The sequence below is a fragment of the Eucalyptus grandis genome, chromosome 2 (assembly GCF_016545825.1).
Source record: "Eucalyptus grandis isolate ANBG69807.140 chromosome 2, ASM1654582v1, whole genome shotgun sequence".
Taxonomy (NCBI): domain Eukaryota; kingdom Viridiplantae; phylum Streptophyta; class Magnoliopsida; order Myrtales; family Myrtaceae; genus Eucalyptus; species Eucalyptus grandis.
Window position 1 is genome coordinate 37,219,230 of NC_052613.1, and position 139,578 is coordinate 37,358,807.

Below are 139,578 nucleotides of genomic sequence, written 5' to 3' on the forward strand. Positions count from 1 at the left end.
TCATCTCAGAGACAAAATTATAAACCAATAGGCTCTATATATTTAATGGACTTACGGTTCTAATTGATCCAATTGTTTGTTCAACAACATTTGCTGCTTTTGCATAAGCACTTTGTCCCCGTGATGCCATCTGGGCTATGATCAACACTTTCCCTTGACCAACTTTTCTCTGTTTTCTGATGATAAGAAATGGTATAGTTTTTCTTTGCATTGCTTATTGTAGCGAAGCAACCCTTGGAAAGTTATTTTGATTTGTACAAGGTTATGGTATGTATGTTTATATCTTATAATGTGAGGGTTGAAGCAGAGAGTGCAACGTGATGAATTTCAAGAACTTGAATGATTGGCTGCTTTGCAAATTACATGAGTTCTTCTACTTTATCTAATATCAAATTGTTATTGTTATTTCTTGTTCTCTAGGGTTTTTGAGTTGTGAACAAAGATGTATACGTCTTCTCTCAAGTAAGACCATTAAATTTCTCTCCCTACTAATTATTAATTATTTTATTTTTAATTTGAAATTTTTATTTTGATTAATAACTACAAGCTAAATTATTTTGAATTAATTTTTTTGGGTAAATTTAAGAAGACTAAACATGTCCATGCCCAAATGTTCTAAGTTCCTTTCCTTTTATAAAACTCATGTTTTTTTTTTATTTTGATTAAAAATAAACTAAATTCTCTCCCAATAATTATTTTTTTATTTGATGAATGTAAATTATTTTGAATTAATTTTTTTGGGTAAATTTAAGTCACGACGTGCCTTCGATGATAAGAAATGGTATAGTTTTTCTTTGCATTGCTACCCTTAGAAAGTTATTTTGATTTGTACAAGGTTATGGTATTTATGGTATGTATGTTTATATCTTATAATGTGAGGGTTTTGTGATGAATTTAGTCAAGAACTTGAATGATAAAGCAAATTACATGAGTTCTACTTTTCCCTCTTGCCCTCTTGCTTCTGGTGGTCTAGCATTCATCTAATATTTTATTTCTTGTTTTCCAAGGTTTTTGAGTTGTGAACAAAGATGTAGATGTCACGGCCTGACAGCATGTCCAAAAGGTTTCCATGGGCCGGCCGTGACACGATTATGGTGACATGATTATGGACTCAACGACCCTCGGCTTATCCCCGTCACTTAGGGTTTTTCTCGGGTTTTCTAGAATAATTCTAGAATAGTTGGTAGTTGGGGAGATTCAATATCCACCGTTAGATCTAGGGGTTTCTCGGGTCTTCTAGAATAATTCTAGAATAGTTGATAGTTGGGGAGATTCAATATCCACCGTTAGATCTAAGGTTTCTCGGGTTTCTAGAATAATTCTAGAATAGTTGGTAGGTTGGGAGATTCAATCTCCACCGTTAAATCTAAAGGAGATCTACGGATACGGTTTGCCTTGTATTTGTATATAAATGGGTCCTCCCCTTCATTCTAAACATCTCATTCACGAGTAATAGAAAATCCATCGCTTCTCCCTCTATAGAGTTTCTCTCTCTATAATGTGTGAGGACCTCTTTCATTGTAAAGCATCTCATTCACGAGTAATAGAAAATGTAGAGCTTCTCTCTCTAAAGAGTTTATCTCTCTATGATCCTTCGATCCTTGTGAGTGAGTGTGAGTAAGAGTGACTTGGGAGAAATTCCTAAGGTTGCACGGGTAAAGGGAACGCTAGCTAGATTGATTGGCCTGTGACATACACATCTTGTCTCAGGTAAGGCCACTAAATTTCTCTCCCTACTAATTATTAATTATTTTATTTTTTATTTGAAGAATTTATTTTGATTAATAACTACAAGCTAAATTATTTTGAATTAATTTTTTGGGGTAAATTTAAAAAGACTTAACATGTCCATGCCCAAATGTTCTAAGTTCCTTTCCTTTCATAAAACTCAAGTTTTTTTTTTATTTTAATTAAAACTAAACTAAATTCTCTCCCTAACAATTATTAATTTTATCAAATGTAAATTATTTTGAATTAATTTTTTGGGTAAATTTAAGTCATGCCGTGCCCTTCTAATGATAAGAAATGGTATAGTTTTCTTTGCATTGCTACCTAAGTTATTTTGATTTGTACATGGTATGTATCTTTATATCTTATAATGTGAGGATTTTGTGATGAATTTAGTCAAGAAATTGAATAATAAAGCAAATTACATGAGTGCTTCTACTTTTCCCTCTTGCCCTCTTGCTTCCACCTAGCATTCATCTAACATTTTATTTCTTGTTCTCTAGGGTTTTCTTGTGAACAAAGATGTAGACGTCTTGTCTTAGGTAAGGTCATTAAATTTCTCTCCCTACTAATTATTAATTATTTTATTTGAAGAATTTATTTTGATTAATAACTATAAGCTAAATTATTTTGATTAATTTTTTTGGGTAAATTTAAGAAGACTAAACATGTCCATGATTTCCATAATTCAAAAACTCTTTGAATTAATTTTTTTGGGGTAAATTTAAGTCATACCGTGCCCAATGTTCTAAGTAGAGCACCCTCTACAATCCTGCCATGTGGGCAAAGTATAGAACTATGTTTTGTGGTAGCTTTCATGATAATATCGAACATGAATCTGTAATGGATGAATCTGTATTAATAATATTATGGCATATGATGAAGATAGGATAGACATCTAAGCCTAGATCAATGCACACGAAAATTCATTGTAACTTTGGCAGAGGTATCAAAAGAAGCTCAAATTTTATGAATATCACATCAGGTCACAGACAAGATATTATCGAACATGAATCTGTATAATCTATTAATAATGTATGAATAATGCACACAAGAAACTCACTTGTTTCTTTTCTCCACCAAAATCTTTTCTGAGGAGGGAAAGTGTTGTAAATTTTTAGTGATAATCTGGGATTGGTTGTTGGTGAATGGCACATTCGGATCATTTGGATCCGGAATCTCGATGTTAAATTGCTGGCACAAGTAATGGAAGAGGGACTTCTCATGTTGTGTCATGTGCATGTATATATTGTTCATTATGTCCTAAAATTAAGAAAAAGATAAGAAAGATCAGAATAAGAAACAATAACAAGACGGGCACAATTTACAATTTACTGTTGATGGAGACTACCTTCTGGGACATGTCTCCCATTATAATCTTGGCGTCATATTTTTTGCCCTCCTTGACCGCCATGGAAAATTCAGAATCCGGATTGTTAAGTACAGCTTTTCTATCCTCCAACAGCTCTAGGAATAGTGCAGTAGGTTTCTTATCATTAATAACCTCTTTCACCTCTAGTCTTGATCTCTGAAAAAGAAAATTTCAAGTATCAAGTAGCCTATTTGATGTTAGCAAATGTCAAGTATCAAGTAACCTCACCTTAGCCTGGTGTTTTACACCTAACATAAACAGATTGGATCCGTTTATCCCATTAGTCTCATTGTTCTTCGTTAATAACTCAGTGGAAAATAACTGCTCGTGAGTAAGGAATTTAATACTCTCCATGAGGATCACCTGCATAAAGCAATGCGACCCAACTCAAAAGTCTATAAATGCAACTACAATCTACTGAGGCAGAAGCATAAGGTGCAAGGTGCAGTAAAAAAATCCATAAAGATAATAGAGTCACTAAGTCTATGGTGATCTAGGATGAATACTTTTCATAGTTTTAACAATTATATCGAGTCCAATCAATAAAACATTGCCCACTACTCCAAGGAAATGAGTAGTCACTTTGATACTCCCTAAGGAATGTATCTATCCTGCAGCTCAAAATTAAATACCATAATCAGCACAATACAGCACAATACAGATAAAAATGCTAATGCATACTTGTTTCCACTAGTCTTAAAGAGCCAAACACGAACAAACACACAGCAGCCAAGGAGGGCAGCAGCCAAGGAGGCAAAGCGCAGAGCTTAGTAGGTAAATCATGTTCATCGTTGTTTCCTTCTCGAGCAATCCTCCTCGGCTGCTATGTGTTCGGTTGCGTTTGGCTCTTTAAGACCAGTGGAAACAAGTATGCATTTGCATTTTTATCTGTATTGTGCTGTATTGTGTTGATTCTGGTATCTAATTTTGAGCTACTGGATAGATACATTCCTTAGGAAGTATCAAAGGGACTACTCCTTTCCTTGGAGTAGTGGGCAATGCTTTATTGATTGGACTCGATGTAATTGTTAAAACTATGAAGAGTATTCATCCTAGATCACCATAGACTTAGTGACTCTATTATCTTTATGGATTTTTTTACTGCACCTTGCATCTTATGCTTCTGCCTCAGTAGATTGTAGTTGCATTTACAGACTTTTGAGTTGGGTCGGGCTGCTTTATGTAGGTGATCCTCATGGAGAGTATTAAATTCCTTACTCACAAGCCGTTATTTTCCATTGAGTTATTAACGAAGAACAATGAGACTAATGAGATAAACAGATCCAATCTGTTTATGTTAGGTGTAAAACCTGTGAGGCTACTTGATACTTGACATTTGCTAACATCAAATAGGCTACTTGATACTTGAAATTTTCTTTTTCAGAGATCAAGACTAGAGGTGAAAGAGGTTATTAATGATAAGAAACCTACTACACAACTGTTGAAGGATAGAAAAGCTGTACTTAACAATCCGGATTCTGAATTTTCCATGGCAGTCAAGGAGGGCAAAAAATATGACGCCAAGATTATAATGGGAGACATGTCCCAGAAGGTAGTCTTCATCAATAGTAAATTGTAAATTGTGCCCATCTTGTTATTTGTAAATTGTGCCCGCCTTGTTATTGTTTCCTATTATGATCTTTCTTATCTTTTTCTTAATTTCAGGACATAATGAACAATATATACATACACATCACACAACATGAGATGTCCCTCTTCCATTACTTGTGCCAGCAATTTAACATCGAGATTCCGGATCCGAATGATCCGAATGTGTCACTCACCGACAACCAATCCCAGATTATCACTAAAAATTTACAACACTTTCCCTCCTCGAAAAGATTTTGGTGGAGAAAAGAAACAAGTGAGTTGCTTGTGTGCATTACTCATACATTATTAATAGATTATACAGATTCATGTTCGATAATATCTTGTCTGTGACTTGATGTGATATTCATAAAATTTGAGCTTCGTTTGATACCTCTGCCAAAGTTACAATGAATTTCCGTGTATGCATTGATCTAGGCTTAGATGTCTGTCCCCAATGTCTTCATCATATGCCTTAATATTATTAATACAGATTCATCCATTACAGATTCATGTTCGATATTATCATGGAAGCCGCCACAAAACATAGTTCTATACTTGCCATTGTGGGTAGAGCCCACATGACAGGATTGTAGAGGGTGCTCTACTTAGAACATTGGGCACGGTATGACTTAAATTTACCCCAAAAAAAATTAATTCAAAGAGTTTTTGAATTATGGAAATGGACATGTTTAGTCTTCTTAAATTTACCCAAAAAAATTAATTCAAAATAATTTAGCTTATAGTTATTAATCAAAATAAATTCTTCAAATAAAATAATTAATAATTAGTAGGGAGAGAAATTTAATGACCTTACCTAAGACAAGACGTCTACATCTTTGTTCACAAGAAAACCCTGGAGAACAAGAAATAAAATATTAGATGAATGCTAGACCACCTGAAGCAAGAGGGCAAGAGGGAAATTATTCAAGTTCTTGACTAAATTCATCACAAAATCCTCACATTATAAGATATAAACATACATTGTACAAATCAAAATAACTTTCCAAGGGTAGCAATGCAAAGAAAAACTATACCATTTTTTTTTTATCATTAGAAGGGCACGGCATGACTTAAATTTACCCAAAAAAATTAATTCAAAATAATTTACATTTATCAAATAAAAAAATTAATAATTATTAGGGAGAGAATTTAGTTTAGTTTTAATTAAAATAAATAAAAAAAAACTTGAGTTTTATGAAAGGAAAGGAACTTAGAACATTTGGGCAGGACATGTTTAGTCTTGAGTTCCGATCGGGCAATCCAGAGAGGTGCGATCGGGGCCGAGCTCTGCGCTCTGCCTCCTGTGGGAGCCGCGACGAAGAAGAAGAATAATTAGGCGGGAAAAAGAAGAAGAGGAAAACGATTTTGTTTGAGCATATATACTCATTATGCAAAACAGAGCACAATGACTCAAGGCTCAAGTTCGGACGTGCTTGATCTATTCACTTTATTAGATTCAAAGTAAGGGCGGGAAAAAGAGGGAAACACGACCGAACACACAGCAGCCGAGGAGGATTGCTCGAGAAGGAAACAACGACCTGGCGGAGGAATGTGAGGAGGCGCAAATCGCTTGAGGAGGCGGCAAGCGCAGACTCGAGGAGAGGTGCGATCCGATCGGGGCGATCCAGGAGAGGTGCGATCGGGGGCCGAGCTCTGCGCTTTGCCTCCTGTGGGAGCTGCGATGAAGATGAAGAAGAAGAATTAGGCGGGAAAAAGAAGAAGAGGAAAACGAGCCGGAACTCGCCGGTGCGCAGTGCCCCCGGGTGACGTGTCCAACTGATATTTATACAAATGAGGCAAAGCTTCCCCGGGTGACGTGTCCAACTGATATTTATACAAATGAGGCAAAGCTCGACGCTTTGCCGGTGTTTGCAGGTCCGATGGACAGGATATGCGGCATGTTGAACCGGTGTGGGAAGAGGTTCGAAGACGCTACGCGAAAAGCAGAGATGCTCGCGGACAATGTCTGGCATCACCGTAAGTTCTCTCTACAATTTTTGCTCGCAATATATGTCTGTATAATCAGTTAGGAACATTTTGAATTTGTTGTGGACACGTACCTGATTGCTTGCTTGCATATATATATCTTTTCTCAGTTTCTGCAACGTAAGCAAATGTTGTGGATGTGAATATTCAATCCATAGAGTTTGGCACCTTGTCTTTCATTGACGTGGTTTAGGAATCGGTTCGATTTCAGTCACCACCTAGGAACTAACATACATGCTTCATGATCTGTGTATTCAATCCGCCAATTAGCTGTTGAGTGGATCAAGTCCCTTGATTATTTATGTAGGGGAGATTCAACTCTAATGTGCGGTGCTATCTTCAGGGCTTATTGTTTTGCTAATCTATGTCGATTCCTACTTACAACAAATTGCCAAATGTGTGACATGGCACTTTTGTGGAGGACATACTTTGTTGTCCATAATTTTCTAAAGCCATCCAGACCCATCGGGCTCTTTGCATGACTGAATGTTGGACTAGATAAATGATCACCTCTTCGCTCTTCGCCTTTTTCCTGTAAAGAAGAAAAATTAGCTTTGTCCTGTAATAGGAAGCACTGCAGCAGCTAGATAAGCTTGGTTTTGGCTTGTTGTCTGTTCTTTAGTTTATTTGTGACTTGTGAGAGACAAAGCCCGTACTTTCTTTGATTCTTGTCTCCTCACGGTTTTCAATCGATGGAATTGTGATGTTAAGAACTCTATTTATGCCTGACCTCAACCAATTTGTAATTGTGCTATGTTTGTGTGAAACAAGAAGAACCAACCCTAGCATCACGTACGCAAAGAATGGCTCGCCGGCTCGGGGGACAAAAGTGCTTGCGAGAGGGGGACAGGATAAGGTATTTCAGCAGACATTTGAGATTCTCGCCAGAGAGAAGCTCCTGAAGGCATATACTTGCTATCTATCCACTTCCACTGGGCCTGTCATTGGGACATTGTATTTGTCAAACAAGAGACTCTCCTTCTGCAGTGATAACCCTCTTTGCCAATACTCTCCGTCAGGACAACAACAGTGGATGTATTATAAGGTGACCTTTTCCAATCTTCCTATAATTGCATTTACTCTAGGATTGCTATTTCAAATGGGTAAGCACTGAACTTATGTCTGAATCATGATAAGTTTTTAATGCATTACAAATTCATAGCCTGAGTTATGATTTTCGTTTCCCCTCTTGTGACTGGCCCGAGTAGTCTTGTGGTTGCCCCTCTTTGGAGAACCTTCATTGGAAAGGACCTTCATTTTACTCATTGACTGTACTACTTCACCGAAACTTGGATCATTTTTTTTTGTCATTTTATTCTTATTTAAGCATGAAGTATCTGAATGTAGTGAAACACACCCAGAAAAAATTTGTCAAGCTCCGCTGAGCTTCACTCTCCCACCATCAGTTCTTAACGTGCTTTCATCCTGATTGATTGCGTAGGTGGTTCTGCTGCTCAATCAGTTGAGCACTGTTAGTCCTCTTCAAACAGGTTGAATCCTACTGAAAAGTACATCCAGGTTGTCACGAGAGATGGTTATGAATTCTGGTTCATCGGTTTTATATCGTATGACAAGGCTCTCAAGAACATAAATGAGGCTTTACAGCACTATCATGACAATAACACGGCTGGAAGGATACTGGTACAATAACTCACCAAACTGACGAAGAGATTGACTGTACTTGAATAATTTGGATGTGCGTCCGACTGCTATGGATACTCGATTTCTAATGTTTTACTTTGTAATGTAAAATAAAATAAGATAAAGCTTTCATAGTCCCAAAAAGGATCACTAGGGCTTTCTTCATTATTGCTCTTGTTAGATAAGCCCGAATGAATATAGCCAGTCATTTCAGATGCCTATATTTGCCAATGGGCTGAGATATGTGGTGAGTGACCAATGCATGGCATTGGAAGGTTCTTGTTTTAGTGTTACTTTCGCTTTGATTTGTAGATAGTCACATGTTGAATAACTGGCTGTCGTATGCAATCTAGCATGGTCCCAGAAAGGATCGCTAGGGCTTTCTTCAGTACTGCTCTTGTAAGATACCACGTGAATGACTATGGCCAGTCATTTCAGATACCCATTTTTGCCCAATGGGCTGAGATGTGGTGAGTGACCACTGCATGTCATTGGAAGCTTCTGGTTTGTGTCATTTTTGCATTGGTTTATAGATAGTCACATGATGTGTCCATTGGCTGTTGTGTGCGATCTTTCTTGGCTTGAAACGGAACTTCGAGAGTAACATTTCCTTTTAAAACAGTTGCAGCAGGTAACTATATTCTATGAAGCAGCTATCGGAGCTTGTTTCTTCTTTTTTCCCTTTAATAATTGGGTTCTTCAGTTTTGGAAGCTGGCTTCTGATAGCACTCTAGCTGATAAATACAATTATAATCTGAATCACGTTTTACTAAAGACGCCTAACCCGACGTGATCTAATTCTTGAAAGGGAAGCATTCTATTGCAGCAAACTTCTATTTACTTCGGCAACGACTGCGGCCTATCACTAGTCATCTTTAATTGCTAGGCTAATTGCAAGGTTGCCGCCACGACCCTTGGTTACAAAGTCGCATGGGAAACTATACTCTACGCAGGAGATGAGGGTCTAACTGACACTTTCCAATCATTTTGCCGACAAACTGAGAAGGGAATGTGTACTCAGTTTGGTGCTTTTCACGTGGCAACGAGCAACCAAAATATCGAAAGCTTTTCGAGAAATAATTATCCAAAAAGTCTTAAATTTATCAAGAGTTTGCAAATTTAGTTGTAAATTTTTCATTTTTCACATTTTAGTTTAAATTTTCTTATGATTAGTCAATTTAAGGTTTGGAATGCCAAAAGAGAATAGAAAAATGAAGTAGAAAGCTCAATGCTCAATTGCTCATCCCCTGGATGGTTGTTTGCTAATAGTTTAGCCTTAATTAAACAAATAAATAAATAAGACGTCTTGTGCTTATGGCTATCATTCCACATAAGAACCTTTCTATATCTATGCGTTTTTTTGGCGTGTTCCAGATGATCTAAGCTCTGTTCAACGTAGACTTGTCCTTATGTGCTCTCTAAGCGTCGGGTCGGCCCATATGGTTTGTCGTGAGACAAGGATTGATGTTCAATTGTTCACGTTTCTTACGTATTCTATTCTCGATAGGATCAGGAATTGTAGGGTCATGCTTTAGATGCATTCGAACCGCACAGAAGAATATCAATACTCGTGGCCTGTCCTTGTTCCATATAATGGCATGCTATATAATACAATTTCTCGCCTGATGGTTCTTGTTAACATGGCAAAATCGTGTCCTCAGCACACATCAATTCTTTTAAATAATCGCCACTCTTCTTTCACATGTTAGAGAATTGATTTGCTTTCAAGAACACGTTAATCCGTGACAACTCATCGTGTCATAGTTGTGCGTTCACTCTATATTTTATTAATTCTTCCCGTGTCCTTACATTAATCTTCTTTAGGGCAAATACAAAGTTGATTTTTCCTTCTTTTTCTCTTTTGCTTTTACACGACTACCTTACGTATCTCATAAGGTCTTGTGGTAGAAAAACAATGGCCTCATCAGGTCTCTTTTGGATCAACAAATCTCATACCTAGTAAGTGACTCTTTTGGAAATGCTCGGGGCCAATCCATTGGACGCAAGAGTCCTCTTTTTCAAAAGCCTTTTTTAATTAAAAGACCCGATGACGCGAAAGGCGCACTACTTAGAACCCCCAATCTCTGAAAAAAAAATATTCTCCGAAGTGGGAACACAGATTTGACATGGTGATGCGCGTGACGTCGACAAGGGGGAGACCCACGAAGGAGAAGGAGCCAAACCAATTGTGAAAGCCAGATGTCCTAACCAATTATGGCTTAAGGGAATCATCTCCTTAGCATCAATTGCAAATCCGTCTCTTTCGAGGATAATCGCTTTGACCGTGTTGATGTAACCCGTCTTTTTCCACCCGTTTATATGTCGATAGACGTGTAAATAGCTGTCCAGCTCGCATACATCGGTCAAAGATCTGTCGACAAAGCAAGAAGCCCTTGCCAGTAAAAGCCACTTCGATCGTCGCTTTTGCCACGTGGTCACTCATGTGCAAGCAAAACGTGGTTAGTTTTTTAATTTGGGACTTTAGATGGGTCTTCTTTTTTATCCCTTTGGAGGGTGAACGTGAATCGTTCGGATTGAAAGAGGAGAAAAAAAGAGAGAGGTCAAACTAAAAAGTTCTTTTGTCCGGAAGGGACCGAAGATGGTCGGAGAAGCACGTTTCTGGCGTGGCTATTTTGGCATAAAGTTCGATTTTAGACACGAAATACGAGAGAGAGAGAGAGAGAGAGAGAGAGAGAGAGACGGGGCGGAGGTATCCGAATCCGAGGGCGGAGCGTTAGGTGGCGGCTTGTGATGGGCGGTCGGGTATCCGCCAGGCTTCCTGCACAGAATATCCGCTGCTCCCCATACGCGCTTCTTTCAATAATAAATAAATAAAGGATGGAGGAGAGGAAGAAAAAAGGAATATTCTTTTCTTCCTTTTTTCAAAAATAGAAAAAATGGAGTGCGCCAATTGTGATAGATAAAAATAGAGATACGGCTCGACCCATATCTCCTTTTCTATTATATACAGAGATATAGGTAAAGAAAGAAGGAGAAGAAGAAAAAAGGAATATTCTTTTCTTCCATTTTTTTAACAATAAAAAAATGAAGTCTGCCAATTGTGATAGATAAATATAAAGATATAGCTTGACCCAAATTTCTTTTTCTATTATATAAGTAAAGTAACATCCAAGAAAGGTTTCAACCTCCAAACCATTTTCATGTAGATTTGTTATCATAAATCATAGTTTTCATCACTAAATAAAGTGTTAATTATAATGACGATGATCTGACGTATCTTTTTTCTCTCGAAAGAAATCGAGTGATCGAGAATCATTTCCTTTCCCTACTTATTCAATGCTTCTTTTCACCGCTCCCTCTACGGATGATGGCGACAACACGTTCGGCCCCGTGTTAGTTGAGGAAAGAATGAAAAAGATGCCGAGGCAGAAGACATTATTCATCAAGCACGCCCAATTTAGAAGGACTGTCGGCCCTGAAGGGAGAGAGAAAGAAAAAACTCAGTACGCTCCATTACCTACTCTAAAGTTTTCGATCAATGTCTAAAGAAACTATGAGAAGGAAATTTAAGCAATGTCCATAACTCAGGCCTCCTTAAAATGCATGTACCAATAAAATTTCGAACATTTTCCTCGGTCGCATATAAATATATATTATGATTTTTTTTTTTTGGGTCGGAACATGTGTTTGATCATTGAAATGCGACTATTCCTTCCTTTTCCGTTGGTGGCAAAGAGATTTCGCATCATCCGGGCTCCTCTGTCACGTCTCACGCAATACACGTTCGCATGTTTGGCCCGCGATAGGAACTCCAGCCATGCGCGATATCGTAAAAAGCAAAAACCCCACGCCAAAAAAAGAAAAAAGAAAAAAGAAAACAGAAAAAAAGAGAAAAAGAGAGGGAAAAAAAGAGAGAAAAGAAATTAAAAAAAAAGGGAGAGATAAAACCCCAGAGGAGGTCCTTGCTTCGTTGTTCGCGCAAGGACAATCCCAATCGCGCTCAATCGTACTCTAATCTCTTGCCGTCTCCTCCCTTCTTCCTCCCCTCCTTTGCTCTCTGCAATTCATCATCTCGTCGCCTTCGCTCTCCTCCCTCGCATTCCGCTTCCCGCCGCCACCGCCGCCGCCGCCGCCGCCGCCTCCCGCTCTCGCACTCCCCTCTGCTCCCGCCGCTCTCTCTCTCTCTGCCTGCGTCTCCGTCTCGTCCGTCGGCATTCGGGCTGCCGTTTTCCGCCACGCGGCCGGCGGGGAGCCTGTCCGATTGACGGCGACGGCGTAGGCCGCGCGAGGGGAGGGGGGACTCGTTCTCGAGCTCTCGCGCTCGCCTCTGCTCCGTGCGCTGCGTGTGCAGGAGCTCGCGCGCGCGGGTGGTGAAACCGTAGCTGGCTGCCTGCCTGCCTTGTTTTTTTTTTTGGTTTTTTTTTTCGGTGGTGGTTTTTGTGAAGTGTAGATGAGCCATGTCGATGCCGAAGGAGCCCGAGCTGGTGATGAAGTTGCGGGGAGGTTCTGTGCTGGGGAAGAAGACGATTCTCAAGAGCGACCACTTCCCTGGGTGCCAGAACAAGCGCCTCTCCCCGCAGATCGACGGCGCTCCTAACTATCGTCAGGTTTACAAGGCCCTTTCTCCCTTTCCTTCGCTATTTTTTTTTCTTTTTTTTTTATTTATTTATTTGCATTTCGCGCATTTTCTCTCGACGATGCGATAAGCGCCGCTGCGACTGCGCCTTGTGCATGCGTGGATTACCGATCGGTCTTTTGTCTCCTAAGTTGATAGCTTTCGTGTAGGCGGCGATCGGATTACTATTCTGTTAGTTTGTGTCGCGGAGAATTAGTTTCTCTTAGCTGATTGGAATGTTCTGTGAGGTGGTTGGTTTTCTGGTCTGGTAGGCTGGCTTATTTTTGGAGAGAGGAATGTGGTTCTTAAAATGCATTTATAAGTCGATTACCGACTGGTGACATTAATTACGTAAGATTTCATAGAGTTATGGGCCGATTGATTCTCTTTTGTGACGCCGATTTGGAATGTCTATCTTGTCATTAGTTTTGTCATGCTGTGCGGTGGCTCATTTACAAGGAGATGATTAACTTTATGTAGTGTAGGTAGGGGTTGACCTGATTTTATATGAGGCGGAGCACTACAATTAATCTGTCTGTCGGTGGTTTTGGCAATTCTCTGCGCACAGTAATTAATGTGACTAGTAGTGCGTAATTTGTATCGTGTTCTCATCTGCTGGGGACTTTCCACAGGCTGATTCGTTGCACGTCCATGGCGTGGCAATTCCAACCATTGATGGGATAAGGAATGTTCTTAAGCATATCGGTGCCCAAATTGATGGGAAGGGAGTAAGAGTTCTCTGGATTAGTCTGCGCGAGGAACCGGTAAGTGCATCTAAAGGGGCCAAAGTGTTCCAATTAATGTTTTGTTTTGTGTCTGGTAGCTATGTTTTCTTTGAGTTGCATCGCCGATGTATGAGTCAGGTATGCCTTTTGTGTAATTGCCACGCCTTGCATGTGACTCGTTGTCCCTCCCCCAAACCCCAACCAAACCCCTCCCCCAATTTTTGATTTTTAGAGATGGAATTGGAAAATATTGGAGGGACAAACGAACATTAATTTTGTCCATGGAGTTAATATCCTCCTTGATTGCATCACACCACGTGGCAGGTTGTTCCTCGCTCATGGCTTCTTTTGTTCATGTTCTTGTTTGTCCAAAAATCAGTGGAAACAATGGATTCTGATGCTGTCATAAACTGTTGCACAATAACCGTTTGGTTGATACTTCTTAAATCTTTATTAGTTGGACCCCACAAGTGAGACAGTTGTCCGTTGCATATTGTTGCAAGTAGCAGAATGCAGTGTTTGTGAAGCTTATCGATTTTCTTTACCTTTTGAACAGGTTATATACATTAACGGACGACCCTTTGTTTTGCGTGATGAGGAAAAGCCACTTTCTAATCTTGAATTGACGGTATGTTATGCTGTCAAGATACGCCATTTTCAATTAGGTGCTCTACCGTTACTGCATGATCAAATGATTGCCATGTATGCTGGTTTTGCTATTGTTCTGCTGGCTTTGTCATTGTTGTCATTGCTTCACATGCCGAGAGATCTCCTTATATATGTGGAAAGATGAGGAAGCTGTGAATCCCAATTACTCTAGAGCTCATATTTAGGTAATCAAATTGCTGAATTGATTGGATGTTGTGTCTTCTAACCTGATTGATTTTAGCTTATATCCGTAATATATTACGAATCCTTGTTTATTTTTTAAAAATGTATTGATGTTGCAGATTTTGTAGCAACATTCTGATTCATGTTTTGCTTTTTATACCTGTCCATCTGAATCTTATTAGGGAATCAACAGGGATAGGGTTGAACAAATGGAGGATAGACTGAAAGAAGATATCATGATGGAGGCAGCAAGGTGCATACTTTCTCATCACAGCACCGTTCGCTGATTTTAGTAATCGTGGGTTTTCTTGACAGTACAATCATTTGATAATCTCCATAATAGCATATCCCTATTGCGAATTTTGACTTAGCAGATATGGAAATAAGATCCTTGTCACTGATGAACTGCCAGACTATCAGATTGTGGACCAGTGGGAACCCGTGTCCCGTGATTCTGTGAAGACCCCACTCGAGGTATCATATGTATGTCAGACTTATTGCTAGAGGACAACAAGTGCTTCCATTTTCTTATTAATGGTCTCACTGTTATTTCTTTGACACAGGTGTACCAGGAATTGCATGATGAAGGGTACCTTGTGGACTATGAACGAGTTCCCTTAACTGATGAAAAGTCACCAGAGGAACAAGATATTGATGATTTGGTAAGTAAGATGTTTTAAATTTCGTTTGCTTCTTTGGATGAAATACTTACTGTTTAATGAGTGTGAGTGGTTACTAAATTATATTCACCCGATTCATGGAAGTTTCTCTGTTTTTTTGTATTTCAAGTGACCAGAAGGGAGGACATCTTTCAAAATATACCAGAATAACTGCATGTGGCTTACATGACTGAGCTTTGCCTAGAATAGCGAGACAGCTTATGTTTTAGTTGATGTAATATTGAATCTTCTCAGAGCCTCCTCATAATGTTCGCTTCCATACTATCTCTGAGTTGTAATTCAGTGCATGCATATGTTAGAGATCTTGTTATATTTACCAGTTCTTGTCTTTAGGTCTTTCCAAAGTTATATAGGGCTAGAAAGTGAGGGAATATGATACCTTTGTGCTAGATGGATAGTTGTTTGGGACATAGTTCCTTCGCTCAGTGAAGCATATTGGTGTATATGACTGCAAAAACACTAATATGTGGTGCCTGTGCATGTTTTTAGTGAATAGGCAGAGTCAAACCTAGTTTAGACAGTGCGAACTATCAGTCCAGAGTATGTTTCAAACAGCTGTGAAATACTGACTGATAATTCGATTGCTTGTATTTCACCATGTGCTATGGTAATGGTGCTATAGATATGATCTCTGTAAACGCTTTTTCTGCACTTGGATCGCTGATATTGACTTCCATCCCATTTTCCTTCATAATTTTAGGTTGAAAAAATTTCTCGAGTTGATGTAAACACGGAGATAATTTTCAACTGCCAAATGGGGCGTGGAAGGACAACCACTGGCATGGTGATTGCAACTCTGATCTACCTCAACCAGATCGGAGATTCTGGTAGTCCTTGTTAGTTTAATGCATAATCTTCATGGCATTAGGAAAACTGAACAATTATTAATCTTGATTCAATATTTAGTATTTGTCTAGATTTTCGATTATCAGGTGAGTAATGGTATTGGCAAAATATTATTACATGCTTCCAGGAAGAAAAGTCACATGAAATGGGTTACTGTATCTTTTGTTTTTAAATTAAGCTTGCCACTTAAACTTAGGTTGATGTCTCTCTGATTATCCCTATAAAACCATGGTTTCATTTTGTGTCCCAATTGCTGGACAGATGGTGAGGACAACGCGGTCCTTGATAATAAGCTGAAGAGTAACTTAAAGTCCATCGTTTTCCTTGGCTCTAAAATGATATAGTTTAATTTTAACTTCCTAAGCTCATGTCATGGGTTATAACTCTCCCAATGCACAAGGATCCCTCTGTTTAGATGCCTTCTCTGCAATGTTACTCTCTCTCTCTCTCTCTCTCATACACCCTTTTAAGTGATTGTTCCTTTTTTTTGGTGTGAAGGTATTCCAAGGACCAACTCAATTGGAAGGGTTTTAGATTCTGGTTCTGATGTGACGGTCAATTTGCCAAATTCAGAGGAGGCAATTCCAAGAGGAGAATATGCAGTCATAAGAAGCTTGATTCGGGTTTTAGAGGTAACTGGCGTTACCTCTTTTCTCATCCTGTGGCTGATTCATAGATTGGATTAGGTTTTCAACTAATATTATTGGTTTAGGGTGGTGTTGAAGGTAAAAGACAGGTCGACAAAGTCATCGACAAGTGTGCATCCATGCAGGTATGTCGTCACAAAGTCACCTAATGCATTTCGCGGAGCCTGTATATGTCCATTAGATTCCTGATTTGACTGATTTATACTTTGCATAAGATCTCCATGAGTTCAGTTAGGCTTTCAATTTTTTCTAAACTACTGCGTGAAATTTGTTCGCAGAATTTACGTGAGGCCATCGCCACCAATCGCAATAATATTTTACGTCAACCTGATGAGATGAAGAGGGAGGCATCACTTTCAACTTTTGTAGAATACTTGGAGAGATACTACTATCTCATATGTTTTGCTGTGTACATCCATTCAGAAAGAGAGTCGTTGCGCTCTAGTTCTTTGGGTCGTTGTACTTTTGCTGAGTGGATGAAAGCAAGACCAGAACTTTATAGCATAATTCGCAGGTAAAATATTGATTTTATGTCACATTTGGACATTCAGATTGAAGGTTCTGCTGGAGACAAATACAATGATGTGAAATTGAATGAAATCTTAAACCTTTTGGTCAGATGCATGCATGCCTATAAATTGAATTGTCAGAGAAAAGTTAAGTTTCACTGTTCATTTGTTAACCTTTTCTTAAGGTCGGGATAGTGTCAGTTTGACGTGGATCTCTCTTTTTGGATAGGAAAGTTTACTGCATACCTTTCAGTTTCCAAGTTTCTGCCTTCTTGCATTGGGCAGAAGCATATCTCTATCAGTCATTTTACTGGGTCAGCTTTGAGTTTGACCTTAGCTGGAATATGATTGGTTCACTCGCTCATCCCAGCATCTGGGTAGGCTTTTTGATTGCATAACTGATATTACGACAGTTTTTCTCATCATGCTCAATGTTCCTTTGTATAATTTAGGGTATTTCATTTATTACTAGGCTGTTGAAGGTGAAACTGCACCGAGCAAATGAGGCATTAACTGTACAAATCGAGTTTCGATCTGGAACAAATATTATCATGGCATCTTCCTGAAATAACTAATAGCTCTTATTCCAATCGTGATTATACAAGCATTATGGGCCTTTCTATGGGCAGTGTTTCTAATATCAACAAGTCTGATGGCCTCCACCTTCTGTAACATTGGTTTTTGTAGATTGCTCAGAAGGGACCCAATGGGTGCACTTGGATATACAAGTTTGGAACCATCTCTTATGAAGATGGCTGAATCAGCTGATGGCCGACCTTATGAGATGGGTGTGGTTGCTGCCAGGAGAACTGGGGAGGTTCTTGGCAGTCAAACTGTTTTGAAAAGTGATCATTGTCCTGGTTGTCAAAACCAAAGTTTACCAGAGCGAGTGGAGGGTGCCCCCAATTTCAGAGAAGTTCCTGGGTTTCCTGTTTATGGAGTTGCAAATCCTACTATTGATGGCATAAGATCAGTCATACAGAGGATTGGTAGTGGCATATGTGGTCGCCCTGTCTTTTGGCATAATATGAGAGAAGAACCTGTGATTTACATCAATGGAAAGCCATTTGTTCTTCGTGAAGTAGAGAGACCATTCAAGAATATGCTGGAATACTCGGTATAAGTAACTTTCTCGCACATCATTCTGCATGCTGCATTACAACCAGTGAATATTGACAATCTCTTGATTAACATCTTCCTCTGATGGATCTGACCATTGTAATGGGTTGCATAGCAATGAAATGCCTCTTGTAATGAATTGCATATCAATAAAGATCCTTCCAGGATTAGTGTAATGCACAGATCAGCCACATGTACACATATGCACACACGCAAGCACAACAAACATGCATCATCACTGGAAAAAGAGTGTCTAGAACAATTATATATTGGTTTCTTAATAAAAAACTTGTTCGCTATGAGTTGGAGTTTTCTACTGAGTTGTGACAGGTGACTACTACTGTCTCTTACATTTAATATCTATGAGACTCTTATTAGCTGTCTAATATTCATCTCTACGGGAATCGTCGTGATATGTATTTATTTTCAAGCAATGTTATTTCACAGGTGGTAGTCAAGCCCATATTTTCTTTGGTGTTGAGTCTTCCTTCACTTTCTTGATTGTAATAAACTGATGTGCATTCAGGGAATCGATCGAGAGAGAGTGGAGAAAATGGAAGCTCGGTTAAAAGAAGACATTCTTAGAGAAGCTGAAACATATGGGGGTGCTATCATGGTTATTCATGAAACAGAGAAAGGGCAGATATTTGATGCTTGGGAACATGTAGATTCTTCTTCTGTACAGACACCTCTTGAAGTGTTTGAAAACTTGGAATCCGATGGCTTCCCCATTAAGTATGCACGAGTGCCCATAACTGATGGTGAAGTTTTGAAAGGTTTCGACTTCGACAAATTGGCAATGAACATTTCTTCTGCTTCCAAGGACATATCTTTTGTTTTCAATTGCCAGGTTAGACTTCAAGCTGCTTCTTTGAGTTTTTGTAACTAGGAATTTAATCAACCGTAACGAGCTATTTGCTGATTTTTCCTCATATTATCTTATTGTCTATGTGGCCTTCATAGATGGGCAGAGGAAGGACGACAACAGGAACTGTGATTGCTTGCCTTCTAAAACTCAGAATTGACTATGGTAGACCAATTAAAATCCTGTTTGCTGATGCGAAGCAGGAAGAGGTGGATGATGGCACCTCAAATGGTGAGGAAATTAATGGAAATGGTGCTGCTTCTACTTCTCCAGTGTCTAAAGAGAAGCTTAGCGAGGAACAAGGTCGTGCTTTTGGCATAAATGATATTGTACTACTAGGGAAGATAACAAGACTGTTTGATAATGGTTTGGAGTGCCGTGAAGCCTTAGATGCTATCATTGACAGATGTTCTGCTCTGCAAAACATACGTCAAGCTGTTTTAGAGTACAGAAAGGTATTCAACCAACATGTTGAACCTAGAGATAGGCAAGTGGCACTGAATCGCGGTGCTGAGTATTTGGAGAGATACTTCCGCCTGATTGCCTTTGCAGCATATCTTGGGAGTGAAGCATTTGATGGTTTTTGTGGACAAGGAGAAATGAGAATGACATTTAAGACTTGGCAACATCAGAGACCAGAAGTTCAAGCAATGAAATGGAGTATCAGATTAAGGCCTGGACGATTTTTCTCCATTCCTGTATGTTGTAACCTTCTCTCATTTAATGAATGAATGGCAAATTAAGATTTTGATAATCCTCTTGCATTTTTGTCTCATGGTGATCTAATTCTTTTGATTTTAATATTCAGGAGGAGCTGAGAGTGTCTCAAGAGTCCCAACATGGAGATGCAGTAATGGAGGCCATTGTCAAATCTCGTAATGGTTCTGTCTTGGGCAAAGGCTCCATCCTCAAAAAGTACTTCTTCCCTGGTCAGAGAACTTCTAGCCACATACAGATTGATGGTGCACCACCTGTTTACAAGGTATGTTGTAGAACCAGATTGTCAAAGTTGAACTTTTATATACATTATGACGGATGGGGTCAGCATTACCAACAGTACCATATGCTTGCGGAATTATGCTGTCCATAAACTTTTCTTTAGTGGTGTGTCCAATGTGAAAGCATGAACCCCTAAAGCATTGAGCCCAAACATGGATAGTTTAGCTCTCTTTGTATATGTTGAATTTGCTTGAACTCTAAAAGCTTTGTTAATTAATTCAAGTTATTTCTTGTCTTGAAATTTTGCTTAAAGCATAACCAGAATAGTTAGTGCTTCATGTGAGATTTGGTATTACAGTATGATTGTTTGAAAATGAAAAAATTGTACATAGAGATGTAGTATGCTAGAGTTTGACTTTGACCTGAATTAGTCTTGTCTATGGTGTGCCACTGAACATCTTTGTCTTTATGCTAGTCTGCATTCAATGTACCTTCACTATTTTTTCAAACGTTGAGGTCATCAACAAGTTCAAACTAAAGCAGTCGTTACATTGCCTCCTCTTTGAGATGGACGTATATGGTTTATTGCGACATGAAGCACTTATTATAGGAAAAGCTTCGACTAACCTTTCTGGGCCCTGAGGGAAGCAACTTTAATATCTCTGACATTCACTGTATTTCCCCTCCATTTGTTAAACTCAGCATTTCTCTTGTCTCAGTGATTTATTCATGGTGTGACCAACGTGGTCAACTGTGGGTCTCTGGACTGATTCATGAAAGATGGGCTAAAGGCTGGCTAAGCTCCAGTTCCTTTTCCAAGTCGAAAAGCCTAATCCTTTCTCTATGGGTATACTTAAGCAAAACTTGCATGAATGCTATTATGATTAGCTCATAATGTGAGAAACATGTCTTGAAATATAACTTGGCCATTATTTTCAAGCTAACATCTGTATTTGCTTTAGGTGGATGGGTACCCTGTGTTTAGCATGGCAACTCCAACAATTGATGGTGCAAAGGAGATGTTAGCATATCTTGGTGCCAAACCCGCTGCAGGAGTAACATCTCGGAAAGTGATAATAACTGATCTTAGGGAAGAGGCAGTTGTTTACATTAATGGCATGCCATTTGTCCTCAGGGAATTGAATAAACCTGTCGATACACTTAAGCATGCCGGAATTACTGGCTCAGTGGTGTGTTATCTCAGTCACACATCCATTGTTCTATAAATTAGACATAAGTAAAGGTGACTCTTAAATATAGCTGATTTTTGTGCAGGTGGAACACATGGAAGCACGGCTCAAAGAAGATATATTATTTGAGGTCAGGCAGTCCAGTGGGCAAATGCTTTTACATCATGAAGAATATAACACCACATCACATCAGTCAAGTGTCACAGGATACTGGAAGAACATCCTGACTGATGATATTAAGACACCAGCTGAAGTGTATGCTTCTCTGAAGGATGAAGGTTATAATATCGCATACAGGAGGATACCATTGACCAGAGAGAGAGAAGCTTTAGCTTCTGATGTTGATGCTCTCCAATCCTGCAAAGATGAGTAAGTGCCGATTCTTGGCTTACAGCCTCTCTAAATCTGATCCAGGTCACAAGTTTGCTGCCTGCGCATTTTGTTGATGGATTTGCTTAAAATAGCAAAGTGTTAAAGGATGCCTAAAAGCACTGGGTAAGCTGCAATAAATATTCCTCATAAATGGCAACTGAAAAAAAAGAAAAAAAGTAAAAAAAAAGGTAACTTTGTGTCCTTGATTTTGGGATAAATGCCTCGGAAGTAGAACTTCTTGGAAAGTCGATTCAAGTACTAAAAATTTGAGGAAACTTCAGTTTTCTTCTCTTTGATTAAATGTTGACTCAAGGCTTCATAATGTGGAACACAGTGGTGGTGGCAAATTGCCTTACATTACTAACTTTATTGTGATTAGCTAGTGATTGTAATGACACCGGTACTAAATTTTTCTTATATAGTATGTTCCACTTTATGTGGATCATGGAAAGGCTTCTTAATATTGTTCCTTTTTATTTTCTTAATACAGAAAAAAAAACTCGTGAAACTGAGACAATTTTTTTTCCTGCAGCTCTGCTGGCTGTTACCTTTATGTTTCTCATACAGGCTTTGGAGGGGTGGCATATGCAATGGCAATTACTTGTATTAAACTTAAGGCAGAGACCAACTGTGATACAAAGACCCCACAACTGCCGGCTGATAAGAAGTTATACTCTGCAGCTGGAGAGAACTTATGTAGGACTTCTGATGATGAGGCACTCAAGATGGATGATTATGGAGACATACTGAACCTTACAAGAGTTCTCGAATATGGTCCGAAGAGCAAAGCAGATGTCGACACTATAATCAATAGGTATATTCTCATCTAGGGGACAGATTCTTGTTTCTACTGACACTGAATAGCTATTTAAGCACGAGCCAGGGTGAATGCTGTGAGGTTGCTTGCATGTTAGCACATATTCGCAAAGGAATGTGTTCTGTCCATTTTCTCAGGAATAACTGAAAATAGTTGGCTGTCTCTTAGGGAAACATACTTCTACAGTGTTTAAGTTCATTTTTGACTTATCTTTCTCATCATTTTCTTTCTTCATATTTTTAGTTCCTCATGATGCTAATTATATATGGTTTAAACAGATGTGCAGGTGCTGGGCATTTACAAGATGATATTCTTGACTATAGGAAGGAATTGGAAAAGTTGTCTGACTGTGACGATGAAAAGCGATCATATCTCATGGACATGGGCATAAAGGCTTTAAGGTATTCTTTCAGAGGGCTTAAGGCATGTTTGATTTTGTTTGTTTGTTCTTGGCTTGCAAGCCATGGCTGTGTTCATTACTGCTTCATTTGGCGTTCCTGTTCTCGAATCATATCAAACCTGTCCAGCATTGCTTTTGTGAACCCGCCTACAGGATTTCACTCTTGAATTATGTCCTAACACGATGGCCTCTTGGATTGTTGCCCCATGGACCTGTAAAATCAAGAAGACGAGGGGGAAATTTTTTATATTTTTTTTCATAGAGTAAACAAGTGTTTGATGCTTTTGTGATCCGTATTACTGTCCTCATGCTGCTGTCCGCTGTTTGGGAGTGGAATTTGGATTCTCTTGTGCCTAGTCGTGTGCATGAAGAATTGATGATGGGGCAATGTCTTGTTTTTGCAGGAGATATTTTTACCTCATCACGTTCCAGTCATATCTCTATTGCGCTTCCGCACCTGCAACAACATTTACAGCTTGGATGGATGCAAGACCTGAACTTGGACATCTCTGTAATAACCTGAGAATAGATAGATAGATTTTGAAGGCTGAGTGGCCTTGTTAGAGGATGTGTTGTATAGTAAATTAGTTGCTATATAGATATGTGTATCATTCTCTCTTCTCATTGTGGACCTGTAGAGATAAGGAAAAATGTCTAGGAAAATGCAATTTACAAGAAACATTCTTGCTCGGTATATCTTTCCCGTTAGATGTATATATAAAATGTGGGTGCAGGTGCTTAATCATGTATTGTCGTTGTTGAACAGTGACCTGTTTATTATGGGAGATTAGGAAAAATGAATGTTGACACCATTACTCAAAGCATTTCACTGTCGGGGTGTACTACTTGTTTTGTTCTTTGAGCTTTTGTGCGGATTATTTTAGGAGGGAACCGAAAGATCTCCTTTTTCTGCTGGTGGCCCTTAACCATGTGTTACCTGTTCTACAAGTTGAACCTTATTTCTTTTCACTGTAAAATCGTGTCAGAGTCCTATGATTGATTCTCGTTGGGCTTCGACCGAAGGTAATGTTTCCTCCCATGGCCGTCTTACTTTCAAATCGGTTCTCCGGATTTCTCAGTGTGGAGTAGATAAGTCTTGAGGTGCATTAATGCGGCAGAAGAGTGACCCCAGTAACTAGGATGGAGTGAAAAGGGGGCGAGAGGAGAGCTGGGATAAAACCGTGGTTTTGCCTATGGAATGCGGAACACGTGAAGATCTTGGCGAAGATCTTGGCACTTGATATTCTAGTTTTACTTGGAGATTATGAGCCAATGCATCGGCATCATGTCCGCTAGATAGTGTTATGTGCACGATTGACCGTATCGCGTCCCCTCTTATATTTAGGATCTTGATTGCGTGTTCTTGCTTAGGCATACCTTCAGATACCCTTGACACCCTCCTACCCCCACGCCACGCCCCCTCCCAAAAATAAAAAATGGAAGCACCAAGGACATTGTCGGTGACTTTGGAATTTGGATCATCATCATATTATAGAGAAAATTATCTATAAATTTCTAAACATGTTTTATTTTTTCGAGTTAAGTTATAAATTTTTATTTACGTTAATTTAATCATAAGTCTTTTCATTGAGTCCATTCAGTCAAAATTGACTGAAACTTTTAAAATAATCGGTAGTAGTCTCACAAAATTCTATAAAAGTAGAAAATCCCGAGTTCAAATCTTTTAAAGGCCCTATTTACCTTCTCAATTATACATTTCCATACTTTAGATTAAAGCTAAAATCCAGCTTACACGTGAGAGTGTTAAAATAATTAAATATTAAACCACACTTTCATTTAATAACTTAAGTTTTTAAAATAGTTGGTAGTGATTTCATAAAATCTCATTTTCTTTTTTTTTGCGTAAGAGAGAAATTATTTATAATTTGATAAATCATAATGAAGATTACATAAGCCTATTTATAAGTTATATGAAATGACTAAATAAGATAATATATTAATCAAGATGCCCACAATCAAATAGAGATATTCACACAATCTTGATAATACAAAATACCAACAAAATCATCCTAACTATCTCTAACAAGAATGGTTGACATGGACGTTTGTCATTTTACATGGCGTTGATATGGACATTTTTTAACAAACTTTAGTATTTTTCTAAGTTTTTATTAATTTTTTTCTTTTCTTTTCTTTTCCTTCATTACTATTATTATTTTTGGTTTCCCACGGTGCCGTGCAAGGGTCATTGGAGCTTGTTGGTCTCTAAAAGAGGCCGTCATGGCCGTGGCCAAGCCTTTGGCTGTCAAGGCCATGGCGGCCTTTTGCCAATAGCTTGCTAGCCTCGCCCAGACTACACGAGGCACAACCAAGGGGTGAGGCCAACCTCGCCAAGACCTCTGCTAGCTATGGGTGAAAGTGGCCATGGCCTCGCCCATGGCCATGAAGGCCTCGACTAGTGACTGGTGAGCTCCAGCAATTGTCTGGCAAGCTCCAGCAATCGTCACCAGCCACCATGGTAACCAAAAAAAAAAAAAAAAAGAGGAAGAAAAAAAGATAAGAAAAGAAAAATTAATAAAAAATTACAAACAAATTAATATTGATAAAAATATCCACATCAACATTGCCTTCACGTTAGCGATTTCTAGCTAAAATTATCCGAATTGACTCAATTAGCAAAATGTGAGCTTAGGACTTAACTAATGCAATTAGAAGTGCAATTGGTTCAGGAGCTTTTGGACAATTTTTACTGTGAAATTCTGATGCATTCGGATTTAGTGAAAAGATCTACTCCCAATGCAAACAAGGAGATCCCCATCACGTGATCGAAAGAGATAATTTCATTCAATTGTCGGCAGATCTAGCTCGAAAGCGATGACGAGGAGCTGCGTTTGCCTCCTCCTCCCTTTCTTTTTGGGATGGGGGCGAAACTGAAACGAACATCACATGCGAAATGTAGAAGGCAGATGAAGTTGTTGATGGAAACAGAAACCCCGAGAAGAGGGAAGCGCCGTAGGACTCGGGATTACTACCATCATATTCATCGTCACGTAAACCCGAGGGAAGAGAGAATATCCGAGCACGCACCCAACAGACGTTGGCTTTCCCCAAAAGCTGCTTCGGAATCTCGAAAACTTGACGTGGTTTCGTGCATTCCTTTGGGACAGAGACAGGGACAGGGACAGAGGGATTGTTGGGTTTCTCTTTAAACACTGAAAAAGTTGGTGGTTTTGTCGCGAGAGCCATTCCTTGCTCCATCTAGAGGCAACTCTGCTTCCTCTCTCTCTCTCTCTCTCTCTTCGCTGCTCCGTTTATTAAATTTAGAGGAATAATAGTCTTGCTTACACAATAACAAAGCTCCCATTGGTGTTCTACTTGTTCACTTCTTAGTACAGGAAGGAGTGCCATCATCACCATTGATCGTCTGGATGTTTCTTGCGGTCAGCGACGTTCTGTTTCTTCCTTTTCTGCTCTTCTTGTTTCTTTTGGGTTACCAAAATGAGGGGGGTGATTTTTCTTCTATGGTTTTGTCCATGGAAGAAGTGGCATTCTCCTTTACTGATGCGGATGTAGCGGATGGTTTTTCTTCTTGATGGAAAAAAAAAAAAAAAGCTTCATTTTGACTTCGATTTGTTTCGTGCAGTCCATTTGAGGAGCAGAGGAGCACGGCCGGTGGGGAGGAGGAGACGGTCTTCTTCTTTGAACCATTCGAAGCTGCCTAAATATCTTCTCGTCGAGGGCAGAATATGGAAATGCTGGGCTCCTGCTGCAGCCAACATGCGAAGTTGCCATTGGGCCACAACAAGTTTCTATCTTCGTCGTTCTTCGGCATGGCTCTGGATGATGTTGCTCCGGGCAAGAGAGCAATCGGTGTTCAGTTAGGAAAAAACAATCAAGTAACGAAGTTTTGCACCGTATCTGATAGACCTCTGATGAACTCTACTCTGGCAGATGTTGCTAAAGAACTCAAGGTAAATCAATACATACCTCGTCCGATTTCATGTCACCGGGAGTTCTTTGATCTTTACATATGTCACGCTAATTTGCTGCATCATCATGATCTTAGTTCATGGGGGTTTAAGTTTTCAACAAGTATTATGGGTAGGCATGATTCAGTAATAGCATGTGGTTCTTTGAGATGTTTGCTTTTTATCTCACTCGGAAGAAATGATCATTCCACTTTCTTGATGCGGCAAACTGCGAAACGATGACTACTTGGGATTTCTAATCCCATTTTAATAGGATTATAGGATGCGATGCGTTTCTCATCTCATCCAATAGGCAATTCGCTACGTGTTCCTGTACCATCTTAGTGGTTTCTTTGCTGACTGTGAAATCTGATGTAGACACAGGCCCCGATGTTTCCAGTGCCAGAAGCAGATCCAAAAACTGTCACCTCTATAATATTAGGTGGTGGAGCTGGCACTCGACTTTTTCCTTTGACGAAAACAAGAGCTAAGCCTGCTGTAAGCAAACTTCAGATTGCCTAAAATTGCGTTTGTTGTTAAAGGTTTGATATATCTCATTCCCATTCACAATGTTGCAACTCTTTTTCCTTGGTTCAGGTGCCAATTGGCGGATGCTACAGGCTAATAGATGTCCCAATGAGTAACTGCATCAACAGTGGGCTTAACAAGATTTATATTCTTACTCAATTCAATTCTCAGTCCCTCAATCGCCATATAGCTCGTACTTATAATTTGGGAAGTGGAATGAACTTTGGTGATGGATTTGTAGAAGTATGTCGTGATGTACCTAAATATATATATAATATTCCTAGTTTTTTCTGATCTTTTATATGTTTGGTATGATCGGAGTACAACAACTTGCAATCAAATGATTAGTTTACTGGAGTGGGATGATCAGGTAAACTAACATTCAAATGTCTTAAGTATTTCCAATTATGGTGGTAGGTACTGGCGGCCACTCAGACACCAGGTGAATCTGGAAATAAGTGGTTTCAAGGCACAGCAGATGCTGTAAGACAATTCGCCTGGCTGTTTGAGGTAGATGACTGTACTCCTCTGCTGCATTTAGGGCTCAATTTGATCCCCCGTCATTTCAACATCGAGTGATTTCTTTGTTAATTTTGAAGGATGCCAAGCATAGACACATAGAGAACATTCTGATATTATGCGGAGATCATCTCTACCGAATGGACTACATGGATTTTGTGCAGGTCAAGCCATGACTTCCCTATGCTGCATCCACCATATATTATTTTCAACATCTGTGATATTTATCGGCTTTAACTGAGATTATTGCAAATGATGGTTCTTCCATGCAGAAGCATATTAGTTCTGGTGCTGACATATCTGTTTCGTCTCTGCCCGTGGATGACAGGCAAGTTTAAAAGAAGCATCTTCCTAGGCCTCACGTGTGATGTTTATTAAACCAAAGTAACTGAGATTAACTCTTACCAGGGTATTTTACTCTTCAACTTTCGTGCAGTCGAGCTTCTGACTTTGGGTTGATAAAGATCGACGAATCAGGACGGATAAAGCATTTTCTTGAAAAACCGAAGGGTGCAGACCTGAGATCAATGGTTGCCTTATTTTCTTTAGTTTCAATTTTTCCCCTGGTATCTGGTACTCTAATATTCATCTACTTCATTCTGTTGTTTCATTCTGATTTTTCCCGGTCACAGAGAGTAGATACAGCAATTCCGGGATTATCAGCTCAAGATGTGAATAGATTCCCATACCTTGCGTCAATGGGTATATACTTGTTCAAAACAGATGTCTTGCTGAAGCTTCTCAGGTGACTAAAACTTACCTGATAGATCTAATAAGATTTCTCATGTCCGTTTACCATTTATCCATGAAAGGTGGGACTCTTACCTGCTGCCTGACAGTTCATAAAAGTGAAAGCGTTCCAACTTCAAAGATTATTTCTTTATCTTGTGACGAGATACATCGCTAAGCACTTGTTCAACATAAAGAGTCAATTTCATTTCTCTTCCTGCTATATCTGACACCGAGACTCGACGCGATTGACTCAAATGCACGCATCACATAGTTATTTAGGTAATGTGTATGGTTGTTCAATGTTTGTCTTCTTCAGACAGGACTATCCGACAGCCAATGATTTTGGATCTGAAGTCATTCCGATGGCTGCAAGAGACTATCATGTCCAGGTACCCTCAGTGATGCAATTGCTTCCACTAACTTCTTTTCAACTATTCACAAGAACATCATGCCGTTCTTCATGCTAAGTTAAGAGACATGATGATGGTGAACTTGTGCAATTAGATATCCTTCAGAATTTTCATTGTTCATTTGGAAGTAGGCTTATCTGTTCGACGGATACTGGGAAGACATCGGAACAATTAAGTCCTTCTTCGATGCAAACTTGGCGCTCACAGATCAGGTACTTTACATTCCAACTATGACACCCGCAGATTTCCCCAACTAAACAGTGCAATAATATGAGGTCAACATTTGCTGACTTTGAAGCCCCCCAAGTTTCACTTCTACGATCCGCAAAAACCAATCTTCACATCTCCTCGATTTCTACCGCCAACGAAAATAGAGAAGTGCCAGGTACAGCTTTAGAGTGAACAGATAAAAGTAGATGAATAAGATTTAGTTCTTGAATCATATTCTGTCTTGGTCATGCAGGTCATTGATTCTATAATATCGCATGGCTGCTTTTTAAGGGAATGCAGTGTTCAACATTCTATCGTGGGAGTTCGTTCAAGATTGGAATATGGGGTCGAGATCAAGGCAAGTTTTCTTCCTACTTCTTTTAGGGATACTGGGGAAATTATGAGGAAAGCATTTGTTCTCCGTTTGTGATGCTGAATCGCATAAACTTAAGTTGAAACAGAGTTGAATCTCACTTTGCAGGACACAATGATGATGGGTGCTGATTATTACCAAACAGAGGCTGAGAGAGCAGCCTTCCTAGCTGAGGGACAAGTTCCGATCGGCGTCGGCAGAGATACAAAGATCAGGTGATTAAATGCTTCGGCACAACTAGAGTTTCTGTGAGTTTCAGTTTTGATCCTTGTTGACCTTGTCCTGCAGAAACTGCATAATCGACAAGAATGCGAGGATCGGAAAGAATGTAGTGATAGTGAACAAGGGTGTAAGTAACTCTTACCTCATGCAGAATTGTCCTCTTTAAACGGGAAGCACTCCAAAATGTGAATCATCAGATCAAGCAATGACCCTCTTCTTTGTCCCAAAAATTGTATATCTGCAGAATGTAACAGAGGCCGATCGACCGTCTGATGGGTTCTACATTCGATCCGGAATCACTGTCATCCTTAAAAATTCTGTAATTCCTGATGGAACAACCATTTAGGAATGTTCTTTAACAAGTGAGGACAATAAGGAGCATTTTAAGTGCGCGTGAAGGTGCATGCAACCTGTTTCGCGGTGCGGCACGAAAGAAATATACAGCCACCTAACCCGATTCTGTACATTCCAATCAATTTTGGAATCAGATACCCGTGTAATTGAACATTGGAGAATTTTTTTTGTTGTGATTCGAGCAGATGATGCAATAAAACTCGTATAGAAATGTTCACGAGGACTTCTCCGCCGTGTCTGACAGATATATGTTCATGAGGAATCATCTCTCTTCTTTCTACATAACTATGTAGTATACTAGCTACTAGCCAGATGCCTAACCAAGACCATATTTATCATTTTATACTGCATGTTGGAGTCGACCTAAATTTTCGTAAGAATAATGTAGTAAGATAAATATAACAAGACGAAAATTCATAAAAAAATGACTTTTCCATTAGAATATACATTGAATTTTATTTAAAGAAGATCCAAACCCCTTTATGTAGTTTTATCCTCTGATTAATTGCAATATTTGCTAGATAGTATGATATAAGTACATGCAATATTTCGAATACGTAAAATAATATGAATCAGTAAGAAACATGAAAGCATAAAGTACAAAATGAATTCCAATCTCCTGATATCTTTCCTCCTTTTAATGATAAAAAATCTTCCCTCGCAGTGCCATCAACATAGTGTTAAAAAGGCAACCGATCCGGTTAAGTAAAATTTTCTTGAGAGTAAAATGATTTCATTTCTCTCCATCATTTGCTTATCTAAAAAGTATCAAAAAAGTCATAAACTGGTTGCACTAATATCAATATAGTCATCAATTTTTCAATTTGATTAATTTAGTGCTAAACATTTTCACATCGGTATCAATTAAGTTCATCCCATAAATAATTGATATGGATGCAATTCACCCATGTGGCACGACCATGCCAATATAGACTATTTTATATAATATTTAATTATTTTTCAATTATTTTTGAATTTCTAATTAATTTTTTCCTTTTTCCTCCTTTTTTTTTTCCTTCTTCCTTGTTTTCCTCCACCAAACTCCATGATGGTAGTGGAGGTCACTGGTTGCCGATGAGGGCGAGGGGCAACAAAGGGATCCTCGCCTAACCCTCACTAGAGGCCAATGAGAGGCCGACAAGCGTAAGAAAGCCCTCATCGATCTCGGGGTGAGGCCACCCTTGCCACAAGGTCCCTTCACCAAATCTAGTGGGGGTGGCCTCGTTGGCCTCTGCCGTTGGCGAGGGGTGGCCTCTCCTAACTCTCACCAGCCCTCACTCTCTCCCTCACCCTCACCGGTAGCTAATGTCCTCTGGGCGGGCATGGAGGCTAGCAAAGTAAAATAAGGAAGAAAGCAAAAAAAAAACAAAACAAAACAAAAAAATAAAACAAAACAAAAACAAAAAACAAAAGAAGAAAGGGAAAAAAGAAAAGAAGGAAAAAATTAATTAAAAATTAAAAAATTCGAATAAGTAATTAAATATTATATAGAAATATCAATGTTAAAGTCGGTCGTCCCATGTAGATAACCAGCTTCCATGTCAGTAATTTTTGCATAAATTGACTGAATGGACTATATTGGTACCAATATGAAGATGTTTAGAATTAAATTGTTATAATTGAAAGATTTACAATTGAAATAATACAAATGCAATTGATTTAGGACTTCTTCGGTACTTTTCCCCTATTTCTAGACTGTTTGAAGTAATTTCTATAAGATTATCTTCCTATTCCATGTATTACAATTTCCATTTTCACGGATCTCTCTCTCTCTCTCTCTCTCTCTCTCTCTCTCTCTCTGCTTTTTTTTTTTTTTTTGTAACCATTTAATGTTTTTTTTTTCACAAGAGTTGATGGATATTTCGTCATTCTTATTGATGTATTACAAAGAGAATTGTACTTTTGAAGAAATTCGTAATATTTATTTCCCCAAGAAAGTATATAATCTCTCTATTTATTTTCATAATAAATGATATCCAAATATTCCTTCCTTTTATCATGAGAATTCGTTGCTAAAAGTTGATTGTTAGTATGTTTAATGCTTCAAGTTAATTAATTTTAATGAATATTTGCATTTGCTAATTATAACTTGATTGTATCATGATATTTTGTTGATATTTTCTATTTGTGCTATCATATTTAATACGTTTGATTTCCATGATGTAATATTGGCGGCCCTTACTTTAACGTCGTTATGAAAATTAATTGATACTCAATTAAAAGGGCGCCAGACATTTAGAAACTACCATAAAATGTCATTAAGGTATATGTTAAAGTGCGATGCAGACTATACTTATACTTGTTGCTACTGTAAAAATATATTTTAGAATGTTAATATTGGTTAGACACAAAAACAATAAGAAAATATAAACAAAATGACCAGAACGCCAATAGTCGGATTTTTTTTAGTGTTTTGACGTTCTTTATTGAATACACTAAATGTTGATCGATATTGTCTTGATGATTTTACAAAGACCATTGAAATTGCATTACTTTTCCTACAAAAAGGCTGAACACATACAGATTTAAGCTCATTTGTCCCACATAAAATATTTTCCAGGAAAATATTGTTCTCGTTTTCTGGCGTTTGCTTCATTTAGGAAATCAGTCAACAGAAAATATTGTCTTGCCAATTCTTTAATTCAGGAAAATGATTTTCTCTTTAAAAAATCAAAATTCATTTTCTCAAATATCAGTAAGTATCGACGCTTAAACTATATACTGTGCATTTAGGCACGGGAACTCCATGCTTGCTCCTAGGCCCTTGCCTTTTTATTTATTTTTTCTTCTTTTCTTTCCTTTTCTTTTAATTTTTTCCTCCATCGATCACCAAGCCTCAAGTAAGGCTTGAGCTCATTAGATCCTGGTGAGGGGGCGAGCATGATATCAAGCTCACTTTCAACCAAGCCTTGACCTCATTGTCATCCTCGATCCTTGAGCTATCTGCTAAATCGTTTACATCGGCTCCATCCTAGGTTGTGATTAGGTGAGCTCGAGCCTTGCCTGAGGCCGGCGACACTTGAGCTTTTTTAGATCGGGTGACCTCGAGCTTCGCCCTAAGCCAGTGAGGTCGACCCTCGCTGGTCCTCTCCTATGGTTGATTGTTGGCGCTTGCTAAGGCCCAGTGGCTAGGAGAGCAAGAAATAAAGAGAAAAAGAATGAAGAGAAGAAAAGAAAAGAATATGATAAAAATAATAAAATTATTAAAAAATTCGATTTTTTTTTTTAAATTGTCAATATCAGCATTGATCGTGCTAGTAGAATGGTGGCCTCTATATTAGCAATTTTAGTAATTTCCCTGCCCAAATAGTATATGTTCACTTAGGAAATCAAATCAAATTTGTCTTACTATTAACATAAAATATTTTCTAGTTCATTTTCAAGTTTCAACCAAACACCATAATAATTGTCATTTTCTAGGAAAATGATTTTTTTTTAAAAGCATTTTTCAGAGATGTTACATTATCTGCGAAGCAAATGGAGCCTTAATTCACTTATTCTTTGATTAACATGTAAATTGTTGTCTTCACCAGCATCTTTGTAAAAATGACATGTAATAATTACTAATCCTCTATTAATTTTTTGTGAAATTTTTTTGTTATATTATGTATCTATATATTATTAGGCTCTTTTATAATTAGAAGGAATCATGTTATATAACTTTCAATTATCCATTTGAGATATATTACCAAATATGCATAAAAATTAGAGATGCAGAATTTGATATCAAAATATGCATTTGCTTAGAGATTTATTACCAAAAACACACACACACATATAATATAATTGGAGGTGCAGAATCTGATATCATGATATCCATAAGGATTAAAGATTTGCTAAAATGATCCTAAAAAACACATTACTTGCATGAGCTTTACGCGCACATATAAATTAATAAACACGTGCTACGATGACAAGTAAAGCATTAAAAGTCGGTATCAGATGCTATTGATATCGATAAAATAACTAGATATCCCTTTTAAGTTCTCCATAATAAAATTTTCACCGCTTTTAAGCAGCAAATCAATATAAACTTCACACGTTTAAATCACAAAATGCTAATCACTGGGATTCGCCCCAATGGCCACCCTTCTAACATGGAAGGGGGGGTGAGGGGTTCAAATTCTCACATTCTCAGGGAGGGATGGGATGGTGATGCGTAAGTTTCAGGAGTGGGTTTCGACTCTCACGCCCTGCAAAAGGTATGACAAAAGTCTGATAGCGAGTGTAGAGTAGGAATAGAGTAGGACTAACCAAAACAAAAAATCACAAAATGGTGGAATTCATTATTTCTTATTATTTCCTCTATTGTCGTGTTGTTCTTATCTTGGGAGAGCCGACATCCTGCGAGACTGTCGCGCGATGACACTAGCTGTAGAAGGGCTCTGCTTCAATATGACTACGTACCCATCGCCGAAGCTATCCATGTCTTGAACAAACAGTTGCCAAAAGAGTGCACCGGCACCCGACCCTTGGTTGCTTGCACTTGTGTAGATTGCGTCGTACAGCCTCCCGAAATAGCTGTCCCTCTTTTCTACGCTGTAACCCGATGAATTCGACGACTTGCCGAATTCGCCGAGTATGATCGGCTTCTTTAGAATGGCGTTGGAGTCTTGAATGTGGACTTGAACCCACTTGTCTGCAAATGCAACTTGCTCCTCCTCACTTGCACTAGGCAACCTGTCAAGAAAAAGCTTTAATTAGCCAAGAAAGGTAAAAACAACATGACAGGTGCAAATTTGATCGCAGCGCCAGGATGTAGCGCGACTCGAGGGATTGGAGGGCATGCTCTGATTTCTACCATTGATCGGGGTACAAGTGTATCGTGGCGAAGTCCACCTGGGGGACTTGGTTGTTGGACATGAAATCAGTCCCGACAAGCACACTGCCAGGATTGTTCTGCTGCTTCCCCGGAACCGATTGCCCATAGAACCCTTCGAGTCCAACTTCCAGCATATGATTACTGTCGATTGACTTTAGGTATGCCGCCATTTCGCTCACCCAGTCCTGAACGAGCTAAATGAAATGATCAGTGACGGGACTAACAAATCATTACGAAGTGACATAACTCAATTCAAGTGGATTGTCTGCATGAATTTGATACTGTAAATAAAGCCGTGAATGTGATGTTCTATTCAACAAAACAGTTCCGAATTTTTTCGACATTGCGGTCACGTATGATTTGAAAATGACGTGACTAATATCACGAGGAAAAAAAAAAAGAGAAGGGGATGGTTACTAGCAATCGTTGAGTGCTAAAAATGATTGAAGCAGATCTTTTTGTTTTGCTTCTTTTGCATCACGTCAATAAGATATTCTAAAATTTCTCTCCTTTTAGGCAAAGAAATTGGTGACCTTACACTTCGAGTGGATAAGTTCGAGTAAAGAACAAAACGTGCCCAAACGGAAGAAAATCTCATTCCACACATGGCGATATCTATTCATTAGTCCTTTCCATGATTAAAGACTTCCCCATACGTCTATTCTTCTAATATCAGTAGGCTATATGAATTTACGGTTTATTTTTTACGACGAGAAAGCACGGACCTCATGTTAGTAGAGTTTCACTAAGATGAACTGTAGATGGTGATTCTATACGTTGCTTTGTTGGAGTAGTATTCGATGTAGAAGAGGTAAAAATGCCGCAAATTCATTATCGACATTAGCTATTTTTTATTGTATGATTAGCTCCGTCTATTATGTCTATAAATTTATGCATATTAAACAGAGAGATCGAGAGAGAGAGAGAGAGAGACCTGAAGAGATTTGCCAGAGGGATCAGACTTGCATTGAGGCTCGTTCATGAGTTCCCATGCAAAGATGGTAGGATCGTCCTTGTACGCCACTCCCGTTACAGTGTTCATTCTTGTCAGCACTGCCTGCAAATTCCATCACACCACCAGCGAGTCTTTCTCATTTTACTTCTATTAACCATAAAAAACGTCAACAGACAGAAATTCCTGATTAGTCCTAGGATGTCGTCCAAGGACTTCCTTCGCTAGGTGTCCAACATAAGCTTGGACATAAATCTAGGTTTTACCATAAAGGTTGCGTTTCGTTGGATAAAATTCAGTATAAAATAAAATATATCTTATCTTTGACACGTGCTCAAAACAAGATAAAGTCGGATATAAGAAGAATATAAACATGATAAAATTATATAATGAGATAAATTGGATAAAGATGAATAGGATTTTTAACGTTCTTAATAACAAAATTATTTTTCTCGATTAATGAACTTCTTAAATTAAAAAAATTAAAATTATATTTCAATATAAATAATATTTGAATTCTAATATAAGAAATTCAAAATAACAATTTGGTTATTTTAATTTAATCTTATTTATATTTATATATTCGAATTTAATTATATTTTATAATATAAATTCAATATAATATTTTTATTAAATATTTAGGTATGTTAGTACAGTTTACTATTTAATAGAATTTTATTTGAGAATGATGGAAGGGAAAGAAAGAAATAAAAAGAATATTAATTAAAAAAGAGAGAAAAATAAAATAACAAAGCAAATAAAAATAAAGTAGGCAAGAGGTTTTTAAGATATCTTCGTTTGTAAAGTTTTTGCTCATTTATAGTAATTTGTTGTTTATACCAATCAATGTATATGATATGAATCTATCCGATTTTATGATTGTAATCACCAAATAATAAATAGGATAGAACAAAATCCCTAGATTTCATGTCTTATTCTATCCAATCTTATTATGATTAGAAACCTAGACGAAATCGTATTAATCCTATTTTTGAATTAATTCCTACATTTACACCTCCATATTAGGAAATACCAAAGGGGGGAAAAAACACCCGGCTTCTCATAAGTATCAGCCAAAAAATGAGCCTTTTGTCAATCTCAGACACGGAATGTTAGAGATCACAGTGTCGCTGGAATAGTGAATACATGCAGAAGAACAAAAAGGAGAGACACAAAAACCTTGACATGATTCTTGTAATATCCCCTGGTGACTGAGTTAGTGAAGAACTCATCATCATTGTTCAAGGACTGTCCACTGTCCCGAGCCCACCGCACATACTGATTCTTTCCTCCAAACTCATTCCAGTTGTTCACTAAGCTCACTATCAGATACACTCCATTTCTCCGAGCTTCCGATACCACAAAGTCCAATCCCTAAACAAGAACATTAATCACACAAATCTCTGTGAGGTATGTAGTGTTTATTTTGGCGTATGCCGCAAGGGAAAATATGTACAGTTTCACCTTGAACATGTCCTCGTTGTAGACGCCTGGAGAGATCTGGAGGGCCCGGTTGACGCCGTCGCTGAAGGCCCAAGTCCTGGCCATGTTCATGCCGTTCTTGGCAGCCTCCTGGAACACGCTTGCAACCTTGTCCCGGGTGGACGGGTCCGACGCCATGTACATCATCCAGTACGCGTTGAACCCGTTCAAGTACAGCGGCTTCCCATTCGCCACGAAATGTATCCCGTTCGTCCCCACGAACCCACTTCTCCCGACCCCGTCAGCTGCCGCCTCACAGTTCTCCCGGATGAGGAGCGCCGCTAGAGCCAGGACTACAAACTTTAGGCACATTTGTTTCGTTTTTAAAATTCAGGAGATGATACTTTTGTGTATGTGGATTGAGTTTTTGGATTTGAAGAGAGAGGAAATGAACTTGTGAATGCGTGAACGTACTGGTGATGTTGTGGGGGGTTTATATAGCCATAGTCTTTCAAATCAGCGAATTAAAGGACTTGCCTTATACAGCTCTCTAATTCCAGCTGCGAGATTTGATTAGTCAGATTAGTACTGACAACTTGAAAAATCGAGAAAAATTATGAAAAAAAGTCTCAAACCTATTGCACTTTTCCCAATTAGTCATAAACCTTTCAAATGTGCTAAATGAGTCCCGAAACTTTTAAAAATCTACCAATATAGACTATCCAACCAATTTTGGCGAAAAATCATTGATGTGGACGTCTATTGTTCTACATGCCATGGCTATTGTTGATGTGGACAAATTTATTATTTTTCTAAATATTTTTATGATTTTTATATTTTTAAAAAAGAAAAGAAAAAAGAAATTAATAAAAAATTCGAAAAATTTAAACATTGATAAAATCTATCCATGTTTGTGTCGACCATGCCACATAGGCCAGTTGACATTCACATCAACGATTTTGGCCAATTGAACTACATTGACAAATTTAAAAAAATTTAGGATTTAATTGGCATAATTAAAAGATTTAGAACTAAATCAACATAAGCACAATAGGTTTAGGAATTTGTTGGTAATCTTTCCAGCAAACTGTGTCCCTATATTAATTTATTTATTTATCTAAGGGCAACAAATGATACAAATCAATCTCAAAATGTTCTCATATCGGCAAAAGATCTAATAATGCTCTTTGGAGTCTTGCAATATCTCAAACACGCGTTTAGTGGTTTTGTCTTATTAACTATTATTTGTTTCTGGGAACAAATAAACAACTTTTTTTTTCTATTTCTTGATTATGTTCCAAGGAACTAAAAAAAAAAGAAAAAGATTTTTGTTCCCGGAAACAAAAAATTTATCAAACGGATTTTTATTCCAAATCTATTCCTGAGAATAATATAATAAATCAATTACTTTTGAACAAGTTACAAAACACATCCTAATTCAATTTCTTAATGGTAATCTTACCATTCACCGTTTTCTCTTGAAGATATATTCTGACAAGCTAGAGAAATAAGCGCGTGCATGATAAAATTTATGTTTATCTATTTTTTTATTTTTTTCTCGGAACAGGTTAGAAATAGAAATCCATTTGTCAATGCAATTTCATTTTCAGACCAAAAAAAATAAAATGCAATTTCATTTTCTATTTCTGAAACAAATTTCTATTTTAGAAATAGATTTAGAGTATAAATTAGAAGCTAAAATTTTTAGTTTTTCTATTTTTTGAACAAAAGTGAGAAATGAAATTTCTTTTTATTGTTCACTCTTATCACTGTCCATTGCCCACTTGCTGCATGTGGGACGCCAAACGCTTGCCGTCGGATGTTGGCAATTGGACGCCCGTTGTTAGATGCCCACTACCGAACGCTGCCACTAGATGTCGGATGTGCCCCTATAAAAAGAAATTTTATTTTATTATTAAACAAATTTCTATTCCAAAAACAGAAATTTTGAGTTGTTGTCAAACGTATTTTCTTTTAGAAACCCATCCATGGTAGAAATTAAGAAATCAATTTTTGACTAGAAATTAACTTTCGTTCCAAAATTTTTGTCATGCGTGCCCTAGTAATCATACTAGTTAATGATGTATTTTTGACTTTGGAATCTGAAAATATTTAATGCATATGCTGTAGGGCAGTGACGAAAGTCTTCTAGCTTTAGCATCTGTCGGTGGTCGCCACCCCATTTGAACTAATTCTAGAACTCTATCGTGAGTGGATTGGAAAAGGACAGAAAAGAAATTTCATTCTTCTGTCAATGTGTTAGTTCACACTCTAGTTATGTCATCTAGAACGTGAGAACAGAGTTATTGTTGATCTCGTTAGGTGAATATGGTCGACTAGTGAACAGCTACACCATGAGAATTTCCATCAATTTCGACAAATGTATGTACGCGTGTATTTGCTTGAACTGTTGTATGGTATCATTATATGGGGTCGATAAACAAATTAGTTTTTGTTCGTGACTTTCATGTCATCAAGAGGCTGAAAACGCATGAACACAAGGTAGCCTTTGGCCTTGGCTTGTGAATCATTGTTTGTGGACGGTCCCTAGCCTAAATTGATAATTTGGATTGATCGTGCCTCAAAGGTCTTGTTCTGGTAAGGAACGGATGTGTGTGTATGGGCGAGGCGTTTGACGCAAAGTCGGATTCTCGAGTCATCAGTTGAAAACGGCCAACCAACCGAATTTTGGCTCATGTTTGGCTCATGATTTTAGCGCCGTGTTTAATGAAAAACGATAATATCGATGTGCAGATTTGAATGGTTTCCATCCTTTGAGATGTTTCATTGTTCAAGAAACCCCTCCCACTAGCACAAAACTAAACACTCATTAAAAGAATTTAAACGGTCTCTTTTGCCCCTCCATACCAAAAGATGCCAAACGTTTGGCAAGTTGTCATCTGGATCGACATACAATATTGTGATGAATGATCCTGTTCCTTTTCTCTTCTTCGAATATGCTTCAAGAAAAAGTAAGAGTCAAAATAAACAAGAGAAATGCAATCATAACTTGACACCCGTTCCTTTCCCATTCCCTTCTTCCTTGTTGATTCAACAATTCAAAAACAGCCGAAAAGGGGATGAAACTTGCATCCTAGGTCTTGCCACGTGGCTCCGATGGATTCGGACAACATACTGATGGAACGAATGCGATAAGCATGTTAGATATATTTATTTATTTATGATATTATGGATATTTTATTTAAATATTGAACCATACATTCATCTAATAACTTAAACTATTAGATGAGTTAGTAGTCGCCTCTTAAAAATTCATATTATATCATAATAGAAGGTCCTAAATTCAAATTTTTCCCATACCCGATTTAATATGTCAGACAAAACATGAGGGGGAGATATTAAATTTTAAAATATTAAAATCATACATTCATTTAACAACTTAACTTTTGGGTTGGACTTGAGAAGGAATCCAAGTTGCACAAGAGAACCGGAAGAAAAGGCAAGGAAACTGCTTCCAATTCAAGATGATCTTGTTCTTTTTCCATCAAAGACCCATTTATGTTGATTTTGAAGCCAATTGGGGTGGAAGTAAATGTTTTGGGGTGAAGGGTAATGTTTTTAGAGTTGTTGAAGAGTAGTTTAGTCTTCTTCATTGTTAGTGAACCCTAATGCTCACTATATAAATTGATGTGATGTCTAATTATAAAATTAACAATTTTCTTCTCTTTTGTTTACATGCTATCAAAGCCACAAAAATACACTTTTTACCCTAGTTGCCAACGGTCATCGTTACATCACTAGAGAAACCACTATTGTCGAACGGTGACATCCATGACGCTTTAGTCACTGTCGCCAAGGCTCGGCGACTAGATCTGTCGTTGTCCGAACCATAGCTGTGGTCACCTATCTTTGCAATCAGATTTGGCATCTCATATGAGGTTTGCTCATCCTTCCTGCTTCGAGGAGCATCTAGTGTGTTGGACTTTCGGAGCAATTTTAAGCAATAGGACATGAAGTTCTTCTAGGTGATGTGCACATAATTACCCATCTGTCAAAATATTCTCTTTTAGATGATGTGGCTGAGGATTGCAAGTGTAATGAATGCAATCGTTTGAGAGTGTGATTGATTGGTTTTCATATGATGATTAGTGGATTCACTTCTCAACAAAAAGTGACGTGGGTTTGAATCCCCTCACCTCCCCCTTCCATGTTTGGGTGGCCACTGGGGCGCATCCCAGTGGTTATCGCTTGAGAGTTTGATTGGTTGGTTTTGTTATTGATTTAGAATTTTGTGTTGGATGGTTTAGTGTCGCTTTGGATATCTAAACAATTTAATGCCTTAAGGGATGATTTTATGTTTAGCACCGATTTGAGTTCTCTATTTATTGTTGTTTTATGGCTAGAAACTCTAAACCTGGTGTGAGCATGGGTATCAGTCTTACTAATTTGAAGTTGAATTTTGTCAAGCTAGATGGGACCTCAATGGCGGTGGAGACAAATCTATTAGTCATGAAAGAGTTGAGTTATCTGACTTCACCTCCACCTTGGGATAAAAGTAAAACGAAGGCGGACAATTGGCGCTTTGGCAATGCTGCCATTTGGATGTTGTCGTGGAATACCATGGATTCTAACATGGATTCCAAGATTAGTCCTTAGTTTATGTGGGGTACATTAGCCAAAGCCATTTGGGACAAGTGTGCTCTTGTATTTTCAAGAATAGATAACATGACCTGTGTTTGTGATGTTTGGGATGAGCTATTTGATCTTTGTGTATGTGTCTCTACTAACATTTTTTATAACTACCATATAAAAGATAGTAGAAAACCTATTTATCTATATGACTTATTATATGAGCTCAAGCCTTTGGGCTTGTCATTCATTGGACTTCCTTCACATAGAAGTAAATCCAACTAACAGAAAATTGCTTTGATACTAGTATTAGTTGATTTTGGGCCTCTCTTACCTCAAAAACTAGCTCAAATGGTGAGATATTCTCTCATTCTTATAAATTGACCACTAGTTTTTTCCACAATTGATGTGGAATAATCTCAACACTTTACCCATTTTTATATTTATATACACGTGCTACAATGACAAGTAAAGCACCAAACACCGATGTCAAATATGATAGGTATTCAATAAAATAACTTTATATTCCTCCTGAATTCCCCATACCACAATTTTCATTGCTTTTAAGCAGAAATCATTATACATTTTACACATTTAAATCACAAAATGGTGGAATTCATTTATTCTTATTTCCCCTGTCTTTGTCGCGTTCTCATCATATGAGAGCTGCCATCCGGCGAGGCTGATGAGCGATAACGCTGGCTGTGGAAGGGCTCTGCTCTAATATGACTTCGTACCCATCGCTAAAGCCATCCATGCCTTGGGCAAGCACCTGCCAAAAGAGGCCACCGGCACACGACCCTCGGTTGCTTGCACTCGGGTAGATCGCGTCGCACAGGCTCCCGAAGCAGCTGTCCCTCTTTTCTATGCTGCAACCCGATGAATTCGATGACTTGCCGAATTCGCACATTATGTTCGGCTTATTGAGGATGGTGTTGGAGTCTTGAATGTGGACTTCAACCCACTTGTCCGCAAATACAGCTTGGTCCCTCTCACTTGCACTAGCCAACCTGTCAAGAAAAAGCTTTAATTAGCCAAGAAAGGTAAACAAAACATAACAGGTGCAAATTTGATCGGAACGCCAGGATGTAGGCGCGACTCGAGGGATCGGAGGGTATCTTCTGATTTTTACCGTTGTTCAGGGTACAGGTGTATTGTGGCGAAGTCGACCTGGGGGACTTGGTTGTCGGAAATGAAATCAGTCCCAACAAGCACACCACCAGGATTGATCTCCTGCTTCCCCGGAACCGATTGCCCATATAACCCTTCGAGTCCAACTTCCAGCATATGATTACTATCGATCGACATCAGGTACGCCGCCATTTCGCTGACCCAGTCCTGAATGAGCCTAATGAACTAATCAATGGCGGGACTAACAAAACATTATGAAGTGACATTGCTTAATTCAATTTGATTGTCTGCATGAATTTGATACTGTAAATAGAACACGAGCAGATAATCACTTGCTTTGATATATAGCCTATGGTTCCTGTCGCTAATAAAGCTATTCAGGAAAACTGTTCCAAATTTGTTCGACATTGCAGTCATGTGTGATTTGAAAATATGGACCAATATCACGAGGACCAAAAAAAAAAAAGTGCATTGTCACTAGCAATCGCTGATTGTTAATAATAACCGAGGCACATCTTTTTGTTTTTCTTCTTCTGCATTACATCAATAAGATATTCCAAAATCTCTCTCCTTGTAGGCAAAGAAATCGGTGACCATACACTTCGAGTTGATGAAACGTGCCCAATCAGAAGAAAAATCTCATTGCACACATGGTGATATCTACTCATTAGTCCTTTCCTCGATTGAAGCCTTCCTCATACATCTATTCTTGTCTTCTAATATCATTAAGCGGTGTCAAATTACAGTTTTAGTTCGCCAGGAGGAGGAGCTCCACCAGAGCCAGGACAACAAACTTTAGGCACATCTGTTTCGTTTTTATAATTTAGGAGATGATACTTTCGTGCATGTGGATTGAGTTTTTGGAATTGATGAGAGAGGAAATGAACTTGTGAACGTGCGGACGTACTGGTGATGTTGTAGGGGGTTTATACAGCCTGTCTTTCAAATCAGCGAATTAAGCTTGCCCAGCTGTCTATTTCCAGCTGCAAAAATTAATAGGACAGATAATTTAGGAGATGAACTTTCATAGCATAACAATCTTTGGGCTATTATGTGAGGATAACATTTTGTTGTAAATCACAGATTCTTAAAGGAGTTGTCTTAAATTTATTAACTTTCCTCTTTTAAATATTTCTATACCCATGTAAAATATACTTGTCATAATTAAGAATTTCATATATCTATTTCCAAGACATCTTGAAAATCATTTATGCTATCCGTATGGTAGAGAGTAGCTCTCCATCAAGAGTCTTTGTGCTATTATATATAATATATTAGATATTCTTGATAAAATATTGGCAACCATGTACTTTAACGTCTCTATGAGAATTAATTGATACTCAATCAAAAAGGACGTGAGATAATGTTAAGAAATTGCAATAAAACGTCAATAAGATATATTTTAAAATACGATGCAGACTATATTTATACTGGTTGTTGCTGTAAATATATATTTTAGAATATTAATATTGGTTAAACACAGGACAATGAGAAAATATAAACAAAATCACTAGAACGCCGATAGTTGAAAAAAATCTTAGTGTTTTGACAGACTATTAAATACATTAAGGGTTGATCGACATTGTCTTGATCATTTTACGAAGGTCAGGAAATTGCATTACTTTTCCTTAAAAAAGTCTGAACATACACGTTTAACATCCTTTATTTTTGGGTCGACATGTAAGTTGTTGTCCTGATTGGTATCTTTGTAAAAATGACAGGTAATTATACAATAATCCTCTATTATCATTTGCTGGTGAAAATATTCTGTTATATTATGTTTCTATTTATTATTCGGCTATTTTACAATTAAAAGGTATAATGTTATATAGCTTTTTCAACTATCCTTTACCATCATATAGTTATGGAATATACATTATCATGTTATATAGCTTTTTTTCTAAAATTAATTGGTTTCTTATGCATTGATGAATATTTCGTTGTTAATTTGTTCGTTATTAATTTGTTAATTTTCATTTGTACGTAAAATATGTGATATCATCTTATGGATAGCGCTATTTACATCTAATAAGGCTACATTTGGTTGTTCAGATTTTTAATCGAGAAAAGATTGGATAAGATAGAATATGAAATCTAGGCATTTTGTTATTTCCTGTTAATTGTTTGGAGATTGTAATAGTAAAGTAGGATATATTTATATCATATCATATATATAGTTTAGTATAAATAACATATCAATATAAATGAACCACAAATTTTACAAACGGAGATGGTACATATCTCTAGTGACACTTTTGTCTACTTTATTTTAATTTTATTTTCCTTTCTTTTTTAAGTAATTTCTTTTTCATTTCTTTCTTTCCCTTCCATCAATCTCTAATATTTTTTTTTAAATAGAAAGTTGTCTCATACACCTAAAATACTAAAACACCTAAAGTATGTAATAAACATATATTTATAAATTTAATTTATTTTATAAGATCAATTAAATTCAAATATATAATTAAAAATAAGATTAAATTAAAAATAAATTGTTATTTTGAATTTCTTATAGTATGAAAAAAAAATTCAAATATTATTTATATTGAATATAATTTTAAATGTGTTAATTTCAAAAGTTTTTTATTTAAGAAAAATAACTTTACTATTTTAGATGTTAGAAATCCTATCTATTTTTATCTCACCTCCTCCATGACATGATTTTATTTGGCTTATATTTCTCTTATATCTAACTTTATCTTGTCTTGAATAAGTACCAAACGCATAACAAGATAAATCTTATCCTATCCTGAACTTTTTTCCGATCACCAAATGCAGTCTAAATGACTACATCCACCCCCATGTTCACTAGAAGACAAAATTGCCCTTAATATTTCGATTGCAATTTAAAGTAATGGCTCTGACTCCTTTTTTCTATTTATAATAGTTACCATAATTAAACATTTCGCATGTTTTTTTAGCATATTAAAAAAAATGCATTCTCAAATATTCTTATAATATTTTACATACTCCATGTAAAATCATCCGGCTAATGGAAAGGAAAAAAGACTTATTTCAATCTAGAATAAACTGAAAAGTCTCTTTTTCATCTTTGATCTTGTAACAACTTATTTATTTTTTGTTCCTCTTATCTCAAAAGCTAATTTTTTTGGGTAAAATTTTATTAATTTCATTAGTCTACAATATATAACAAGTCGCTTTATTTACCATATCAAAAGAATTTTCTTTTTTCCTTATTATATTGGTGAGATGCTCTCATATAAAGCATGTACGACATTAGAGAAAAATATAGAAATACACTAAAAATTTTATGCACAATGAGGTATCTTTATTATTTATTTATTTATTTATTTATTTATTTATTTATTTATTTATTTTGTAAAAATTTTATAAATGATATCAATTTTTGTCAATCCAAAATAATGATATCTCACTAACATTTTCAAAAAAAAAAAAAAATCTTACTTTATGCAATGTTTTGATTTAATTAAATTTCATCCGCATAACAATTTATCCATAAGTATGATTGATGACAGGAAAAGAACTAGATTATTGGAAATTTCTCTTTTCGACAAAATAATTTTTTATGGAAGTAATTCTTACAATAAAAAAATATAGAGCCTTTAATATACATGGAAAATCAAGAATAAACAAAAACTAAACATATGAAATTCTTAATTATGATAAGTAAATCCCACATAGGTATAAGAAAAAAAAAAAAAAAAGAGAGTAAATAATCTAAATTGCAATTGAAGAATAGACAGCAATTTTGTCTTTTTATGAAAATTGAGTGGATTTAGTCATATAAGAGGAGGAATAGCGACGTCCCATCTTATTTAGATCATGTTAAATTTTCGTTTGACAAATATCGAATATGATTTGATTTAATATTTAATCGATATTATCTTTCATACATCGATTTGAGATGTATTACCGAAATATTCATAAAACTTAGAGATGCAAAAAATACCAAAATATGCATGAGGATTAGATATGCAAAACGAGCGAGTTGCAAGAATTAAAGATTTGCTAAAACGATCATTAAAAACACGTTATTAGATAAGCTCTCAATCACATTGCGCATTTGCACATGAGCTTTACCCGTTTACATATTTACAGACACGTGCTATAGTGACAAGTACCAACCATTGGTGTTAAATATGATTGATATCTGATAAAATAATTCTCCATTCCTCTTCAATTCTCCGCAACACAATTTTCACTGCTTTTAAGCAGCAAATCAATATAAATTTCACACATTTAAAACACAAATTCATGTAATCTTATTTCCTTCTATCTTCGTTGTCTTCTCATCATGTGAGAGCCAACATTCGGCGAGACTGATGAGCGATGACGCTGGCTGTGGAAGGGCTCTGCTCTAATATGACTCCATACCCGTCGTTGAAGTTATCCATGCCTTGAGCAAGCACCTGCCAAAAAAGGCCGCCGGCACACGACCCTTGGTTGCTTGCACTCGCGTAGATCGCATCGTACAGCCTCCCAAAATAGCTGTCCCTCTTTTCTATGGTGTAGCCCGATGACTTCGATGACTTGCCGAATTCGCCGAGTATGATCGGCTTATTAAGGATGGTGTTGGAGTCTTGAATGTGGTCCTGAACCCACTTGTCCGCAAATGCATCTTGGTCCTTCTCACTTGGATTAGGCAACCTATCAAGAAAGACTTCAATTAGCCAAGAAAGGTAAACAAAACACAACAGGTGCAAATTTGATCGGAACGCCAGGATGTAGCGCCACTCTGGGGATCGGAGGGCATGTTCTGATTTTTACCATTGGTCAGGGTACAGGTGTATTGTGGAGAAGTCGACCTGGGGGACTTGGGTGTTGGAGATGAAATCAGTCCCGATAAGCTGACCGCCAGGATTGTTCTGTTGCTTCCCCGGAACCGATTGCCCATAGAACCCTGCGAGTCCAACTTCCAGCATATGATTACTGTCGATCGACTTCAGGTACGCCGCCATTTCGCTCACCCAGTCCTGAATGAGCCAAATGAACTAATCAATGGCGGGACTAACAAATCATTACGAAGTGACGTTGCTTAATTCAATTTGATTGTCTGCATGAATTTGATACTGTAAATAGAACACGATTAGATAATCACTTGCTTTGATACGGTCTATGGTTCCTGTAGCTAATAAAGCCACGAATGTGATGTGCTATTCAGGAAAACTGTTCCAAATTTATTCGACATTGCAGTCATGTGTGATTTGAAAATGACATAACTAATAGCACAAGGACAAAAATAAAAAATGAAAAATGCATTGTTACTAGCAATCGCTGATTGTTAAAAATGATCGAAGCAGATCTTTTTTGTTTTTCTTCTTCTGCATTATATCAATGAGATATTCCAAAATCTCTCCTTTTAGGCAAAGAACGAAACGTGCCCAATCAGAAGAAAAATCTCATTCCACACATGGTGACATCTACTCCTTAGTCCTTTCCATGATTGAAGTCTTCCTCATACATCTATTCTTGTCTTCTAATATCATTAGATTGTAAAATTACAGTTTTATTTTATGACAAGAAAGGGCAGATCCCATCTTAGCAGAGTTTCGCTGAGACGATCTGTGGATGGTGATTCTATATGTTGCTTAGTTCAAGAAGTATTTGATGCAAACAAGGTAAAAATGCCGCAAATTCATTATCGATTGATACTAACTATTTCATATTGTATGATTGACTCTGTCTGTTACATCCACAAATTTGTGCATATTAAACAGAGGGATCGAGAAAAAAATAAAAAAAAATAAAAAAATAAAAAAACAGAGGGATCGAGAGAGAGACCTGAAGAGATTTGCCAGAGGGATCGGACAGGCTTTGAGGCTCGTTCATGAGTTCCCATGCAAAGATGGTAGGGTCGTCCTTGTACGCCACTCCCGTTATAGTGTTCATTCTCGTCAGAACTGCCTGCAATTTTCATCAAACCAACACCCGAGTCTCTCTCATTTTCCTTTTATTGACAATAAAATAAGTAAATAGACAGAGATTCCTGATTAGTCCTAGGAGGTCTTAAAAGGACTGCCTTCGCCGGGTGTCAAACAGAAGCTTGGACATGAATCTCAGGTTTTACCATGAAGGTTTTCCTAATTCAGGCAATCGGGATTTATTTCCCCTTTTGAAAGAAATCATCTTTATCTTGTTTTTGGGTGAATTCCTACATTTGCACCTCCATAATAGGAAATACCAAAAGGAAAAAAGGGAAAAAAAAAAAAAAAGCACCCAGCTTCTCATTTGTATCAGCCAAAAAATGAACCTTCTATCAATCTCACAGACGAAATGTCAGAGATCATAGTGTTGCTGGAATACTGAATACATATAGAAGAACCAAAAGCACAGACACAAAAACCTTGATATGGTTCTTGTAATAACCCTTGGTGACTGAGTTAGTGAAGAAGTCATCATCATTGTCCAAGGACTGTCCGCTGTTCCGAGCCCACTGCACATACTGATGCTTTCCTCCGAAGTCATTCCAGTTGTTCACCAAGCTTAGTATTAGATACACTCCGTTTTTCCTGGCTTCCGATATCACGAAGTCCAATCCCTAAGAAAGAATATTAATCACGGATATCTCTGTGAGCTGCCTAGAATTTGTTTTGTGTATACCACCAGTGAAAATATCTACCAATTTTACCTTGAACATTTCTTCGTTGTAGACGCCAGGAGTGATCTGGAGGGCCCGGTCAACGCCGTCGCTGAAGGCCAAGGTCCTGGCAATGTTCATGCCGTTCTTGACGGCTTCCTGGAACGTGCTCGTAACCTTGTCCCGGGTGGACAGGTCCGACGCCAAGTACATCATCCAGTACGCGTTGAACCCATTCAGGTACAGCGGCTTCCCATTTGCCACAAAACGTATCCCTTTCGTCCCCACGAACCCACTTCCCCCCACCCTGTCCACGGCCGCCTCGCAGTTCGCCCGGAGGAGGAGCGCCACTAGAGCCAGGACTACAAACTTTAGGCACATTTGTTTCGTTTTTATAATTTAGGAGATGATACTTCTGTGTATGTGGATTGAGTTTTTGGAATTGTAAGAGAGAGGAAATGAACTTATGAATGTGTGAACGTACTGGTGATGTTGTGGGGGGTTTATATAACCAATCTTTCAAATCAGCTAACTAAACTTGCCTCTTATACAGATCTCTTACTAGATAATCTTTCCTAGTATAACAATCTTTGAGTTACTATAAGGATAACAATTTGTTGTGAGCCACAACTTTTTGGAGGAGTTATCCAAATTTGTTTACTTTCCTTTTTTTTTTTTTTTAGTTTTTTCATATCCATTCAAAATCTACTTGCCATGATTAAGAATTTCATATATTTATTTTTAATAAGTACTAACAACTTGGAAAATCATTTATGCTATCCATACCATAGAGAGTAGCTCACGCAGAGAAATTTATGCTTGGAAAGAATTCCAAAAGATAGCATTTATTTTGAATAATGAAGTGCAGATTACAATATCTTAGGCGCCTATTTATAAGGAGGTCGCCATCTAGAAAATAACCAAATAATTGAAATTGAATAACAAAATTAAAGAAAAGATATTGATAAAAGGGAAAGTTATTAAAACACGATTAGAAAATCTGCAAAATGCGTCTAAAATCTGTGACATCTCGGAAATTAAGGAAAACGCGTAAATTAAATATTGTAAATTATTTGTAATCTTAAATATCACATAATTCTCTTTGATTTGTGGGACCGCCTACTCTTATGACTCTCTAATATTTTCATAAAGGCATTTGCATGTTGTTCTACATCAGTAGCTCTCCATCAAGAGTCTTTGTGCTATTATATACAGTATATAATATAATATAATAACCCTTAAATATTGACAACCATATACTTTAACGTCTCTTTGAGAATTAATTGATACTTTATCAAAACGACATCAAAAATGCTAAGAAATTACAATAAAACGTCAATAAGATATATTTTAAAGTACGATGCAGACTATATTTGTACTGGTTGTTGCTGTAAAAATAATTTTTAGAATGTTAACCAAGAAAATATAATCAAAATCACCAGAACGCCGATAGTTGAAAAAAAGAAGAAGAGAGTAGTGTTTTGACAGACTATTAATTACGTTAAGGATTGATCGATATTGTCTCGATCATTTTACAAAGGTCAGCGAAATTGCATTACTTTTCCTTAAAAAAGTCTGAGCATACACGTTTAACATCACTTATTTTTGGGTCGACATGTAAGTTGTTGTCTTAATAGGTATCTTTGTAAAAGTGACACGTAATAATACAATAATCCATCACCGCCTGCGGTGGCCCAGTTGGATAAGGCTCCCATGATCCTTTGCGAGGAGGAGAGGAATTCGAATCCCACTGGCCCACGGGATCTTAAGCGCGATGTCGGGATGGTGGGTCCTTCGCTAGCGTCGCCCCAGGGTTTGCTCGCCGGCTGTCGGCTTACGGGGTTCCTTGGGTCATAAAAAAAAAATACAATAATCCTCTATTTTCATTTACTTGAGAAAAGATTTTGTTATATTATGTTTCTATATATTATTCGGCTGTTTTACAATTAGAAGGTATCATGTTATATAACTTTTTCAACTATCCTTTACCATCATATAGTTATGGGATATACATTATCATGTTATATAGCTTTTTTTAAATTAATTGTTTTCTTCAATAAAATGTATGCATTGACGGATAATTCATTGTTAATTTGGTCATTTTCATTCGAATGTAAAATATGTGCTATCATCTTATTTAGATCATGCTAAATTTTCGTTCGACAAATATCAAATATCCCATGTTTTAATATTTAATTGATATTATCTTTTGTGAATCGATTTGAGATTAAATACCAAAATATGCCAAAAATTACAAGATGCAAGATATCCATTAGTTTACAATATATATATATATATATATATATATATATATATATATATATATATATATATATTGAGATGCAAAATTTGATACCAAAATTGCATGAAGATTAGAAATGCCATATGGGAGGCTTCCGAGAATTAAAGAGTTGCTGATACGATCGTCAGAAACATGTTACTAGGTAAACCTCTCGACCATATAGCGTAATTTCGCATGAGCTTTGCCCATTTATATATTTATATACACGTACTACAATTAAGAGTAAAGCACCAAATATCGGTGTCGAATATGATTGATATTCAATCAAATAACTCTATATTCCTCTTGAATACCCATAACGCAGATTCCACTGCTTATAAGCAGCAAATCAGTGTAATTTTTACACATCTAAATCAAATAAAAAATAAAAAAAATAGCCGAATTCATTTATTATTATCTCCTCTATCTTCGTTGTCTTCTCATCATGAGAGAGCCGACATCCGGCGAGACTGTTGAGCGATGATGCTGGCCGTGGATGGGCTCTAATCCAATATGACTTCGTACCCGTCGCTCAAGCTATCCATGCCTTGAGCAAACACCCACCAAAAGAGGCCGCCGGCGCACGACCCTCTGTTGCTTGAGCTCGCGTAGATCGCGTCGTACAGCTTCCCGAAGTAGCTGTCCCTCTTCGCTACGCTGTAACCCGCTGACTTTGACAACTTGCCGAATTCGCCGAGGATGATCGGCATATTGAGGATGGTGTTGGAGTCTTGAACGTGAGCTTGAACCCACTTGTCCACAAATGCAGTTTGGTCTGCCTCACTTGCCTTAGGCAACCTGCCAAGAAAAAAACATTGATTAGCCAAGAAAAGTTAAAACAGCATACCAGGATGTAGCGGGATTCGAGGGATCGGAGGACATGTTCTAATTTTTACCAATATTCGGGGTCGACATGCATCTTGGCGAAGTCGACCGGGGGGACTTGGTTGTTGGAGATGAAATCAACCCCGAGAAGCACACCGCCCGGATTGCTCCGATGCTTCGATTGCCCATCCAACCCTTCTTTCGAGTCCCGCTTTCCAGCATATGATTACTATCGATCTACTTCACGTATGCCGCCATTTCGGTCACCCAGTCCTGAACGCACTAAAGGACTAAAGGAACTTACTAATGGCACGAGTAACAATCATCACGAAGTGACGTCACTCGATTCAATTTGATTCTCAGCATGAATTTGATAATGTTAATTGAACACGATTAGATATCACCGAAGCAGATCTTTATATATTTGTTCAACTGCATTAGTTAATAAGACAACCAAAATCTCTATCCTTTTAGGCAAAGAAACTGGTGACTTTACACTATAGTATACCTGGATGAAATCCCGTAAAGAACGAAACGTGCCCAAACAGAAGAAATATCTAATTTCACACGTGATGACGTCTACTCATTAGTCGTTTCCATGATTAAACTCTTCCTCGTACGTCTATTCTTAATATCATTAAGCTGTAAGAATTTACACTTATATTTTATGATGAGAAAGCGAGGTCCCAATTTTAGTGGAGTTTCGCTGAGACAATTCATGGATAGTGATGCCATGTTTTGCTTTTGTTGTGTAGCATTCAATGCAGACGAGGTCAAAATGTCGCAAACTCATTATCGATTGGCCTTAACTATTTCTTATTGCATGATTGACTCGGCCTATTACCTCCACACATTTATACGTATTAAAGAGAGAGATCGAGAGAGAGAGACCTCAAAAGTTTCGCCAGAGGGGTCAGACTCGCAACGACGCTCGTTCACGAGTTCCCGTGCAAAGATGGTAGGATCGTCCTTGTACGCCACTCCCGTTCTGGTGTTCTTTCTCGTCAGCACTGCCTGCAATTTCCATCGCACCACCACCGTGTCTCTTTCATTTTCCGTTTATTAACCATAAAGTACGTAAACAGACAGAGGTTCCTGAGCTGATTACGTCCTAAGATGTCTTCAAAGGACTTCCTTCCCCATGTGTCAAAAACTTAAGCTTAGACATAAATTTCCGGTTTTATAAAAAAGTTTTTCCTAATTCCAGCAATCTTGATTCATTTCCTCTATCGAAAGAAATCATATCCCCTGTATCAGCCAAAAATAAACAATTTATCAATCTCAGAGACAATATGCTAGGAATCATGGTATCTATGTCTGAACTGAACTCATATACATATGGAAGAACAAAAAGCACAGAAACACAAACCTTGACATGATCCTTGTAATAACCCTTGGTGACTGAGCTAGTGAAGAACTCATTATCATTTTTTATGGTTTGTCCGTTGCTCTGAGCCCACTGCACATACTGCTTCTTAGCTCCATAGACATTCCAGTTGTTCACCAAGCTCAGTATCAGGTACACTCCGTTTTTCCCAGCTTCCGATATCACAAAGTCCAATCCCTAAACAAGAATATTAATCACACAAATATCTGTGAGGTGCCTAGAATTTTATTTTGCGTATGCCACGAGTGAAAATATCTGCTATTTTTACCTTGAGCATGTCTTCGTTATAGACGCCTGGAGAGGTCTGGAGGGCCCGGTCGGCGCTGATACTGAAGGCCCGAGTCCTGGCGATGTTCATGCCGTTCTTGGTGGCCTCCTGGAAAGCGCTCACAACCTTGTCCTGGCTGGACGGGTCCGACGCCATGTGCATCATCCAGACCGCGTCGAACCCAATCAGGTACAGCGGCTTCCCGTCCCATCAGGTACAGCGGCTTCTGGTCCGCCACGAAACGTTTCCCGTCCGTCCCCACGACCCCACAGTTCACCCGGATCAGGAGCGCGGCTAGAGACAGGACTACAAACTTAAGGCTCATTTATTTCATTTTTTCTAATATAGGAGATGATACTTCTGCGAATGTGGATTGTGCTGGTGATGCTATAGGGGCGTTTATATAGGCATATTCTTGGTTCAAATGTGCAAACAAAGCGAGTCCGATTCTCTTCGTTGCACCAACGGCTTGTGAACATAGGGTCACGGTCGACACTCACGCAAAGCCCAAGTTTAGTGGACTTTGTTTCGCATTTCCAAAAAAATAATTATACGATGGCAACGGAATACTGAAACTTTTTTGACGGCGTAACCCGTGATTGGATCCTATTACCAAGTACGAATCATATTTTCTTTCCATTTGACGATTTTGTTACTTATTATGTTACTAGAACATGATGTTGAAGGTTAAATATCTTTTAAATCCGCGAATTAAAGGACTTGCTTTATACAACCGCTCTCTACTTCTAGCTGCAAAATTTGGTTAGTCATAGCGGTGATACCACTGCCCTTTTAGGGGAAAATTCTTTAAAAAATTCTGAATATATTATATTTTTACTAATTAAATACTAAATCTTTTGACAATTTATCAATTGAGTCCATTTCTATTAATTTTAGCCAAATATTGCTGATGTGGGCCTCAGTCGTCACATATAGTAGTAGTATAGCCAGCACTGGTGTGAACAATTGTTAATGATATTTTTATATCTTTTCAAATTTTTATTAACTTTTTTTCCTTTCTTTTTCTCTTTGCCTTCCTATTTTATTATTTTATTATCTCTTTTCTTTCTTTTTCTTCTTTCTTTTTCCCTCTGCCACAAAACAACAAGAAAATATAAACAAAATAATGTCCATAGTTGAAAAAATTCTAGTGTTATGACATACTCTATTAAATACACTAAATATTAATCGATATTGTCTTGATCATTTTACAAGGTCAGTGAAATTGCATTACTTTTCCTTCAAATAGTCTGAGCATACACATTTAATATCACTTATTTTTGGTCGACATGTATGTCATTGTCTTGACCGATATCTTTATAAAAATAACGCGTAATAATATAATAATCTCTATTATAATTTATTTGTGAATTTTCTTTCTTTTATGTCTATATAATATTCAGCTGCTTTACAATTAGAAGGTATAATGTTGTATAACTTTTTGGGAAAATTTCAAAAAATGATCTGAAGTATCCTTATTTGAGAAAATAAAGATTTGAAGTGGATTTTGTTTCAAATAAGGACTTGAAGTGGCCTTACGTGTTTCAATAAAAGTTGAAGTGGCCTTGGTTGTTTCAAGTAAGGACTTAAAGTAGCTTTGGATATTTTAAATAAGGGCCTAACCTCGTCGGTTGCTAGTCGGCTAAATTTTTTACCAATTAATGGCATTTTCATCCAAATTTTCTTTTTTCTTTTTCTTTTCTCTCTTTTCTTTGTTTTTCTTTTCTTAATGTCAGCTGGCGACCGCTAGCAAAGGTCAACGAGATCTTGACGACCCTTGTCGACCACTAGGAAGGGCCAATAAGGGCTTAGCAACCCAGCCGACAGCTAGGAAAGGCTGGGGAGAGCTTGCAAGCACTTGCCGGTAGCAAGTGAGGCCTACAAGCCCTCATCGACCACAGTCAAAGCTCTCACCTGGGGTCGGCGAGGGCCAACCTCGCAGATGGCTATGAGGGGTGGCCTCCCTCTGGGCAAGGGACGCCTCACCCAAGCAAGGCTGTCCCTTGCCTATGGCTAGCGATCTCTGTGGGCATCAGCGATGGTCAGCGGGCTACCAACGAAGAGGAAGAAGAATACTCATAAAAAGAATGGAAGAAAAAAGGAAAAATGGCAAATGTGAAAATACCCTTGATCTCTGGAAAGTCAAGCCCTTATTTGAAATAGACATAGCCATTCCAGGCTCTTATTTGATATAGACATAATCATTTCAAACATTTATTTGAAACAAGATATACTTCAGGCCCTTATTTGAGAAAGTAATAGCACTTCAGGTTCTTATTTAAAATAATGTCTACTTTGCACCCTTATTTGAAAAATAAGGACAATTCAGGTTCCCTTTTTGGAATTTTCTCTAACTTTTTCAATTATCCTTTACCATCATATAATTATGGAATATATGTTATCATATTATATAGCTTTTTAAAAATTAATTGTTTTCTTCAATAAAATGTATGCATTGATGTTATCTCATTATTAATTTGTTAATTTTCATTTGTACGTAAAATATGTGCTATCATCTTATGTGCGGTGCTATTTTCAACCCCTAAATGACTACATGCACCCCCATTTACACTACAAGACAAAATTGCCCTTAATCTTTCAAATGCAGTTTAAAGTAATGGTCCCGACTCCTCCTTTTTTATATTTATGATAGTTACCATAAATATGCATTTTGCATTATTTTTAGTGTATTAAAAAAGTGCATTCTCAGATTTCCCTATAAATTTTACATACTCAGTATAAAATCATCTTGCTAGTAGTAAGGACAAAAGACTTCTTTTGATATATTATAAACTAAAAAGTCTCCTTTTCATCATGACCTTATAACAACTTATCTATTTTTTGTCCCTCTAATCTCAGAAGCTCATTTTTTTGGTAAACTTTATATTAATTCCATTAGTCCACAATATATTTCAAGTCTCTTTATTTACTATATTAAAGAATTTATCTTTCTGTCCTTATTATATATACTTTTATACAAACAAGTCTAGGAATATGTAGGAATGCACTTAAGGTATCTTGATTTTTTCTTTTTTGGTAAATAGATCGTGGATGATATTAATTTTTATCAATCCATGATATTTCACTAGCATTTCCCAAAAAAATCTTACTTCATGCTATTTTTTTTATTTAATTAAATTTCATCCACTTAACAATTTGTCCATAAATATGAACAACAAAATGCAAAAGAACTAGCTTTTTTTTTTTTTTTTTTTTTAAAATCTTTTTGACAAAACAAATTTTTATGGAAGTAATTTTTACAATAAAAAATATAGTGCCTTAATATACATGGAAACTCAAACAAAAGCTAAACATATGAAACTCTTAATTATGGTAAGTAAATCCTACATAGATATAAAAAAAATTAAAAAGTAAATAATCTAAATTGCAATTAAATAATAGAGGGCAATTTTGTCTTTTGATGAAAATTGGGTGGATTTAATCATATAAGGGATGGAAATAGCGCCATCCTATCTTATTTAAATCAAAATTTTGGTTTGACAAATATCAACAATCATTTGATTTAATATTTAATCAATATTATCTTTTGTGCATCAATTTGAGATTTATTACCAAAATATGCATAAAAATTAGAGATGCAAAATTTAATACCAAAATACGCATGAGGATTAGAAATGCAAAATAAGAGAGTTGCAAGAATTAAGGATTTGCTAAAACGAGCATTACAAACACATTATTAGGTAAGCTCTCGATCACATAGCGCAATTTTGCAAGATATATACCCATTTATATATTTATACACACATGCTACAATGACAATTAAAGTACGAACATCGAAGTCATATATGATTGATGTCTGATAAAATAACTCTGTATTCCTCCTAAATTCTCCGTAACACAATTTTCACTGCTTTTAAGTAGCAAATCAATATAAGTTTCACACATCTAAATCACAAAGCAGCGGAATTCATTTATTCTTATTTCCTTCTATCTTCGTCGCCTTCTTGTCATGTAAGAGATGACATCTTGCGAGACTGTTGAGCGATGACACTAGCTGTGGAAGGGCTTTGCTCTAATATGACTTCGTACCCGTCGCTGAAGTCATCCATGCCTTGAGCAAGCAGTTGCCAAAAGAGACCTCCGGCACACGACCCTTGCTTGCTTGCACTCGTGTAGATCGCATCATACAGCCTCCCGAAATAGCTGTCCCTCTTTGCTAAGCTGTAACCCGATGAATTCGATGACTTGCCGAATTCGCCGAGTATGATTGGTTTATTGAGGATGGTGTTGGAGTCCTGAATGTGGACTTGAACCCACTTGTCCACAAATGCAGCTTGCTCTCCCTCGCTTGCACTAGGCAGCCTGTCAAGAAAAAACTTCAATTATCCAAGAAAGGTAAGAACAACATAACAGGTGCAAATTTGATCGAAGCACCAGGATGTAGCGCGATTCAAGGAATCAGAGGGCATGTTCTGATTCTTACCATTGTTCCGGGTACAAGTGCATTGTGGCGAAGTCGACCTGGGGGAGTTGGTTGTTGGAGATGAAATCAGTCCCAATAAGCAAGCCGCCAGGATTGATCTGCTGCTTCCCTGGAACCGATTGCCCATAGAACCCTTCGAGTCCAACTTCCAACATATGATTACTATCGATCGACTTCACGTATGCCACCATTTCGTTCACCCAGTCCTGAAGAAGCTAAATGAACTGATTAATGGCAGCACTAACAATTCATCATGAAGCAACGTCACTCGATTCAATTTTTATTTTCTGCATTAATTTGATACTGTAAATAGAATACAATTATGGAATCACTTGCTTTGATACAACCTATAGTTTCTGTCACTAATAGAGCCCTGAATGTGATGTTCTGTTCAGGTTAATTGTTTTGCGTCGGTCCAATGTCGTGGTCATGTGTGATTTGAAAATGACATGGACTAATATCATGAGGATAAAAAAGAGAAAAGGCATTGTTACTAACAATCGTTGATTGTTAAAGATGACAGAAGCAGATCCTTTTGTTTTTCTTCTTCTGCATTACGCTAGTAAGATATTTCAAAATCTCTCCTTTTAGCCAAAGATATTGGTTACTTTGTACTTAAAGTGGATGAATTCGAGTAAAGAACGACATGCCCAAACAGAAGAAAAAATTCATTTCCCACAAGGTGACACCGACTCGTTAGTCCTTTCCGTGACTAAGACTTCCCCATACGTCTATTCTTATCTTTTAACGTCTTAGGCTGTATGAATTTACAGTTTTATTTTATGACGAGAAAGCGGATACCCCATCTTAGCAGAGTTTCGCTGAGACAATTCGTGGATGTGATGCTATGTGGTGCTTTCGTCGTGTAGTATTTGTCGTAGTCAAGGAAAAAAATGCCGCAAACTCAATATCGATCGACACTACCTATTTCCAATTGTATGATTTCCTTTGTCTATTACTTTCACAAATATATGCATATTAAACAGAGAGATCGAGAGAGAGAGAGAGAGAGAGAGAGAGAGAGAGACCTGAAGAGATTTGCCAGAGGGGTCGGACGGGCAACGAGGCTCGTTCATGAGTTCCCATGCAAAGATGGTAGGATCGTCCTTGTACGCCATTCCCGTTACAGTGTTCATTCTCGTCAGAACTGCCTGCAATTTCCATCACACCACCACCGAGTCTTTTTCATGTTTCTTTCATAGCGTTGCTGGAATTTATGTCTGAACTGAATCCATATACGTATAGAAGAACAAAAAGCACAGACACACAAACCTTGATATGATTCTTGTAATAAGCCTTGGTGACTGAGTTAGTGAAGAACTCATCATCATTGTTCAAGGACTGTCCACTGTTCCGAGCCCACTGCACATACTGATGCCTTCCTCCGAAGTCATTCCAGTTGTTCGCCAAGCTTAGTATCAGATACACTCCGTTTTTCCCAGCTTCCGATATCACAAAGTCCAATCCCTAAGCAAGAATATTAATCGCGGATATCTCTGAGAGGTGCCTAGAATTTGTTTTGCGTATACCAAGAGCGAAAATATTTACTAATTTTACCTTGAACATGTCTTGGTTGTAGACGCCGGGAGACGTCTGGAGGGCCCGGTAGCCGCCGTCACTGAAGGCCCAAGTCCTGGCGATGTTCATGCCATTCTTGGCGGCCTCCTGGAGCGCGCTCGTGACCTTGTCCCGGGTGGACGGGTCCGACGCCATGTACATCATCCAGTACGCGTTGAACCCGTTCAGGTACAGCGGCTTCCCGTTCGCCACGAAATGTATCCCGTTCGTCCTCGCGAACCCACTTCCCCTGACCCCGTCGACCGCCGCCTCGCAGTTTGCCTGGAAGAGGAGCACTGCTAGAGCCAGGACTGCAAACTTGAGGCGCATCTTTTGCTTTTTTCTGAGATAGGAGATGATACTTTTCTGTATGTGAATTGAGCTTTTTAAGTTGAAGAGAGAGAGAGAGAGAGAGGAATGGAACTTGAGAATAGGGTGGACGTCCTGGTGATGTCGTGGGTGGATTATATAGCCGTAGCCTTGGCTCCCCTATGCAACCAAATCGAGTCGTCTCGTTCACTTTATTTGCATCACCTGCTTCCTACCATAACCCGTTTAAGACTCCTCCCTACATCATTTCTCGTACATCACCTCATTATTTTTCACTGCAGAGTCACGGCACCACGCGCAAACCCCAAGTTTAGTCGAAGTTGTTTCGCATTTCTAAATTATTTACCCCGACAGCGACGGGACAATGAAACTTTTTTGACAGTGTCACCCGTGATTGGACCCTGCTATACCCAGTACGAATCAGTCATCTTTCTCAAATGTGATGATTTTATTACCTGCTATGTAATAAGAGGTAGCAGCAGTTAATTATATTCCTAAAAAAATGAAGGTTACATTTCTTTCAAATCAGCGAATTAAAGGACTCGCCTTCTACAGTCGCTCTCTAATTCCGGCTGCAAAATTTGGTTAGTCATGAAATCTACTAGATGGCGATGGTGCCACAACCTTTTTTAGCCTAGGGGATTGATTATTACTTAATGATAGTGGCATCATTTATGTGATTTGTTCTTTTCAATCCTGATAGACAGCTTGGCAAATTTGTGTCCATGAACTTTTTAGTCATTGTAATGAAATCTGAAGACAAAAGCGCATGGCAGCTGTAACAATTGATAGCAACTAATCTGAAAACGTTCTTAATCCGGCAAAAGACCTACTAAAAACATTTGAGTTTTGCAATATCTCAAAAGCGTGTTTAGTGCCCTCTCTGTTAAATTGCACCCCATTAAAGTCCAAGTATTATCTTCATTACAAGCTAGCACCGCCATCATCTTCATTTGATAAGGTCATTTTATAGCGTTGGTTTCTTAGTATTTTTCCGATCATGCACATATATAAATAAAAAGGAGCTAGCGTGGCAAAGTTACATGAGTACTTAAATGAACGGATTGCATTTCTATTCTATATGAATCTATATTAATATCGGTTTATAAATCGATTTCGTAATGATAAATCTTATCATGCATTGTCCTCTCTTGAATGACGTATTCTATAAGTTGGTGAAATAAGTAGTTGTACTAGTTAAAGATACTTTTTTGACTTTGGAATCTGAAAATATTTAATGCATATGTTGTAGGGCATTGACTAAAGTCTTCCAATTTAAAGAGGGGGTTCGCCTTTTCTGCTCAAGTTTTGCTGGGCAGCTGTCGGTGGTCGCCACCCCATTTCAACTAATTCTAGGACTCTATCGTGGATGGATTGGAAAAGGACGGAAGTAAAAGCAAGGAGACTTCATTCATCTGTCAATGCGCGGGTTCACACCCTAGTTGAGGTTGTCTGCATCGTGAGAACAAAATAATTATTCATTTCGGTTGGTAAATATGGTCGACTAGTGAACAGCTGCAGCACGACAATTTCCATTGATTTCGAGAAATAGTACGTATGTATTTGATTGAACTGCTGCATGTTGTTGTTATACGTGGTTGATATGACGAATTTGTTTTCATTCGTGACGTTCATGTCTAGGGTTTGTTTCGTTTTTCGATCTCACAATCTCAGGATGAGATAAGTCTTACCTTGCCCATGCTCTCCCCATTTAGTTTTTGATAATTTCTCCATCCACTCTCAAAACGTATGCGTTTCCTTTTCAAGTATCTGAGGCGGGACCATTTGCAGTCCATTCACACATTGGCTCGATTTCTTCTCATCAAGAGGCTGGAAACGCGTAAGCACAGATGGCCTTTCGCCTTGCCTTGTGAATCATTACGTGTGGACAGTCCCCAACTCAAATTGATGTTTTGGATTGATCGGGACGTGTGTGTATGTGCATGGATGAGGCGATGGAAGCAAAGTCGGTTCGATGCCAAGTCGGATTCCCGAGTCATCAGGTGAAAACGGCCTATCGTTTGAGCCAGCGGAATTTTGGCTTTTGTTCGGCTCGTGAATTCAGCGCCGTGTTTAATGAAAGGTGATAACATCCGTGCGCAATTTTGCATGGTTTCCATCCTTTGCGATGTTTTATTGGTTCAAGAAACCCCTCCTACTAGCACAAAACGAAACGCTACCTGAAAGAATTTCAACGGTCTCTTTTGCGCCTCCAAACCGAAAGATGCCAAACGTCTCGCAAATTGTCATTTGGAATGACATGCAATATTGTATGAAGGATCTTGTGCCTTCTCTCTTCCTCGGATATGCTTCACAAAAAAGTGAGTCGAAAGAGCAGAGACGTAATAAACACCTGACACCCATTTCATGCCCATTCTCTTCTTTTAGCAAACAGCCAAAAAGAGGATGAAACTTGCGAACAAGATACATGCCATGAGACTGCAATTGATTCAGGCAAAGATACTGATAGAACAAGTTCAATGAACATTCATGCATCTATGATTCTATGAACTCGCAACACTTCCCACTCCTTCTGTTTAGGCGGGCAAAGAATTTTATTGATGTTATGAAAAGGGAATGCAGAGAAATCGTGCTCACTATTCAAGATAATCCATCACTTGAGAATGAACCCAAGTTGCACAAGGAGTGACCCAGAAGAAAAGGCAAAGAAACTGCTTCCTATTTAAGATGATCTCTGCTCTGTTTTGTAAACCTGCAACCCATACCTCAGCCGGCTAACAGCATTTCGAGTGCATGAAAAGTCATGCTCAATCTCATTATACTGCGAGCTCTTTCAACTTGACACCGTAGCAACCAGCAAGATTGAGAGGTCCCAGTCACGAAATTTTTTCTTCTTTTTCATTCTCAGCACTGTTCCACACATTAAACTGGAGCAAATACACTGGTCCAAGCTGGTGTGGCAGTACTAGTAGCGATCATATACACAACCCTAGCATTATCTTTTCCTTCTCAATCAGTAGAAGGAAAAATTCAAGAAAGTAAGACCTGTCTATGCAACCTTTTTTCAACTTCTTCTCAGTGGTACTTAATCAAATACCATGGAACATGGAGATATTCACAGCATAATCCAGATACTCGCTCCTTCTCTCATGCTCTACATGAGCCCATCAATGTGGAACTCACTATGATGCGAACAAAAGATATATTTTCTGAGCATGCCATTATATTCATAGAGCATGTGGGTAATTGAAATATAAATAATGAGAATTAAGAAACAGAGTAACATGGAATATGTGAGTCATGAAGTAGATCAGTGGAATCAAAGAACAATGGAAGCTATATCAGAAACTTTGATGAAAATTTAAGGAAAAACTTAGAGCTTTGTAAAATTTACATTGCATGCTCAGCATGTCGGGTAATACCTGACAATTTTAAGCTCAAAATTATACCAGCAGCAGATCTATTACCAGAGTGCAGTTGCAGCATTTTCATAATAGACAAAAAATATTCGGGACAGGAAGGAGGGTATTAAGTAGATTCACTGAATTAGCAAGAGTTTATATTACATAGGGACTGGATCATAGTTAGCTTTACAGATTCACAACTGGATCTATGTGCTTTCATATTTGGGAGGACTATTCAGAGCTTAAGACAAAATTGAATTGCCTGATATGACATCTCTTCAATAAACATTGTCATTTTACTCTTCTTAGAGTCATACTTACAAAAAATCCTCTTGACCCATTGGAGCAGTCAGAGAATTGGAATTTACTTTAAGTGCTTGTTCTCGAATACACAAGAGATTCATTGTTATCTCATTGCAAAGTCTTCCTTCGACAAGGCGTACTGGCAACCAGAGCTTTGGCTTAACATCTACTATGTATGAAAGTGTCGTCTGGAATTCTTGGCCATTAGTAGGACTGGAATCCTCGTATGCCCCTATATTTAACTGCAAAACCAGTCATATCAAAATCGTCAGAACATATTCACTCCTTGGATTGTTGTATATAGCGCTAGCCCCCAACAGCATTAGTAACACAACCAAATTGTCGGAATGATGCACCTTATGGTCTCTCACTGACAGAAATCAATTATCGATGTTTCTCGTGGCAACGATGCCAACCAGAATATCCTTCTAAAGTGAGGTAACCTTCAAAAATTTGTCCCATGATGATATATGGTACACTGCAAGTGTAATCGAGTGCCATGGCCATAGAATAGGGAAGCAATAAAAGACATGATTAGCGATAGACACAGACTTTGGAGCTATATAATCAGATCTGCTCCTTATGAAGAACAACATTCTAATTTAATCCAAGATTCAATTTGAACATCTAAAAGCTAGTTGAAGTATTTGTACCAAAGTGTTAGTCAGTCTCTCTTTGGCAGGCACATTTCAATTGATCTGTCTACATAGGAACCTCTATTTTTATTTGCCTGAGATTCTAAGTGTCATCAAGATCTATAACTAAAAAAATGCATAATTTCACAAATATGCCTCATTACAAGGTTAAACAACTTTACCTGTTCAATGGACCATTTTCCTTCAAAGACTTGGAAATCACCTTCAATCATCTTAAATTCAATATCACGCTTTTGTCCAGAAGGAAGACACTCAAGGTCTTTCTCATAGCAATCTACAACTCCTTTAGCATTAAATTTTAGCCCAAATGCCAAGTTCTGCTGGCCAATCTGTCAAGCATACAGAGGAAGGTAATGCTTAATGACAAACGTGGCCTTCTTTTAGCAAAGATCACATGCTGGAATAAAGAAGTTGCAAGAAAATGTAAACCCAGAATTGCAAGGATCAATCTTCAAAGTGAAATGAACAGCAGTTTTTATGTCTTAACATAGTTTCACCAAGTGATTATGAAAATTTCTGGCTGACACAGATTCAGTAACAGACACTGTATTCATGTCCTGAAAGATGGAGAAAATACAATGCAATGTGTCATGACTCTCCATTTATAGAAACTTACACAAAACAAAAGCAAATATGAATGCAACATAAACTACATTAAATCAAAACGGTGCCTCTTACTTACTAAGCAGATGCTCTGTGATGTTTTTTTTTTTTTTTTTTTTGGTAAGAGGTAATAAATATATAGGGAAAGGCCAAATGTACAAAAGGTCACGGCATCGAAAACATACACTCAGATGCTCTGTGATGTTTTCTCCCTCAAAAATCACAAACCTAAGGCACCACAGTACAGCAGCATATTCATACACATTCGCATTCCTGCTACTAATCACTTGCAAGCAACTCACACAAAATATACCATACTGATCAAAAAGATCAATGACAACTATATTCTCATGTTGCAGCAACTAACTTCAAGCCCAGAGCCGTAGTTTCCTATTGTAATAAAACATCACAGACTATTGAAAAAGATAATACACAAATCACGCTATCTCTATCTGCTTAAGCTGTCGAAGTAACTGGCTTCACACTCTCTTAGAACAACATAGTAGGACCTGAACTTCGTTCATGTCCTCGCACTGCCATTCTATAGGCACTTGATATGTGACTGGTTTCAACAATCTTTTTCGTTTGAGTATACAGAAAGTTTGTGAGCAGCACATAATCAACTTAAAAGGGATTGTGGCAAAAATATAGAATGAAACACCGGCCATTCCCAGAAAATCAACATCTTCACCTAATGTAATGCTAATATATCAATGCAACATATACAGAACAAATTATAACAAAAATATGCATTTCAACTGGAACCCCCGGGCTAAGCACCTGATATAGCCTCGCGAAATTCTCTCTCTTCTCCATCAATTCACTAACGGCAAGGCCGGGAATAAAATCCGACAATCTCTCATAATCAGTCAAGATGCTCCAAATGGTGTCCAGGGTCGCGTCAATGCCAATCCTGGACAGAATCCTCCTCGTATTCTTACCAGTCTTCTTAATCTCTATGAAAACCCTGTCTCCGCTCACGGATTCGTCCCCATCCAATCCCTCGTCCTCCTCAGCTTCACCGCCTGCCACCGGACTGTAATCAATCTTGTCGCAAAAGGGTACGTGACCGAATCGAGGGTCGATGCTTTTGGTCGCAGCGAACAAGAAATTTTGGGAATTGCTACTCGAGATGGGGATGACGAATCTTGAACTCGAAGTGGGTAACGAGGAAAGGCAAGGAATTGCAGAGGAATGGATGTAGTGCAGAGAATGGTTCGGTTCCAGCGAAGCTGGAGAAAGCATGGTTATTGGGAAGAAATTAGTAAGTTCAGAACCGACCCATTTCGATTCTCGCGCAGGTCGAATTGAAGCTCGCCGATCGAGCGAACTTGTCCGGGCGGTGGTGAGAGAGATGCCCGGTTCGGGCGTCAGGAATGTAGGCGGAAGTTGGGAGAAAGATCGAACTTTGGAGAGGTCCAACGGACAAGAACGTGCCAGCCGAACAGTGTCTTATCTGAAGTGTCTGGTTGTGCAATGAAGTGGACGATGATCTCTCTGTCTGACTGAATTTGATCCATGGAGATGAGCGCATCGTGTCACGAGAAGTTTCTCATTTCAAGAGTCTTGAATTTGTACAAGACAGCTATTGCACTTGGGATTTTGGTTAGATCTCCAATGACATCCTCGTGAAAAAAATTTGGAAATTAAAAAGTATACCGGGAAAAAAGTTCGAAAAACGAAAGTCGATTGAAGTTTACATGTGTCTAATCTTTATTTTCTGGTTAAAAGAAAAGATTGTATATATCTAGCAGCACATTTTCATCAAGTTTTTAGGAGGTTTTACTTGTGAGATTGTGGTATCTAATAGTTATGATGTAGCAAATCATGATTCGGGCAAGAAGTTGTTCGACCGATCTTTTCCATGCCACTTACACATGTTTTAGTAACTAAGAGCGAGCAAATTCTCCTTATTATGACTTGGTCATTATAAATACTAAGGCACTTGTCCCTGTTGTTGAAATGATTTTTCTCACCAGTGATTGGATCTCATATTATGGCATTTGAACTTTCTATAATTTCCCTGTAACTCGTTCATTCCAAGATTCTTCCACCAAGTTGTTTTTTCTCAGTTAATGGCAAATACACTCAAACTGAGTTCCTCTTCATTAACAAATCCAAATTGTTCACGAATGGAATATCTTCTTCTCATAGTGCTATTCTGGTTTGGTGCATTGGATACCATTTCTTCTGGATTCCGATTTTAAACATAGCGAGAGGATGCGATGTCGATTCTTCCAAAGATATTGTAAACATTAGTCACAATCTATTCATAAGATACTGATTTTCTTCATTGGTGTACTCAATTTCCTATAGCAAGGCTGAATTTTTTTTTAAGGGACACCATCTGCAATCTAAATTCTAGATGAAAGACAACTTTGGCGTTGTCGACTCATAAGTAGAATCGTTTTCCACCGTCATCCGTGCCAAAGCATATTCGCAAGCTACAGACTCATAAGGAAAAGGAAAAGGAAAAAACACTAGATGATCTGACCATCCTGTGAGCTGATTAGGATGTATCCCACTAAGTGATGGTTGAGTATGACATCAGATTCAGAGTTTTAGCTAAAAGGCTTTAAAGACATGTCGGCCACTTTGCCCGATTGGTCAATACTTGAAAAGATTGAGACTTATGCAAGGACCACGGTCTCGACGGCCGTGGACTGGATGACTTGCTCTATCTGTTCTTCCTGACCCTCCCATATCTCGGGTAAGGCTTCTCGGATGTTATGAATGCTTTCCAGGGCATGATCTGCACCAGGCACCAACGCTGAGCTCCCCACCTGCCATACAAGTTCCGGCACACGTTTATTAGTTTCTGCACGGTAATGGATTGAAGACATCATCTTTCATCAATTATAGAATAAATCCGGTAGAATTTTAGGACGGGAACCCCTCAATTATTGTGTTTTTGGTAAGCATCCCTTAGGTTGGAAAATTGATTCTTTTATCCCTAGATCCAAAGACCCTAATCATAGATTTAGCTTTTTCTCTTGGTGACATCAGAGTTTTCTCAAGCTTCCACGGATTCAAATTTAGCTTAGTGACATCACAATATTTTTTTTTCATAAACTGATTGGACATAACTGCATATTTTTCTCGCAAGTTGATAACTTGGACAAGAGTGGTTAGTGTAGGTTGGACAAACTGTGATTGTGAGTCTGATACCACCATAATCAGGGGTTGTCCACCAAATTTCTCCTCCATGACGTAAAGAGTAAAACTAGAGCTTAAGAGCTTACAATGACTGTATGTAGTCCTGCTGCTTTCCCACTTGCAATGTTTCGAGCACTGTCATCGAAGAAAATCTGGGAAATGGGAAATCAGGGTTAGTTGTTTATGTCTGGCCTTAAAATCTCATAAAAATTCAAGGTGGTAAGAGAATTAGTATTTACTGTTTTGCTGGGATCAACATCTGCTATCTTGATTGCTGCTTCAATGGCTTCCACTGAGGGTTTACAGAGGATTCGCATTTTGGAGCTTACACCGTCGCTGTCGATTTGGCCGTCAACCTCTGTATCACCATCTGCTGGCACAGAATCACTGTCTAGTGGATCCATAACAGTTTCGAGAGCAGGGTTGAGAGTTTCAAAGCATATTATGCCTTCAAAGCAATCTTCTAACCCCAGCCTGCTCAGAACTTGGGCTACGTGTGCTTTGTCTCCATTGGTAAAGATCTGTATATGCCAAATCAACGCATTAAAATAGCAAATACAAAGATCACGCCATGATCAGTTCACTCATGTATGAAAAGCTTAACATACAATTTTGCGCTGGGGCATGGAAAGTAGGAGATTTCTCAATACAGGATCCGGTTTCAGTGCTTCGTAAGGCAGCCTTCCATGAGCATATGCATGGAATTCATCATTGTCAAATTCATAACCCAGCGCCTGGAACAAACTAATCAGATCAGTAAGATATATTTATGAAGTCATAAGCACATAGAATGAGAGCAGAAATATTGATGGCCCGACATATCTAATCCATCTCCCTTTGAGCTTTAAGACAGAATCTAAGGAAGTTGGGGCAAAACTTTTTTACCTGTAGACCGGCCATTGTTGTGCCATGTTCCCTGTACAGTTCCAAACACATCCTTGGAACTTCACTTTCCTCGATATGCAACTTATGGAGCATGAACTCTGCGGTTGAAATGAACTTGGCATCATTCATCATGATTTGCAATTCCAACATCAACTACAGTGACATCACTACTTTTATCACCATAAGCTACCATACCTTCAATATTCTTCCGGCAAGCCAGATTGAGGCCTGAGCTCATAGGGTACAGAGTATCATCCATATCTGGTCATCATTGACAGTTCCCATCATGTGAGGTGCTTGGGAAAAATAGTTATCTTCTAGCAACATCAACTAGTTCCAAATGAATTTCTGAGAATTAGGGTATGAAGAGTTCTGAAACTTACCAAAGAGCAAGCACTCATACTTGGCTTCCCCAGACCTCTCAATAGCATCCATCTTCAAGAAAGTACCTGCAACGATGCACGAGATTGGGTAAAACAGCATATATGAGAGCATATTCCATGATCCTCATAAAGTCCTCAACTCCCAACTAAGAAACGAGCGAGTTTAAGAATACTCCGGCTGAAAATACTAGACTTTTTGACAAAAATCTCGAAATATACGAGCACAACCGAGAGAATATGTTTAGCTCACTCTCGAATTCCCTTCTTTTGAAATTAAGAATTTTAAGGCATAGAGAAGTTAGAGAACGCGCATGTGAAGAAGGAAGACTGGTGGCGGATGAAAAGTGAGAATCAGATGAGAGAGAGACGTAGTGAACCGATCAAGAGCGTTTATAGTCAAAAGATCACAGGCCTTTTAACATGCCAAGCAATTCAACAAGCTTCCATTATGTAGGCAAGACAACCTTGTGTCCAGTTATTCTTAAGGGCATCGACTCAGCATGTTTTTTAGTATATCTTTGATGAAAGCAATGCAGAAACCCATCAAATTTAACCACAGATCCCCCAACTAAAGAACCGACAGTGCTTCGTCCAGCCACACAAACGACGAGAAAGCATACTTGGAAAAAATGCGTAGACGCAAGCGCAAGCAAAAACCTCCAAACAGTGGGACTGACTAAAGCAGCTGTGAAAGCATGGATGAGACATTGGATCGCCAGGCTTATTTATACTCCAGCTGAAGTGGTCCACCAACGTCAGGAACGTGCGAGGTGACGTATCCAATATCCTATGTGGTGAGCATATTTCTTCATTCCTAAGGTACAAATCCCCAAATTGTTCAAGTCCCCTGTGCTTTCGTTACCTGTCATTGTCATGCAAGGGAGGGGGGGAGGTGGCGGGGGGAAATTGATTTATGCCACATCTATGTTGCTTACCAAAAAGGGCCAATCCCTGTAACACAACACTACCGACCTAATGGCCCAATACTTGTAGGCCACCTCCCTATTGATGGTTGAGAAATGCTGATTAAGGAACCTTCGACGTAAATCCATTCTAACGTTAATGCGATGAACAGAGATAATCATTTTAAATCTGTCCATTCACTAAAAACCTGTCATTGACAAACTTTTTCGGGAAATTCACTTTCAAAGAAAGTAAATCATCTTCTGATATTTGTTTACGCCGAAAGCAAGTTGAAAAAGTTGATTATATGATATTTGATAATAAGTGAATCTACTGAAGGCGGCTTTTGTCATTTATAGTGACACGTCATTATTAACAAATCATAATCTAACATCTTTTTTTTTTTTTTTTTTAACAAATCAGATCACGGCGTCACGCTTAACACCTAATCCGCCAATCTCCTTTTAGCAAGGATTCGAACATCTCCCATCTCCATGAAGGATAGTCCATCAGACATCTTCTTTGTTTATTCCATAGTCCATCAGAAAATTAAGAGTACAAAGAAATTAGGAAATAAATTACCGTATCATATTTGTAAAATACTGTATCTGATGGTGTTTTGTGGGTATTTAGAATAACATGAGCATTGATGAAGTATATTCAGGAGGTGGTAGGCTAAACTCATGAAAAAAAAAAACCATAAAAGAAGTACCAGAAAAAAAAAAATTGATGAGAGAAAGAAAATAGACATAGTTGGACCTTTCTTTCACACTTGGATGCAGAAGAAGATTCAAATAAAATAATTTCCTTATTGTCAAAAAGAGGGAGTCACTTTTGCGTATAAGCTTATCATTTTTAATCCGTGGCGATCGTTTCCGTCCGTCCATCCAGTAGGTTTCTGTCATCAAAACGCTGCAAAGGTTGAAAACAATTTCCCAGAAAAAAAAAACGAAATCATCAATCTAACCGACCCTTGACTTCTTAGTAAAAGAAGAAACGCTAATCACAGTAACTCGAATAAATGGAACCCAGGCCGTACATTTGGGAATCTCTTTTTCATTTAAGCGTCCTAAAAGTGCTCTTTCCTTACTACAGCGACCCCCGACCATGAAATACATCACTAATCAAATGAACCGGGCAGGAGGCGGGCCAAAAGTAAGAGCAAGAGGCATAAAGACAGAAGCATTGCACTTTGCGATTTGAGAAATCAAACGTAATGCCGTGCACCTAATCCACCCACACATCTCTATTCCATAATCACTTGGCAACACCAACTCTTCGTCGCTACGCTAAAGGTGCGTGTTCTCATGGAAATCATTTTCAAGAAAAATATAGTTTATTTTTATTTGGTAGTTTAAGTAAAGTGATTTCCTTCTTGCTATAAGAGTAAGTGGCTTTCCTCAATTTAAGCTCGTTATTTTCGATATCTCCGTAAATCAATTAGTTTTCTTCAAACAAACCGGCCATCGACGCAAATGTGTAGATGATAGGCACTCAGCTAAACAAAGAAAAATCTTTGAATATTGCAAGTGGGCAGTGAGGTCAGATCCAATTGGCGGGGAATCGAGGAATCGAGGAATCCTGAATTGCGGGTTGGGGAAGTGGGGCTTTTTTCTTTCGAGATTTAGGATTATTCTCTGCATAGATAGATACACTCGATCGCAAAAGCGGCACCCGGACCCTTATTCTTTGCAAAGCACGAGTTGATGGGCAACGATAAAGACGATCCTGGAACCGTGCCACGACGGCATACGCAGGGGAAAACTACAGCTTCCTCCGCGATTCGATTCCCCGTCCGCAAGCGATAACGCCAGTGAAAGCTTCAGTGGGAAGTTGGATTGCTCGTCGACGGCGCACGAGCATCGATCCCTGGATATCTCAATCTTTTTTGGTCTCCCCTCCTCGTCCTGGGACACTCCCCCCGCGTTCGTTCGTTCGTTCGAGATGACGATGCTTCGAATGATTCGGATTCCGTCTGCGCCCGACTCCGATTTTTGTCCTTGGGATTTGCCTGGAGTGCGGTACTTGCTTGCGCAGATGCTTGCGCTCCTAACTTGATCGACATGGGCGGCGGTCCCCTCCGTGAATTCGGTTCGATCGGATCTGCTAAAGCAATTCATTAAGAAATTATTATTATTATCTTTTCAATGTGCACTAGAAAATTGAATTATTGTTAACAAATACTCTAAGGGCACGTGTTAATAACTAGGGCTATACAAAAGAATCGACAACCACCTGGACTGCTCGAAATCAGACCGCACTAGACTGAGACTAGCGAATCCTAAGGGAACAAGTAGGTACCGGTCCGATTTCTAATCTAGACTTGGAATCACCCGCCCGCTCACCAGGATTGGATTGGTAAAGAAAAATTTATGATCAAAAAAATTTAATAAAAATGAAAACCTTAGATTCTCTAATTTGAAGCTCAACATCCATTAACTAAGTGCTCATCTTGTTTTACTTTCACCTCATTTGAGTCATATCTCTATCTCTTACTTATGGCCTCGACTCTCAAGCTCAACATCCATCGACTTACTTACGATCTCAACTCTCAAACTCAACGTTCATCTACTCATAGCCTCAACTCTCAATTTTTAATGAGTCCAATTTTTTTTACCAATCTTACAATTAATAATAGGAAAGTTCTTTGTTTTATGTATTACTTTGGCTTGTTGGAAAATGTAACATTCAATGCATCAATTTTGGTGGAATCGATTCCATTGAACCACTCAAAACTGGACCAAACCAACGGTCCAATTCCCAAATGGATGCATGGAACCTATAGGTGGTTCCTAATTCCAATTTTTTAGAACTAGTCATTAGTAAGCAGTTTTCCGATTGTAGGGTGAGAATCGTTCACCCGAACTATACTTATACTATTAATAAAACCCTTCAAATATTAACCCACATGTGTGCTCAAAACCTATACAATATAATATTAAGGAAAATTGTCCAAAAAGTCCTAAAAATAAGGCACTTTTGTTAATTCAGTAAGAAACATTTTAATTATATCAGTTGAAGTGTAAACTTTTTTTTATGTTTTCCAATTGATCTCATTCAATCAATTTTGACCAAAAATCACTAACATAGACATTGGTCATTCTAGGCAGCATAGCCAATGTTGATATGTACAACTTTTAATAATAGTTTTGAAATTTTTTATTTTTAAAATTTTACTTTCCCTTCTTTTTCTTTTGCTCTTCTTTTCTTTTTCTTTTTTCCCTCCACTAGCCATTGCCTACCTCGTCGATGGTCAGTGAAGATCATTGACCTCAAGTAAGGGCTGCCCTCACTAGTCTCGAGCAAGAGACACTTGGGTCTAGGCTAGCAAGGGCGGCCCTTTGTCAAGTTGAGTGAGGGCTAGGCTGGCCGGCGAGGGCTACCCATGCCAACCTAGGCCTAAGCATCCCTCCCCTGAGGCCAATAGTGGGGAAAAAAAAGAAGAAGGAAAAGAACATAAGGTAAAAAAAAAAAAAAAAATGTAAAGAAGGAAAAGCGAAAAGAAAAAAATTCAAAAAAATTCAAAAAAAATATTAAAATATTATCAAAAATTATCCTCGCCAATAGGACAATCAATGTCCATATGAGCAATTTTTAGTCAAAATTGACTAATAGACTCAATTAGTAATACGTGAAAAAATTTAGAATTTTTTTGGTCTAAAAAAAAGTTTAGAATTCAATTGGCACAAATAAAAAATTTACGGCTAAGTTAGCAAACATGTAATGAGTTTAAGACTTTTGGAACAATTTTCCTTATATAATATTGTAAATTTGAAGAGTTCACATGGTTGCATGACATGCGATTAATCACATTGCGGGAAATGGAGGTGATTGCGTGTCATGTCGCAATTTCATTATAATGTGGTGTGCATTGTTATATTAAACTAATAAGTTAATTTGCTTATTGCTTCTTGCCATCGACGAATCCATGAATATGGCATAAATTAAACTGTCAATCCCTGCTCACAATCAACCATTTGGATTTGCTCAAGATTTCTTGCTGAATACCTCTATCTTGGCAATAAAATCAAATTATAATAACTATTTTCCATTCTTCTTTTTTGCATATATAGTAGTTATCTGAGATAATGACAAACAGTTCGTGACCAAAATGTGGGTGTTGAACTTTAGCCTTATATATAATGTTGTCCATGAACTTTTAATTGGACTTTATTAGCATAACAATTATTGGGATACTGTAAAAGTAATAGTCTATTGTGAGCTATAAATTCTTGAAAAAGTGGGTTCCGCAATAATTTATAATTATTTGTTATTTAATTTTTTGTAGGCTTGAATAGACCATTATTCTAACAGTGAATTAAAGATTGCCATGCAATATTTTCTTTTCTTAATTTGTCCAATGTAACCCTATGCATGCATCCATGGGTAAGTGGGTTCATCCCTTTTGCATGAAACATGTGCACATGATGATGACATCATGCCAATGGAAGCGGTTTTATTCCACATGGCAAATTTATTGCATAGGAAAAGCTTCCGCATGCGAATCTGCTCAATGCACGAGAATGTTACTAGCATCGTTTATGAACCAACATGACCCCAAATTGAAGAGCAAAGATCTATGAACCTATTGATACAAGATCATTGCCTAACCTCAGAAGAAATGACTTGGTATCTATGATGTCCAAGGGAATGAAAGATGTTGATAAAGTGATAAGGCTCCTCTTCCGCAGCATGTGTTTTGGATAGTTTTCAACTTTAGTTATTGGGTTCATTGGGTCACACATCCATCTCAAGCTCTTTCTTTCTAGATGCTCTATAGGAGCACTGGAATCTATACTGCATCGTGGTGAGTTCCGGGATCTGATCCTAGGGACAACAGAAATGAAGTGTTTTAAGTGATGCCGGAATGTTTCTTGATGTGTATGGAGCTATGCTTGTACCTTATTCTCTCATTTAAAATCATGTCTGTGTAGGATGGATGGTATCTGGGGGGGCATGTCCTAAGGAACATATTTTCAAGCATCTTCGGGTAGATTCTGAATGCTTTGTGGGTATATTTTTCTTCCACGCTAGACAAATTTATTGTCACACCCCGAATTCATTGAGAATGGAGATGACACGGCCATCCTTTCTCCAAAAAGACGCAACCTCAAACCACCAAAACATAAATCTCAAAAATTCTGTCGTCAATATTGCTCTTATACTACTCATCACTAGCTAAGAAACTTGAAAAAGATTGAAAAATAGAGAGACGAGCAATCACAGATTAGTGAGTAATGCATATCTTCTAAGTGAATCAAGCACCCACTATGCATCTTTACAAACACAATATCACCATTTATCAATCCCAAAGATAGAGTACCGTATATGCAAAATATCAAAAGTAAATAATGTCTTTCCAACAAATCGTTTTATGTATAAATCAATAATAATATTAGTTCACAATAACAAATGAATTATTAATGGTCTATTCCATTGATTAATCTCATTTAACCACACATGGATAATGAACTAATTTAAAATCATATGTCAATAGTCCCTTCCATTAACCAAATACATATCACATGTCAATGGTTCATCCCATTGACCAAATCATGCTCAAATATCTAGCCATGGTCACAACACAATACCTTGTAACAAAGCTACCAATATTCCCCTATTATCATGGTCTCCACCAATTATTAGTTAGTGGCTCAACCCACAAAGATATCTAGACTAGTATGTATATACTCAAAAACCTATTACTAGGCTCATAGCGATATTGAACATCAGTACTAATTCACAACAACATCTTCCACAATCCACAAAACCAAATCCAAAAATTATTTCATATATCACAATATATTTTACAAATCAACCACATAATCTTTCACAACTCAACTCATCCACTAGAAATACTTTTCATAAAACATTCTCAATTCATTTGTAAGCTCATCTCAAAAACCCATTTTACTAATTGAATCAAATCAAATACATGTCAAAAAGCATTTCACAAATCAATATCTCTAAAACTTTCCATAAACCGTCTCAAAATCAAGAGCTTTTCATAAAAAGGTTTCGCAAACCCATAATATATATTATTTCTTAACTTCGTTCCTCAAGCAAGATATATTTTTCCACCAACCAATTCTTATACCATTCACAAATACCAAAATATAGCATATGCCCAATCCAAATTTTATGCAACAAATTGTACTTATTCATATCTCATAACATATTAAATCTTTATCATTTTGAATGTATGAGTTTACAAGTTACTAGAAGAAATAGCATCACTCACCTCAAGATGCCTCTACTCAAATGACAAAGATTACTTGAACCGTTGAACTCGTAATCTTATCAAATAAGCGAGAAACAACATTAAAATTAAGTAGCACACTATCTCAATTACGAAACGGCTATACTACACCTAAATGCCAACAAAATGACTCATACACACTAATGAATTGCATACCCAAAACGATTATTCAAGCCAATCGTAATGCGGAGCCTAAGTGCGAAACTTGGTCATGCCATAATTCACTTCACTGAACCTCATTTTAAATGTACTTCCAGTCCATAGAAAGCCCTTCTAACGTACTATAAAAATCCCAGCTTGACTATCCAAAAATAAAGCCGAAAATTGATGAAATACAGCCCCAAATTCTTGGACACGAATTGTTCATCACACGCGGGAAACTTCAAAATTTTGTTTTAGGTAAACCGTAAACTCAAATCAAGTTCTGTAAAATCCTACGGCTTTATAACAGCCTAAACTATCATTTCTATATATTTGCGTAGCTCAACAACTCAAAAATTGGATTTCGCTGCACGTCCAATAATTCTGAATTTCGGGTCCTAAATCCAAAGCTACTCCAATTGAACAAACAAGAGGTGAGAGTGCTTATCGAGCGTTGCGATATGCAGTCAAATCGGCTTGGGGAGGCTCCCATGGCAAGAGTGCGCAAAACCCATTTTTTTTTTCTTTTTTAATAACAATGGTCCTTTGTAAATATAATTATCCTAAATACTATTTTGCTCAAAAATACTTCACAATTGACTTTAAGTTACAATTAACCGAAAACAGTTTGCATTTTGGTCGATGAATGGCAAGCGGCTACCAGCAATAGATTTGGATCGCCGACAGCTGTCGTTTAAGGTTGCAAGACCTTAGGTGGCCCCTGGAGACCACCCATAAGGGCCGCCTAGGGTCGGGCAACCCCCAGTAAGGGTTGTGCGATCTAGGTGAGACCTTCACCCAAGGTTGCGCAGCCTCAAAGAGGGCCACTTGGGGTCGGGCAACCCCCAACAAGGGTTGCACAACCTTGTGCTTGGGTTGCTCCCCCTAATTGAGGTTGGGACAACCTAGATCCACGGCCCGTCGCTGAGGTCGCCGCAACCCAAATGGCATGGAGGTTGCGTGACCCCCAGGCGACAGTTGCCTAGGTCACCATGACCACGTAAGCCTCTATCTAGCCGTCGCCAACCCCTCACGACCCCGTGTAATACACCAGCTGACCTTAGCAAAGAAGAAGATACACAATCAAATGACAAGGGCAAAATCGAAAAAACAAAAAGTGAGTGAGAATAATTTTAGAAGAAAATTTTTTAGTAATCCTAGGCTTCTTGTATGCCGAGAAAGCTAAAAGACCAAGGCACCCTTAGATCTGCCTTGGGCTCTCAGCCTTCAGAATGCCAAATTTTTCCTAATGGAGATTACAAATTTTTCGCCAAACACTCAAATTGGCCTAGTTCCCAAGGCCACTCCCAATCACACCTTTTTCAATTTGACTGCTTTGAGGAGCGCGAGGCCTGTAGCATGATGCAGTAGAAGTTATGATCTACCCTCAAATCCCATGTAATAGAGCCCATATGAAGTATGTCCTCACTATCGTTGGTTTTATATGGATCTTTTCTTCTAGCATACCTGTAGATTATGGACAATGTTATCATTTGCCTTTAACCATCTTGTTGGATATGACAACCTTATTACAACTATAACGTAGGTTTCTTCCAAGTTTATCACAAATTTACAGTTGGTTTCGAATTGATGTATGCTCCATTGTCCAACAAATCCAGGCTAGTTTAGCTCCACCATATGCTGCTCCTCATGACAGTTGGAGTGATTGCAGATCAAACCATGCAAATTGATTCATGGCAGGTACACTTCCGTGAAGGTGACCTGCTTCAACTCAAATTATGTGGTTTCCGTTCTAGAGCATAACATCTACGTGAATTTGTACTTTTGTGCAAGCATATATCCCTGATCTGCCTTTTTTTTTCTGGAGCAGAATTTAGGAGCCAAATGCTTGATGCAATTGGATATATCTCGGCATCCAATCAAAATGTTTTATTAATTAATTCTCTGTTTTGCTCATTGCCAATCCGAGAGGTAGGGTACACTGTGAATAGGGTAGGAAAGTATGTTTGATCATAGTTTATGTGCCCTGTAAAATATTTAGAGTACACGCTAAGATATTCCATACTAATTTTCTCATATTTTGCTCTTCAGAGGATAGCAGAAGCTGTTGCGACACTGGTGCTTTGATAGAGTAGCTGTGAAAGCCATCGACTGCCCATAAACCTGTGACAATACGTGCTCCATGTTCTGGTGCGGAACGGCACAAATACTGGCCACCGTTGCCTGTCTCCTTTGCGACTCTTAACTCTGGAAGACTGATACTAGAGCCCGTATCCTGCAGAGGGTACATAAACATTACGGCCCCTTCTTGTTCCCCAAGCTTGAGAATAACCCTGCAGGTCCTGTTAGTCGCCTTGTTGATCCCGATGACATGCCATGGATGGTTCTTGGATTTGCAATTTTGTCTTCTAAGATTACTTTAGGTAATTATGCCAATTCACTGAGGTCATGTTGCATTCGTTCGTATGAAACGTCGGTGCTTAATAAGTATGGATGTTTGGCTTGCAGGCATTGCCTATTGGTTTGTCAGCCATAATCTGCTTATTTTGACACGCAGGACTCGGCATGCCGGGCGTCACCTGAAATCAATGTCTGCATGGGCATTTAGAATCTCGTGGTGATGCATTATGGGCGATGTGTTTTCTCTGTGGAGTACACGAGAGCAATGGACGAATCAATTCTTGAGTAGCTTGCGAACGTAAAAAACAGAGGCTTTTTGGTCAAACCGTGAAGGCAAAGCATTAATATCTATGATCAGACCATGAAGTACGATACTATTTATTACGCATTTGTAGACAGACAAGTACTGTTGATTGATTTGCTCCGTTTCATTCTTGCGTCTGCGCATAAAGCAAGAACAGAGTTCCAATTTCCACATCTGTGACATCACTACATGATCAAAAGTCCCCAACCAAGATTTGTTTTTTTTTCTGTGCAATATGGACATCTGCAGTTCCACTGGGGTCCTGGACCGACCATCCGATTGATGCACACCCGTGCCCATCGAATGAGAGCCAACAGGGAAAAGTTCTCTTCTTTCTCGATAGAAAGGCATCTATGTATCAGAAGTTGATCTGCATACATCTTAAATGGTGGAGAGATCATTTTGTTGATTTTCAAGAATGATTATTCAGGCCGTAATTAGTTAAATCAGTGCTGTTGTTCAAGGTAAAATAGGCCGCATGTGCTCCATTATGTGTGGAACTCGGAGTTGGGCACTGAGCCTTGCTCTGACTACGTCAATTCCTCTCAGAAAATTGACTCCCTCAATCGTCCCCCAGTCACATCAGTTGCTCTAGTATATCGTTTTTGGATACTGCTGATCAGCTTCTATCTAATCTGCCGGCGTCCCATTCCACGGCCGATGCGGCAAATCGGAAGCCTTAAATGTGATCGGAAGTTTGATTTTTGACAGCAATGCCTGCGACACCTACTTGCCTAAGCTCACGCCGTCGTAGTCGACACAGTTGAATGATCCGTTCCACTTAATTATAACAAAGGAGAGGGCTATTTATAGGACTTTAGAGTCTTCTGCTACGTGAAGGAAGAATTGTCAAAGAACTTGGTATGCATGCGTTGGTGTGCCTGACACTCCTTATCAATAATTCTCTTCTGAGATGACAGGAAGGGGGGAAGCACAGAAAATGAAGAAGGTTGTGTAGGCAATGTGCTGTCAAATGTGGAAGAAGAAGACGAATTATGTGAAAGTGGGTCCTCCAAGCAAGTTGAAACAAACCAAGACTATCTTGGCCAAAAGATTCAATTCAAATTATTGTTGCCTCCTCTCATAAGCTATGTCCCAGGAGTCAAATCTCTACAAAGTCCTGCTCTTGCTGTACAACATGGGTAGTTCTCGTTCGACTTTGACAGTTCGCAATCTGTTAAAAAAACGAGGAACGTAGAACAGAAGAAATCAGAGAAGACACACGTGAGTTATGGTGAGAGACTCCACAAGAGTTTTCTTTTCTATAATAAATAATTCAAACACATTTTACTTACCGTGTTAAAGGATCACTCGGCCGACCATTTAAAGTCAGACAAAACTTCAGTACTTCAATCGATATTTGATGTCAAAAGACACGGCGTGAGGCCCACTCGTGATTTACTTATACCTAAACTCCAAAGATTTAAGCTCTTAAAATATCATAATCTGTTGCTTCCGGGCCATAGCACGATTGCTGATTGGTGAGATTTATCAATTGTTTCATCGAGTGATCAAGAATTAGGCATCTATCGAAACACCTTTTGGTTTGTTCTGGAGAATATCAGACTTGATACCCAGGGAGATCATGCCAAGTGGACGGCTCCGATTAGCTCTTCATTCACTGCATAACCGAGCAGTCTTTTCCCTGGAATTGGAATTTCTACTTTTTTATTTAGGAAGAAGAAAATGGAGAGAAAATGTCTTTTTCTAGGATAATGTTTAGTGACTCGAATGGGCTGACTTAGAAATGACACGTATATAGCCTTTTCATCAAGTTGAATGTCACCATCTCCCTGTACGGACCAGAAAGTAGCCCTCAAATTCATGGGGCTGATGTCTCAGTTTCTCTCGTGTGGGTCTGAATTATTTTCAGTTTCTCTATCTCCTCTCTCTCTGTATTGAAGAATCTTGTTGGACTGTTTACGTACTCATTTGTTTGTGTTGGCGTGAGCAATTATGGACAAAAAAATTATAAACTAGTCCCATCTTAGGCGTCAGGATGGACTAAGTTCGATGAGTTTCTTCGAGTTAATCTGTATTTTAATGCACAAATTTGACAAAGATGCCAAGAAACGAAAAGGGTCCTGTTTCATCTGTGAAGTACAGCCACTCCTCATTAGTCTTGAAAGTGGAAAAGAAAAAGGATCACGCCCCTTGATTTCCATGGTGAGAACAGAATCAAAAGAAGGGAACTTTGTTTGAAGAATGATTTACAGATGAATTACAATGCCATGCTGCGGATGCAGTGAGGGCATAAGCAGACACTAGAACAATCTCGTTTCTGTAATCGTACTGCACGACCGAAAAAGTGAAGGAAAAGAAAAGTGGGTAGTTTGAGAGATCACATGTACTCAATATTATTCAAAAGATGAGTGAAAACTATAATAGCTATGCACAAATAGGGAAAAAAAAATTGCAGCACACACCTGTAATGCTGATCACGGTAATTTCTTTGAGTTTGCTCTAATTTTGGGACGAAAGATCCACAAATTGATCCTTCCTTAAGCTAGAAAGAAGCATGCTTAAATGTGTCCAAAGAGAGCAGTAAGTCTTTGGATGTTCTTAGGACATGATGATGTATCAGATGATGGCAAAAGTCCTTGGTCTTGCTGATTTTGAAGCCACATGGCGCTTGAGCTATAATTGGTATCAAAATGAGTGTCCGGCTTGATCTCGTTGTACAGAGATTGCGGCGCTTGGTGTTGTGAAGCGGCTCCTATCAATAGTGGGTCGTGAAAGTAATCGGGCAACTTGATATCCCCGATATGGCCGCCCGGAGGATTGTTCATATCGGCTTCTTTCCCCATTGTGTTGCAATTCTCTAGTCCCCAAGAGAGCATACTATTCTCGAAGTACGAGCCACTGCCTAACAATTCTGCATTCGCCGCACCGCTACTGGTAGGAGCATTGACTTCCCAATATCTGGATTCATCGACTGTGAACGGCTTGAAACAGTAATTATCATTCGGAACGGTCATGGCAGGTCTAAAGCCTACTGGGTCATGGTGAAATGAAATGTTTGAATGCGGAAGGATGGCAGGCATCGTGCTGCAGCCGAATTCCGTGTTTATGCTGAAACTTTTGCCGCTTTGTCCGAACCAAGGACTATGGTTGGAGATTGCTTCTGAGAGCCTTGAAATGGACGCGTAATTTCCCAGTGGCTGAAGTGGGAAATGACCCACCAAATCATCAGAAGGCTGACAACTGGAGGTGGAGCTCAGAAGCCCATTTGGGAAGCAGTCTTTGTCAAGACCAGAATTCATCAGATTGCTGATCTTGCTGCTATTGTTGGCGTTTGAACTGGAACAATGCTCAAGCAGAGTGTTCTCTGAATTGGGAGCTTGTTGGGTCTGGGACAGACCATTTGAGGACCCGGAGAATGCGGCTCTTTCGTGGCTTTTGGGTGTCGTGCTCTTGTCATCGCCACCATGTTCAACCTCAGAGAGGGGCTTGTGAGTGGCAGGGTCGATACCCTTTTGCCTCAGCTTCTTCTTCAGGCAAGAGTTCCACAGGTTCTTGATTTCATTGTCAGTTCTTCCAGGCAATTGCGCCGCAATCTGAGACCACCTGTTTCAAATTTTTGGCCCCAAAGAGAAAATAGCCCATCATCAGTATGAAGTAGGAGCCCACAGAACTTAACGAAATGATGTCACATGAACACGAAAGTTCTTGGTCTTTCCTCTACTCAATTTTTTTTTACCTGTTCCCCAGAACTGCATGAAGTTCAATGATGAGGTCCTCCTCTTCTTGAGAGAATGTGCCCCTCTTCAAATCAGGCCTCAGGTAGTTAATCCACCTCAATCTGCAGCTCTTCCCACACCTCTGCAGACCTGCCAAGAGAAGGAAAAAAAAAAAATCCCATCACATTCACCAAAAAAAGCCATTGAATTTCTCATGGCACGCACAGGTCCTATCATTTCTCAGAACACTCCCATTGATTGACACACACACGCACACGCACGCACACACACGCACACACACGCACACGCACACACACACAGAGGCTGAATTACGCTAATGAAGGGCAGAGAAAGAGAGGGACCTGCAAGCTTAGGAACAGAGCTCCAGCAACCATGGCCATACTGCGTGATGTACCTGAGGAGCTTCTCGTCTTCTTCAGGTGACCAGAGGCCTTTCCTCAGCTTCTGCTTGTAGCAGCAAGAGTGCCTCCCCATTTAAATCCACTACTACTGTTGGACAAATATGAACCTTTCCCAATCTGGCTTAGAAAGGGGGAACTTGGTCGGGAATTTCTAGGTGGAATGTCAGCAGCCACCGGACAGAGGCGGCTCTGAGGGCGGATCTTTAGGGGCGTGTTCAAAAAGATGTGAAAACAGCACAGAGAGAGAGAGAGAGAAGGAGGAAGCTGAGAAAACGAAGTTGCAATAGCTGAGACAGGTGAGTTCCGAGTTGATGATATAAAGAGGAGACCCCTCAAGATGAGAAAAGTCGCTCTCAATGCAAGTTCAACTTCAATTTTCCTTTTCCTCTTTTTCCTTTTTTATGCAGAAAAAAGAGAGATGACTGTTGAATTTGAGTTAAATTACTAAATTTATCGATGGCTCAGAGGTTCGGCATCCACAAACGTGTCACTGCACTCCCACCTTAATCGTCAATAGTGATACGTCTTTTCATAAAAATGTGGCGAATTTTCAAAACGCAACTTATTAGAGGTCTTGTTCGTGGCATGAGTTGAATTTTCAACCTAAGACGACCAACTCATTTATTATGTGACTACTACGCTCGATAGATCAACATGATTTTTTCTACCTTCTTTTTCTATTCTCTTTTTAAATTACAAAAGATCATATTGCTTAACGTTTCTTCCTTAATTGAAAATATACTGAATCGTCAAATTGGTAGCTCGATCGGATAAAAGTTCACTTCCAAGTGGTTTCCCTTCAAGTGATCAAAAGTTCGTACCCCGCAAGTCTGAAATTAAAATACAAGACTCCCACCTTAATCGTCAATAGTGATACGTCTTTTCATAAAAATGTGGTGAATGTTCAAAACGCAACTTATTAGAGGTCTGCTCGTGGCATGAGTTGAATTTTCAACCTAAGATGACCAACTCATTTATTATGTGACTACTACGCTCGATAGATCAACATGATTTTTTCTACCTTCTTTTTCTATTCTCTTTTTAAATTACAAAAGATCATATTGCTTAACGTTTCTTCCTTAATTGAAAATATACTGAATCGTCAAATTGGTAGCTCGATCGGATAAAAGTTCACTTCCAAGTGGTTTCCCTTCAAGTGATCAAAAGTTCGTACCCCGCAAGTCTGAAATTAAAATACAAGATAGACCACATAGAATGGGGCACATATCAAATAGAAACTTCAAGGCAATCACAACACCAGATTGGTCTAACTGTACTCTTAGAGATTCTAACTGTACTCTTAGAGATTAATCTACAATTATGAATGATGCTCGATGATGTGATGGGAACAATGCAATGTTGGCTTCGACAGACTCTTAGGCCGAACATATTGTAATTGGGTGTGAAATTTCTATAATTACACTTGGGGAAAGCAATTCCATCAGTTACCTTCTCTCACCTTTCCCTTAAAATACCAAGAACACGCTTGTTCATCATTTTGAAAGTACTTTTTTAAAACTAAAATATGCAAAATCATTTTAACAATGAGTCATCACGGGATAAAAAGATAATTAACCTACGGTACATAATTATATGTGAAAATTACTATCTTTAAAACCGTAACGGAGATCGAACCATATCGTTGTCTTGCACATGGTTGGATAAATTCAACAGGTCCCAAAAAAAGAAAAAACCCTAAGGAATGATGCTTGGCGTGCTATATGCATGAAATTTCTATATTCTTCTCAAATTCAAGAAAGTCTCTGACTCATTAGTTATGTCACTTGAAGCGGAAATTACAGGTTGTGTCGTGTTTGCATTGTGAGGACGTGGGCTGATGCTTTGTGCCTTATGAGCATCCTTGACATTGTCTCGTCAGGAGTCCAAGGATTAACGTCGTTTGCAGGAATTAGTGGGCCCCATTTTTACTTTTATTTTTTCTTTATCTTTTCCATCAAGGATATTAAATGGCGATCTGAATTTTAGGGGGGGAAAAGTTATAAGTTGATAGAAACTGCTGAGTTCTGAAATCACTATATTTATAGCCCGTGGAGATCAAGAACAGATCCTACATTGACAATTCAAGCCAAGCAGTGAATTTTCTTGTAGTTCAGAGCTTACCCCCATTTTCATTCAATGTCTTCAATGCCACTTCCTAAAATCATCGGTGCCCAAACAAGCCAAAGAATTTCATGGAGTATTGCAAATAATCTCCCGAAAATCAGAAAAAAAATCGGGTTCCTTTTTTTTCTCGTTTTCCTTTGATCAAACCTGACCCAAATTCTCTCTCAATTTGTAACATTTATATACGTTTCTCTCGAAATGTTATATGATGCGGGCGCCTTATGAACTTGTTAAAAACCAACTAAAAGATGGTGTATGAAAGATTTTATTGCCGAGTGTTCTTAGCCTGAAGACTTTTGGGCAGTAGTTAACTATTAACTGACAATTCAGTGAGTTCTTTTAATTTACCGAATCCTCACCTTTTTTTCTTGATCTGTCTGTATAGTGATTCTGAATATTAAATCTTTTCTTTTTAAGCATGTTTACGGTACTTGCTAGCTTCACCCCATATGTAAATTTTTTTCTCAACTTAGGATAACAACCCCTATATTTTCACTATAAATTGACTGTGTGTTTATCATTTTATTAACAACAATGTAAAATCAAACGATTCTCTCTCTCTCTCTCTACTTTACTCTAGTTGCCTTTCGGGCAGTTCTTCTAAATCATGTGACTTTGAAAAGTTCCATCATTACGTGGAAAGCATATTATTTAGTGGTTGTTTTTTCCTAAAACTAGGTGCATCCTCCCTTTTTTAATTGGAGTCCACTGGTTGTTGCATATTTGCCAATTGCCCCGTGACCTTCTATTTTTCAAAAAGCTTTTCATGTTTTCTCTTTTTGGTTCATGCAAATTCAGATGAAGAGATACCTCGTATGCACGTATTTGCCCATAATCGTTCAACGAATTTAAGTGATGTGATATTGTAATTAATTAGTTGGACACAATTGAAAGGTGTCGTCTCTGGCTTTCTTGCATGTAAATTGGAAACAAACAGTAAGTTCTCTTCTCCCTTCTTCTTTCTATATAGGAATGCCTTTGGATTAGCCATGGAAACATAACTACCAAGAAAATATTAATTACTCTGATTTTTCCTAATTTGCTACATTTTTTTCCCAAGCTTTAAGATAGAGAATTTGTTTCTATTAACAGATTGTCCAAGTTGCTTCTTTTTCTTCTTAAATTTTTTCAAAAAAGAAATTACTTTTTAAAGTTAATGGACTCCATTTAAACCTTTAAATTCATCACTTGTGAACTTAAGTGATAATTTTGCTTAATCACTTTAGTAATGACCTCTACATCGAGTCTTTGACGAAGATTATGAGAATACCTAATCTAAATTTGAAAGAAATATTGTATGAAATCTCAAAATAACTTTATCAATTTGTAACGAAGAAATATTAAACTAATCTCCCAATTCAAAAGCAATTGAGATTGAAAAGGGAATGGAAATGGGGCTGTGCAAATTCTTTTTTGCAACCCCAAAAGAAGTGGTGAGTCAATCTTTGCTAGCTAGGAAATCATTTGGTATGCACATGGCGAAGTGAATAAAGAATTGCGAGAGAGGATTCTCTTTTGGGGATTATATTTATTTTTATCAATGATTAGAGGCCTACACCAGCATCTTGCTTCATATAATTCTCCGAAATTCGATATTTTATTGTGAATCTTATTTGGAAAAATAATTCTAAATGGATGTACTATTCAAAAAGAAATGTAGAAGATGCTCCACTTGTACGTACCAATCAGCCCCAAATCCTTGCTGTTTCATTGTTTTTCTTGGTTCATTTCCTTTAGAATCCAAGAAAAAAGAAAGTTACTAAATATATATTTCTTTATTTAGAAAAATATCGTAATTCCATATTACAAGTACTGTTAACTAAATGATTGTCGTATTATAAGTGGCTCTTGTCCAAATAGGAATTATGCTTTGCTTCCGACATTATACCAAGTGATCAATTGAGATAGATCTCATGAAACCAAAAGTGCGCATGCTAATAAAATTATATAACCACATAGTTTCACATTATAAAGAGAAAACTTAATTAAAATATCAGTTGGAGACAAATCTTAACGTGAGATATTTTGTTTTGGACGTGTTTGGATGATTAAGGTTGGACGAATCATGCAAGAGCATTTTAATTATTTCTATCCCCCCCCTAATGAAACGTGGTGGATTATTATCTCTCTCAAATGATTAAAAAAATGCAATAATTGGTTTAATTAATAAATGGGCGATAAAGTTCCGCCGGCGTGAAAGATTATTTCCCTGTTGTGCTTGTTGACGAGAAGCAAAGTACAAAATTAAAGGATGAAAGAAGAAGAAGAAGAAGAAGAAGAAGAAGAAGGGAGGGAGGGAAACACAACACGTTTAAGAAGATTTTGGTGTCAGAGCGGGGGAGAGCTCGTGGAAAAAGGCAAATATTCCCACGAAGTGTCAAAACTCAGAAGTGATGTTTGCCTTCCTTGGATCCAACTAAAGCTAATCCAGTCTTCTCTCTCTCTCTCTCTCTCTCTCTCTCTCTCTACGTATACATATATATGTATATAAATCTCACCATACCAACTTTTTAAACCTATCGAAGAGATATCCAGTTATTCGAATTTGCTTCAAATCCATCACAAGTCCTTCGACACCATTTATGAACATTAGTTTTTCTTTTTTTCCCTTTGAATTTCGACTTTGCCCCTAAAGAAAGAAGATTTATCTAGTTTTATCATTCAGGAAAGGATAATTCAGAGAAAATAATGTATAGCTGAAGGATGAATTCAAGTGAGCATATTTATTTGGATTCATATCGGTTCTGTTCATGAGTTCATGTGTGTATATATACATATATTTTTTGAACTTTTTGGCACAAAAAGAAAAGGAAAATGAAGTTCTTCGATAAAACATAGTCTTAATTGCAATGGTATAAGCTATGAAGCACTAACACTCTCTAAAAACTTTCGTATCGTGTCAGACACTTCGACACGTATTTGACATTTTCGACACTCTCCGACACTCTTCAACACTCGATCAACGTGTTGGAAAATCCGACACTTTGTCAACTTTCCCGACACCCTTCGATACTTAAGTTGAAATTTTGACATACTAGTTTCCAACACGTGATTCCGATATCGATGTCAATTTTAAAAATTTAATAAATAAAAGGTCAAAATATATATATGTGAAAAAATAAAACATAATAATAAAAATAATAAATGGAGAAAGAAGAAAAATCTGATGTTTTCTTTTCTTCTAACTCCCACTTTCGTAATACACAATTCATCTCTTAAGTTTTTTTTCTGCTCTTCGAACATATTTAACATGCGAGTCGAGAATATGGATTGTTTGTTTTTTCTCCAAGTTTTATGAATTATTGAAATAGAGTTAAATTTGTCAAATTGAAACAATTAATGATATTAATAAATGGCGGATATGTTTTCAGTGTAAATTCATTCTAGGCTTTTTTAATTAATTCCTTATTTATGAATTTGATTTAAATTAATTTAATTGAAACAATCATAAAAATGATAATTTATTATATTATATTATATATATTTAATATATAACGTGTCCCAACATATTGGATTTTTCTTCTTTTTTTAAATGACGTGTCAATGTGTCATATTTTTGTGTCGTGTCGTGTCATATTGTATCGCTTGTCGCGTATTAGTATAAATGCTACTTAGGCTATAAGTACTTAATGCTAAAGAGAGCAAAAAGGTAATCAAAAGTCAAACTTTTGGAGGGAGCCTATCTCGGGATAGATTTGATATGATTTTGAAAGGTAGGGCTGAAATTGAAAAGAAGAGAAAGTCCGACGAGTTTCACTCCTATTTGGCCTACCCATGGAGAACAAATCTAGGTTTGCAAAGAAAGGATCTTCTCGACGAGTGCGTCAAAATGAGAAAACTTTTAAACACTCCTTAGCTCTGCCTCTTCGGTTTTTTTATTCCTTTGTTCATATTTCTTTCGCACATTTATAAACAAGCCACTCTGAATTGGAAAAGAATATGCCATCATATCCGTTCATATTAGGGTTTGTCTCCTAGTAACTCCATGATGAGGCCTCCCTTGACCTTTGCAGTGTCCCAATTCACACGCCCAATAAGGTCCAAACTATCAATATTACAAAAAATAAAATAAAATGGAACGATGCTTGTAATGTCCATGCCCTTCATTATACACTCGTGAGCTTATCATATGCATGCACATGAGCTGTTCCCTCTAGTCAACCCCATCCCCCCTCATAATCTAAACATTTCTTAATTGGCCCAAAAAAAAAAAAAAAAAACCCTAAAACTTCCATAGTGGGTGGCAGCAATCTTTAATCCCTACATGTAGCCAAATGAAAATTGCCCACGTAGAGCCTCTAGTTCGTTGCTTTATTCGAGCATCAAGTTGCCAATTTTTAATGGGGACCTGGGCGGTTTAAATTCGTGCCAAGAAGCAAGATGGCCCAATCATTGGAGTTAATTCTCAAGTAACGTCCTAGAACATTGAGATTTTAGATTGATATCTTATCTATCCAACGCATGGTACATGACACTAGTTATGTTGTATATGGCGATCGAACATTAATCAAAGTTTTGCATAGCTGTCCTCCCTGATTTCAAAAGGTATGTTCCAAGCTGTATCTTAAATTTATATCTTTCTCCGTTTGTCGGAACTCTAGTGTCTAGCTTTATAAGGAGAAGTTCATTACACCGACCGACGAATTCATCAAATAAAGGAAAGGCAAGAAATGTGTTGTGTCTCCAGCGTCCTGGTGTCGTCTCCAAAACCTTCTTTACGCGACATCCGATGGACATTTTAGTTCCACATCCACTTGTCGTCGCGGAATACAGACCACGTAGGATTAGCTCGATGAATCGAGATTCATTGTATTAGAAACGGGGCTAATTGCAGCGAAAGTCGGGCATTGAAAAGAATCATTATTTTGCTATTATGGGGTCTACGGAGGAGATCGAGAATGGTATCGAGGTAGGACCGCTGGTCCTGGCTGAGACTGAGGGAGATGGCGGTGGCGATGGTGGTGGTCTAGGTTCACTGTTTGCACGAGTGTGTACTAATGCATCACGTCAAATTGGGGATCCATGTGTGAATTATTAGGTCTTTTTGGGCGCTTGCACTTCTTTGAACTGACATCAGATATATGTCCGCTTCATGTACATCCTCACAAACGTGAAAAATAGACTTACTGCTATCTATGACGTAACGGCTTAATGCGGGCCGTCAAAATATTTCAAGACATATATATGCCTATCATCATATGATGGTGTAAGATGAAAAAGAAAAACCTAGTTGTTTGACCATTCGATGTCAGTTGCGATATAAGCATGGTCAAGTCATATACTTTCTCGGCGGTGGAGGAGGAGGAGGAGGGAGGGAAATAATGTGAGAATTTGCATGGATAAGGTTTTGTGTAGTTGAGGCTGTGGGGGTAAGGTTGCGAAATATGTGTCCTTAGTCTAATTCGACCCCACTGCCCTGGCGACATGTCCTCAATCATTTTGCCCCTATTAAGGTTCAAAAGTAATGCCAAAAAGGGATGTCCCATCCTCATGAGTTAGAGAAAAAGAAAAGGTATAGAACAGTCCACCCAAAACTAGGGTCGCCCAATGGAAACCAAGGACTCTACGTTAGACCAAGCAAAGACCACGTTAATCTTTCTCCTTTGAAAAAGAAAAACCCCACAAATGAAGGAATTCTTCCAGCTCCTAATCTTAGCTCTGGCGTTGTCGTATCATGTGACATTGTGAAGTCTGTGTGGAGGTGCATTCCTTAATTGGTTTAAAGTAGTGGAAAGCACACAATCTTGGCCAGCTTGATTTGCGTGTCTATGTTGGTACGATTGTAGTTTCTTTTGGCTTTTAAAGTAATGCATGCTCTCTCTCTCTCTCTCTCTCTCTCTCTCTCTCTCTCTCTCTCTCTCTCTCTCTCTCTCTCCTGTTCCCATTTTAAAGAAAAATAGCAGTGATAGAGGAAACCGAACTTAGGAACATAAATTGGATCGCACCGAACTTAAGAACATGAATTGGATCGCAAATGGGTATAAGAAGTTATGAAGTAGGTTCTACATTTGAAAAATTCGAAATGGGTTTACAATGAATGTTAGTGTTTGTAGGGTCATACCACCCTCTACACTTCAACATGAATATAAGCAGTTTGCATCCTGCTCTTCATGAAAAGACACGGTATTTTGTAACATGATTTTTAACTATATATGCATGTATCTTTTTTTTTTCTTTGGGTCGAACATGTATGCATGTATCTTAGAAGTCATGAATATATTGTTCGGGTAAAGTCAAGTCATGCCTTTCCAAATTAAGTTAGGTCGTATTTTTACAAGTAAAGTATGTTTTGTTTGTATTTTAATTATTGAGAAATCTTATGTTTCACTATACATTCTTGCCGACACAAACATGTTCTACTAAGGAAGAGCTCGTTCTTTATGTTGACTATGCAAGTAATTCAGGTTAATTGTCTTGTTTAGTAATATATTTTAACAAAAATTTGAACATAATTATGTATGAGAAGGATTCGACTTTTTCTCCTCGGCAATCCCCAACCCAAAAAGAAAAGAGAAAACAAAGCAAGAAGAAAGGAAGAAATTGAATAGCACCTGTCAAAATCTCCCGAACATTCACATCCGATATGAGACCGAAGCTGAACTAAGAGCTGTCCTCATTAATTCCATGGAAACATACAGACTTAGCTTCTCTTGCATCCATTATTGAGTGTGTACAAACATATATATTTATATATTAAATAATATATATGAATCTTGAAATATGTGTTCAGATTGGATAGCATAGCTCACCTCTTTTCACATCCAATAGATCCGATTAAGCCCCGAGAAGAGAAAAAAATTCCCATTTGACAAAACAACACACACCCTTCACTCTTCCAAGGATGTGTCACACTCCTCATGTCAAGTACACCCGAATGACATAACATCACCAAAGGAAAAATAATAATAATAAGTGGGGTCAAGAGAGCGACCGAAGAGCGATGTACCACTGCAGTTTCTTTCAAAAACTCTCAGAGTGCATCGAAATTATGAATTCGAGTCATCATTGCTCGTCAAATATAACGAGATTCCAGTACTTTTTATTGCAAATCGACAATATGCAGGCGTCGCCCAATTCATCTGGACGGATAGAGATACTTGTGTTCCAAGAGAGTGCTTGGAAACCGATCGGATTCAAAAACGCAAGTCTCAAAGTCCTCAAACCTTCGTTTTACTAGAAATGTGAGGAAGGATTTGGTCGAGGCCCCACGGCATCAAACACACAAATTCACCAAAAGCAGCAAGAATTTTAGGTGCGGGCCTTTCGGATCGCCTTCATCATGCATCTTGCCCCACCTAATGAGTAGTGATCCATCGCCCCCTAAGTTGTACCGTACGATTTGATTTCCAATCGTCCCTATGCATTGCATTTCCTTGTAAGACCTTCAATTAGGTCCTTGATCATTGCGACCCTTAGGATTCTCAAAGACATGGCTGGTTTTAATCACGGCCAAATCGCTTTCGTTCGTCGGGTAATCGCCCCTTCCCTGCTAACCGCTGTGTTTCTTCCGAGTACTTTTGAGCCCCTTCATTCTCAGCCGTTTATGGTTTTACTACCAAGAATTCAGTTATCGAGGATTATACGGTCCAAATTATTGGGGATTTGGTCTTGGAAAGTGCACTTAAATTGTGATTGTGGAGAGGGTAGAAAGTGATTTTCGTAGACGGGTTGTGACTATTTTATGTGCCTCGCTACCTTTTTATTGTATCAATTGTCCATATTATATCAAAGCATTCTCCACACAAAAAAAAAAAAAAACATATATTTAAAAAAAAAATTCTGAATCATTATACATATCTATATAATTGGATCCGAAAAATCTCCGTGAATCTTATCTAATCTTGAAATTTTCTAAAGTCTTGACTTCTCTAGAACCCTTTATTATACTTTTCCCCCTTTTTTCCAATCCTATTATTATATGACTTTTATATAAAAATAATATATTTATTTATATAGATATTATTATTTTCAAGGTCCAGAGTTGCCATCGCAACTTTATAAAGACCGAGATTCGTCGGGAGAGAGAGGGTTATTATGGGGACAAGAATATGACGTCATTACCACAGTGATTGTCGGCAAAACCTTGTTTTAACCAAATTGGTAATCTCAACAGTATTCTCCACTATTTAATCTCGATTTAAAAAATGAAAATCTCCTGATTCGTTTGCACTTTGCACTGCTTTGTCTGCCATTATTCGATTTAACTTTTCAACACCAATATAAAAAGGAAAAAGAAAAGATTCACCAGCTTAAACTTCCTCTCCTGCCGCTTAAATGGTGAACATCCGTTTAATTAATCTGACTCCAGAATTAAAAAAAAAATAAAAAAATTTGTAAATTAGAAAAGGGGTGGCCATGATAAAAAGAGAATCAAGCTTTTTCTAGTTTGACTTCAGACGCTCGATTAACTTTTCTTTAACTGTTACTCATTGCTTATGATCTACATTTTTGCTGTGGATCGAAGTCATAACCAAGATCGAGATCATTGTTAGTACCCATTTTCCAATTGCATAAATTGTGAAAACTAGTGGCAACCCAAGTGGGATCCGACGTGACGGTCCTTGGTTCAAATGTATAGTGTCTGCTATATCTCTTTTCTTAACTTTCACTATACATCCGCCACTAGTGAAAAAAATGGGTATCTAATAACATAGAGTGACATGACTACCATCGGATTTCGATGAATTAAAGGGAATTAACACGAGATGAAACGTCGGCAAATTTTGATAAAGTTAAATATCGTGTGATTGGTAGTGGGCTTAAGATTGCTAGAAGAAGGAATCTCGTTTATTTGCCATCGAAGGTTCTAAGGTATTATTACGAGCCGACCATGATGGTTAATAGTGAGAGATCTACACCCGATAAAGCCCAATAGGTACATTAAATCCAACTTGACCCTTATTCTATGGGAGTTATGTCAATGCTCAGAATTGTGCTTAACCATATGATCAATGGTCAAACCAATGCTATCATGAGATGCCCCAAAAGACGAGTGAATGGCATTGTTGGTTGGGGGAGAGGACTTTCTTTGAACAAATTCATCCCTCCTATTCTATCAAAATCATCTAAAATTTCATTTCATAAAGTCAAAATTAACTTCGAATCTTACGACTCATTATAGATTCACTTTACATGTATATACAATCCCCCTCAACATGCCACGATCGACATCATCGCCAACATATAAGCCAAAGCAATGTGAGTTCTAACCACAAATTTTACCCAATTCGTCAAGGGAGCCGTTATCCCCGTAAAAATTGATAGATAATATTAAGAAGTCACTTACAGAGTAAACATAAGTAAAAATAACTCCGTTGACACGCGAGCTACTCGATGGGCAAATTTGCACGTGAATTTCTCCTCACAAAGATTTCTCCTCATAAGGAAAAGATTAGTGGTAAAACAAAACCCCTTTTTTCTTTTACTATATTAAAGTTAACTGCAATTTTTTTTTCCTTTTTTTGAGATAACAAACATGTAATCAACAGAATAATGACTCGGAATCCCAGAAAATAACCACGTCAAAATCAAATCAAGTGGGCATGTCACAATGATTTCAAACATAAAAGCAGAATTAATTAAAGTGGGGGAGGGGGAATATTATTATTGTTATTATTATTCTTATTATTATTTAAATAAATATCACCTTTGTGTCAATTCTATTTTTGGATATATATCATATCACGACTGGTTAATCATTGCAATGGAAGATGCTGCTGCTTTCAAGAGCCGGGGCCCATCTTGCAGCGATTGGAGATTTCGGGGTGGGGCCCATCAACTACTTCATCCAACTGTAAACCCAACGTCACATCTTCCGCTAAAGTGAATTCGGATGTACCAGATTGCTGTCCCCCTCTTGATTGGGTTCCCCTTCTCGGTTCCCAATACGAAATTACCAAAAAGAACAAGCTTAATAATGATAATAGGAGGAAATTAAAAATAAAAAAAATAAAAAAATCTCCCACTACACCCTCGAAAGTTTGGCAAATTCGCATTACAGCCCAAAATCGAGACGATTTTCTTAAAAGGGACATTTAGAGTGAATCTTATCTCAAACGAACGACACCTTAAAGCGAGTAATTTAATTTTGAAGTGCACATTCGCCTATTCCTTTCCTTACTCACTCTTTACTTCGCCTAATTCATGCCGTTTGATGCGTTTTTTCTCGTTTTGCGAGAAAAAAGTGAAGTCAAAAATCCAATTCATTCCAACTTTTTCGTTTCTTTTTTTTCCACAGAATTTTGAGACCTTCGAAGATCAACAGCATGCGTGACACGTCACCTATTCATCATGCGAAGTCATTGGAAACGTCCGTTCCGTTCCTTGTCGGTCTCTTTACTTCGTCCGGTCCAAGTCATTTATGTCCTTTTCAAGTAGTCATTTTTTTCCAAAAAAAAAAAAGTAGTCATTTAATTTTGACCAAAATGAATTATGGCCGAAAATTCAGGAAAAATAAAATATAGAAAATGGGGACAAGCAATGCTTTGCTTTAGATCCACATATGGAAGTGGGTCTTTCTTGGTATGCGGGAGAAAAAATTGATTTTGGTGCGCTCGAAAAAAGTCGGATTTTGGTTATTTTGGAAGGCCTGAAAAAGGAAAAAAGGGAAAATTAAAAAAAAAGGAAAAAAGAAAAAGCCAAAAGAGAAAGAAAGGGGGAGAAAAAACAGAGTATGGGGGAGATGGAGATATGTCCAGGAAGACCGTACAGGAGGCGGATCGCTGTCCACACGGTTGGGTTTTTTGCATGGGGTTGCTGTCGACCCTGAAATCCACCTAATTTATTTTTTTCCCCCTTCTCTCCGCCAGATTTTCGTACCGCAAGACCCAATAATTATTTTTGCTGAAATTCCAGGATGTATAAAAAAAAATTGGTGATCTTCGCATTGAATTCAGGCGACCTCTTCGGCCCTACCAGAGCACGATGGCATTTATAACATCTCTTGTTTTATAGGTCAAGAACTGGCCGTAAAATAGGCGTACTCCCTCTCAACTTTAGATCCAATTCTAATTATGCCTGAGCTTTTTTTTTTTTTTTGTTCCAACAAAAATCCCAAACCTTCATTATAGTTTCAAACCTGCCCGTGGGTGTAGAAATCACAATTGGTTTCTTGAAAATTATTAATATGAAGGTTGATTCGAGGTTCATTATTAGAGCTCATATTTTCATCAACACTATTATTTTCGTATGGGATGACAACATCAACCTCCCATGTTAATAATCTCAAAAAGGACCAATGGTGATTTTTTGGACATTTTGGTAAATTAGGGATATAGTGAGATTTTAAAAAATTCATTAAATGAAAGAAGCCAGAGCAAAATTGAAATTCAACTAAAATTAATTGTTTTTTTTTAGAGAACTAGCCCCCATAAGATAGGACTAATTAATTTGCCTGTATTTTGTATGATTTGTTTAAAAGGTATGAAATATTGATTTATCAATAAAAAGTACTTTCCGAGTAAAATTTTCAATTTTTTCCACTTTCCCTATCCCTATCCCTATCCTATAGGTATGGCCTTCGATCAAATAGAGAATAATTTCTTCTATACCTGTACTTAGAAAATCTTATTTATCTCGCCACCACGAGTGTCATTTCGACTTTGGATAGAACTATCCATCATGCCATTTCCCCCTTGTGAATTATCATTTGATAAGAAATGACCCGTACATAAAAAAAAAACCCTAAGTAATTATCATGCAAGAAAAGGCACAACTGGTCCTCGAAAAACCCCAACTAGAACCCCCCACAAAAATGGGGACTGATGGGATGTTTAATGGGGGTCGTCAATGAATGTCGAAAGTTCACATCATTCAGACACAAGGATTCTGAAAGTTCTAATCAACGAAAACCTCTTTTGCTCCAATCTCTTGAAAATCTCAACCGGCATAATCGAGATGTCCTTGAACAAGAACACCGCCCCCCTCAACGACATGTATTCTCATCATCCTTTTCTCCCCCCTTCAGCAGAGAGGATGACAACCCATTGACAAGAAAGATCAACCATAGAGATAGAGAGAGAGAGAGAGAGAGAGAGATAATGGGATTAGACACCTTGTGCTTAATTGCTATCCTCATTAATTTCGTTATAATAATCTCCAAAAATCCCCCCCAATCTAGTTGCACTTGTGTGGACGCCACAGCTTTTCGATGGCTGGATCGTGTGTAGGAACCCTTTGATGTTAATGTCCCCAAAAGAACATGACCCACAGTTTCTTTTCTTTTTTTCAAGAAAAGGCAAAAAAACAATAAAGAGATTACATCAGTAGGAGGCAAACCACGTTGGCGCCGAAGCGCGAAAAGCCCCAGCACTAAAACAAGGGTCAATTCCTCATGAGTCATGACAGTCTATGTATCCCACTCAATAGAATAGACCCGTTGAAACATATGAGATGCAACATGAGCACATGCTTGTCATCTCTCTACATGATTTCATTAATTACATGTGCATCCCTGGGTTTGGTTATGCGGAATTAATAGCGATTTTATTAGTTATATTGAATACAACATTAGTCTTATCCGTTTTAGTGGGGTAGAGTTTAGAATTGACCTTGAAATATTCGACCTTTCATTGCAGATTCTCGCTTCCTATGTCAACACGATCCCGGTCGAAGTTTAGCTTGAAATCCCTAGACCCAACAATGGAGCCACTCATGCACTTGCATTTTGGTCGATCGAATAGGCATTACATCCTCTTTCCTTTTGCACAATCTCCCATTTAGGGTTAAAAATATTGCATTAATAAAGCCTTCTTTTATTTATAGTTTTGGTGTAGGTACTGCATCCAATTCATAATGTTTGTTTTGAAATGAAATTTTTATTTCTAACCAAAAAAAGAAAAAGAAAAAAAGTTCAGAATGTGATTGGAAAAAAGTGAAGCATATGCAAATATTAAAAGGAGAGGGCGGGGGCAGAAATCGTTGCGCCAATTTGATCACTTTCGAGTAAGGAAGCGGAAGAGCAATTAGGAGGGGATTAAGCAACTTTAGTGCCATGACAAAGCGAAGGATTTGACAGAGTCAATGAGAAGACTGTTGTCAAGCTTAATTATGCTGATCAGATATTGTGTCCTCTCCAAACCCTAGAATTATTGCAAATCCCCTTCCCCCTTCTTTCTTTCTTTCTTTTTTTCAGTTGTAGTGGGAGATGATAGTCAACTCTCATGATGCATATTACATCACTTGATTTCCTCTTTTAATCTGGATCAATTCAAGTTTCTCCTCATGATGATCCATCTTCCCCTTGTTCTCCTTTTTTTCTTTTTTTTTTTTTTTTTCTGTGTTCGACAACCGGTTTGATTAAGCTCGTGAACCATGCGTGTAACGGATAGTCATGAGAACGAAGGCGCATTTTTCTTTCTCGCTTTTTCTTTATATAAGTCCGGTTTGACCAGGGACCAACAAATTCGTGGCACGACGAGAAAGATCCTCCGTGTCACGTAATCTGCGGACAGACATACAAGATCAAGACACCCAAGGTGGGCTGTTGATTAGCCCCGGTAATCCGTCAAGAGTTATAAGCTGTATTAAAGGGGAGGAGGAAGTCTGATGAGAAGGGTTGCTTATAGGAATAAGCTTATACATGGGACTCACGATTATAATTACTAAATATAATGTTGCATTTGTTGGGTCTATAATATAGCAGAGTATACTTTTTCTTATCTCATTTGGGTAAATGTATGGAATTTTTCCCCCTTTTTCGAAATGTCTCGATTAAGTTTCCATTGACTTGTGATGGGGAAGTTTGTGCAGGATGTAGATGGCTCCAGAATGTTGAGTGGAAGCGAGGTGGTGTTCTTTGATAAGCAGCAAGGCCCATAAAGAAATCCATGGCCAGGGTGGACCTAAGAAGCCCAATTTTATTGGAAATAATTGTCTTTTTCTTTCCTTCTTATGATAATATCTGTCTCTGCTCCACCATTATTATTATTATTATTATTATTATTATTATTATTATTATTATTATTATTCAGATAGTCATGCTTAGCCAGAATCTCTGCATATGACCGCAGAGGATGCACTTAACAAAAATCAATCCAAGGAGACCCCATTCAAGAACAAATTGTTGAGTTGATTAAAACATTTCTGATTTAAATGTGGGTTTCTTGCCCCTAGTTTTTCAGACATTTTAAGTACAACAATTCCAAGATAATGAAAGTGGGCCTCCAGATTTAGCATCTACACCAAACATGTTATCCCTATCAAACTGATAAAAAGAACTATATTAAAAATTGGTTTGGAGTACATAAAATGCAAATTACAGCTAACATGGCGCTTACAAACCACAAAAATTTTCTCATCTTAGAGAGAGGCTATAAAGTCGGATTTTGAGGATGAAAATAGACTTAATGACCTCCAAAACGATCCATATTTCGATCATGGATTGGCCTATTCAAACATAAATAGGAGAATGTCAACAAAGGAAATTTTTTTGACGAAAACCAGTTTAGTCTAGTTTGGTTTGAAATAAATTGAAGCTGGGCTGAATTTTCAAAAACCGGTTCGGTTGACAAAACTAAATTTCCAAAAACACCCTATTGCACAAAGCGAGGTTTTGATTTTTTTTTTTTTTTTTAAACCGGTGAGGCTCTAAACTCGATTTAGTTTGGCACGGTTTAACTTTCGACTCTACTTGGTTTGGCTCATTAACTTGAATCGATCTTGCCCGTCCTTGACCCAAGCACGAAGCTTTTTGGCTAGGCAAAAGAATTTGAAACCAACATGCTTGAAGGACTGAACCGTTGCGCTAATTTATAGAAAACCAAATAAAGTTAAGTAACTCATATGAAAAGTGGTAATAATTCAAATGAAAGTTGGTGATTTTATATAAGCGACAGTAAATTGATATTTTGGTAAGTTATACAGATAATACTTAGTTATCTCTGAAGTTGGAAATTTGCAAATAACAAAATTCGGTAAAGTCGCTCAAAATAAGGTTGGTAATATCAAATTATGATAAATTATTTAGAGAAAAGTTAATAATTTTTTTTTTCAAATAAAAAGTCGGTAATTCAATATCAGAGTTGTTAAATTTATATATTCATATGTTTTGCCAAAAAAAGAAGTGAGAAAAAAAGAATAGTAAGTTACTAGAGAAGAAGTAATCTGCAAAAGAACCATGTTGATGAAAAATCAAAATGAGAGTTGATAAACTTAGTAAGTCGATTGATTACAAATTGAATAAATCAATTGAATAGCCACTAAAATCATGCCGAAAAGTTCATAACGAGCTGCTAATTTTAAAACCATCACACAAATAAAAGTTGGTGTACCATCAAATAAACGTGGGTAAATTCGTATAAAATCGATAAATTACTAAAAACATACCTGTCACAACTTTCTCAACAATAGCATCCGAAGCTCACCATTCCATACAAAAACTTGCCAACTGCGGACCGACACTCTCTTTTGGGCTTCGGAAAAATAATAATATTCTTACCCTCAATCCTATGAATCTTTCTTCTCTTGGGGAGTCATGCACAAAGCCAAGAATCTTCAGACGAGCCGAATGAGCATGTGGAATCAAATCCACTTCTTATTTTTGGCCCCATTGGTAGCATAGAAGTATGTGGAAATTGTGGAGTGCCAAAGCATCCACATTAATCACCCATCTGAACCCATTTTGCAAATTCTTTTACCAAACCAAGCGACCGATCCAATTCGCGAGAACCCAGGAATCAAAAGCCCATTTGGCGGAACGTTGCTCTCCGCAGCATTTCTCGGATCGAAGTTATAGCTACTTGCTCTCTCGACTCAAGTCACCGCTCGATCTCCTTGAAGCCAAGAGACTGCACGCCGTTTTGATTGTCCGTGGGGTCTTTGCGCCAGGAACCAATGGTGGGTTCTTCGGTTCACAGCTTGTCGACGTTTACGTCAGGGTCGGCCGTCTCGGTGATGCGCGCGACGTGTTCGAGGAAGTGCCCAAGAAGGGTAATGTTGCTTACAATGCCATTCTTAGGGGATTGGTCAGTGCGGAGCGATTCTCTGAAGCCATTGATTTCTTCCGCTGGATGCTTAGGGAAGAAGTCGTCCCTGACAATTTCACTTATCCGATCGTTCTCAAGGCTTGTTCCGGGTTGAATGACCTCGAGGCGGGACGGAATGTGTGCGACTTGATTGAGTTTAACGAGACTAAGTTTAATGCGAAACGGAATGTTTATGTCGAATGCGCCATGATCGACATGTTTGCTAAATGCGGTAGCTTGGCAGAGGCGCGCAATGTATTTGAGGAGATGCCGAGAAAGGATTTAGCTTCTTGGAGTGCAATGATAGGTGGGACTGTGCGAAACGGGGATTCACTTGAAGCATTGTGTCTGCTTAAGAGAATGAGGCAGGAAGGATTGAAACCCGATTCTGTGACTGTGGCAAGCATTTTGCCTGCGTGTGGCAAATTGGGAGATGCACATAATGGAATGGCATTGCAGGGATTTGCAGTGAGGAGTGGTTTCGAGAGTGATATATATGTTTCAAATGCTCTCATGGATATGTACGGCAAATGTGGGCTCACTGATGAGGCACATGCAGTGTTTCGCAGTATTGTGAATAAGGACTCAGTGTCTTGGAGTGCCCTTATTGCGGGTTACTCGCAGAATGGTGAGTATCGCCGGAGCGTGGAGCTTTATCTAAACATGAACAATGCAGGCATAAAAACTAATGTCATCATTGCATCGAGTGTTTTGCCTGGACTTGGAAAGCGGAAGTTGCTGAAACATGGAAAAGAGATGCACGGTTATATAATTAAACAAGGGTTTGAATCTGATGGTGTTATAGGGAGTGCACTAATTGATATGTATATGAACTGTGGAACAAAAAGAGCAGCAGAGAACATTCTATACACGATATCTTTTCATGACATTGCAATGTTCAACTCAATGATTGTTGGTTATTCAATAAACGGCAATCCGGATTTGGCGCTCGGCATATTCTGGAAAATCTGGAAGTTTGATCTTACACTCAATGCTGTAACGATTCTAAGCATTCTTCCTGTATGTACTGAAATTGGGAATGTTACACATGGAAAAGAAATCCATGGCTACACAATTAGGACTAGTATCGGAGGAGTGGTTTCTGTTGAAAATTCATTGATAGAAATGTATTGCAAGGGTGGACATTTAGAACTCGGATTCAAGGTTTTCAACGGCATGATGGAAAAGAACATCATGACATATAACACGATCATCTGTGCTCATGCAAACCACGGTCTGGGAGAGCAGGCGCTCTCATTTTTCGAAGAAATGAGGGAGCTGAGAATGAGACCCAACAAAGTTACCTTCATTGGACTCCTTTCGGCTTGTAGCCATGCAGGTTTGGTTGAGGAAGGATGGCATCTCTTTGATGCAATGAGAAGCAAATACAAAATTATGCCAGAAAGGGAACACTATTCATGCATGGTGGACCTTCTAGGAAGAGCGGGACAGCTCGACTGTGCATTCAACTTCATCAAGGAAATGCCCATGGAACCAGATATTAGTGTCTGGGGAAGTTTACTGAGTGCTTGCAGAGCTCATGACAACGTTGTGCTAGCTAGTTTTGTGGGAAGGAAAATCATTGATGAGAACCTGATAGATCCAGGACACCACATGCTTCTGTACAATATTTACGCGTCCAGCCAGAGATGGCGGGACGCGTCAATTGTCAGGGCAGTGATAAAAGAGAAGGGCTTGTTGAAGACCCCCGGGAGGAGTTGGATTCAGATAGGGTTTGGAATTCACACATTCCATGCAAGAGGTCAGATACATCCCGAGTCAGACAACATCTACCGAGTTTTGGATCTCTTGCTATTGGATATGAAGGATAAAGGATATGCATTGGATCAAGGTTCTTCATCAGAGGATCTAGTGGAGAAAAGTGGCTAGCAACTAAAGTGAAAATATCTGTTGGTATAAGAATGCTACCATGAAGGCAGGACATCAAGACAAACATCAGTCTGTCGTCTGAAAGTGTTGCCTCGAGAATGAATCTCCTAAAGTTCAGAGCAGAATGGAGGGCTTTGCTCCGTGAGGAAAGACAATCGTAGCTTGCTCCACTGATTTCGCTGGCGTAGGAGTGGCCCACTCTTTGGGAATCGCCAGCCAGGTTGAGATAGCATTTCCAGCAGGGGCTGCCAGTGTTGCACGTAGCTTCAATGCTTTGCCATCAGGTATATCATAATCTGAACAGGCACAAAGCATATTCAATTCTGTATGCTCCCACAGAGCCTGACTGATAGTTCTCACCTGAAAGGAACATAATTAGCCAGCACCGGCTGACTAGCAATTGGATGATGTGCTATGCCAGAATCCATCCTACTCTTTCCTTTTCTTTTTTTTTTGCCAAAATGTATATATGTTGTCAAATTGCTTGAAATTGAATGAAGATGCCTTTCAATGTAGTTTTTAGACCTCTGGCAACAAGCTAGTGAAATAATGCACGTCATTACAAGCTGTGCTGCTGCAATTACCAGAAACAAAAGGAAACCATCTGTTTGCTATGAACAGGTCCTAAATGTTGCTCTTCTATAACCTTGCTACCCTTGATAAGCACATATCAAGAACTGCAAGGGCCTTTGTTACCACCCTATATGATGGAGGTCTAAATATGAGAATGTACAAGCAAAAGCATAAACTATGAAAGATGATTAGTTTCAGGTTCTTCATATGGTTTACTATCCTCCAGACCTGTCCTCAGAGCGAATACTCTTTGCAGACCAGACGCAGATATGATATCAAGACAGAAGTCCTCCTTCTACACACTTCTCCATGACAAGTTTCAACTGGAGCATTTGCTCCCTCGCCAACTGCAATCAATATTGAGAAGAAAATCATGACGAAGCCATTTAAAAATTCACAATCTTGTCTCAGTTCTAATTTAGTCATAGTTCATGCGTGATCACGTGATGTCCTATCACTGTAGAGAATTAGACCGCAAACAACCATGGCATGAGTGGTAGGAGGTACAGATTATTGCAAAAACATCAATTTACATGAAAACAATCCAGATCAAAATAGAGATCAAAATCTGAGCCTCACTTCCTTGTGAGTGAAACAGCCCAATGAGTAGCACATTCAAATGTCTACTGGCCGATGAGCAGCAACTATGGCAAGCTAAGTTCTAGAATGCCTGCTAGGTCAAGATTATCATGCTTGACGTGCTACCAGTATATTTTTGCTGGCATGATGTCAAGATACTTACCTTGTTCATGTCTGAGATTCTTTTCCCAGCATCATGGAGTTGGGTCCCGATTGCTTCTTCCAGTTGCAAGATAAGTCTCTTGTGTGAAGCTTCTGAAATTGCACAAAGTGAAGAAAAGTGATAATATTCTTGAAGGATGGCAAAACCAACAGTATCAAATCTTAAATCTCAACATGGTGCACCTGCACCCAACTCATTCATTATTATGTAGTGAAGAGAACAACTCAGCTGATTGATACAGATCAGTTAAGCCACAGGTCTCGAAGCATATGGGAATCAAGTAATGTTGTGCTTAAAGTACCTTCTTATACTACATGCAGATTTCTCAAAGAACTAAAAGATTTAATCTCATTTGTACGCAGGTAGTTGGTTTCTACTGTCAAACTTCTGTTGAAGATTCTCTATTGATGCATCCTTAGACACAAGAATTATTTGTGAGGTCATATTTATCTTCATTTGTCCCAGCAAATCTTGATTTATGCCAACTTATGTGAATAAAAAGATGACAATGCATTTATAAAGTAGCCAGACTACACTCCTCATGCTGCCTTTATGCAGCAAACCCCACCAGAGCAAAAGAACATACTCTGCTTCTCCATGACTTCTGCCAACTGTATGTTGTTCTTCTCTAGACCTTCAATTGTGCCTTTGAAACTCTGAAGGTGCCGATTAATTTCTTTTATAAAGTTCCCATGAATCAAGTTGAGTTGTTCATCTTGCTCTGCAATTGAGAAGCAAAGAAACGAAGTGATGTGCAAGGCTCCTCAAGAATGTAACCTTCCAAAGGCATGATACAAACAATCAAACACGTACAAAACCCTTAGTGCCACTATAGTATACGCAAAATCAAATTAAAATAGTAGCCATATTATCTTTGCTCTCAGCATAATGTCCCAAGATCACAAGTACATTGTAGATAAAACTTTCTTGACCACAGAAAAGTTTTCCCGATCTTAAGTCATGCCAGTGCAAAAGTAGTGACAAGTGCCATTTATCATATGTATATATACGCAAGGGCCATAAATAGTTCTAAACCATGGCAACCTATGATGAAGAAGCTTGTTATCATGGTCATTTTCATCTGGCAACCTCAACTTCGAACAATCAATTCTGCAAGTCACCGGAGGAGAACCTTGACTGTGGATTGTGCTCTTCCTCTTTTCTTTTGTTATAATAGATAAAAGCTGACAAACGGTTCTTAAAAATATTCAAACAATGTGACAGAACAGGACTCTCCATTGATTTGTTTCAACACGTAATGAAAGGATCAAAATTTCACGAAGTGCAAAATTGCCAAAGAGGCACATAGTTCATGGTCGCTTTATGGGAGTAAAATTTTGGAAACTTCAACATACATTTAGTCAGTTCTACATTTCTAATGCTATCATCGAAATGAATATGGCAGCCCGTGAAAATAGTTCTTACCTTGGAATTCTGTTTCTAGACGTTTCCTTTTTTGTTTGTTTAGGCTTTTGAGTTTACCCCTAGAGGAAGAAAAGAGATATTGTAACGCACGAGGATATTGGCTATTAAGTTAAGAAGGCCTATCTTGCGTATACCTACATGTCTGATTGAATTTGAGACTCAACAGTTTGCAGCTGCAAATGAATCCTCTCGTTAACGGATGTTAAAATTTCAGCAGTCTTCTTCGTGGTAACTGACTTCAACTTGCTTTTAAGCTTCTCTAACGCCAAGGCAAGCAATCCAATGTCCCTGAAAAATCATTACCATGAAATTACGAGGAAGCAGGAAGCAACTTATAAAGGGACTATCCTGTTATGCTAGAAAATTCAATGAGGAAGGAAAAAAAAGAAGCAAACCTTGCATACCCATCCCCTGTATTCTCTTCCACTGTATGTCGCTCCAAATTGCTTTCTCCAGTCTCTGCAATTTCAAGATAAGCCAGACAGTTATTTGGGAAGTTTATGTACAAAGAGAGAACAACTGATAAGGCGTTTGAGACTAAAGGAAGGAAGAAAGATAGAGTAGGACTAATGCCTTTTGGAGAGCTCGAGGCAGGATCAGTATAACGAGACTGAATGCCTCCATCACTGCACAGCCTCTTAGTTCTGTGCAGCATAAACTTCAGTTTCTCAGCAACACCAGTTTCCGGTGAGAATGCCTCCTCTTCGTGAAGACCTGCAGAAGAATGTTATAAGCACCTAAGAAAATTCATCCAGCATGAGTACCCTCATCAACCCATATTTCAGAAATTAAGCAAATATTTAGGTAATAGACTATAATATGCTTGTCCTATGGACTCGCTACTTCAGTTGGATGATAATAATTCATGCAAATGGGATATAATTGTCAGCAAAACTCACCGATTCTGCTTCTTAAATATCATATCAGTATCCTTAGTTTTATTAGATAGTCCTTACCAAAAAAATTCTTAGGTTCTACCAGTGACAGTTGTTCACTCTTACAAAACTATTCTACTGAGGCAACATGTCTAATCCCAGACCAATAAGAGGATTTCAAATTAACATGTACAATAAGGGAACCAAGAATGTGGCTCATCTAAACTACTAATGACTCTCAACACCAATATGTAAATTTGCATCCTAATTGAATTTATGATACACATCTGCATGACAAACTATATTTCAGCAGTCATCAAATTTAACCTTAGTTACAGATACACATTTGCCATAAACATCAATTCCTTTAACAAGATATGTACAGCAGGTGCACCCCCCAATCCAATGATGCTCCTAATCCATTGGGGAAATAAAATTCAAGCACTATTATTATAGCAATATCCACCTATCATCAATTTTGTGATGGAATTTGCAATCAACAACTGAAGCAATGGGTTCAATGATGGATATACCTTCTTCCTCAGAGCTCTCTGATTCTTTCTTTTCAGATGATGATTCAGATGAACTATGATCTACGCCATTCTCCTTCGAAAGGACTGCATTTCTAGGAGGAGAGGCTGGAAGCTCCTTTGCAACTTCCTGGATGTTTAATAAGGAAGCCAATCGACAGAAAAACTGTATTCATGTATATGTAGTATAAAAATCCTTATCAATGATCCAATATAATAATTATAAAGCAGAAACACAATAAACAACAGGGGATAGGATACAAAAGCTTCAGATTGCACCCTAGATCCATCTTGAAGCTTCCTCAGATGAGAACTCTTGAAGCTGAAGATATCTTCCTTGTCAAAAATTCCTTTTACTTGTGCAAAATTACCAACTTCCTGCCCTGCCTGGTCTTCTTGAATCAATGGACTTGGTGAGGAGCCCACCATTTGAATTCTTTGAAATGTTGGACTTGGGAAATTATCTCGTTGATCAACATGAACTTTTGGGAATGTGTTACCAGCAGCTTCTCTCTGGTCTTTATTTTTGGCTAAAGCTGGTAATTTTACTTGCGCAAAATTACCAGCTTCCTGCCCCACCTGGTCTTCTTGAATCAATGGACTTGGTGAGAAGTCCGCTATTTGAGTTCTTTGAAATGTTGGACTTAAGAAATCATCCCATTGATCAACATAAACCTTTGGGGATGAGTTACCTGTACCTTCTCTCTGGCCTTTATTTTTGGCTAAAGCTGAGCTCTCTATAGCTTCATGCTGACACGGTTTGCTTATTGCTGGTTGCTCGGGGAGATCTCTTCCTCCACAAATCTTTTCTAGGTTGATGTTGACAGGCAAAGTGAAGTCATGCAAGCTTCGTCTTCTGTAACCATGTGGAGATGATCTTTCTCTTGATGCTGAATTTCCATTTCTGCCAGTTGAGTGCTGGTTCTCATCCTGATTGTTCTTCGAAGAAAATGAAAGCTTGCGTGGATCAATTCTGGGATATTTTCTCTCGGTTTTCTTGCTGCTTTTAACTTTTGAGGAACTTCCTTTAGCAGTACCTCGTATTCCAATGTGCCCCTCTTCAAATGAAAAGATATTTCTTTCCTTGGATTTCTGTTTGTAAGCCGAGAGAAGGCCACTTTCTAATTTCTTTGGTCGCAACTTACTTGAGGCTCTTTTTCGGGTCAAAGCTTTAGTCACTGGCCTTCTATTTGAACAATATGGACTTTCAGAATCATTCTCTATCGTATCTGAATTTTGTTTAGGCTTGATAACTTTATCGCTGGTTTGATCCCAGTTCTTCTCTGGCCGAAGCGAAGTGACACCAACCTCAACAGGCTGCGAGCTGGTCTTCTCTTTGTTAGGTGAGGCAACAGTTTCCAGCAACTCCTGCAGCTTGATCCTCAAAGATTCACTTTGGTTCTTCATTATACTGCCAGTCTTGTCCCCCAGAGTTGCTCCATCTGATGTAAGCGCCGCCCTTACAGTTGAAGATGCACACTTATGCACAGTCTCTGCATATTCATTCCTCTCTTCATTTATCTTGTGGTCATCAAACCTTTTCTGGTTGACATGGTCAGATTGTAAGGGAAAAAGTCGAACCGAATGATCTACTGGTGCACCTTTCAATCCATTGGGTTTGCTTTGCATCTCCTTTTTGTCTGTTTTAGTTCCTGTAAGCTTTGCACGAAATACACCTTCTGAACCTGCTGAGTTCCTGTGACTAGATCTTTTGGAAATCCATGGGGATCCTTCATGCTCCTGACACTCATTTGGCCTTCTTCCTCTGCTATTAGCTACACCTCCTCCAGCTAAATCTTGTTTGTTAGCGTCTACACCAAGCTCAGCTGGCACTGCCACCTCATTGTCCCTCACTGGTCCAGGTATCCTCCTTGCTGATGAGTCAACCATAATTCCGATGGAAATTTTCCTTGATTGGCTGCTTGCAAAGAAGTTACTTCCATAACTGCGATTTTCACTCATCTGATCCTGCAACCAAAGATAATGCTAAACATGAAACCTCTGATCGAATCAATTCTCAATCGTGTTGTTGCAAGATTTCAGCCCATACATAAAAAATTTTCCTTCGGAGCATTAATTACAAAATCCTTATAAAGATGGATATGCGAAGTAAACCAAGAAAGCCTGAATTTAACGCAACAATCAATTAAAGGATCTAGAAGTACAAAGTAAACTGCAACAATCAATTAAAGGATCCAACAGTCAATTTCATAGTGGATTCTGCAAGAGGACCACTAATAGCAGCAGATCAGACTCGACAAATTCGTATGGATAACGTTGAGCCGAAACCAAGCTAAATCTCCAACGAAAACCGAATCAGATGCTTAAACACTAATCCTCCTCCCTCGTCCTGGTTAACGCCACCATCTCTGTTTTTCAGACAAACTCAGTTCTCATTTGACACAGCAGCCGACGATGCACATCACCGACGTCAGAACTCCACAAACGTGCTCGAGAAGCCTCCCACACTACGCGGTTTTCTAAAATCATCGCGACCGCGAAATGCACCTACGAAATCCAGACATGCACACGAGAGACGTTCCTTTCGACGGTCCGATCCTCACACTTCCGTAAATTCCAATGGCGACGGAAGCAGACGATGCAAACGAGCTCGCCTCGGCAAACCGACTCGCCTTGAAGAGAATCAGAGAATGTCGACTGATTTACCTGATTCGGGCGGCGGACGAACTCGGATGTGCGCGAAACAGGGGGATGAATCGCTTGAGGAGGCGCAAGAGGCGGCAAGCGCAGACTCCGGCGATCGGAGGAGAGGTGCGATCCGATCGGAAACGGCTGCCGACGAAGCTTTCGCTCGGTCTCCTGTCGGAGCCGCGCGACGAAGAAGAAGAAGAAGAAGAGGAAGAAGAAGAATCGACGGGCTGTGAACTTTTAGGCGGGAAAAAGCGGGGAACGCGATTTTGTGCGCCGGAACGACAGAGCTGGCGCTAATGTACTCGCCCGTGCGCAGTGCGCACCCCCCGGGGTGACGTGTGCAAGATTTTTGGGATTTGACATTTTTCGTTTTCGCCCCCGCCAAATTGATTTTCTCTCTTCAATAAAATATACCAACTGATATTTATACAAATTAATTTTTATAAAAAAAAGTGTTTTAAGAGTTTTTATTTGGTCAGCATGAATGATGGAAGAGATGTACGATGACTATTGCATTTAGAGTGTATTGGTATAAATGTAGAGATGGCAACATAAATTATTAATTTTGTAGAAATATCATGTTTTAATGGAAGAATGAAAATAATAAAAGTTTACTCTTTTATAGATTCGGCGTCTATTTATACAAATGATGCTTTTATAGTCTTTTGAGAACATTCTATAATAGTCTAGTAAAAAAAAGAGTTCTCATACGTCATGGTATTTTAAATTTTCAAGCCATACTTATGTCAATATCATCATTGACTCAGTGACACTGAGGATGTTTATACTTTTGCTCAAAATTCAAGATTGTTAATTAAAAAATTTTCATTTAAAAGTCTCTTTATATTTTTAAAATGTGCAACAATTGTCAACTCTTTCGCTTGTCAATTAAATTTATATTAACATGATTTGCCGTATCATGGTTATGAATATAAAATATGCACGAATCATGTTATGATTTACTCGAAATTATTACAGGATATTTTGTTTTCTAGATGTTGAATAGGTCCTACATCGAGCAACATAAAAAGCTAAAAAAAGAAACGAGAGAGAATAGGGGCATATGATAGAGCAATCAATGGTCATGAGAAAAGGGAGTCTAATGTCTAGAGGGAGAAGCTTGATATCAATGAATATTTGACAACACTCATGTTAGCAAGTTATGCCGCCCAATTCGACCCTTCAATCTTTAATCACGATACCTTTAAAAAGATTTTGTTAACAAATTCTTCAATACTTTGTATAATAATCTATAATTATTTATTGTTTGAGTTTTTATGATCCAAAATAGAGAAATTATTTTTAGAATAGATCAAAAATGGTCGCCTAATCATTTTTCCATTTAAAACGATGGAATTCTTTTGTCCCTTTTTTGGAAACAGGGTGGGGGAGACGATTTGCAATTTCCGGGCAAATTTACCGGGCAGCTGACGTGGCAGTCGGCGTAAAAATAGAAATGCGGTACATGAGCTAGCTGACGTGGCACGCAACCGGATCCCGCGGACAAGATATCGTCCGATAACAGCTTATCCCCAAGCCATTCTCGGCGAGGCAATCCACCAAACACCTCTCCCCCGCCGCGATGGCCGCCTTCGCCACCGCCACCTCCGCCGCCGCCGCCTCCGCCGCCGTCATCCGCCCTCCCCGCGCCGCCCGCGCGCCCGCCGGGATCCGGTGCTCCGTCGCCGAGGGCCCCGCGGTCTCCCAGCCGCGGGCCGCCGGCGGGGGGCTGGCCGACTGCGTGGTGGTCGGGGCCGGGATCAGCGGGCTCTGCGTCGCCCAGGCGCTCGCCACGAGGCACCGCGACCGGGCCCCCGACGTGGTCGTCACCGAGGCCAGGGACCGCGTCGGCGGCAACATCACCTCCGTCGAGAGGGACGGCTACCTGTGGGAGGAGGGCCCCAACAGCTTCCAGCCGTCCGATCCTATGCTCACCATGGCGGTAAGAGTCGCATCGCACCTGCTGATTTTGGCCCCCATTTCGCTCTGCGCGGGTTTCCATTTTTGATCGCGGGGGTGGGGTGTTGCGAAGAAGCGATTCGGGGAACTTATGGAAATCTAATTCGCGAGGGAAGTTGCGACATTCCCGAAAAGGAAACGAAAGGCGCATTTCCATATCGGTATCAGTTAAGCTGCGTGCGTGCTTCGTGTGGCTGCTGTAAACCGTCGTTTTAGCTTGGTGCTGGACTGGACTGTAATGGTTAGGAGGACGATGGTTCTATTCGGACGCCGAAGGACCGATGAATTTGAAGTTTTATCTGACTGGATTCCGAGTGTCGATTCGATGGAGCTGTGTGTGTTTTGGTTTGGTTATAAGAGGAATTTTTTTCTTTTTTTGGTAATTCTTCCGATGCTAACATATGTTGCCATGCATGCCGTGTACCTGCATTTGTGACGCACTGCTTCTGTTCGATGTTGCAGGTGGATAGCGGTTTAAAAGATGATTTGGTACTGGGAGACCCTAATGCGCCTCGATTCGTACTGTGGAATGGGAAATTGAGGCCAGTACCTTCCAAACCAAATGATCTTCCATTTTTCGATTTGATGAGCGTTGGTGGCAAGCTCAGGGCCGGCTTTGGTGCACTTGGAATCCGCCCTCCTCCGCCAGTGTGTCTTTTAACCTTATTCTAGCTTAGCTTATTTTAGCTGCATATCACCCTTAGACATGAATATAGATAGTTATTTGGAGTAATTAGCCTCATTCCTTTAAGTTTTTGACAAAGGTGACAGGGTTATGAGGAATTGGTTGAGGAGTTTGTGCGGCGCAATCTTGGTGATGAGGTTTTTGAACGCCTAATAGAGCCATTCTGTTAACCTTATTCTAGCTTAGCTTGTTTTAGCTGCATATCACCCTTAGACATGAATATAGATAGTCATTTGGAGTAATTAGCCTCATTCCTTTAAGTTTTTGACAAAGGTGACAGGGTTATGAGGAATCGGTTGAGGAGTTTGTGCGGCGCAATCTTGGTGATGAGGTTTTTGAACGCCTAATAGAGCCATTCTGTTCAGGTGACATTTTGTAGTTTTTATCAGATTGTATACATTCATTGAAAGCATTTATTTTTTGACATTTTTTGAAGTCAATGTACTTCATCCTGTATTGTGCCTTGATCCTGGACCCTTCAGGGCTCTGACAACAGAACTAGCAATGTCTTGAGAAACTTTTCCCCTGTTCACAAGGAGCACAATTTTAATGATTTTACCGTATGCATTTCTCATTTTAATATAAGAATCATTCCTTTATTAGTATAGCTTGCTTAAAATGTGCTTCTATTTTCGCTTAGATTGGTCTCATGTGAATACCTTGTGCATTCTAAGTCCCAATATCCCTAATTTGCAGAATATTGGGTTTTTTAATTAAAGAAATACCGTAGACAGGAACCTGCCTTTTATGACTCTTTAAATATACCATTGCTGCTTTCATAATTCTTTCGTAAAATATTATGGTCGGTTGATGATATATTACTTCCATCATTAATAAACCTGTTGTGTACAGCTTTCCCCCTGGTGATAGGTCTTGAGAATAAGTTGGGTATGTTATATAATACAATTAATCAGAGGTAGTGAGGAGACCTATTCTATTGGTTTCTCTGCAAAATGTGGTGGGTCAACAGCAAGCTGCACCTTTATCAGTTGTAATTTTGAGCTGTTATTGGGTGCTTGGGTTACATGTGCTCCTAGTGCTCCTAAGTCTAAGAACAGAGGACTCATATAGGGCCTACCTCATAAGATACATTCCTGACTGCATATGCAGGCAGTGTATCTTACAATTTTTCATTGACCTTAAGATAATAGTGGCAATTTCTTCTCTGCAGGCGTTTATGCAGGTGATCCTTCAAAATTGAGTATGAAGGCTGCCTTTGGAAGAGTATGGAAGCTAGAGCAAATTGGTGGCAGTATTATTGGTGGCACTTTCAAAACCATCCAAGAAAAAAATAAAGCTCCTAAAGCGCCTAGAGACCCGTAATGACTTGTAAATAGTGATTCTTACCGAGTATAGTCCTTCCACAGGATCACCTTTTCACTTTGTTTAATTTTTTGGTTTTTGTAGGCGTCTACCAAAACCAAAGGGGCAGACAGTTGGATCCTTTAGGAAGGGACTCACGATGTTGCCAAATGCTATATATGAAAGGTCTCTTTGTTCTTTAAACTCTTATTTTGGAAAAATGAGTATCATCATTTTATGGCCTGCAGAATTTCGACTACTTATTCCAGGATTTTTATTCATTATATGCAATATTATTGACTGGCTGCGAATGACTTGGCAGGTTAGGCAGCAAAGTAAAATTATCCTGGAAGCTTTTGAGTATCACTAGAATGGATGATCGGGGATACAACTTGACTTATGAAACGCCAGAAGGAGTGGTTTCTCTGCAGACTAAGAGTGTGGTCATGACTATCCCATCCCATGTTGCTAGTGGTCTATTGCGTCCTCTATCTGTGAGTCTCTTTTTAAACCAGACTAAAAAATGTTTTAGTTCCTTTCCTTTGCATAATTTCTGAAGCTTCTTGCTGAATTTGCTTGTGTCAATCTAAGAAAAACTTGTTTTGTCTAAAAGTCTAGCTTCAAGTTTGTTTTTGACACTATTTTTTTGTTTGGTCATCTGCATCAGGTGGCGATGATTTTAATCATAATAAAATCATTTATCATCAATGATAGTGTCAGGACTGAGAGGATTCTCTTCAACTGTACTGCAAAAAGCAGCCATAAGAAGAGGAACAAAAAGAAAATCTATGTAAACAATTTCATTAGAAAAATGTTAAAAATATTTGTCCAGTTTAGCCAAATGGGAGGAGCTGAAAGCTGAAACTGTCAAGTTGCAAGTTTCTTTTGAGCTTCGATTGATAGTGTTATGTTGATTATGCCTGGTATATTTGGAAGTTTGTCAATGGGCCATCTGGTAGCCTGCTTTGAGTCTTCCACGTAGCTGGGGCCCACCGTAAGTATTGTGCTGATCTATGTGATGTTTCCGACCATGTCCTCTACAGATTATGAACGCAATATCAAGTACGGTGCTAGTTACACAGATTGTTAGGATGCATTGTCTGCATGTTTTTTGGGACAAACTAAAAAGTCAGATTCAAGTACTACGAACAAATGGGAAATTGCCGCTCCGTTTTTTTGTTTATTTTTGGTCTACTGTGGGAATTCTTTTTTGGGCTGTTGTGGCTACATTTAGTCAATTGAAGAAGCCTGCTGAGATCTTTGACCATCTTGTGACACATCAGGTAGGATGCCCTCAATTACTTCGTCAACCCTTGGGATACATGAAAAAGTTGATATGATCCAGAGTCCATGGTTCAATTGTGCATGTAGGCGTCGTACTTGTACCTGATTATAGCCACATATCAGAGGGCCCCCATTATATTGGATGAATTGACCATGCATCTCCAGGCCTAAAATCTCCAGAATCACTTTTTGTAATTTCTATTCTCTTGTTTCAGACTGCTGCTGCAGATGCATTATCCAAATTTTATTACCCACCGGTTGCAGCAGTAACCCTTTCATATCCAAAGGAAGCTATCAGGTCAGAGCGTTTGATAGATGGTGAACTCAAGGGGTTTGGTCAGTTACATCCTCGTAGCCAGGGGGTGGAAACTCTAGGTGTGATTTTAATTCTTATAGCAGTGAGCTTTTTTTGAGAAAGAATTATATCAACTGTTAAGGTTTTTTCTTAGAATTTAACAATATTTCCTGCCAGCTTAGCTGCTTGAGTTGCAATGCAGGATGTTTATACAGCTCATCACTTTTCCCGAACAGAGCGCCAGAAGGAAGGGTTTTGCTGCTGAGCTATATTGGAGGGGCCACTAATCCTGGAATTGTATCAAAGGTAAGAGATTTGTGTAGTTAAATTGTGAATTTGGTTTAGGTCCTGTAAGAGTAGTTAATGAGTTAGTGAGTCTTTTGGTTAGGTAAGAATGGATTGATTTCAACTATGACAATGATCTTCCATTTTGTTACCCTTGACAACTTTTAGTGTGATGAAGTGTCTTCATCAACTTACATGTCTCCGAAGATTATGAAGAATATTATTGGGATTGTGACAGCTCAGGGAAGGGCAAGGGTCCTCTCTAGTCTCACATCGCTTAGGGGGGAGTCCTAGGTTAGTTTATAAGGTTTGGATCCCTTTAACCTGTATAAGGCGTTTTACGTACGCTTCCGCTGCGCTGAAAACAAAGCCGTGAGGGAGGGTGGGCCAGTGGGCCACGCCTCCAAAGCGGACAATATTATGGCTTGGGAGAAGGCGAGCCAGTGAGCTGCGCCTGCTTCTGCATAACGCGTTTTAAGGCCGTGAGGACTTAGTGTCTAAAGCAGACAATATTATACAATGCGGGTCATTACAAATGGTATCTAAGCCGACTCTCGACCGCATGCGGGGGCTCTCTAGTCTCGTTGTACTCTTAAGGGGTGGAGAGTGTGATAGCCCAGGGAAGGGCAAGGGGTCCTCTCTAGTCCTACATCGCTTAGGGGGAGTCCTGGGCTAGTTTCTCTCGACCACATGTGGGGGCCACAGCGTCCTCTCTAGTCCTACATCGCTTAGGGGGGAGTCCTGAGCTAGTTTCTCTCGACCGCATGTGAGGACCACAGCGAGGACGCTAAGTGTGACAGCTCAAGGAAGGGCAAGAGGTCCTCTCTAGTCCTACATCGCTTAGGGGGGAGTTCTGAGCTGTTTATAAGGTTTGGGTCCCTTTAACCTGTATAACACGTTTCACGTACGCTTCTGCTGCGCTGAAAACAAAGTTGTGAGGGAGGGTGGACTAGTGGGTCACACCTCCAAAGTGGACAATATTATGACTTGGGAGAGGGCGAGCCAGTGGGTTGCGCCTCTGCCCTTGCATAACGCGTTTTAAAACCGTGATGACTCAGGGTCGTTATAGGGATAGCTGGAACTTTCTCATGTCAAAGGCACATTTACATGACATTATTCTCCTGAAGCACATGAAGAAAAAAAAAACTAACAGTGGCTTCTCTTTTCATCAACTGATACCCCCTTCTTGATAGCTGAGGAAAGATAAATGAACTACCAATCCAGCATGTATGGGTAGTGTGGATTAGTTGCCAATGCTTGTGTAGGAAAATTGTCTAGTTCATTAGTGATATATTGTGCAAACTAATGTGGTGTTGAGGGAGGTTATGTCAGCATAAGGGAGAAGGGTGGTACCCTGTTAATACAACATATGATGTCCTTTTATAGAGCCGCCATGAACACCTTTTCTCTCATGTTATCTGTTGTGAAGTATTAAGAAGTCAATTATCCGGTTATCAAGAGGGTGTAGATGGCATTTATTTTCCTTCTTTCCGAATGGTGCGATTTTTACCTGTTAATAAATCACCTATGATAGTTCTCCAGCTTTTTTTGGGAAGCAGAATAAATTTTATGACTAGTCAGATTGCGGCTTCACCCCATATCTGTGCTTTTTGAGTGTACCAAAAAGCTTGAAGAGATAAAATTCTTTATTGCTATAAGAATATCTTATAGTTAAACAGGATTAAGTCTCATGCCTAATATGAGAATCTTATAGTTAAACAGATTCAAGTCTCATGCCAGATCGAACTTGTTCCACAAGCCTAGTTAATTCTAGCAGATAGCTTTTAAATGAAGTCCTGTAATTTCTCTGATGCCTCCTACCACATACTCTTGCCAACGGCACATCTATTGCAGACTCCAGGCGAACTTGTGGAAGCAGTTGATAGGGACTTAAGGAAGATGCTTATAAATCCAGGTGCAAAGGATCCACTTGCCTTGGGCGTGAGAGTGTGGCCACAAGCTATTCCACAATTTTTGGTAGGTCATTTGGACCACCTAGATTCTGCCAAAGCCGCTCTAAAGGACATTGGCTTCCAAGGTATGTTTCTAGGTGGCAACTATGTATCTGGAGTGGCCTTAGGCCGATGTGTGGAAGGTGCTTATGAAGTTGCTGCTGAGGTATCAAATTTCTTGTCGCTATATGCTTACAAATAGTCCTTCTTGTGTTGGACTGAGCTCTTTGTGGTCCTCAGTTTAGCTGCATCAAGTTTTGAAACTAGCGGCACTTCTATTTTTAGGCACGTAGTGGGTGATCTTTTGTTTTATTCTCTATAACAAACGAGGCTGTGTAATCAGTAGGGGTGGCTTGATAGAATAGAATAGGGGAAGATTAAATTTAAGAGGTCAATCTATCCATATTGGGTTATATTCGCCGTATCATTTTTCCTCGGGCTATGAAGCATGTACTCTGTTTTGATGTAAATCTACTTGTTATGCTCTCACCCTTTTTTTTTTTAAATCATTCGTACAAGTGACTCTTTAACTAATTAGCATTCCTTCGACAAATTTGGGCCTTGCCAGTGCCAAGGACTTCTGGTAAGATTTTGAGATGGGATGCACGAAAACGGGTACCTGGCCTTGAGATACATGACTAGATGGTGTTTGGTTTCGGAAAAGTGGGGTTGCAGTTTCTAGAAGGTGTTCAACAAATGGGTGAAATTCGAACGTCCTGAGGCCCAATTACCTCGCAAGTGCTTTCTCAGAAGTCACTTTCACTTGCTTCTTTTTTTGTGCAGTGAGTTTATATTAGCTAATATAATAGCAGAGAGTGGGTCATGTGCTAGGTATTTAGGTTACAGGCCCAATTCAACCTCTTGCATCGTCCAACTCTCACGCACACTAATTTTCAACGCCGCCTAGTAAAAAGTCATCAGGCAAATCACGAGCAAACAGCTGTTAAAGAGGGAAGGTTGTCCCCAAACACAGGCTGAAAGCGGGATCGTGCCTCGGTTAAGGGACCTGGGATTCGGAGACAGGCGATGGGAAAAGGGGCAAAATCCAATCTTTGACCGACCGCAACCTTGCCAGCCCAAAAGACGAGACAAGATCATAAAGACGGGGAAATCAGCCTCAGTGACGAACGAAGATTCCAATCTCATTGAACCAAAGGCGAATTTGTCTCGAACCATTAGACAATCAGGCTTTTCGGAAAGTGTCACAACTTGGGATGAGTCTAGCCATAGCCATGTGAAGCAAATCCTGAACATCAATTTGACGACGAGTCTACCCGATTTTTGAACTTTCCTTCCGGTGATTGTAAAACTAGAATTGAATCCGAGTAGTTTGTCGGCGGAAACCAACTGCGGCCGACGAATTCCGAGTAAATAAGGTCGTGTGTGGATGTCGTTCTATTGCAACGAGGGAAACACGGTCACCTACAATCGCATGTTTGGCATTTTTCATGGCATGCAAATCGCTTTTTGATCGCCCCACGTTTGGGAATTTATTGAAACATTGTCGGTTGAAAACACGAGATGGAAGATGCTTGTCCGCTTAAATGATGATGTTGCTACCACGTTGCTGCCCAGGAAAACTTTCGAATAGCCCATGAGCTTAACAAATGTTGTATCAATTGACCTCCGGTTCTTATTGCTCCTTGGAAAAATTGGAGATTGAACTCCCGTCTGTCCTTGGCGGCCATCGCTGCCATCGTCATTCGGCTAGCCCTACCCTTCTCTCTCTCTCTCTCTCTCTCTCTCATATTGCACTTTATGTTTTTTTACGAAATCGACACGCAAGACACACGGACACTTGTCGGCCGTTTTTTCTAACGTCTCTCTCTTCCCCCTCCATTGCAAATTTACGTTTTTCTAACGAAATTGACATGCTAGACACGCAAGTATAGCTACGGGCTATTTTTTCAACACCGATTTACGTAGGGGCAGATGGACACACACACCGGTCAAGTTTAGAGACAAGCTCAACTTCAGAATTAACTTAATAAAACTTGATCCCACTTCCATGACTGATTTGAATTTCTCATAATGTATAATGGTGCAATATCTTGGCCGATTGCGATGTGAAAAAAAAAAGATAAGGAAAAAGAAAGGTCTTTGGCCTCATATATATGTAATTTCTTTCTTTTAAAAGAAAAAGGTTCACCCCTCGGTCAATTGAAGCAACAATTGTGGTAGGGAAGGTAGGGGACATCAATACTTTTTACCTTTCCTTTTCCTTTTTTCTCTCACGTCCTCTGTGGAAATTTGAGGGCATCATCCCATGAACCTTTAGTACATCTGGCGTTTCTTTAGGTCCAAGATTTGATTTCTTGTTCCCTTCTAGTGAAAAGCACCAATTGAGGCGGGACATGAGAGAGACAATCGCATTAGGGCACGTGAAATTTGAACACGTGGGGGGAGAGAATTGTCTGTGGGAATGAGTCCCAGCACTTTGTGCATGGGGGTGGTGTCGCTCTTTTCAATCCCTTTGGCCCTCTTTCTCGTTCTCCCAAATCGTAATTGATTGCATGTCCCTTAAATTAGGATCTTATCCCTTTAATCTGTGGTTAATTAGCATATGAAATCTAGTACCGTCATTTGGGGTTTTCCTATTACCAAATTCCTATCAAATCACCGCGTCGATTCATGAAAAAGTTCGCATTAAGCGTTTTCACATTTTGATCGATTGTGAATAGTCTCCTTTGAATAGATTGAAGAATGTCGGTGTACATTTTTAAGATATCTTGTCATATGCAGTCATGGGATATGAATTGCCGACAAGAAATATATTTTGAATCTGTATTGATTGTTTGATGAGACTCACAAAATAAATAAAACATATTCACAGTAAGTCGGCGCTCATCAAATATGGACAATCAATGAATGTTTTTGAATTTGGCCAATTCAATCATAAATCTCTTAAAAAAATTTCAATGTAGTTCTTCTAACTTATTCCGGTCATCTTATGTGGCATGGTCAGCGCTAAGCGCCGACATAGATAACTCTAAATACTTAAATTCATTCCCCTACGTCCAATGAAAAAGACATCACAAGAAAAAAAAAATGTTCTACGAATCAAACCCTAAAAAACTCCGGCAGTTCAGTCATGCACGGGTCATCATGTTTCATGTCCATTTATACGTGGAACCATGTTTCATGTGTTGATGTCTCGTGACTTGATAGTCTCATGTTTCCTCATCCCTAAACATCGAAAGAGCCGGGGCTCGGTTCACCCCATCTACCTCCACCTCCTTTTAAATAATCCCTTCTAACCTTCTCTATCACCAATACCAAAATCGAGTCAAATTACATTAAAAATCGATGGTTGGCCAGGGCAAATCAACGCAACTGATCCATTGAATACTGATCTGAGGTCGTGCGTGCAGGTCGAGTCCAAAATAAAAGATTTCGTTCGTGTAATTTAATGAGGTTTCCACCCGCATCGATGACCGCTTTGTATCGTTTCCACGTCCAATGCACGGAAGCTTGTCCACATTCATTCCTTCACATGTGACGGGGGACAATACCAGAAGAAGCCTATATATAAAACACGAGATTTAGGGAAGAATATTTGCGGGGAAGAAAAATCCATATTCTTCTTTGTAAACTCCTCAACTGAAAAGGGCCAAGAAGAAAGATTTACCCATTTGCATGAGCAATTTAATTTGTAGCTAAAACGAAAGATGTAGCCAAAAGAGGTTGAGAATTGTCGACAGGTTTGATGAATCAACTCCGAACTGCAGGCGAAACATTTCAAAAAGTAGAACGTGCATGAAGCTACGTGTCCGAAGAGACACATATGAATGCGAACGTGGTAGAAGATGCAGTGAATGGGTTAATTTGAACGCAAAAGTTGGTCGTCGACTTCAAAAATATCTTACTGTTATATGTCGATTCGTCATCTGAACCTGCTCTGTTACGAAACGTGGGTCGATTCAGTAGATGTCGATGGATGATTTTTCAATGACACAAGCTGTTCGACGACGAGGACGTACGAGGCGACCTAAAGATCAGGGGGTTGGTCAATCTTGGTCCAGGAATTTGCCGTCGCCACCCTATAACAAAATGTTTGAAGAAACCCAAGATCATACGTCAAGGCCATTTGCTTTTCAAATACATGCGTGACACATGTATTCCTGTCGCCTCCCATGATGACATTCCAGTCCAATGGGCGAGCAATGGCCGGAAAGAAAACTCACGAAAAGCTCTCTCTCTCTCTATCTCTCTCTCTCTCTGTGACAATCTGTATTCGATTTATACTTTTTCAAAATCAATGTAGTTGGACGCTTTGCAAACCGTCTATAAGAAGCAAAGGTGGCGGCTCCCATCCGGTCACATGCACACAAAAGGAGTAGAAGAAGGAGAAGGAAGACGGAGAAGATGGGCAAAGGAAGCAGCTCATCATCAGCTTCTTCATCGACGGCCTCGTCCATGTCTCGGCGTCTCAAGAAACGCCTCACCACCGACCTCAACCTCGCGCTCGGGTTCTCCCCGGCTTCTCACCAAGATGGCGGTTACCCTTTCTCGCCAAAGTACTCACACCATCGATTGATCTGTCCATTCCTTGAGTTCACCCTTCGTTTTTCTGATCCGCGTGTGAACGCGTCTCTCGTCTCTCTCTCTCTCTCTCTTTGTCTCGACGACGTTAGGGAGGCTATTGAAGAAGAAGGAGACGAATGCGACAACGCGGCTACCTTCTACGTGAAGGTCTACATGGAGGGCATTCCCATCGGTAGGAAGCTGGACCTGATGGCTCATGGTGGATACTGTGACTTGATCAGAACTCTAGATTACATGTTCAACACCAACATCATGTGTAAGTACCGAGTACCGCAATTGTTCTTTGTTGTTCTGTTCCGTTCTTTCTTTCCTTTTTCTGTGCTTCTCTTCTTTTCGTGGTTTTTGCTTTGGCTGAGAACATGTCTAGTAGTTATTAGAGATTGATGGTGAGTTCTAAAGGGGCTAGACTGGAGCAGGGTCAGAAGAGGAGGGAGCTCAATGTGGAGGGTGTCATGTGTTGTTATATGAAGACAAGGAAGGGGACTGGTTGATGGTTGGGGATGTTCCTTGGGAGTAAGTTTCAACTCTTCTTCCCTCTTTTCTAGTTATCTTCATTTTCATAATATTTCAACTTGAAATTTCGTCGGAAGATTACCCGATCTCGTCCATTCATAAATAAAGGCGTCGAGAAGTGAGTAACAGATGAATCTCTCTAACACACGTCGGTGGAGCATGCTGATGGAAATCGGAAAAACATACCAAAATCACTTTAAAAATGGGTCGTTTTCCGACATAAACGTCGAGTGTTTGTGAAACTGTTTCATGATCGTTTTTTTTCCTTTTGGGTCAATTTGACATGATGCAGGATGTTCCTGTCAAGTGTGAAGAGACTGAAGATTACAAGAATAGAGTGATTTTGCAAGAGTTTACTGTTCATCCACCAGAAAACAAATTTTGCTCTTTCTCTCGCTCTCTCTCTCTCTCTCTCTGCCCCTCTCAGCATCTCCTTCTGCAAAGCAACGTGAAGATGAGTTGTCCATGGATGTGCCCTTTCGTTTTGGGCCAAAGCCACACACACGTGCTTCAGAGCCAGACGATAGTTACTGTGTACATAACTCACACCCAATGATATGAGAACAGTCAACAAGAGTTTCTTCTTTCCCTGTTATGAGTTGCTCAATGCTTGAATCACTGTGCAAGCCCAAATTTCACATCTTCGCTGAAAAAGCTATTACATGTAACAGTAAGTACTAAGTACTTTGATCTTTTCAATCACTTTACATATTGATGGCGGCGTCGGTGATTAAGTGCCAGTGCACAGGGGGATGGTCCTCAGCAAAATTTGAGCATTAGTCCGAAGCAAAATCAAGTAATAAGGGCTGCTTGTAACTAGCCCAAAGTGTTGGAGCAGGATAGAGTGGGCCTGGTGTGTACCAATCCAGGCACGACTGAACTCTTGCACTCAGCTTTCACTTCCCATAGAAAACCTTTGCATGATTTTCTGACCCATTGAACTTGTGTCAAAGAAATGGGCTGAAAAGAAGGGCAAGAGATTTCTCACTTGTGGCTCCAAAGGAAGAAACTGGGGCTTACCGTCTGATGCGCTTTCCAAACGACAAAACCGTGAGGCCCTTCCACATAACCAGACAATTCCCTGCTTGTACTGACTCACCTCATTGGCAACCCAGAATTTACATCTTCTTTCGCAGATTTGCACTGGCATTGTATTCCAATTAGTCAAATCCTTCTACAGTTCTGAATTCACAGTTCATCAGAAGTTTCATGCTTATTAGCTTTACTATTGTGAGGAGAGACAAACAAAATGACAACGAGAGTACACAGCTGGAAGTTTCCATACTAACTGAATGTTTGGATTGTTCATTGCTGAGATTCCAATTCACACTTTCGTAAAATGAAAACAAAAGAACTTCAGATGATGATGATGATGCATTTCCTTTTCATGTTGAGGGGACGCAGCTTCCAGGAAACACCATATTTCACCAGTTTGCTTCATCATTATTGGCAATGCCAGCATTTTGTCCAGCATTTTGTCCTCACCCAGAAGATGATGAAGTTTTTCGATAGACTTATATCGGATTGCACATTTATTGCTCGTCATATGGCCGTATAGAGAGAGAGAGAGAGGGGGATAAATTAGCTACAGTAAGAGAAAATTTACAAAGATTACAAACCAATCTATCTTTAATATGTTATTTTACACAAAAAAATTATTTGTGACTGCACACCAAAGGACAACAATCATCTCTCACTACCACCTCACAGTTCAACAACCGTCAGCAACCCAATTCCGATTTTGATGTTGTGGACACTTTTTTTTTCTTGTTTTTCTTTTTTTATTGTCACAGGGAAAAGGCAATGGCCGGTCGCTCCGAGAGCTGGCAAAAATTCAAAAATCTTCAACAAATATTCGACATCCAATGAAGAAGGTGTTTTGGCCTCCAAGAAACATGCTATGTTCCGAGGTAAGTCCACCAAGACAGCAATCGAGCACCTTTGTTTCGTATTCTATGCTCCTGCAATAGATGGTAACACTCGGTGCAATGATCTGGGAATATACTTTCTTCAAGAAGCTCGCAAGTCTGAGGGAAAACTAAACTGGAGAAACCTTGAACATTCGAGCAGTTCCATGGAGAAATCGAGTTTACGCTGAGTGTGATGTTGTATAGGCAGATATTGATGAAATTATCACCCTCAATACCCTCCATAAGCCCTGCAACCGTTATATTCTCACCGTGGATGTCCTTAAAAGTGATCCTTTCTATTTTGGGCAGTGCCTTGGGGTCGTAAGATTCATCTGGGTGCTCCCCATAGCGACCGGTAAATCTTATGGCTACTTTTACATTAGCCAATGAAACATTAGATATGAAGATGTTCCTCACATAACCGCCTCTTCCTGGAGATGTTTTTATTCTAATGCCAGTGGTGGAGTTGAAGAACACGATGTCCTCTGCATGGACATCTGATACTCCTCCAGACATCTCACTTCCAATTGCGATCCCTGAGCTATGAGTCTCACCAATGAGCCGGCGAATGATGATGTTTTTACTAGGACGGCCATATGATGTGCCGTACTCATCCCAACCGCTTTTGATAGCAATCACATCATCACCCGTGCTTATGTAACAGTCTTCTATGCATACATCATCACTGGAGTCTAGATGAATTAAAAAGTGAAAAAAGTCAGAATTCTGTTCACCATAATGCAGTGGAATAGACAGTTCGTGCAATATCAAAATGATATCTAGTCTACAGAAAAAGAGACATTATAATAAGAGAGTTTGATGGGAGGAATTACGACATCAGAATTTGAAATCAACTTCACATTGTGTTGGAATTGGAAGAAGACATTCTCACTTTTCCATCCGAATGAGCAGGGAGGGGATCAGCTCATAATAGTTCACTATAGGGGAATATTGGGTTGTTATATGAACATCTTATCATCCAATGGCAGCTTAAAAAGGGTTACAGATGCTAATGTTCCAACATCAAGGGTTTGTAATAAGCATAATGGAAATTTGACTCAGATGAGCAAATTCACTTAAATGGATATAAATCTGCAGTTTTGGATTTGATGGACCTCTGGAAATATAAAAACCAATAAATAACAGCCTAGCAGAAAGACCTTACCAGGATCAATTCCATCTGTGTTCGGTGAATCAAGAGGAGCACGGATGGTGACATTCTGAACGATAACGTGGCTGTGAATCGAGAAAAACAATCTCAACTCTCCCTAGTTAATGAAAACTTCAATTTTGCACAGTTTATACAGGCAGATAGAAAACTCAAGAATTCAAGCCACAGATCAGACAAACCTGCAATATACCGGATGGATGGTCCAGAATGGCGAATTTAAGAAGGTGAGGTTCGAGATGACGACCCCAGTGGAGTTCATCAACTCGACTAGATGTGGCCGAGTGTAGTCCAGGGTTTTGTTTCTGAACCGTTCCCACCACATGCTGCCCTGACCATCAATAGTTCCATTTTCGCCTGCACAAGGGAAATATGCAATATGAAGAGAACACACAAGGAAACTGACTCTTCATTTGTATCACTCACCTGTAATAACCACATCCGTTAAATTGCGTCCAAAAATGAGACTCCGATGCCTTCTGCCAGGCAACTCCCTACCTCGGCCATATGATGGTAAAGGATCAACAATGGGCCAATCCTCCGTGTTCTGAAGCAAAGATGTTGATTCTCTTTACTAAACTGTGCACCATCTCTTTGCTTCAAAGCTATTATATTCACTGTGCTACTACAATAAGACATTAAGTACTGACATCCAGGTGAGTTACAGACATTAGATTGGCCATAATGAAAATTCTGTGTACCCTCCTCTTTCTTTATGTTCTTGACAAAAACTCTTCAATATTCCGTTTAGAAAGGGCCAACTTGGAGTATCAAATGATATGGTGAAAAATGAAATCATCCTTTTACTTTGCTAGAGAATTTAAATAACACAGAACAAGCAAAAATAACAGAGGCCAGCATGCTACTTGCGAAAGACTGGTCAAGTTCTATAGCTAAAGAACCAAGTTTCGTGCTCAAGTCAAGTCCCTAAACCAGCATGTGCAAAATTAAATCAATTTTGTTGACCTCAGTTAACGTATAATCATTACCGTGGATCCAAGAATTACTGCACCCTTGTCCAGCCACAGGGTGAGATGGCTGATGAGGTCGAAGCTTCCTGTCAACCACCTGCCAGCAGGGACAAAAAGCTTGGCCCCTCCTTTGTCCGCAAACGAATTAAGATAGAAGATGGCATTCTGAAACGCTTTTGTGTTGAGAGTGACCCCATCTCCAACTGCTCCAAACTCGGTGATTGTGACGCTGTGAGGTCGAATCCTTTCATCATTATGCCGTTTGCAATGTGAACTCCCCATGGCTCCCCATTGAGTAGGACCAAGTAATGCAAGTAGCACAAGCACATCCACCAACTGAAATCATGGAACCTCCACACTCTCAGTAAACAAACAATTTTGCAAGACATTACTACAAGAAGCACCTTATGGAGCATTCTCATACATATGATAGAGTGCTAAGTTTGTCTCGACAGCTATATCATCATCAGCTAGTTCAGACACAAGACCTAAACAGGTAAAGGGAATAAAATGAAAACTGAAAAGGTGACGAAGCATTAAGCAGGCAAATGAAAGCACGTATTCCAACTATTAAAGCTACTCCACCTAAATGAAAATTTAAGATGAATCCCACCGATTTAAGACTCTCCCATAGGTTAATAGGCAAACAAGCTGGCCAGAATAGCAACAATTTGTCAAAAAGAAATTCAACACAAAGTGAAAAAAAAGCCAAGTCCATTAAAAATGGGACAAGAACAGAAGAATTCAAGTGCTCTGCTTGAACAAGTGAGCAAATAACAGTAGGATTTTACCAAAACACTTCTAGTTTCGCTCATCAGATCTAAACAGGCAGTCTTTTCCAGCTAAACGAAGCAAATGTGATTCATGGGTAGAGCCGGATTACACTCTCAGCTCCAGTACTGATTGATCCATCTCAACCATTCCTTTAAGATCTTACCCCAAACACTACTTGTACAGTTCAGCGAAGTTTTCCCCAACGAGAGAGAGAGAATTTGAAGAAACTTAAACTTACAATAAAGTGACTCCTCATATGACTGAGATCTGGTCTACCTCCCTGGAGCTCAAGCACCAGAAAAGAAGCTGCAACGGCACAAAAACCAAACAAGAGTCAAAAACATAGATTAACAAAATCCTGCTCTGCTTAATTCTCTGCCGATCTCAATCCTCAATTGAAGCCAAAAGAAGAAGAAGAAGAAAAAACCAGGCTTTGACAAGAAGAAACAGAAAAAAATGGTGTTGATGGGAGTCAAGATCCAACCTCAGAAATGTTCGAGTGGGAACGCTGGGAAGTGATGAGAGAGCTCGCACGAGCACCACCAGTTCACGTACAAATCATTGATTGACAGTGACCGTTGTTGCCACCCAAAACATTCATAAGGTTGGTCCACCACGACCCTCCATTACTCATGCTTCTCGGCAAAACCCCATCATTTGTATTATGCAGCCCGAGAAGAAAGAAAGAAAGAAAGAAGGAAAGAAAGAAAGATCACTCCTTTGTCAAGACTCTCTTGGTGTGTACCGAAATTGAGGTGGTTGATCGAGGAAAGACAGGGAGATCACGAAAAAATGGATCGAAATTCAAGGTGGGTTCACGGGAATTCCTCTGTTCTCGCGTCCTCTGATCGTACTGCGCTTGACTCTGTTTCCAATCTGAGAACAAGAACAAGAACAAGAAGCAGCAGCAGCAGCAGCAGGGGCAGTGGCTCTGTTTCTAGTTTCTCTTTCGAAAGGGTCTACTCTAATGCTTGCGCTCCGGTCATGTGCGCTTCAATGCTAGAGAGAGAGGGAGAGGGAGAAGAGAGAGGATGCATGGGGCATCTTTCAGTATCTCTCTCACTCGCACGCTGACACCTCTCTCTCCTCTCTCCTCTCTCCCCCTTCCCCCTTCGTCCTCCGTCCTCAACACAATGTAGAAATTGGCATCTTCCTTAAAAACTCACATCATGAAAAGGTTCGTGATTTCCGCTTGAATACCGGCCTATTCACTTCCCCCCCGTTGCTTGCAGCATGTCTCATCTCCTCACCAACGTGTTCTTTTTCTCTCTCCCTTTTTCCACAGCCCCATGTTTTCGTTTTTTTCTTTTCTTTTTTTCCCTCTCTCTCTTCTCTTTCTCTCTCTTCTTCAAATGATATTTTTACAGTCCCCTCGCCATAATCAATGGATCTTCAACCTCCTGTCGAATCTCCCTAAACCCACTTCGCACTACCTTAAGGGCTCCTGTTCTCTTTCTTGTTTTGGTCAATTCCTTGCATTGTGCAGAGGACAATTGGACATCATTTTCCACACGTTTAAGGTTAATAATCCCATCCAAAAGGCTCGGTCCAACTCCAATGAGTTGCTCGGGCCGGCCGGATAGGGTGAAATGACCAGAATGCCCTCGAGATTTTTCACGCTCAACGAGAGCCTCATGTTTTTGGAGAAATGACATTTGGCCCTTTTGTGTTTAGGGACCACCAACAGCTCAGATTTGACCCCATAAGGAAGCTCCATGCTTGGAGGGGGAGAGAAAATTTGGAAAAAGAAAAAAGAAAAAGAGAAATTTAATTTCTTTATGTCTAATGATAGTAATAGTCTCCCTTGCTTTTCACTCCTAAACCTTTTTCCAGTGTTAAGGAAACATAGTGTTATTGAATAGGGAACACTATTATTTTAGTCACCCCCTCAAACATGTGAAAGACTGAATGGCAGCAATCCATTTGCTGATCCACAATAATAAAGGAGGAGAAAAACCTGATTATTGGGTTTGGAGAACTCCTAACAGGAAAGTCTATGTTGGCATGGATGGATGAAAACCATATCGAGCCGGTTGGCTCTCGTTTAACCAATCCGATGAGTCATTAAGTTTGAGAACTCATCAATGAAATGCGTGTTCAATGAGCAAAGTTTGTTGTATTGGTACCCTGCGAATTGGGATGGCTCAGTCTACCCAGTAAGTATCCTCGGTTGGTAATGAATAGTTCGAAGTCATTTTCATAAGGATTACCAAAATGTTATTGAAAAAAAAAAGAACTATGGAAAAGAAAGGATTTAGACAGCTTATGGTCGGAGGAAATAATGTCTAAAAAGAGGGGGACAGTGGTGGAAGGCAGGACAAGAGAGGAACAAGGAGGGAAAGTGAGACTGAGTGTGTATGTGTGGAATGGTTTTTGGTTTCCAAAGTCAGGCATCCAATGCAATGCTGTGCCTCTTGATTTTCACACCCATGAATGAAAAGGGACATCAGTGTCTCTCCAACTTGTCTGATGAAATCATCAGACTTACTCTCAAGTCCTTGTGTGTCCTTCAATCCGAGCAGAAGACTCATTTTCCATTTCATAGTTCTATTTTCTGTTTCTTTTTTTTTTTTGTACTGGGTATGACAGTTCAATGTTGTTCGGATTTAAATAGTATATCACGCAGTTCTCGAGCTATTCTATCTTTCGAGATGATAAATTGCGCATTTAGTTTCGTGAGACGCCATCACAGCGCAAATTCCGCATTTGATTCCTTGCGAACGTCCCATTTCGAATCCTTTTAATTGCGCGGGATGGATTTCAAGCATACTTTCTCTCCTTTTTATAAGAAGTAGTACATTGTTGAGCAATTGAATAAGCATCTATAGTTTATTGCTATGATACTCAAGTAGGATGAATTTCATGTGTATTTACATCGTCCTATATATGGGTTGTGTTGCATTTTAAACTATTTTTATTCACATATCTATCTCAAGCGGTGCGTGACATACCATGCTAGTGTCATTCCCATTCATCCACGCACAAGAGAGATCACCACTTTTGAGTTCTATAATTTGAAGTCATAGAATGTGCGATTGATTGATAAATCGTGAATAAATGCAGTTATGAGAAGGATAAGTTCCTTTCCGAAGGGGATCATCACGCATGAAGATTACAGTCTGAGCATCATCAAAGAGCTTAAGCAACCTGTCGCTTCGATTGGATTGATGGGGGGTGTTCCTTAACAGCTACAGAATAATCATCTGTAATTCCTAATTATGAGCAATCGTTTTGTGCCTTCTTCAGCTACACACCTCCGATGCAATCGTTTTAACTACTCGGTTGGCCTTTCACATGCATGTATACGCATAATAATTACAGACATTAACTAGTGACCTGATTCTTGCGTTTCCCATGAATACGAAACATGCATTATCACCTTCACTGATGGTATCACCCATTTCTTCACCAACTTTTCATAAACCCATAAAAATATTTATATGTATAATATATATATGTATATATATATATATATATTATTTAACAGAAAAAATCTCCTTTGGGAATGTCAATCTTATTATTATTTTATTATATTATACATTACATAATTTGACGTACACATTACCCCACAAAAATCAATACTTCTAACTAGTGTGCATTGAAGAATTTGCTTGCATGATTAGATTTGTTAAATTGGGTTAAGCCACGAATTGGTCTTGCGGCTAACCTAATTATCTTTTCTCTTTCGCTAAGCAGTATCTTAGCTCTCTCTGAGATAGCTGATGATCTACCGATGCAATTCATATCCTACTGAGATCATATTCTCCTTGATTATTTACTTAATCATGGACTCAATGTCGAGCATCGAATCCACGAACTCAATCAGGTTGAATGGAAATGCATCGATACCACCACTTTTCATTTCTTAATTTAGTGACTACAGTGGCCAAACCCTAATCACTTGTCGCTTGAACAAGAGCCACAATATTAACAAACACCTCGATAAATAATTGAAATTTTTGTTATCAACCAAATAATTACTCAACAACCTCTTAATGACAAGTCTCCCTCGTAATTAGGTAATCTATCGAGTAAACTAGTAGGTCTCACGTATCCAAGATCCAAGCTTATACCAAACACTTGTACATCATACGCTTCGAGGAAAATCCTTCCATTCTTTAATAAACAAGAAACTTTACCAATGTTGAGAGAGAGAGAGAGAGAGAGAGAGAGAGCATCTCGAATCTTGATCCCTACTGGTCACGGACGTTAAGCTAACAAATACAAATCCTTGAAGCCACACATTGGTAGCTACCCAAAACATTATTAATTATAAGAGTTGGTGGGGCAGTTTTCTTGCTCTTCTAAATATGAATTGTACTAGAAAAATCAACAACCATCGTCTGTCCGCAAACACATAAATGGACCACCTCAAAGGGACAGCAAACCAACCTACTCTTGTCTTTAGCTCATTAACAAACTCCAATAATGGAGATAGGAACATGAAAACCCATCGCTATCGTCATGTGGGGAACACCCACAAATTGGATTCGAATTGAATTTCTTCAAAAAAATTAAAAAATCCCCCACCTCTTACGTTGTGAAGACGTCTCAAACACATCATAGAATTCAATATGTGCATCAAACCCTAAGTGTGAAATACAGTCAACAAATTAATTTATTTATATGGTCAAACCCATTAGAAGTGGGGGGAAAACGTTAATGAGAACGAAGGGCTTGGCTTGTGTCATTTAACTTACATGGGAGCCCTTATGACATACGGAATGTACTGCCAGACAATATTGATGACTCTTTACTAACGGATGCTCCTATTGAGGAAGCAACAGGTGATCGGAATTGGGCATGGGTGGCTGGCCCTCAACAGCCCCCTCCGTACAAATGAAGCTAATTAGCTGGAATTGTCAGGGTTTGGGCTCTACCCTGACAATTCAAGCCCTTCGGGCCCTGGTGGTTAAGGAAAAACCAGATCTCCTTTTTTTGATGGAAACTAAAAATGGTGAAGCTGTGCTTTCTCGGTTGCAAGGTAGATTGCACTTTTTGAACCTCCGTGTACATAATCCTGTTGGTTCGGCAGGGGGTTTAGCTATTTTTTGGAATGCTTCAGTCTCTCTGTCCTTCGTTACTTCTTCAGCTGATTATTTTGACGTCCTCTGTACGGATATCGCTTCAACCAACATCTTCCGCCTTACTTGTATTCATGCCCCTGCTGTCCCTCGTCTGCGACGTGCGGTTTGGCAGGACCTCATCACCATCAGTCATGTTAATATTCTCCCTTGGGTCTGTATTGGTGATTTTAATGAAATTCTCTTTCATTGGGAAAAGCAAGGAGGCAGACCGGCGAATTTTAATAGGTTAGTTTCGTTCCGATCTGTCTTAAATGATTTGTTCTTTAATGCCTATTGCAGCAAAGGGGTGTGCGTTTACGTGGCTTAATAATCGTCAAGGGGAGGATGTAATTAAAGAATGTCTTGATCGTGCTCTCTGTTCCCTAGATTGGAGAATTCTGTTTCCTCAAGCTGAGGTTCAGGCTTTACCTGCTGTTGGTTCCGATCATAGTCCTCTAATATTGAATACTCTACCAGTCTGTGGATCGAGGCAGCATTACTTTATGTATGAATCTTATTGGGACCAGGATGAAGAATGCCGGGAAGTTATCAATTCTTCTTGGAATGCTGTTCGGTCCAGACCGGTCCCTTTCCATACTAAGCTTCGAGCTGTTTCTGCTTCTCTACAATCGTGGAGTCGTTCTAAATTTTCGAATAACCACCTTAGAGTTACTGCTCTGCAGCTACAGCTGGAAAACCTTACTAATCAACAGCATGGATCTTATGACTCTGCCGAGGCAACTCACTTGAAGAAAGAATTGCACACAGTGTGGAGTCGTGAAGAACAATATTGGGCTATTCGTTCCAGGCTTAATTGGCTTAAATGGGGTGATAAGAATACGCGGTTTTTTCATGCTACAACAATTCAGCGTCGTCAACGAAATCGAATTACTATGCTTAAGGATGATGATGATATTTGGGTGAGGGATCCTACAAGACTTAAGGAGATGGCAACAGGGTACTTTTCACGCCTCTACAGTTCTGTTGGTCGGCGTGACTATGCGCCACTACTCGATCAGTGTACTCCTTTGGTTACTCATGAAATGAATACTGGTTTAACTGCACTTGTTACTTTTGAAGAGGTGCAGAAGGCTACATTTCAACTGGGCGCATCTAAGGCTCCGGGTCCTGATGGCCTTAATGGCTTATTCTATCAGAAGCATTGGGATATTATTAAATCTGATCTATTTGCAGCAGTTAGTACCTTTTTTACTACTGGTGTTATGCCCACAGATCTAAACAAGACCCTGATTGCTTTGATTCCAAAAGTTCCTCATCCTGAAAGTCTGGAACAATATCGCCCAATCAGTTTGTGTAATTATGCTTATAAGGTAATTTCCAAAGTTATTGCCAATCGGTTAAAGCCTATTCTACCGAGCCTTATCTCTGAGGAACAGTCTGCATTTGTGGGAGGCAGGCAGATTCAGGACAATATTCTCATTGTCCAGGAAGTTTTACACCGATTCACAGTGAAGAGAGGAAGGGGTACACATAAAGCGATCTTTGAAGGTAGACATGAGAAAAGCCTATGACGGGGTTGAATGGGACTTTCTTCAGATTATCTTATTAAATTGGGATTTCATTCTTTATGGGTTGGGTGGATTATGCGGTGTATCTCAACTCAATCATCCTGTGTTAAACTAAATGGCCAGCATCTTAGCTATTTCCACCCTACCAGAGGTCTTCGACAGGGTGATCCTCTTTCCCCCTATCTTTTTATTCTATTGGCAAATCTTTTATCTACCATGATTAACAAAGCTGTTGAAATGGAACATCTTAAAGGACTTAAACTAAACAGGTGGTGCCCTGCTTTATCGCACCTCCTTTTTGCGGATGATGCCATTTTCTTTCTTGATGGTACTGTTAATGAATGTCAGAATCTCTCCAATAATTTACAACAGTATTGTCTAGCAACAGGCGGAGTTATAAATCGAAATAAATCTGGTATCTACTTTGGCAAAGACTGCCCGGCTCTTTTGCAACAGAATTTGGCTTCTCAGCTACGTGTTCCTATTCTAACTAAGTCTGGCAGATATCTAGGAATACCATCTGATTGGGGATGTTCCAAGAAGGACATGTTCTCGTGGTTAATGGGTAAGGTTCATTCAAAGTTGGAAAGTTGGAAATCTACAATGTTTTCAAAGGGTGGAAAGGAGATTCTTCTGAAAACTGTTATCCAGGCTATCCCGCAATACGCAATGTCTATTTTTAAGATTCCTGTGTCTATTTGCCGATCTATAGAAAAAAGTATAGCCAGATTTTGGTGGAAGACTAACATTGATAAAGCTGGAATTCATTGGAGACAATGGGATGTTTTGAAGACAAGCAAAGCTGTTGGTGGTTTAGGTTTTAGAGACCTTCAGACTTTTAATAGAGCAATGTTGTCAAAGCAGGTTTGGCGATTGTTCAGTCAACCTTTATCTCTTTGCAGTAAGGTTTTTAAGGGTCTCTATTTCCATTCTGGCTCTATTTTTAATGCAGCTAGAGGCTCTCGACCCTCATGGGGATGGCAGAGTCTTCTGTTAGGTCGTGACGCCATCCTACCCAACTTATGTTGGTCTGTAGGTGACGGGAAATCTATTAGAATTCGTGGTGATAAATGGCTCCCATTTGGTATCCTAGGTGGCCCTTCAGCTCGTGAAGAACCTGTTTGGGTGGCTGATCTTATTGATTCGTCCACCAATTCCTGGAATGTCAATCTCCTTCATAGGTTCTTTGACATCCCAGTCATTGAACAGATTACTGCTATCCCTTTGCGGCCGAATTCCGTCAAAGATCAGCTTGTTTGGACTGCTACCAAAGATGGAACTTTTACAGTTAAATCTGCTTATAACACTTTCAGAGAAACTACACAACATCAGATTATAGGTACAACTTCCTCTTCTTATCAGCACCCAGATTGGTTATGGAAACTTATATGGAAGATGCACTCTCCCCCAAAGATTAAAATGTTTTTATGGTCGATTTGTCAGAATGCTTTAGCCACAAGATTTAATCTCTACAAGCGACATATTAGTGATAACCCCTGTTGCATTCTCTGTGATCGGAATCAACCAGAAACTCTGGAGCATTTATTCCTATTATGTCCATGGACTACCAATGTCTGGTCGCATCCCAGCTTAAACATCAAGATATCACCTATGCAGATTTCTAGAGTAGAAGCATGGATTGTACAGCAAGTTCAGGGTCGAAATTCCTTACCTGCCTTGGCGACTCTGGCATCTGTTTTATGGCAGATCTGGCGCGCTCGAAACGGCTACATATTCCGGTCTGAAAAGCTTCAACCATTTCGGGTGGTACAAGATGCTTTAGCTGGCGCTCATGTGGCTCATCTTACAGTGTTCTCTCTCACCAGCAAAGGCCGCTCGTTCCAGCGTCGGGGATCTCTTTGGCAGCCTCCCGATCCGGGCAAATTGAAAATCAATGTCGATGGATCGCACCGATTAGAATCCACCGAAGGAACTATGGCATGTGTATGTAGGGATCATCACGGACGACTCACCGATGGTTTCTCGAAGCATTTCCCTGCAACGTCTGCACTCCAAGCAGAGATCCAAGCGGTCTCTTTCACTCTACAGCATTTGCAACAACGTGGCTTAACCTCAGCCCCGATCCTTCTTGAATCCGATTGCCGCCTGGTGGTCGACATACTGCAACGCCGCTGCAAGCCGCCATGGACGGATCGGCCCCTTTTCTTCGAAGCCGCCTCCTTGCTTTCGCTCTTCCCTAATTTGTCGCTAGGGTACTGTCGCAGGGAAGCAAACGCTGCTGCAGATTGGGCTGCCAAGGCCCACGATCGTTCTTCCCCTGTTCAGAATTGGGCTGTGTTTCCCCCGTTTCAATTGGTTGATCTTATTTGTGCGGACGCATTAGCTGTTGGATGTACTGGTTTTATTTCTCCTATATAGTATATCGTTTCAGACCAAAAAAAAAAAAAAAACTTACATGGGAGCAAAGGAATTCACATTTTGAAAAACGGTACCCAATTTTGTGATCTTTTTGTTTGACCATTTTTTTTCTTTGGCCACTCATAAGATATACAAGATTTAGTTGCTTAATCATATGGACGGGTCCTTCGTTTCAGGAACACTATCAAATTTCTTGGAATATAGTTATTGTTGTGCCGTGGCTTAATTAATTTACAGATGGTACGAGGTCTTATGAGAATCAAATGACCTTTGCATCATATAATTGATGGCTAGGAGTTAGACCATATTGTAAGGAAGAATATATCATCAAAAGGAATACTGATGTTATGCACTTTGGAAGCATGTGTACACACACTTCACAAGACTTGTGAACCAAGTCTTTCTATTGGGCCACCAATCACATATTTTATCTCTTCTTTGTTCAATAAAAAATTAAAATTCAGGAAAAAAAAAAAAAGACATCAATTGGTGGAAAAGGAAGGGAATCATAGAATATATTACCATCTTTAGAATCCTAAAATAAAAGCACCAATCGGCAGCTGCCGTTTCCCCATCTTCTCTTTGCTGTTGTAAGTTCAGATGCTAGGGTTTTGCCATTTGGCCTCATTGCATTGTTCATATTTTAAAAAACTGTGGATCTGTTTTTATGTGGGGCACCTGGGGAGGGTTAAAAAGAACTACAGAGGCCGACCGTTGTTGTTTGATGTTTGAATATAAAATGCACTGGCTCCAAGATAAGTGGCTTTGCTGATCTGCTCTAATTTGTTCTCATGCTAATAAATATCGAATTAATTGGGTAGTGGACTCTCAACATGTACCAACTCCATGGACTTTTCCAGATCTACCTGCCGACTCGTATTATGTCCTTTTGGATCAGCTTATTAGAAGGGGGAAGGATGGCCATGGGGGCTAGAACCCTGCAAGGATTGTTTTGGTGGTGTTATTAGAGGATGAAATATTAATTCGCTTGGGGAAAACACTAATCATATTTGTCTCACATGACATGCTGACACGACATTATAGATTTAATCAAGTGTTGGTTCTCTTTTTGGATGAATCGAAGAACAAGTCATTTGACTTTGTGTTTTATGAGATAGATCATCTTGTTATATAATGTCATATAGAAGAGTTTCTAGTGATTTGAGCGCATGGCAAAATTTGATTTCTTATACCGGCACGTATTTGGATTATAAATGCAAACCAACTCCCATGTTAGTGTTTTAAGAAGAGTAGCCAATTGGCTTTTCCAAAGGTTCCAATCAGTCCAAGTTATTTTTGAGTTTCAAAATTTCTCACCTTATAATTCATCAATAGTAGCAAAAGCTCGAAAAGAAATGAAGGTCGATGGAATGATTACAAACGTGTACCGTATAAATGAGTGCCAAATCTTTGCCAATGTTGGAGCTCGATTCTTCATCTGATAGACATATAATTCAGCTCATTCTTCAGCCTCTTCGCAACCTTTCACCATAAGTTCTTAAAATCAATAAAAGTGGGAAGATCAAATTTTCTTTTTCCGACTTAATTAGTACATATTGGGTGAAAAGAAAAAAGAAAAAAGTCAAAATCCATAAATTGTTACCATTTCGATACTTTTATGAACTATTACCCGAACAGTCCTATAGAAAATATCTTAATCACTCTTGATTATAAACCTTACCCCATGAAATTGCTATGTCTGCACATACAAACGTTGCAATAACAAAATTACACAAAAATTTCATAAACTATCTCTAGTTCTCCACCCTTTACATTCATATATAACGATTTACACATGCAATTCGTAAATTGCAATTTACATCGTCCAATTTAACAGCTGTTTAAAGTAATAGGAAATATTAATTACGATGACTATTTTACCCCTCTCTTGGAAAATCCCTTAGGAGCCCATCTCGCGGGGGATGATTGCTTGCATTAGTATCTTATTGCAGAAAACTCTCCCAGCCGATTGACCTTGGACCTCTTGCTCTCAATTTCTTGCACAAATTCAGGAAAATTTTGACTTTTTGCATCCCCGTCATGGGGATCCAAGAACGCTGCATGCCTCGAAGAATGCCCTGCAGTCTTG

At 39.0% G+C, this 139,578-nt stretch overlaps 14 protein-coding genes and 1 pseudogene across 22 annotated transcripts; 5 read left to right on the plus strand and 10 right to left on the minus strand.

The window, feature by feature from the left end:
* The first annotated feature begins 12,263 nt into the window (after positions 1-12,263).
* Positions 12,264-23,654, plus strand: LOC104424606 (paladin). Of its 2 annotated transcripts, none has more exons than XM_039306187.1 (19): positions 12,264-12,885; positions 13,526-13,657; positions 14,175-14,246; positions 14,632-14,702; positions 14,824-14,932; positions 15,013-15,111; positions 15,830-15,965; positions 16,474-16,607; positions 16,688-16,747; positions 16,901-17,136; positions 17,819-18,248; positions 18,777-19,100; positions 19,214-19,813; positions 19,924-20,097; positions 21,017-21,244; positions 21,330-21,613; positions 22,149-22,430; positions 22,712-22,834; positions 23,238-23,654. In XM_039306187.1, exons 1-19 carry the CDS (start codon positions 12,736-12,738, stop codon positions 23,368-23,370), a joined length of 3,777 nt encoding a protein of 1,258 aa, XP_039162121.1. In that variant the 5' UTR covers positions 12,264-12,735; the 3' UTR covers positions 23,371-23,654. The 2 variants fall into 2 exon arrangements, with proteins under 2 accessions (XP_039162121.1, XP_010035360.2); XM_010037058.3 differs by having other exon boundaries at positions 14,824-14,923; positions 15,830-15,956.
* Positions 23,655-26,044: 2,390 nt separating this feature from the next.
* On the plus strand, positions 26,045-30,321 carry LOC104424608 (glucose-1-phosphate adenylyltransferase large subunit 4, chloroplastic/amyloplastic). Its single transcript, XM_010037060.3, has 16 exons — positions 26,045-26,234; positions 26,438-26,765; positions 27,141-27,260; positions 27,360-27,533; positions 27,708-27,800; positions 27,890-27,973; positions 28,082-28,137; positions 28,246-28,339; positions 28,442-28,554; positions 28,858-28,930; positions 29,083-29,163; positions 29,250-29,336; positions 29,415-29,519; positions 29,643-29,749; positions 29,823-29,883; positions 30,001-30,321. Exons 2-16 carry the CDS (start codon positions 26,541-26,543, stop codon positions 30,100-30,102), a joined length of 1,575 nt encoding a protein of 524 aa, XP_010035362.2. The 5' UTR covers positions 26,045-26,234; positions 26,438-26,540; the 3' UTR covers positions 30,103-30,321.
* A 1,272-nt stretch (positions 30,322-31,593) lies between these two features.
* On the minus strand, positions 31,594-37,555 carry LOC104427075 (mannan endo-1,4-beta-mannosidase 4). The gene is made up of 6 exons (XM_010040217.2): positions 37,349-37,555; positions 37,064-37,258; positions 35,867-35,989; positions 34,912-35,117; positions 34,448-34,790; positions 31,594-31,683 (listed from the first exon to the last, which is right to left on the minus strand). The coding sequence occupies exons 1-6, from the start codon at positions 37,511-37,513 to the stop codon at positions 31,594-31,596; spliced, it is 1,122 nt and encodes a 373-aa protein (XP_010038519.2). The 5' UTR covers positions 37,514-37,555.
* Positions 37,556-42,551: 4,996 nt separating this feature from the next.
* LOC104427076 (putative mannan endo-1,4-beta-mannosidase 9) lies at positions 42,552-43,219 on the minus strand. The gene is made up of 2 exons (XM_039307066.1): positions 43,029-43,219; positions 42,552-42,906 (listed from the first exon to the last, which is right to left on the minus strand). The coding sequence occupies exons 1-2, from the start codon at positions 43,217-43,219 to the stop codon at positions 42,552-42,554; spliced, it is 546 nt and encodes a 181-aa protein (XP_039163000.1).
* A 4,082-nt stretch (positions 43,220-47,301) lies between these two features.
* On the minus strand, positions 47,302-49,817 carry LOC104427077 (mannan endo-1,4-beta-mannosidase 4). The gene is made up of 5 exons (XM_010040219.2): positions 49,638-49,817; positions 49,353-49,547; positions 48,791-48,913; positions 47,777-47,982; positions 47,302-47,656 (listed from the first exon to the last, which is right to left on the minus strand). The coding sequence occupies exons 1-5, from the start codon at positions 49,800-49,802 to the stop codon at positions 47,302-47,304; spliced, it is 1,044 nt and encodes a 347-aa protein (XP_010038521.2). The 5' UTR covers positions 49,803-49,817.
* A 2,493-nt stretch (positions 49,818-52,310) lies between these two features.
* Positions 52,311-54,548, minus strand: LOC104427079 (annotated as a pseudogene).
* Positions 54,549-58,073: 3,525 nt separating this feature from the next.
* Positions 58,074-60,823, minus strand: LOC104424609 (mannan endo-1,4-beta-mannosidase 7). The gene is made up of 5 exons (XM_010037061.3): positions 60,349-60,823; positions 60,064-60,258; positions 59,820-59,942; positions 58,792-58,997; positions 58,074-58,670 (listed from the first exon to the last, which is right to left on the minus strand). The coding sequence occupies exons 1-5, from the start codon at positions 60,676-60,678 to the stop codon at positions 58,316-58,318; spliced, it is 1,209 nt and encodes a 402-aa protein (XP_010035363.1). The 5' UTR covers positions 60,679-60,823; the 3' UTR covers positions 58,074-58,315.
* Positions 60,824-64,151: 3,328 nt separating this feature from the next.
* On the minus strand, positions 64,152-67,148 carry LOC104424610. Of its 2 annotated transcripts, none has more exons than XM_010037062.3 (3): positions 66,386-67,143; positions 65,164-65,331; positions 64,152-64,588 (listed from the first exon to the last, which is right to left on the minus strand). In XM_010037062.3, exons 1-3 carry the CDS (start codon positions 66,848-66,850, stop codon positions 64,361-64,363), a joined length of 861 nt encoding a protein of 286 aa, XP_010035364.2. In that variant the 5' UTR covers positions 66,851-67,143; the 3' UTR covers positions 64,152-64,360. The 2 variants fall into 2 exon arrangements, with proteins under 2 accessions (XP_010035364.2, XP_039161773.1); XM_039305839.1 differs by having other exon boundaries at positions 64,369-64,578; positions 66,386-67,148.
* A 724-nt stretch (positions 67,149-67,872) lies between these two features.
* Positions 67,873-70,745, minus strand: LOC104424611 (suppressor of disruption of TFIIS). Of its 4 annotated transcripts, none has more exons than XM_010037064.3 (8): positions 70,650-70,745; positions 70,030-70,095; positions 69,842-69,907; positions 69,647-69,744; positions 69,370-69,495; positions 69,001-69,282; positions 68,848-68,913; positions 67,873-68,388 (listed from the first exon to the last, which is right to left on the minus strand). In XM_010037064.3, exons 1-8 carry the CDS (start codon positions 70,735-70,737, stop codon positions 68,236-68,238), a joined length of 945 nt encoding a protein of 314 aa, XP_010035366.2. In that variant the 5' UTR covers positions 70,738-70,745; the 3' UTR covers positions 67,873-68,235. The 4 variants fall into 4 exon arrangements, with proteins under 4 accessions (XP_010035366.2, XP_039161936.1, XP_039161937.1 ...); XM_039306002.1 differs by having other exon boundaries at positions 70,687-70,705; XM_039306003.1 differs by lacking the exon at positions 70,650-70,745 and adding an exon at positions 70,494-70,615.
* An 11,346-nt stretch (positions 70,746-82,091) lies between these two features.
* LOC104424612 (transcription factor MYB61) lies at positions 82,092-84,450 on the minus strand. Its single transcript, XM_010037066.3, has 3 exons — positions 84,040-84,450; positions 83,698-83,827; positions 82,092-83,564 (listed from the first exon to the last, which is right to left on the minus strand). The coding sequence occupies exons 1-3, from the start codon at positions 84,170-84,172 to the stop codon at positions 82,520-82,522; spliced, it is 1,308 nt and encodes a 435-aa protein (XP_010035368.2). The 5' UTR covers positions 84,173-84,450; the 3' UTR covers positions 82,092-82,519.
* A 17,336-nt stretch (positions 84,451-101,786) lies between these two features.
* On the plus strand, positions 101,787-104,075 carry LOC104427080 (putative pentatricopeptide repeat-containing protein At3g01580). Its single transcript, XM_010040220.3, has one exon. It carries the CDS (start codon positions 101,787-101,789, stop codon positions 104,073-104,075), a length of 2,289 nt encoding a protein of 762 aa, XP_010038522.2.
* Positions 104,076-104,690: 615 nt separating this feature from the next.
* LOC104424613 (meiosis-specific protein ASY3) lies at positions 104,691-111,092 on the minus strand. Its single transcript, XM_010037067.3, has 10 exons — positions 110,888-111,092; positions 108,482-110,188; positions 108,224-108,350; positions 107,389-107,529; positions 107,211-107,274; positions 106,954-107,103; positions 106,816-106,874; positions 105,977-106,111; positions 105,391-105,482; positions 104,691-104,995 (listed from the first exon to the last, which is right to left on the minus strand). The coding sequence occupies exons 2-10, from the start codon at positions 110,180-110,182 to the stop codon at positions 104,924-104,926; spliced, it is 2,541 nt and encodes an 846-aa protein (XP_010035369.2). The 5' UTR covers positions 110,183-110,188; positions 110,888-111,092; the 3' UTR covers positions 104,691-104,923.
* A 1,314-nt stretch (positions 111,093-112,406) lies between these two features.
* Positions 112,407-119,152, plus strand: LOC104424614 (protoporphyrinogen oxidase 1, chloroplastic). 3 transcript variants are annotated; one of them, XM_039307529.1, is made up of 10 exons: positions 112,407-112,814; positions 113,294-113,479; positions 113,797-113,881; positions 114,688-114,835; positions 114,924-115,004; positions 115,141-115,312; positions 116,318-116,477; positions 116,600-116,703; positions 118,537-118,874; positions 118,978-119,152. In XM_039307529.1, exons 1-9 carry the CDS (start codon positions 112,455-112,457, stop codon positions 118,834-118,836), a joined length of 1,596 nt encoding a protein of 531 aa, XP_039163463.1. In that variant the 5' UTR covers positions 112,407-112,454; the 3' UTR covers positions 118,837-118,874; positions 118,978-119,152. The 3 variants fall into 3 exon arrangements, with proteins under 3 accessions (XP_039163463.1, XP_039163462.1, XP_039163464.1); XM_039307528.1 differs by having other exon boundaries at positions 118,537-119,152; XM_039307530.1 differs by lacking the exon at positions 112,407-112,814 and adding an exon at positions 112,905-113,210 and having other exon boundaries at positions 118,537-119,152.
* Positions 119,153-122,643: 3,491 nt separating this feature from the next.
* LOC104424615 (auxin-responsive protein IAA20) lies at positions 122,644-124,287 on the plus strand. Its single transcript, XM_010037070.3, has 4 exons — positions 122,644-123,151; positions 123,269-123,435; positions 123,596-123,692; positions 123,985-124,287. Exons 1-4 carry the CDS (start codon positions 123,000-123,002, stop codon positions 124,031-124,033), a joined length of 465 nt encoding a protein of 154 aa, XP_010035372.1. The 5' UTR covers positions 122,644-122,999; the 3' UTR covers positions 124,034-124,287.
* Positions 124,288-125,259: 972 nt separating this feature from the next.
* Positions 125,260-129,952, minus strand: LOC104424616 (probable polygalacturonase). 2 transcript variants are annotated; one of them, XM_010037071.3, is made up of 7 exons: positions 129,000-129,952; positions 128,754-128,821; positions 127,760-128,077; positions 127,197-127,317; positions 126,953-127,127; positions 126,768-126,838; positions 125,260-126,294 (listed from the first exon to the last, which is right to left on the minus strand). In XM_010037071.3, the coding sequence occupies exons 2-7, from the start codon at positions 128,769-128,771 to the stop codon at positions 125,591-125,593; spliced, it is 1,407 nt and encodes a 468-aa protein (XP_010035373.2). In that variant the 5' UTR covers positions 128,772-128,821; positions 129,000-129,952; the 3' UTR covers positions 125,260-125,590. The 2 variants fall into 2 exon arrangements, with proteins under 2 accessions (XP_010035373.2, XP_010035376.2); XM_010037074.3 differs by lacking the exon at positions 129,000-129,952 and adding an exon at positions 128,943-128,961.
* Between the last annotated feature and the right edge of the window lie 9,626 nt (positions 129,953-139,578).

What these genes read in the sequence shown, in the direction of transcription:
- LOC104424606 (XM_039306187.1), top strand. Translation starts at nt 12,736, where the DNA reads ATGTCGATGCCGAAGGAGCCCGAGCTGGTGATGAAGTTGCGGGGAGGT. An exon ending in ATCATGATGGAGGCAGCAAG is followed by an intron (nt 14,703 to 14,823) that starts GTGCATACTTTC and finishes TTGACTTAGCAG; the next exon opens with ATATGGAAATAAGATCCTTG. An exon ending in CCCCACTCGAGGTATCATAT is followed by an intron (nt 14,933 to 15,012) that starts GTATGTCAGACT and finishes TCTTTGACACAG; the next exon opens with GTGTACCAGGAATTGCATGA.
- LOC104424608 (XM_010037060.3), top strand. Translation starts at nt 26,541, where the DNA reads ATGGAAATGCTGGGCTCCTGCTGCAGCCAACATGCGAAGTTGCCATTG. An exon ending in AAACAAGAGCTAAGCCTGCT is followed by an intron (nt 27,261 to 27,359) that starts GTAAGCAAACTT and finishes TCCTTGGTTCAG; the next exon opens with GTGCCAATTGGCGGATGCTA. An exon ending in TAGTGATAGTGAACAAGGGT is followed by an intron (nt 29,884 to 30,000) that starts GTAAGTAACTCT and finishes GTATATCTGCAG; the next exon opens with AATGTAACAGAGGCCGATCG.
- LOC104424613 (XM_010037067.3), bottom strand. Translation starts at nt 110,182, where the DNA reads ATGAGTGAAAATCGCAGTTATGGAAGTAACTTCTTTGCAAGCAGCCAA. An exon ending in AGAGAGCTCTGAGGAAGAAG is followed by an intron (nt 107,530 to 108,223) that starts GTATATCCATCA and finishes ATTCTTCTGCAG; the next exon opens with GTCTTCACGAAGAGGAGGCA. An exon ending in TCTAGAAACAGAATTCCAAG is followed by an intron (nt 106,112 to 106,815) that starts GTAAGAACTATT and finishes TCTCAATTGCAG; the next exon opens with AGCAAGATGAACAACTCAAC.
- LOC104424614 (XM_039307528.1), top strand. Translation starts at nt 112,455, where the DNA reads ATGGCCGCCTTCGCCACCGCCACCTCCGCCGCCGCCGCCTCCGCCGCC. An exon ending in ATCCTATGCTCACCATGGCG is followed by an intron (nt 112,815 to 113,293) that starts GTAAGAGTCGCA and finishes TCGATGTTGCAG; the next exon opens with GTGGATAGCGGTTTAAAAGA. An exon ending in CCAAATGCTATATATGAAAG is followed by an intron (nt 115,005 to 115,140) that starts GTCTCTTTGTTC and finishes ATGACTTGGCAG; the next exon opens with GTTAGGCAGCAAAGTAAAAT.
- LOC104424610 (XM_010037062.3), bottom strand. Translation starts at nt 66,850, where the DNA reads ATGCTTTCTCCAGCTTCGCTGGAACCGAACCATTCTCTGCACTACATC. An exon ending in ATTTCGCGAGGCTATATCAG is followed by an intron (nt 65,332 to 66,385) that starts GTGCTTAGCCCG and finishes TATGCTTGACAG; the next exon opens with ATTGGCCAGCAGAACTTGGC. An exon ending in GAAAATGGTCCATTGAACAG is followed by an intron (nt 64,589 to 65,163) that starts GTAAAGTTGTTT and finishes CTGGTTTTGCAG; the next exon opens with TTAAATATAGGGGCATACGA.
- LOC104424611 (XM_010037064.3), bottom strand. Translation starts at nt 70,737, where the DNA reads ATGTCTCATCCATGCTTTCACAGCTGCTTTAGTCAGTCCCACTGTTTG. An exon ending in CGTCTACGCATTTTTTCCAA is followed by an intron (nt 70,096 to 70,649) that starts GTATGCTTTCTC and finishes GCATCGTTGCAG; the next exon opens with GTACTTTCTTGAAGATGGAT. An exon ending in GTATGAGTGCTTGCTCTTTG is followed by an intron (nt 69,908 to 70,029) that starts GTAAGTTTCAGA and finishes AATGATGACCAG; the next exon opens with ATATGGATGATACTCTGTAC.
- LOC104424616 (XM_010037071.3), bottom strand. An exon ending in CAGTAATTCTTGGATCCACG is followed by an intron (nt 127,318 to 127,759) that starts GTAATGATTATA and finishes TCTTTGCTTCAG; the next exon opens with AACACGGAGGATTGGCCCAT. An exon ending in ATCCATCCGGTATATTGCAG is followed by an intron (nt 126,839 to 126,952) that starts GTTTGTCTGATC and finishes CTCGATTCACAG; the next exon opens with CCACGTTATCGTTCAGAATG.
- LOC104424615 (XM_010037070.3), top strand. Translation starts at nt 123,000, where the DNA reads ATGGGCAAAGGAAGCAGCTCATCATCAGCTTCTTCATCGACGGCCTCG. An exon ending in GGTTACCCTTTCTCGCCAAA is followed by an intron (nt 123,152 to 123,268) that starts GTACTCACACCA and finishes CGACGACGTTAG; the next exon opens with GGAGGCTATTGAAGAAGAAG. An exon ending in GTTCAACACCAACATCATGT is followed by an intron (nt 123,436 to 123,595) that starts GTAAGTACCGAG and finishes AGACTGGAGCAG; the next exon opens with GGTCAGAAGAGGAGGGAGCT.
- LOC104424609 (XM_010037061.3), bottom strand. Translation starts at nt 60,678, where the DNA reads ATGCGCCTCAAGTTTGCAGTCCTGGCTCTAGCAGTGCTCCTCTTCCAG. An exon ending in ACAACCAAGACATGTTCAAG is followed by an intron (nt 60,259 to 60,348) that starts GTAAAATTAGTA and finishes ATTCTTGCTTAG; the next exon opens with GGATTGGACTTTGTGATATC. An exon ending in ATTACAAGAATCATATCAAG is followed by an intron (nt 59,943 to 60,063) that starts GTTTGTGTGTCT and finishes TGGAAATTGCAG; the next exon opens with GCAGTTCTGACGAGAATGAA.
- LOC104424612 (XM_010037066.3), bottom strand. Translation starts at nt 84,172, where the DNA reads ATGGGGAGGCACTCTTGCTGCTACAAGCAGAAGCTGAGGAAAGGCCTC. An exon ending in CTCTGTTCCTAAGCTTGCAG is followed by an intron (nt 83,828 to 84,039) that starts GTCCCTCTCTTT and finishes TTCTCTTGGCAG; the next exon opens with GTCTGCAGAGGTGTGGGAAG. An exon ending in CATGCAGTTCTGGGGAACAG is followed by an intron (nt 83,565 to 83,697) that starts GTAAAAAAAAAT and finishes AATTTGAAACAG; the next exon opens with GTGGTCTCAGATTGCGGCGC.
- LOC104427080 (XM_010040220.3), top strand. Translation starts at nt 101,787, where the DNA reads ATGTGGAAATTGTGGAGTGCCAAAGCATCCACATTAATCACCCATCTG.
- LOC104427075 (XM_010040217.2), bottom strand. Translation starts at nt 37,513, where the DNA reads ATGATGTACATGGCGTCGGACCCGTCCACCCGGGACAAGGTTGCAAGC. An exon ending in ATTACAAGAATCATGTCAAG is followed by an intron (nt 35,990 to 37,063) that starts GTTTTTGTGTCT and finishes TGGAATTTGCAG; the next exon opens with GCAGTGCTGACAAGAATGAA. An exon ending in CCTCTGGCAAATCTCTTCAG is followed by an intron (nt 35,118 to 35,866) that starts GTCTCTCTCTCT and finishes TAGCTCGTTCAG; the next exon opens with GACTGGGTGAGCGAAATGGC.
- LOC104427077 (XM_010040219.2), bottom strand. Translation starts at nt 49,802, where the DNA reads ATGATGTACTTGGCGTCGGACCTGTCCACCCGGGACAAGGTTACGAGC. An exon ending in ATTACAAGAACCATATCAAG is followed by an intron (nt 48,914 to 49,352) that starts GTTTTTGTGTCT and finishes TGAAAATTGCAG; the next exon opens with GCAGTTCTGACGAGAATGAA. An exon ending in CACCTGTACCCTGACCAATG is followed by an intron (nt 47,657 to 47,776) that starts GTAAAAATCAGA and finishes CTTTCTTGATAG; the next exon opens with GTTGCCTAATCCAAGTGAGA.
- LOC104427076 (XM_039307066.1), bottom strand. Translation starts at nt 43,219, where the DNA reads ATGGCGGCGTACCTGATGTCGATCGATAGTAATCATATGCTGGAAGTT. An exon ending in CACCTGTACCCTGAACAACG is followed by an intron (nt 42,907 to 43,028) that starts GTAAAAATCAGA and finishes TTTTCTTGACAG; the next exon opens with GTTGGCTAGTGCAAGTGAGA.